Source organism: Pogona vitticeps, chromosome 4 (genome assembly GCF_051106095.1).
Source record: "Pogona vitticeps strain Pit_001003342236 chromosome 4, PviZW2.1, whole genome shotgun sequence".
Lineage (NCBI taxonomy): Eukaryota > Metazoa > Chordata > Lepidosauria > Squamata > Agamidae > Pogona > Pogona vitticeps.
The window spans coordinates 96555168-96699346 of NC_135786.1; the positions used below are offsets into that span (position 1 = coordinate 96555168).

At 40.6% G+C, this 144179-nt stretch overlaps 5 protein-coding genes and 4 long non-coding RNA genes across 13 annotated transcripts; all 9 read left to right on the forward strand.

Moving 5' to 3' along the window:
* Window positions 1-17519: 17519 nt before the first annotated feature.
* On the forward strand, window positions 17520-21402 carry LOC144588650 (uncharacterized). The gene is made up of 3 exons (XR_013544298.1): window positions 17520-17558; window positions 18378-18416; window positions 21291-21402. It is a non-coding gene; the product is annotated as an uncharacterized LOC144588650 (long non-coding RNA).
* Window positions 21403-21473: 71 nt separating this feature from the next.
* LOC140706333 (uncharacterized) lies at window positions 21474-26738 on the forward strand. The gene is made up of 6 exons (XR_012085972.2): window positions 21474-21511; window positions 22079-22120; window positions 23106-23144; window positions 24248-24277; window positions 26477-26515; window positions 26721-26738. It is a non-coding gene; the product is annotated as an uncharacterized LOC140706333 (long non-coding RNA).
* A 2599-nt stretch (window positions 26739-29337) lies between these two features.
* LOC140706334 (uncharacterized) lies at window positions 29338-35103 on the forward strand. Its single transcript, XR_012085973.2, has 5 exons — window positions 29338-29367; window positions 30596-30634; window positions 32276-32305; window positions 33561-33596; window positions 35056-35103. It is a non-coding gene; the product is annotated as an uncharacterized LOC140706334 (long non-coding RNA).
* Window positions 35104-37464: 2361 nt separating this feature from the next.
* LOC140707030 (uncharacterized) lies at window positions 37465-47488 on the forward strand. Its single transcript, XM_078391796.1, has 12 exons — window positions 37465-37759; window positions 38236-38268; window positions 38932-38970; window positions 39789-39833; window positions 41885-41920; window positions 42082-42117; window positions 42278-42313; window positions 42460-42495; window positions 42880-42924; window positions 43098-43142; window positions 46468-46512; window positions 46691-47488. The coding sequence occupies exons 1-12, from the start codon at window positions 37692-37694 to the stop codon at window positions 46737-46739; spliced, it is 513 nt and encodes a 170-aa protein (XP_078247922.1). The 5' UTR covers window positions 37465-37691; the 3' UTR covers window positions 46740-47488.
* A 65-nt stretch (window positions 47489-47553) lies between these two features.
* Window positions 47554-50850, forward strand: LOC144588648 (uncharacterized). The gene is made up of 3 exons (XR_013544296.1): window positions 47554-47605; window positions 48185-48229; window positions 50094-50850. It is a non-coding gene; the product is annotated as an uncharacterized LOC144588648 (long non-coding RNA).
* A 26-nt stretch (window positions 50851-50876) lies between these two features.
* Window positions 50877-59379, forward strand: LOC144589105 (uncharacterized). Its single transcript, XM_078393069.1, has 7 exons — window positions 50877-50975; window positions 51339-51383; window positions 52425-52457; window positions 53709-53750; window positions 53839-53880; window positions 58294-58335; window positions 59247-59379. The coding sequence occupies exons 1-7, from the start codon at window positions 50877-50879 to the stop codon at window positions 59295-59297; spliced, it is 354 nt and encodes a 117-aa protein (XP_078249195.1). The 3' UTR covers window positions 59298-59379.
* Window positions 59380-61515: 2136 nt separating this feature from the next.
* Window positions 61516-74880, forward strand: LOC140706336 (uncharacterized). Its single transcript, XM_078391798.1, has 12 exons — window positions 61516-61557; window positions 63299-63337; window positions 63714-63746; window positions 68124-68150; window positions 69702-69746; window positions 69867-69908; window positions 70333-70377; window positions 70729-70758; window positions 72171-72215; window positions 72536-72571; window positions 73445-73480; window positions 74615-74880. The coding sequence occupies exons 3-12, from the start codon at window positions 63739-63741 to the stop codon at window positions 74658-74660; spliced, it is 360 nt and encodes a 119-aa protein (XP_078247924.1). The 5' UTR covers window positions 61516-61557; window positions 63299-63337; window positions 63714-63738; the 3' UTR covers window positions 74661-74880.
* A 3213-nt stretch (window positions 74881-78093) lies between these two features.
* On the forward strand, window positions 78094-96952 carry LOC140706337 (uncharacterized). Its single transcript, XM_078391797.1, has 8 exons — window positions 78094-78127; window positions 78655-78729; window positions 80837-80875; window positions 81010-81048; window positions 82062-82091; window positions 82611-82865; window positions 94033-94062; window positions 95839-96952. Exons 1-8 carry the CDS (start codon window positions 78120-78122, stop codon window positions 95870-95872), a joined length of 510 nt encoding a protein of 169 aa, XP_078247923.1. The 5' UTR covers window positions 78094-78119; the 3' UTR covers window positions 95873-96952.
* Window positions 96953-110938: 13986 nt separating this feature from the next.
* On the forward strand, window positions 110939-134161 carry SLC35A3 (solute carrier family 35 member A3). Of its 5 annotated transcripts, none has more exons than XM_020788711.3 (8): window positions 110945-111156; window positions 119947-120151; window positions 120759-120913; window positions 121022-121144; window positions 122438-122609; window positions 124569-124687; window positions 127395-127528; window positions 132964-134161. In XM_020788711.3, the coding sequence occupies exons 2-8, from the start codon at window positions 119965-119967 to the stop codon at window positions 133052-133054; spliced, it is 981 nt and encodes a 326-aa protein (XP_020644370.1). In that variant the 5' UTR covers window positions 110945-111156; window positions 119947-119964; the 3' UTR covers window positions 133055-134161. The 5 variants fall into 5 exon arrangements, with proteins under 5 accessions (XP_078247920.1, XP_020644370.1, XP_072854099.2 ...); XM_072997998.2 differs by lacking the exon at window positions 110945-111156 and adding an exon at window positions 111198-112082; XM_020788710.3 differs by lacking the exon at window positions 110945-111156 and adding an exon at window positions 112150-115128.
* The last annotated feature ends 10018 nt before the right edge of the window (window positions 134162-144179 follow it).

Sequence of the window (144179 nt, forward strand, 5' to 3'; positions counted from 1 at the left end):
AAAACAAGAAGAAGCTCAAACTGAGCGCACCAGTAGTTGACGATGAGTGTTGGAAGTGCCAAGGTACACCTCATTTTGCTCTCAAAGAGCCACACGGGGAGAAGAAGAAGCAAAGAGGGAGGGAGAGAACTTCCTGGGTTTCCTAGAACATCCTTTTTCTGCTCTGACCAATGGCAACCTACCTTCCGATCTTAGGATTACTGATCTCACTTTCTCTTCTTCAGACTTGAGTCTCTCTCCTTAGAAAATAGGCATCTTTGCTTCTAGTGGAGAAGCTGGGAGAAGCATGGCTCCTTGCATCTCCAGGAACTAGCAATTACCTGTCGTCTTTCTTAGCACAGTATCTGTACTAGTTTTCTTATCTTGGCTAAATAGGAGTCTCAGTGTCTGAGCGAGTAAAATAAAATCAAGGGAGAAGTGTGTTCCTCCAGAGATTTTGGTATTTCAGGGGAATCCACTCACCAATCAAGTGAAGAGAGCCATAGTGGGGGCCTGAACTTGGACCTTTGATCGTTTGGTTGGTTTTGTAGCACCCTGAGACCTGCTGCTGGGAGAATGTTGGGATACTGTATTAGTAAAATAAAATAAAAGGTACACTTATTATTTATGGAATACCATGACTTTTTTGAACAGTTATTGCAGATCTATATATGCCATGATTGTTCTTACCATTTTTACAACACATAAAAATATCTTCATACGCTTCTCTTCAGAGTCACGTCAGACACACACCAACAATTCTTCTTGACTGGCTTGGCAGTTTTTAAAAAGATAAGAATTTTGTTTCTTCCCTTTTAAAATACATTTTTTAAAACCCTGTCAGCAGCCATCTCAAATCTGGTGGCCTCCAGGTCAAAGCCTGGGAAAGTTGCCTTTGAGAATAGTGACTCTCAGAACCCTCCGAGCCATCAAGGCTGTGGGCCAGGCTGGCTAGGGACCGCTGAGCTCTGCTTCAGATTAATTGGACATCTCAAAAGGTCCTTCTCATCTCTAGCCAGTATAGTGGTTGTCCATGATAACTGGGGATGATGGAGGCTGCAGTCCAATGCCCTTGGGAGGCACAGGATTTGTGAAGGTGGGAGGCCCCTATTCCAAGGGTCCTGAACTGGCCTTCAGGACTAATGATCAGCTGAATAAAAAGCATCAATTATAAAGAAACTAGAACATTGTGAATAGAAATCCATGGTAACCTCCCTACTTTTCATGTTACTTCATTGTAATGGAATTTCTATCGTAAGACCCTTATTGTTAGGGACCAAAGCATGAAAAGCTATTCCATTTGGGGTCCCAACAAAGTACTGACACTTGGGTGCTGTTGGTTTCCAACCGGAAAGGGCGGCTCAAAACAAATCTCTCTCTCTCTGGTCTCCATCTGAATCTTCTAATGGCAAGGTCACAAGGGACACATGACTCATGAACAATGTGAATGGCTATTGCCCTAATATTTTTGGAGGAGTGGCCGAAGTCACTGATGGGCTGAATTACTTTCCTCCACCCTACCTGTGATTGGTGGATCCACCCAACCCTGCTTTGTTTTCTCTCCCATCCTTTGCTCAAGCCTGTGCACTCCGGGGCTGTACTTGCTGCTGACTTGACCCACAAGGGTTGCTTGCTGCTGATCAGGACTCGAGAAACAAGGTGTGTTGCCTGGAATCTTTGGGGGGGGGGGAGAGGCAGGAGGAGATGTGTTCCAGTTTCTCTTGGTGACTTTGATTTCCTATAGCACTACCATTTGCCTAATGGGAGTTCTGCAATGAGTCTATTACCAAAGAACTATCATAGATTAGGAAATATTTGGATGCTGTACCATCCCTAAACTGTGCACCCAGGTAGGACAACATGCAAAATCTAAAGAACCTTGGACTAGAATTCAAACGATATCCATGTTCTATTTTGTTGAATATGCTTTTATTGGAAAATATCCAGTATCTGCAGCTCACTCTCCTAAATAGAGGAATGAATGTATTAATTATCTCTAAACATAGATATGGTTGTTAGAAAGGCACTCAAGATTACAGTGGTTGTATGTTTAGGTTAGATGTTTTGACAACCATGCTTGAAGGTGAAAAGGTTTCTAAGATTAGATCAAAATGAAATGTATTTTCCCTTCTTTTAGCTTTTGTTTTTATGGGGGCAAAATTAATGTTTATTTCTTTTGCCTGGCTTGTATCTTTGAGATACTGTTTAAGTTCATTTCCATGTGAACATTACACATCTCGAAAACAATACGTTCATTTGCAAGTCTAAATTGAAAGTTCATCTGTAACAGATGTGGTGTGCAAATTTCTTTTTGAACATTCAGTTTAAGCACATGAATAAACATTTATTCTGCAAAGAACATTATCTTTAGAGCATAAGAATGCAATCATCTGGTGCTAAAATGCATGTGAGGCATTGCATTGTTGACTACATCCGCATGGATGGGGAGGTGAGGAATCTCTCCAAGAGACTTAAACATAAGATGAGGATAGATTTTTACCTCTATATTGTATGCCTAACAGGGCATAAAGAACCATTGTAGATAAGAAATCATTAGAAGAGGAAAAATCTTTAAATGCTGATATTGTGTGAATGTCAGACCGAGAGGTTCCCTCACCGAGACTTTGCAAATTACTTTATTTTTTATTGTAGTTGGTATAAAGGACTTAAGCAAAATATTATTTTGAAGTCTGATCTATCAAGCACAGTTGTCTGCATGAATCATGACTTTCCAACATTCATGCTTCATCTCTAACAATGGGTATAGTAGAGACTGTGTGGACTGGGCACACCTCACCCCAAAAGTTCAGGGGCCCCCTCAGTCATAAATTGTCTACAGTGTTTTCTGCAACAATTGGGACTTATTACTGCAACACTGATTAGTTTTGTCGGCCTTAGCAATTCCTTGTTGTGGCCAGTAATTCTCATGCGTGAGAGAGCTTTCCCCAGCTAGCAACTGGATGGAAGTTTATGAGAGTAACTTGAAGATGTCAGGGCTTGTTGTTGAAATCATGTCTAGGTGAATGGTGGCTCTCCTCATGCAGCACTGAGGGAGATATAGAACAGATGGGGAAGGGTAAAAGTTCATTTGCCCACTTGTTTACTTGGAAGCTGCTTGGGAAAGGGCAAAAAGGGAGACAGGGCAGGGTATATTCTTAAATGAGGCCACATGTGAAGGAAATGGTGATATTGTACTCTATATGAGGTGGGAAGCTGGAAACACTGGAGAATGTGGCGGCCATGCTAGTTCCACACATTTTCCTCAAGGGGAGTGGCAGGTGGTGCCCCTGTAAGAAAAGGAGAAGTACCAAAAGAGGCTATGGCAAGACATTTGAGAAGAACAAACACCACCACGAGTTTAGAGTTATCAATTCCAAATTATTAACTGGACATTGGTGTAAACTGAGAGTTTCCTGAAGAGAAGAAAGATTTCAAAGGCCCATTTACCCTTAAAGACCAATATATTTATTATGACTTAAGTTCCTGAAGTCTCAAGGCATTATCATCACATTCATGTATTGGTCTAAATTAAAATTGTTAGTCATACAGCGTTGTGTAGTGCTCAGATTTGCCTAATGAGAACAGCTACTATATTTATTGATATCATCTCTTGGCTTCCATTTTGGAATATTATAGGATGATATGCTCTTGTTCTACAGAATTTCATATGACCAGACTATTATATCACAAACCTCTCACATGTATGCGCTCATTTCTTCTTTTCATTCTTCTCTCTCCTTGTCTTTCTCTTTGTTCCTCTCTGGTTTGATGTTTGGTCAAATTCAACATTTATTGGCCTCCTGATCTATGCTGCTGGAAGAAAACAAGCACACAAAGTCCTACCCACAAACACTGCCCCAAAATACTGTATTTAGCTGCCTGAAAATTGTGTTTTCCTCCTTTCCATGTACAGGAGCTGTGTGGCTTCCATGTACAGGACTTGTGTGGCTGACTCATTTAACTCTAGCAACTGGAAAGCATGGCTGGCCACAACTGAGGCCAGTGGGCTAGTTTGCAGGTGACACATATACTTCTGTTCTCCAAGAGAGGGAAACGTCCGAGGGGTGGGGGTTTCAGGAGGAACAGGTGAAGGGCTACCACGACATGTGATGCCAAAGGTTCTTCCTCTTTCTTCCTCCTTGCTCCCCACCTACCATTCCCATCCACCAGGAACAAAATGTGCAAATCCTATGTGTATGGGTAAAATCCAGTGGACATAAGTTAAAATTGCCATACAGTATTATTTTGGGGGTTTTATTAAGAAGATCAACAGGACAAATTTAACCTAAGCAGGTTGGATTTTAAGGCATGTAGGTGGTATTCACATGTTCCACACTTCCTTTAACCTGTAGGGCCAGCAGAAGCAAAGTGGTTTTTTTGGGGGGGTGGGAGCATGCCCTTCCTTTCCCTAGCATTGTGGGCAGGTTCAAAGAAATGCTGTATCATTCAGCTCAGTCCATAACAGGGTAAACTCACACATTAGAGAAAAGCAAACTCCAGTTTATTCCCCAAGGTGAATGTTTAATAGTGATCTGAAGCTATTTCAGCTTGCTAATTAGTGATCCTGATGATGTGTATCAGATCTATATTTTATGTTATAAGACTTATGTTTAAAATATGTTCACTTTAATCATCATTGTTATTATCCTTCAGCTTGTGGTTTCGGGCCACTGCCTTTGCTCCTTGCTTTCTAGAAATAGACAGGAAAAACAAAAATAAAACATTCAGGTTCACAATTTTTTTTCTAATGTTCACCTTTCCCAGAGAGACAAGTTTAGTTTAAAGGTTGCCTTTCAGAACAGAGCTGCTCATTACATACGCTATGAGTCAGAGAGAAAGACCTCAACAACACAGAGAGCAGCTCACACGAAATCCCTGTTTATCACACCCCATTTAATAAAACAGCACCCACATGTTGTACTTAAGTTTTAATTAGAGGTGAGACAAGTCAATATACCCACAGGAGAAAGAGCGACCACACCTACTGCACTGATACCTCAACAGAACACTTGAGGAGGATCCCAAGTGAATGACATTTCCCTGGCAGCCTGAGGTGAAACAGGATCTGTCCCATCCCCCTCTTCTTCCCATACTGGGGATCTTTAGTTTCTTAGAGGCATCTGATTGCTCACTGCCTTGTATTGATGGTGGCAACCCTAAATGTCAGGCAGCTCCTCCTGGGCTGTACCCTGGTCTGATTCATTTCTTTCATCACACCCTTTACAATCTCCTCATTTATCTTGCTGACATAATGGCTTGTTTTTCACAGGGCTCTCGGTTTCCATTGGCTCTTGCATCTAACATTCAGCACTGGGGTTTCACTGCTAATTGCTCACTAATTTTTTAAGTATCTGAACTTGCCGAGAAGGTGTTGGGGGACACAAGTGACACACAATTCTTTTGTACTCCTAAGGCAAGGGTGAAGAATAGGTTGTCTTCCAGATGTTGGGCTTCTGTCTTATACACTCTCACCGTGAACTATACTGGCGAGCGCTGGTGAGAGTTGCAGTTGAGTAACAGCTGGAGGGACACATATTTCCCCACCCCTGTTCTATGGGAGTAACTGGAGTAAAACTCACGTGAAGTTCTTGGTCACAACTCGATAGTTGAGAAAGTTGACTCCTTTTCATCATATCAGGTTGCTCTCTGTTGATTTAACCACAGATGATATTTCTGATTTTGATATTTATTTATCCTGGAAAACAATATTCCCTACCCTGCGGCCCATGTATAAGAGTGTTACAAACAAAAGCTTCACTGTCCATGGTAGGACAGAATTCGCTTCTTGCATACAAGCATAATGACACAATATATTAGTTAGTCTTTAAAGTACTGTTCAGCAGTTTATGGATTGCATGTGAAACACATATGGTTTCACAAGAAGGAAAGTGGCCGACCAAAGAGCCCCCCCCCTGCCGAAATTACTCACATGTCTGTGTTCCTTGTAAAACAGAACATTGAACTTACTTCTGTTCTACTATCTCACATTAAATAAGGGCTATCATTCCTGCTGAGGACCCATTGTTAACCTAACACAGATGCCCAAATCACTGCTAAGTGCAAAAAGAATTAAGCAGTCTTTCTAATTCAAAAGGTCAAAATACAGGTTAATTCCTCCCATTCTACAACAGGATCCTTCCTCCTGAAAGTATAGCAGTAGAATTTTGCACTGAACACTGCACCTCAGATTAAGCAGGAGCCACCTTTTTAACTATGATGCTGACAGTTTCGCAGGCCCTGGTAAACAGCATCCCCCTCGATGCCATGAGGACAGTCAACAATATTGACACAAATGCTCTCTTATGGAGAGGACAGTTGATATGTAAGGATACTGAATGAGTGCTCTAGAAATTGTGTGGTTGCGCTCATGATGAATGGCTATGGCAAGACTGGCACCTAGGAGGTAATCGAATATGGAAGAAGAGGCACTGGTCTTTCTTACCGTCTTCCTTCCTTCCTTGTCAATTCAACATGTTGCAAGGGTTGTATAGTGTTTTGCTTTTAGTATGCTGGTAATAAAGCATGTTTTACAGAAATAAGAAAAAGTTGTTGGACAACAATTGTTCCTTTTTATTTTGTGGTAAGAACAAGACAGGGTGAGAAAACAGAAGAAGGTTGCTTTTGGAAAGTAATATTTGGTATGCATGCGCATGCATACACATGTATACACAATTCTTTGTATAGTTGATTGCACAAGAAAATTCTCACATGGAAGCACTGTCTATTTTTGAAATTATGAGATCTGTGCCCTGAGCAGAATAATATCAGAATCAGACATACCAAAGCAAGATCTATGCCAATGTAATAATAACCATGTGCTGTCAAGTCAGTCCTGATTTATGGCAACCCTTTTCAGGCTTTTCTATCTAGAGAACACTCAGAAGTAGTTTACCCTTCCCTTCTTCTTGGGAATGCCCTGGCACTATTCAGCTTGCCCAAGGCCACACAGGCTGGCTCTACTTGCAGGAGGCACAGTGGGGAATCAAACTCCCAGCCTCTGGCTCAAATTACTGAACTATCTAGCCAGCTCATGTCAATGTGAATCCTAATAATTCTGTAAGAAACAAATGAAAAAGAGTGTAAGTTCCTTAATGTGAACCAAGATGTGGTGTTGCTCTCTAAGAATGTGCGACAGAGATTTTGATTGTTTCACTGCACAGAGGATGCTGTGAATCATAACAATCATGATTCCTAAGACCGATTCCCTGAAACTACAGCATTCTTGAAACATGCTGTTTAGTTGTTGCTAAAATATTCAGGGGGGGGGGGAATAACAGTACACCAATGCCTCAATAGTCAGCAAGTATTGGCAAACTATATCAACCACTGTACGCCCTTTTCTCTGTGGCTTTTGTGGCCATTCTTTGCAGTGAAGAGCATTTTGAAACTCTGTTCCCTTTCCATCATTCCTGCACTGAAATGTTTATTCAAATAGACATTATCCATTTGTTTTTTCACTACTAAAGGCATTACCAACAACAGAGGGTTGCAGATGAATAAGTGAAAAACATTTACTCCAGGAAAGCTTCTGCTAGATCCCAGTGATTCCTGTCCATGGAAAGAGCCGTTATGTCCATGGGGATAGCCAACTTGGATACCAAATCCTGATTTTTCATGCAAGGCCACCATCATTCACACTTTCTATATAATATTGAAACTTTTCTCTAAAACCCAAAATTGAGAAGAAAATGATAATATGGCCAGTGAGTCTCCATTTTGAATCTAAGATAAGTTTGTATTATTGAAATCAATTGCCAAAATCCTGCTGCTTAGAGTAGTAAATTACACTACATTAGACCCACTAATTACTGGGGATTTGGTGAGTCAACTCCTCCATACGATCCATGGATTCAAATGGGTCTACTTTAGCTCCAGTTTACTGTGCTAAAGTAAATCACAATAGGTATGACCTTTCAAATCAATGAAACTTGCTCAGGAGTCAACTCATCAAATCCCAGTGGCTAGTGCAATTTACTACACTAAGAGACAGGATTTTGGCCAATATGTCTTAAGATCCAATGCAGTCATGGAACTAAGATAGATGGAGATCACTGTGTGTGCCAGTCTTGCTACAGGTGAATGCTGTGCACAGGACAGAATCTGGACAAGAAATAAACCACTCATTCCAGTCATTCTCATCCATATTATAGGCGGATTTCAAGCAAACCTCTGTGAATGTCATGTGTGAAAACACCCTCTGATGCCACGTGAAATCAAGATAGTCAAGCTTGTCAGGCAGATGGAATAGTAATTGCCTGTATGTGTGCCACCTGAAAGATAGTGAATGAGCAGAGATTTTAATTATCATAAACTGTATTACATTAAGTAGCCAGTCTACAGAAGGACCTGATGGCCTAGTTACAGTTTAGAATCATGCTCTTACCCCTGGTTGCTGTCATGTCAAGATTATGCTTTATTTTCCTAACTGTTCTATAAAACACATGGATATTAAATATTTATGTTCCAAATTTTATTCACAATTGGAACTCTCCCCCATATCCTTGGACCCGGGATATTCTGGGGTAAGTTTCAGTTACGTGTCTGATAACAAAGTTGCTGTAATGAAATCATGCTTTGCTTAGACCAGTTCCTTGTGCTTTCCTGGGTTCCTTAGGAGTCAAACACCTGCCTTTCCAGCCCTTTATTATAGCCATCTTCTCAATTACACACACAAAAGACTAGATGGCCTCAGTCAATGGCAGAATATGTTATGTACTGATATGCCTTAATCTAATAATTGGGGGGAAATTTTCACCACTACCTCTGTGACATCCCTTTCATTCACTATAACTTCAACAGCCTAGTCACTAATATTCCATTCACTTTTGTTTGTTTGTTTGTTTGTTGTTCTTTGTTTTGTCTCAAGATGGAGAGGTATCACTTCTTTGCGTTTCTGCTCTGTGGGGTCTTTGTGTCAAGAGGTCTCAGCCTTCCCTACAGGAATTTTTCCATCGATTGTGAAACAATGGTGACAGATCACGAGGTTAAGCCACAAGAATCTCCGTCACCCTATCGTATTTCTTTACCATCAGAACGATACGATCCAGGGAGAGAAGTGAAAGGTATGTTATATATATTTCCTCTTGTTTCCTCTCTGTCTTTCTATAACCCACCATACCCTTATTCAGATCATCCTTTTTAAAAAACTAAACAAAACTAAACAATTCAAGATAATGTTTTTTATTAGATGAAGCCGTTGTAATAAAGTATGGATTGATGGGTATAATATCTGTTATTTCATAATCATAAAATAAATTGGATAACCCCATATTTCCACAGTTTTGTACAGAGTGCATGCAAAAAATAAGTTTTCTGAATCTCCCATAAATGTTCATGAATGAGGCAGTGTGATTGCACAACAAATTGTACTGTATTGATTTTACTGAAATTACAGCAATGGGAACTGAATAATGGGTGATCCAATGTATGTTGGAATATATGAGTTTTTAAGAAGTAAAAAGTAAAGGTCCCCCTTGACAATTGTTCAGTTGGGGGCCCACTCTAGGGGGTGGTGCTCATCCCCGTTTCCAAGCTGTAGAGCCAGTGTTTGTCTGTAGACAGTTTCCGTGGTCACGTGGCCAGTGCGACTAGATACAGAACGCTGTTACCTTCCCACCATGGTGGTACCTATTTATCTACTCGCATTTGCATGCTTTCAAACTGCTACGTTGGCAGGAGCTGGGACAAGCGACAGGAGCTCACTCCGTTTCACGGATTTGATCTGACCTTGCAGCACAGAGGCTTCTGCAGTTTAACTCACAGCACCACCATGTCCCTCCCTTTTAAGAAGTACTGAATCCCAGATGCATACCCACTAATGAGTCTTGTGTCTGTTTTTCCAGTAAACATTGAAGGACCATCAGATGGTGCTGGATTCAAATGGTTTATGCTACAGGCCAGAGACATTGATGAAAACATCCCTGCTGGTTCATTTCTAATCACAGATGCAAACACACAGACGTTTGACTGCTACAACTTGTCGGTATGTGTTTGTTGTTTTAAGCTTGTTGAAACTAGTTTTATACATTAGATAGGCAGCTGAATGGCAGAGGATTCTCCTCATGCTGGAAAATGAAATCCTTGTCTGAATAACCTGAAAGTGAGACATTACAATTACAGTCAGTCCTCGACTTACGAACTTAATCCATTCTGGGACAGCGTTTGTAAGTTGAAAAGTTCGCAAGTCGATTTCCCATTTCCCATAGGAATGCACTGAAACCCCATTAATCCGTTCCGGCCAAATAAAAAAAACATACTGTAGAAAAAAAAGGGACCAAACACTGCAAACCCCATGGGCCTGCAAAAACCAACCCCACCAGCCCAATCCCACTCTGCAAAAGAAAATGTTAAAAAGGAAAAAGCAGCATGTTACCTCCATCGCCACTGCCGGGCCAGGACTGCTCTGGAGCAGCCCTTTGGGAGAAGCCGCGGGGCGAGGGAGAAAGGCGATCCAGCCTTTCTCTCCCCCCCCCCACGCTCGGGAGCAGCCCTTCTGGAGAAGCCGTGGGGTGGGAGAGAAAGGCGATCCAGCCTCTCTTCCCCCCCCCCACGCTCAGGAGCAGCCCCGGTAGGAGCGGCGGAGGGCCAGGCCTGGCAGCAGCAGTGAACAAAGACATCAGGGAAGCCGGGAAGCCTCTGGCAGCAGCGATCATGGCGGCGGGGTGGCCCGGGAGGCTGAGCCAGGTCCTGGGAACTCCCTCGAGTTCCGGGAAGAAGAAGGCAGGGGCGTGAGAAGGAGGGTACTGAACGAGAGCAGATGTTGGGGGTCGCAAAATCTCAATGGAGTGGGCCACCCTCTCACCTGTCTGCTTACTCTTGAGTAAACCCCTCAGCCCTGAACTGAGGGTCGCTCGCCAGAAAACCCACCAAAGATTGTGCTGCAACAGGCACCACATGCAAGGCATCGTGTGGTGTACATGTGGGGGGAAGGGGCAGCACCGCTGGGGCAAAGGGGGATGTGGGGGGGGAAGTCCCGCCGGTGAGGCGCTCACGAAGCAGAAGCAGCTTCACCTCCCGCTGAGCCGCCCTTTTCCTAACCGTTGGGGCAAAAGAGCTACAAAGAAGCAGCCTCTTTGCCACCAACAGTTTGAATTTCCCGCCCTTTTCCCCTGCCTTTTTCCAGTTTGTAACACGAGGCTCAGTTTGCAAATTGAGGGAATATTTTCTTATGAGAGCGGTTTGTAAGTCAAAATGTTCGTAACTAGGGCCGTTTGTAAGTTGAGGGTTGACTGTTCTGCTCAAACAGAAAAAATGGATTCAAGTAGAATTGTAAAGTTTAGGGGAATTCAAACAGGGCTGATGTTCCCCGTCTGTCCATACTGCATAGCAACTTTGGTTCTCAGGTCACGGTATGATCCCTGTTGAATCCTAAAAGGTTATGGTGGTGGTACCTGAAGTTCCTCAAAGAATCAGACATCTGTTGGATCCCTCCTCACTGCCTCATCCATTGGCACAAAGACATGCAACAACAGTAATTGGAATTATGGACAACTTTGTTAGCCTTAACAAGACAAGATATATAGTGGGGTCTTGACTTGAGAACTTAATCCGTATTGGAAGGCGGTTCTCAAGTCAAAAAGTTCTCAGGTCAAATCTGCATTTCCCGTAGGAATTCATTGAAAACCATTTGATCCGTATCTGCTCTTTTCCGTCCATAGAAACTAATGGGAAGCTGCTATTCCGCCTTTGACCACTAGAGGGGGATATTTTGTTTCTTTTTTTCTTAGGTCAACAAAGGTTCAGGGAAGGCAGGGAAAATACAGTCCAGGCAGTACAGTACCAGGCGGTCCGAAGACTGTCTCCCAATCCACTCTCTAAACGCTGGGAGGAGTGAGGAAGCAGACAGGCACCCTTTTCACTGGCCAACAGTTAACTGAAAGTTCAAATTTTGCACTTTCCCTGCCTCCCACGTGGTTTTTTTTAGTTCTTAACTCAAATCTAAGTACTTAAGTCAAGTCAATATTTTCCTATGAGAGCGGTTCTTAAGTCAAAATGTTCTTAACTCGAGCCGTTCTTAAGTCAAGACCCCACTGTATAGCAAGGAAGCAGCATATCAAACAGCTGAGATCAGACATCCATCCTCAAACCAATGAATATGTGTGCCAGACTTAAATTGGCCAATCCTACCCTGGTGCATCTTCCGCCATTTAGCACACCCAGTCTTTTCTTACTGACTTTCTCTGACACTGAGGTTTTCACTCTCCCACATTGAACAGAATAAAGTTCTAGAGTGAAAGGGAATCTCCCCAGGCTTCATTTCCATTTTGAACTGGTCAATACAGATATTTAATGGTTGTTGTGGGTTTTTCTGGCTCTTTGGCCGTGTTCTGAAGGCTGTTCTTCCTAACGTTTCGCCAGTCTCTGTGGCCGACAGATATTTAGTTTGGACAATTCACTTATCATCCTCTAGGTGATAAGTGAATTGGGTGCTGCTCACCAACCTGACTGGACACCCCCATTACCAGCAATGAAGGGAAGTCCACTTCGGTTTTGCTTCATTGAGTGCGATGCCAGGGAATATAGATGGGATTAAGTGTTACCCAGTAAGCTATTTAGCTACAACAGTCAGAAAATGTGAGGTTAAAAATCAGATTGCTGTCCTGGATTCGTCCTTCTCTTCCAAAAAGTGGAAGAAAACAGAGCCACGGAAAACAAAAGAAGCATATCGAGAAAATATGGGAAGTGATTGAAATGTATACTTTTTCAGGTGTGCTGAATGTATGTCCAAGACAAAAGGAAATTGAAAGAGGGGATGTATTTTACAATTGGTCTCAGTTTCTTGATAGTGTTGGAATAACTTAGATTCAAACCAAAACATAATTGTAAGTTGAAAGCTAGAGGGTAATCAAACAGTTACAAAAAAATTAGAAAGTTGATTTTTTTTAATTGAAAAATGAATAGATTAGATGCTTGTATACTTAATATGAATAGATTGGATCCCTAGTAGTTTAAAAATAAAATTAAAAACAGAGGGCATAAAAAAAGGTTTTGCTTTCTTCACCCACTAGATGAAAATTAATTTGCTGAAGCCTTTATGCAGACTTTTGAAAAATGAATTAGTGCCAGCTTGTAAAAGTTAGGTATCCAGGTATAGGATTTAAGCCCTACCTGCCAGGATCTGCTGTTCTTGATATTCTATTGACTTTTTTTCTAAGACCGATGCTTTTCCAAGTAATTTCTCCTGAAACAAATAGTAACAGCACGGTGCAGAGGGTCTGCTGAAGTGAAGTGACACAAAGGGTTTGACTCTATAGCAGGAAAAATGTGAATGGCTCTACTGTGAAGTTGCATCAGGAAATTAGGTTTCCCCAAGTTAATGTGCTTCAGCTGACCACACAAGAATCAGCAGAGAGATGGGAGGAAATTAGTGTTGCTTGCAGCATGTTAACTGTTTTGAATTCTCTCCTCCCAGCACTTGGTACCTGAGTTTGCTAGTTTCCGTCTTCCCTTCCTATTTCATTCTGTCTCCTTCCTTCTTTCTGTTTTTTCTTTTTCTTTTAAAGGCTTGCTACCTTAGTACAGGTAGGTAACCAAAAGAAGAGGGAGAGTGAAGAATCAGTAAAGAGAGAGGAGGATATTATCAGTCAGCCTTGTTTCCAGCCTGTTAAGGTAGCGCTGCTCTAACTGTGCTTCCTGCAAATCTGGATGGCCACAGCAGAACTACTGTTTTAAATAAGACTGACTGATAATTTCCTGTCTGCTTTCTGCCAGTTTTTTGCTCCTTTTCCACATACCTCTCTTTGGCCACCTAGTGATTCTACAGCTGTTGATGAGTCCAAGCAGGCTAACATATAATCAATTATCATAACTGGTAGACAAGAAGCTTTATCTATTGTGCAGTTTACATTTGAAGAAGCAAACTGAAGAAATGTGTCATATTCTCACAGCTATGTTTAATGTTTCAGAATTCGGCATTAATTCACATGGACTCAAATGAGAAGCACAATGTAACATCTCTTTGGGTTTCCCCTGAAGCTAGAAGGATTCAGTTTATGTAAGTACATATTTAAAAGTAGTAACCTTGACTTTGATTCTCTGTTTCCTTGAGGTTATTTTGATTTTAAAATGTCACCGATTCCCACAAACATCACTCTATCCAGGCATTCCAGTTTCAGATTTTATATTACTGCATTACATGCAATAAAATGTGGGGTTTTCATCAGTCCTATGATGACACAGTGATCTTTTTGTTTCATTCATGCAGTGATTCATTATTTATATATTACACTGAGTTGAGAAATAGTCTTTTTTCTGGTTGGTGTACTTTGTTGTGATAGTGTAGTGGAATTTTGAAAGATTCAAAAATTCAACACTAGGACCTTCAAACTTTTCAGAACTCCAGTTCAGTCTAGTGATGGCAAAGAAGTTGCCTTAAATCTCCATTTTAAACTATCAACTTCTCCTCTCCTGAGATCGACAGGAGAAATCTGAAAAATCTGTATGTTTGGGAGATTTGTGCTGCATTTCAGCAGGGAAAAAATTGGGTGCTCTTTATGTTTGAAACTGCATCTTTCTCAAATAACATACATTTGAAAGTGCTTGTGGGATTCTGAAAAATACAAAAATCTTTAAAAACAAATCTTGAATGGGATAAAAGACTGCATGGAAAAGTTATGGAAGAAGTTCCTAGGTATTCTGGTGTGAAATAATCCTAGGATCTAGTCATAATTTCAAGATAAATTATGAAAAAATATTAGAAACATTGCGGGAATAAAAGGAAAGAAAAATGCTATAGATTTTGCTTGTTAGCAGTTTCATGTGGTGACACTGAGCTTTGTGGAATAAAGCACATTTTAAAGAGAGAAGAAAAGGCATAAATTTGGCCTTTTGGGAGGGAAAAAGTTGGGGGAAGATGAAAAAACACTTGACACACAAAAAACAATAATACCCAAAGGCATTTGGGTGAACCCCTTTCAAAACTGACATCACACTAGGAAATCATTACCATCTTAGATAGGGTTTGCTAATGTTTCTATTATCTTTCCAGAGCAACTGTTTTTCAAGATCCTGAAACATACTGGTTGGCTATTGCCAACATAGTCCTCTTTCCTAGAGATAATGATGAGACAGCAAGTAATTCTACTATTGTTGAGGAGTCCAAGCAGACTAACGTGTCATCATCAAGGAGTAGAAAGAAGGTTTGTTGAAATGACTTGAAGTTGGATGGGAATGGCCTTCAGTATGACAAACTGAAAACATCTCACAGATTGACTGATGCTGGCTGTCGTATCTGGGGACAGGGGCAAGAAGAGATTGTTTCATGCCAATCCGATTGGCAGAGGAGTTGGCATATTTTTCACCTTCTTTAGGATATTGATCCAGAAATGTTTATATTATATGAATTACTTTCATATAAAAATTATTTTCCAGCCTTATTGTTGCACCTAATCATTGCAACTTTGGGTGGGTACAAAAGAAAGTGAAGGGAAATTGGGGTCCTTGTTTAATGAAATACAAATAAAAAATCAGGGTGGAACTTGATGTCTAGAGAATGTTTATTCCCAAGGACTAAATCAGTTTTCTTCACACATTGGCATTTCTTGAGAGATATGTCCCCAGGCTAGGTAATCAGAGTTTCAAATAAAGTCTATATTTGCTTACTTTCCAATGAGCAATAAAACAAATCATGCTAAATATAGTATATATTTACGTGAAGAAAATCACATGCTACGGCAGATGCCTTTTATGACTTGAAGGAGCAGTCTTCTAAAATGGTCTTACAACATTTGACCCTTGAGCGCAAACTAGATATTAAAGAGAACCTATATTTCTACCTTTAGAAGCTGTGGATTTGGCTGCAGGTGACTCAACAGATTTTGGGCAGTTTCTGGAGAGATTCTGCTGTGCCAAATCTATTGATGTCACTTGCAAATGGTTATACACTCATAGGACACTCAGACATGATCTAAGGACAAATATCACCACCTCAACAGTAATTTCAGAGGCCTGAAATTCCTCACATACCATCACATAGATAGATAGATAGATAGACTGACTGACTGACTGACTGACTGACTACAACCTGTAATGTAAAGTGAGGTGGCCAATTTTTTTACTTAAAAAATAGTGTCCACCTCCTCCTTCTCAAATACAATGAGCCTGCGTGATTCTGACATCTGCATCTGTAGAAATAGTGGCTGACTGACTGCATGGAACTCGGGATAAGTCTCCCTATTCAGCAAAACAGCCGGTCAAAAATCAGTGCAGTCAGTCAGTTCAGTGTCAATATGATCCAGGATAAGTAAACTGTAACTCAAGCCCTTCTAGTAAAACTTTACCTGTGTTCTTTTCTTTACAGTCTTCAGGTATTACCGTGAAAATAAACTGCGGACAGGTAAGAAACCCTAGACTATTGTTTCCTAATAGATCCCTCCTACAGACACATCTACTATTTCTCACATCAAGTGCATTTTTGCGTATAGAAAAGCAAAGCCTCTTTATATTTGAGCTTACAGCTCTTCTCTTACAGAATAATAAATATTTCTCTTTTTTGCCCAATACTAGATGCTTTCGCGAAGGCTTTCACGGCCGGGATCTAATGGTTGTTGTGGGTTTTTTGGGCTCTTTGGCTGTGTTCTGAAGGTTGTTCTTCCTAACATTTCACCAGTCTCTGTGGCCGGCATCTTCAGAGGACAGCACTGAGTGTCCTCTGAAGATGCCAGCCACAGAGACTGGCGAAACGTTAGAAGAACAACCTTCAGAACACGGCCAAAGAGCCCGAAAAACCCACAACAACCACTAGATGCTTTCTTGAACTGCCCCAGAATATTGGCACTGAGGTGTTTGGCTTAGAGGTTGTGTTTGCCCCAAGTAGGTTGCACTTGTGATGCTGGCACTTTCTTAATCTAATGGGGGAGTCGGGGGTGGGACAAGGCATGGAACCTAGAAGTGAGCCAGAAGTTCAGGTGACTCCCTTCGCCCACTCAGATTTGTAATGCCTGAAAGAAGACTTCAATTTCTCACATGGAAAGAAGTGGAGTCTCCTGATAGGGGGGATAGCGTGCATATCTCACTGTGGAAGAGACGCAGAATTTCTGTTCTGAAGCAAAGAAGGGTAGAGAAACAGGATTTTGCTCTTTGGCTTTAGCACTTTGTTTTCTGCCTGTCTACATCACTGAACATTTGGAGCTGAGAAACACCAGATTTCTGATCCTTGTCTGGCACTGCAGTGAATGCCGGCCCAGTCCTTCTACACTAAACACGGCACCGAAACTGATACACACAAACTCATGGTTTGGCCTTCACCATTTCTTAATCACATTAACATGAATCAGGCTTCACACTTCATACCCCCTTCCGACATTTCACTTCGGAATTCTTTCTGTGATTAAGACATTCATTGCTATTATTCCTGTTTGCCCTTCATGAATCTAAATGTAGACTTTCTTAGTCTTTTTCACATTCAATTACCATAAAGTCAGTTTCTGTATTGATTTGTATGTTCTTTTGTCACTGATGCTGTTTTTAATTGGAAAAGAGTCCTGAAACTTTAAATAAACTTTTTTTTTAAAAAAATAACTTTTTTATTGCTTGCAAACTTGCAGGGTGGATCTTATGCAAGCAGCAGTGAATGTGCTAAGGTAAGCACTGTCTTTCAAAATACATTACAAAAATGACAACACCAGCATATTTGCTTTAGCTCATTTCCACAATTCCTTCTTTCTTTCTTTATAATTTCTTTTCTTGTGACCGTTTTCTTTCACTCCACCAAAATATGCTCGATGTTGCTTTTGACAACTCTCCTTAATATTGTCATCAGTTGCAATGTACTGGATTGCATCCATGCTTTAGTCCTGTTGAGTGTATAGCAACTAAAATCAAGTTGGCCCCACTCCACTCCACTATCAGTACATCTCCTCTAAGCATAACTAAGTCTGGACTTAACTCATTATTATTTTCCATAGTGTTCTGAGGCTGCAATCTAGTACCTGTTACATGGAAATAAATCATACTGAACTCAGCAGGATTTACGTCTTCCTGAGTATTCATGCCTACCTCTGCACTCTATATTTGTCCATCCGATGTACGATTATTGTCCCTTACTGCATGATCTATGACAGTAGATTTGTATTTTGTCTGAGTACACACTATTGGGATGACAAAAGAAAATTCATAGGTGCCCTCATTGTAGCCTTTTATTTCTGTTAGATTTTGCTAGTCACCTGCCCCTCAGAAATCAAGCAGATAATCTATGAAGGGCATTATTAATAGATAAATAAACGTGTGGGCTTCTGCCTCCAGGGATAATGAGCTACAGAAATAGGATCAAGATAAGCTGAGTGAGACGCCTCCTCTTTTTCATTCTGTCCAAGAGAAGAAGGATATGGAGATTGTGCAAATCATATTATTTAACAGTGGTCTTTTAATGAATAAATGGTTGAATTTTGGTTCTTTTACAGAGTTCAACTTCCTTTCAGAGTGGGGGCAGCCAACCCCAAGTAAGTACTGCTACTAATTTAATAGTCTCATTAAGAGAATGCTAGATGATGACCCAAATCATATGACACATAAATTAGAGATGGGGATATTCATATATGAATACCCCCACATGGCTGGATGTAATGAGGGTCCAGCCCACTGGGGCCAGACCATCATGCATCTGCTGCTGTTGCCTGCTCCACTCTCTATTCCAATGGCTCTGGAGCTCATGGTCGGCTATCTGCTCCTGGCAGGAGGGAAGATAAGCCTCCCTGCCAGACTGATGAGGGGATAGTCGACCACAAGCTCCAGAGCAATAGGAAGGGAGAGTAAAGCTGCCAGCAGCAGCAGATGCATGAGGATATCCAGCCCCAGGGGGCCAGACCCTTATTATGTCCAGCTATGCAAGTGTATTCGTACACAAATACTGTACGAATATCCACATCTCTACTTATAATATAATGTTTGATCTAATATTCCCCTAACGTGTACTGTACTTCTTGGTGACTCCTTTCCTTTGTGAATTGTTATATGCACATAAATAGCTTAGTTTACTTGGAGCTTTCGTCAGATGGCTACCCATTAGCTTAGTAGGGTATGCAAGCAATTTGCTATCATTGCCAGCATATGGGCAGTCTATTTCCTGCACGCTGTTTTCCATAAATCATATACCAAACACCTGAATTTCCACATTGCAGCATGAGCCAACACACTGCAAAACCATTTCCAAGTTGAATGTGCACCTTATTAGATTCCACACTATTGGTGGATATGGGAGAGCTGTTATATGGCTATTTCTGTTCCTTTGTTGTATATTCCCTTGTGATTCTAACTGTTAGGTAATTACTGAAATGTTGTTGCATTTTTACACTAATGTGGGGTACAGTGGTGCCCCGCATAGCAACGTTAATCCGTTCCGGATTAATCGTCGCTATCCGGAAACATCGCTATACGGATAGGAAAACCCCACAGGAACGGCACAAGTTAAGAATTCAGCATAGACACTTCTTGTTGTGATCCAGGATACAACAGCAAATACTTACGCTGCTTTTTTAACTTGAGGCAGTTTGCTGTCAAAATTTATGTTGATTGCATTATGCCAGTTGCTGTGACTAACAGAATCCTGTCTAATATTCTAAAATCCCTGTTGAAGACAAGGTGAATAAATCTGTTTATCTCTGAAATCTATATCCTGTCCCTACTACCAAGAGGAACCAGGGCTACATAAATGGGAAACCAGAAAGGCATTTGCTCTTAGGACATTTAGTAGAAAGCTCTTTCAATGGTGGGATATGTCTACCCCACCTTTTCTTGCTTCATCCCTGTTTGTCATGGATGGGCAAGGGACTTCCCAGAATTCACCTCTCTGCTGAATTGGGCTAGCATTCATACCCCTGTACTCCCCGCAGTCTCAGAGAACAACCAAGCACAAGATCTCAGGTCTAACCTGTGGCAGCTCAAGACAGTGGTGATGATGATGGCAATGGGAACAGCAGAAGCTTCTTTAGCTGCCCCTCCCGCCAGCTAGCATGCTCTCACTGCTGGCACTAAATTTGGGCTGCATAACCAGTTAGGCTCTGGGCATGGATGAGGACATGAAGGAGAGCACAGGGGAGGGAACAGAGGAGGGGGAATGAAAAAAGGATGGATCCATGCTGTAGTGCAGAATTGGGGCCCCCAACAAAACAAGAGGAAGTGGAAATAAAAGCTATCATGTTTTCAAGAGGTATAGAAAAGCACATAGAGTCTTGGATTTTGTCACTGTTAGAATTGAGACAAGCTTTGCATTATGTGGATAGTGGAAAAAATATCACATTGTGCATGTCTAATGGTGTACATTTCAAAGAACAAATACTTAATCTAACCCCCCCCCCCGACACAGTTCTAGCTACTCACTGAGCTACATAGCTGGACAGTTGGACAGGAATTTGAAGTCTTTTCTCACTAGCTCAGTTCCAATGCCACTACATAGCATTGTCTTTCTAGAGGTAAAAGTGTTTTTTTTTAAATTTGTTGCTCACTACACATATAGTTCTGTTACATTTATTTAGAAGTAAAATGTTCTAAATAGTTGCCAGTGGATGATTACTTTAGAGGTCAGAATCCTATTCTGTAATTTATAATTCAGAAGGCTGGTGTCATTGGAAATAAAAAAATCCAGAAATCAAAGATTTCCTTCTGTCCTGTGACCCCCCCAATGGTTTCCCTTTATTTATTTATTTATTTATTTATTTATTTATTTATTTATTTATTTATTTATTTATTTATTCCATTTATACCCCACCTATCTGGTCATATATTATTAAAAGAGATGCCGTGTGACCTTGCAGGAGGGTTTTGAAAATTATTTATTTGTGAAAAATCACTACAGCTAATGACATCATTAACCTTAAGCAGCATAACTCCATGAACAGTATTTCAGAAGTAATGCAATGAGCAAAAACTTTGTTAAAACTCTGTTGTGATAAGTAATGTTTCCTGTTTATAAGCATGACTTTAAAGTGGCTTTAAAAAAAGAGGAATGTTGAGCTGTATTTTTCACGGTTTATTCTGGCTCTTTAAAATCAACCCTGCTTTTTAATAAAATAAACATTAATAAACTTCATTCTAGAATGGTGGTGGAAGGTTGATTTCCATAATCTACCACTTTTTAGAAAGCATTCTAGAGTCTGCCTTTGAGTCCTTAGGGTCATATTTCCTCAATTCTCTTGCTATCCTAGTGGAAAGCTCCTGTGGATGACTTTAAGTAGAATTCCTGTTCCTCTTTCCCAAGTATAGGTCAACAGGATGATGGAAATCATAAGCTCTGTGTAAAGCAAAAGAGCCACTCGGAACATTTACTTGGTTTCACTCTTGCTTTACAACAAAACAAATATTTTCCGTTATCTTTTCAGATTGTACATGTTGCTCCCAAGGACAGCAACAGTTACTCTCAAGTAAGCCTTCCCCCACCCTCCAAAGTAGATGGGTTGCAATGAGAGCTGTGAGTGCTCCACATTGCAGGAGTCTTTATCTGTGTTAAATAATGCATTTTACAAAGCAATGAACTATGTTTACTTTTTTCCAGGGAGGTGTAGTATACCAAGGAGGTATCAGAAGGAATGGATGCATTGGTGTAAGCAAACATATTCCATCTTTGGTCCCACAAAATATTGTTCCCATTTTGGAAGGGTAATGTCAGAGATTTGATATAATATTGATTCCAGTGGTATTGTTGCATGTATTGGCCTCTCACAACGATGTCAACACTTTAGAGTTTACAATGGCTACCCATCACTTGTCTTCTAGGTCTTATTGTGAATGCTGCTTTTGATCTAGAAAACCCTAAACTGTTTTGGCCTGCGGACTTTGGAAATAATCTTCTACTTGATGTCTCAAGAGTATTATGTGCAGCTCCAGCTTTACTACTTCATAAGGCGCATGCAGTTGCCCCACAACCCACAGTTGTGAGAGGCCTTTTTCCTGCACTGCTGTTAGCCATCTAATGATTGCCAAAATGAATTAGACCACAACTCCCATAATCCACAACCATTAGCCATGCTGCCTGAGGTTTAGGGAAGTTGTAGCCTAGTTCAATATGTAATGTATTCCAGAGGCAAAACCTAGCAACAATTTTTTTAAAAAAAACTTGTGTTACCTCTTCTCCTGTTATTTCTGATATATCTTTCTGTTTTCTACACAGGGTTCAGTTGCTAGTGTTTACAACAAGTATGGCTGCTCTGATGTAAGTATTCTTCTGGGATTGGATGGGAGATGATGTCATGAGATCAGCCAGGTCTTCAGCTTTATAGACCCATTACATGCTTTGCACTGTAGGCAGTATTTGTCTCCGTTAGAAGTGTTTAATAGCTCTCTGGCAAAAAAAGTTTAAAAGATTGCAGCAAAAGTGGACTGAAGTGTAACATAATGATCCCAACATACCAGTTTGGATCAAATGTGAGTGCTCACCATTTGTGGCTCCCCCCCCCCCCACCAGCATGATCAGCATATTTCTCCTCCAGAATCTGCTCCTGATCATTGAGGGATCTGTCTAGAATGGATGGGGCTACTGAAAAGGGAAAAGGGAGGCAGTGGCCTCTTCACAGGCATTTGAGATCAAAATCACTGGATTTAAGTGACAAAAACACATTCTACAGTAGCTTTAATTCTGTATCTGTTTTATTTTGGGGGTGGGGGAGCCGTATGGAAGCTAATGAGAATTACCTCAGTGTAAGCATCCACAGAATTGTGCTGCAAAAGTTGGGTATAAAATAGATAGTTTGCATTGTAACTTGTATATAAATAGAAAAATGATTTGATTTACTCTACGAGCTTCTGTACTGTGTGTTAAAAATACCTTGTTTAGTTTTTCATTATCCTAGAATAAATCTGGACTAGATTTCACCTAAGGATTTCTCCTAAAGGAATGAGGAACCTGTTCATGCTGCAAATGTTCTTCGATTCCAATTCCTATAATTCTCAACCAGCATTGTAGGTGGGTGGAGGTGATGGGAATTGTAGTTAGACAACATCTGGAGGGTCAGAAACTCCTAGCTCCTGATCTAGATGTTTAAATTAAATATTCATTGCCTTTACCATACACCTCAGCGTATATATTGTTTGCTTTACTTGAACTTACAGTTGCAGGTGGGTTCCATTTCATTATGTAGAAGTTTGTTTCAATGGATAGCATTTATAAAGAAGTAACCAAGGGTTTGTTTTATCTGCAGCCAGGGGTAGATTATGGTGGCAGCAACTCATATGGACAGGTAAGGGGCTATTACTTGATTGTTCTGTTAAATACTTTCGAAATATAAAATAAGTCTCCAAGAGGGAAGGGGCTACATTTAATAGATAGGAAACACCATCCTCTGATATCTCCCACACAGAGGCTGGTGAGTTGCTAGTTGGACTACAATTCCCAGAATCCTCTAGCAAGCATGATGGTGATAAGAAATTGGGAGAGGTTGCTAATTCCCCAGAGGACAGGATTAAAATTAAAAATGACCTTGACAGATTATAGTCATGGGCCAAAACTAACAAAATGAATTTCAACAGGGAGAAATGTAAGGTCCTACACCTAGGCAGAAAAAAATGAACTGGACAGATATAGGATGGAAGACACCTGGCTAGACAACAGCACATGTGAAAGGGATCTAGGAGTCTTGGTAGGCCACAAGCTGAACATGAGTCAGCAGTGTGATGCAGCTGCCAAGAAAGCCAGTGCAATTCTTGGTTGCATCAATAGTGTCTAGATCAAGGGAAGTGATAGTACCACTCTATTCTGCTTTGGTCAGACCTCACCTAGAGTATTGTATCCAGTTCTGGGCACCTCAATTCAAGAAGGATGTTGACAACCTGGAACGTGTCCAGAGGAGGGCAGTCAAAATGGTCAAAGGTCTGGAAGCCATGACCTACTGTATGAGGAGTGACTTAGGGAGCTGGGAATGTTCAGCCTTACAAAAAGAAGGTTAAGAGGGGACATGATAGCCATGTTTAAATATTTGAAGGGATGTCGTGTCGAAGAAGGGACAGGTTTATTTTTCACAGCTCCAGACACTAGGACAAGGAGCAATGGTTTCAAACTACAAAAGAGATTCCACCTGAATCTCAGGAAGAACTTTCTGACAGTCAGAGCTGGTCGGCAGTGGCATATGCTGCCTCTGAGTGTGGTGGAGTCTCCTCCTTTGGAGGTTTTTAAGCAGAGGCTGGATGGCCATCTGTCGGGAGTGCTTTGATGGTGTTCCTGCATGGCATGGGGTTGGACTCTGTGATTCTATGATTGTCCCAGTCCCTCTCAGGCACTGTTCCTGATTAGTCAGTTTAGCAAGAACTTGCAAAATATAAATATTTGCTTTTTGTTTTCTTGCAGTCTGTTTCAACTGTTTCAAATAAAGGAAAGGTACGTACACTTTGTGAACTAAAACACTGAAGTGCTTCTACATAGGGCCTTATTTCAGCACACCACATTCTTACAGCTAAAGACCTTTACTGGTTTGCATCTCACTCTCATCTTCTATTGACCTTCAGAACAGGCAGGGTTGGGACTAGCATGACTATGCTACCCTCAGCAGGATGGCCCAAGAGATTTTGCTGCCTGAGGTGTACCACATGGTGTTCTGGTCTCTGGTCAAAGAAGATAGTAGACAAGACTGGTTACTTTGGCAGCTGAAGGTAGACCATGACTGCAAGAGGGATATTTACATGGGATTCCTTTGAAGTCTTATTTTGTAAACAAGGAAAGACTAACTCAGATAACTTTCTAAAAAATCAACCAGCTTTCAGGTGTAATTACAGTCTATCTCTAAGATCTCTTTCTGGTCTGAGGTAGAAATTCCCACAAACCTGTCTCCCATTGTCTCGCATTGAAAATATGATAACAAATCAAATAACTAACCCTTTACTGCCATTTCTTGACACTCAAAATTTGTTGTCTAAAGCAGTGGTCCCTAGCCTTGGGCCTCCAGATGTTCTTGGACTACAACTCCTAGAAGCCTTCACCACCACCTCTGCTGGCCAGGATTTCTGGGAGTTGAAGTCCAAGAACATCTGGAGGACCACTGGTCTAAAGCAGCTGCCTCGGGATGTGACTACAGGGGGATTTGTCATAGTTTAGTAGTGTACTCTGGGGATGGGATAGTTTGTTCCTTTTTCATATGAACACACAACATAAGCACCAGCATGAACCAACCTGTCCCTACCTGAGCCTTTTTGGCTTCCTGTTAGGGGCTGCTCTTTATTTTAATTTTTTTTACATGCACGAGGGATCATTCTGTTTAGGTTTTGTTCCAGCATGTGTGATTGCTGGGATCACACTGAAGCAGCTGCCTAGCTTTGCTGAAGCTACTTAACATTCTTCAGAAATGGGAAGCTTCCTTGCTGCTTGCCTTTGGAGGGAAATGAAGGGGAAGTTTTACATTTCTTTTTTAAAATTGTTAACACACCAGCAACACTTTTAAAGTGCTTTTTTAAAAAAAATCCATCTCACAGCATCACTGATGTGCTGTGTTGGTGTACAACAACAAAGATGAGCAGCAAGAAAGGCTTCAATTTCAGCTTTGTCTAAGCTGCTTAACAATTTTGAGAAAATGAAAGCTTTACCTTTGAAGGGAAAGAAGTTTTAATTGTGTTAAACAGAGCTGCTTGAGGTGTCGTCTTGTTGATCCTTGCACACTGATACAAGGATCACTGAAAATGACATACTGCACATCAAGGTAACCCTGTTTAGCATGATCTAGATCATTCTAGGCCAGGATAACTCAGCTGTCTAGTTGCACCCTTAGTTTGCTTAATGATATGACTCAGTCTTTAGGAATACTAGCTGGGCTCGTCCGGCCCCTAAATCGCAAAAGATGCACCACCTACTGGAAGAGGTTTCCATGTGTGTAACTAGAGTGGCTACAGAAATGGATTTGGAAGGATCCATTGAGTGGTGCTCATTCGTGAACCACTGATGTCAACAGCTGTGTGCAAAAATATACCTTTCTGTACAAGCCTGCCTCTTTATGGAAGTGGTGGCAAAACTCCCATTGATTTGGAGGAAATTTCCAAACAAATGAGCAAGCTCACCAATGTTCATTCAGAAAATTGAACTAGTTGTTAAATATATTTAAATTGACATCTGGAACCAAGAGCAGGAAAAGTATCTGATTCAAATTTGTTACTTTGCTTTTCCTTCTCATATTTCACATGCTGAGTAATGAGTAACATCAACTTTTCCAGATGCTGAGTAATAGAGGGGGAAAATAATTTTCTGAATACCCAAGCCATTTTCTAGGCTTTTGTTTGTCTTCATTGCAGTAAAGGATTATAGTTTTTTCTTTCTTTTTTCTTACATTTCTTTCCATACATTGGAAATCCAGTAGTACATCAAGACTAGAGTAGGTCCATTGAATATGTGGAACTTATGGAGGAGCTGATTCACCAATCCATATTGACTCAATGGACTTACTCTAGTGGTGACCTATTACTGGATTTTGACCACTGCATGTTCTCCTAAACAAAGAACAAAAGTGGAGTGGAGAACAAATCCGTATTATACAATAAATATTGTCTTTTAAATTCAGCTAAATCTAACTGATAATTATTTCATATTTGGCAGGTTGTCGTGTATCCTCCCAGCAACCCCTTCCCACCTGAAGTAAGGACTTTATTTTAAATATAAAAATGATTAATTAATTGTTTCAAATGTTGTGTGCTGCATTGCTTTTTAATAATATGCAAGTTCAGTGTGAAATATCTAAATGAAAGTTGCTAGTTAGGAGGCCATTTACTATGCTGTTAGAAGTACTTTTGCTACCAGAAAAGTTATCCAACTAACAATACATTTCATGTCGTCTTTACAGCGCACATCATATACGTCGGTAAGGATGCTTTTTTCTTGGTCTGTCCTAACTTGTTTCTCAAACTGGGGGAGAACTACTTTCCAGATGTTGTTGGTCTGCAGATCTCAACAACTGTGACTAGCATTGCTGGTAGCAAGGAATGAGAGGAGCAGGAATGTACTGATACCTGAGGCACTAAACGTTGGCCAACCCTGTGTTAAACCAATCTGCACAGGAGGTTTTCTACTCATAGAATTATTTCTGCAAGTGATATTCATAGCTGCTTACCCATCCTGTGTCGTGACATGAGGACCAAAAAACCTCGGTCTTAAGTTGCACTGAACGCATGTTTTGTGCCTCACGAGGAACAGGCCTAAAACTATACAAGGCTGCTGAAATATGACTTCAGGAAGAAAAAAAAACGCCTCGTATATTATTTACATAGTATTTTCAGGAGGGTTCCTCTGACTGAGGAAATCATAACACATATGAGGTTCATAGTCCTCTGACTGTCCTGTGTATGTTTTCTTATAGGTGAGAGTGAGTCTATGTGACTCCTATTCCACAGAGTGTATAAAATAAAATTGTTCATGTTATCGCCCAAGGAAAGCCTGTCTTTCCTAAAGGTAGGACGAAGCTACCGTAAAATGTTGAGCTCCACAAAATAATAAAAAAGAAAAATATAACAACTAGCATACTGAGACTTTTCCTCAATGGTTGATACACTTAAGTGAATGCCTGTCAGTTCTGGTTACTTCATACTCCTTACAAATGGCGGGGTGGGGGAAAGGCTGAACCTATTCATGGACGCAAGCCACAATAAAATGAGTTGGTGGTATGCGGATTAGTACAAGGTTGTACATATGTGACCCCTGCACTGCACTGCAGCTCAGATTTGTGTTGTATACTATACTATCCTTATTCAACTTTGCTCCTGCATATCTACCCCCCTGAATACTCATTGTGTTTGGTTGCACTGAGTATGGGGAAACAACCATAACAGCAGAGTTAGAATGGGCCCCTTTTCTGACTAGGTTGCTACTGGAAGGCACATACTTTTTTTAAAATTGCCAAGGATTGAACTAACGGCTCAAACTGCACATTTTAAAACAACAGTTGTATGCCCTTTGTGGTGGAGATCCAGTTTAAGGTTCAGGTTGATATTGATCTGGGGGCGGGGTGGGGATCACTGACCAGACTTTCCAGCATCTTCTCCTTCTTCAGAAAGCAGCTAGGGAAACAGAAGTTTTACACCCATCCTATGGTGTGAAGGGACAGGTTTTATACAGAGTCCCTGATACAGGTTGTTCCCTGAAACTATTAACCTCTGAAAGGAAATTATAAATTCCCATTTTCATTATGACTGCTGTTTTTCAGGCAACAAAATAATGTTATCTGTTCCAGCGATGAGTCTCTCATCACAAGAATCACATCTTGTTTGGTCCTTGGGACATCACTGCTCAGTGTGACAAAATGCATCCTTAGAAGAGCTGAGCAGAAACAGAAAAGCACCTTTCATGAACATTTCATGAATCCTGAAGCTTGCATGTGCAAAAATGGCAGGATTGCATGAAGGCAGGAGTCTAGGGGAGGAATATCAAAGTATTTGTGTAGTGGCGGCATATATAATACAAATTAAATGATTTTTTTTATTCTTTTATAGCAACTTGCCAACTCTAAATACAAACATATTCAGGTAATCATTCCCTGCTTTATTTAAACTGTTGGATGTTGCCATGGGATCAATCACCATTAAGTGGTGAAGAAGGGAATGAGCTAAGATGGTCTGGTTTAATGTTCTGATCTGATATATTTGTGTTCTGCTGAGAATACTTTTTTTCAGGATGATTGCAAAGTATTCAGCTTGTAGAAACAGAACAGCATCATGTGTTACGTCATCTGACAAATATTAATGCTTTTTTGTTGGTGGCTGGTTTACAGAAAGCCATGCCTTCTGCCCAGTTCATTATCCATTCATATACTATTGCATAAACTCACACGATTTAGGAAGGGTGTGGCTGAACTCTTCATTTGATTGTTGGGATGTTTCCGTCCTGCTGTCTCGAATGTGTGAATTATCACTTGACCAACCAATTGGAAGCATTACATTGCTCATACTATGCACGCTTTAAGGCAGGTGAGGACTGTTGATACAGAAAGAACAAATTCTTGGAGATCAGAGAACACTGGGCTAGCTAGAGAGTGTGTAGTATCAAACAATATTCACTACCCTTTGTCTCTTCCTAGGCTTTTTCTCCTACAGCCAGGAGGATGCAAGAACCATTTAAATGTGACAGATAGAAATGTTAGCATGCTTAATTCTGTATCAAATTCCAGATTTTGGCAAGCACCATATCTACAGGTGCATGGACCAGCTGATCTTGTAAAATCTCTGAAGAGCAGCTGATTCATGTTCATTCTGGTTCAGCAGCAATCTAGTGCTTTGTACTATTTGGGACCAGCAAATTACATTGCCCAGTTAATTCAATTGATGAGCCAAGATGCACAGCTAGGACACGTAACTGTTTTGAAGGAATGAAAGGGCCATGAGTTTATGACCTGGTAGAGGCCTAAGTGTAGCAAGGATTTTGTTAAGGCAAAAGTTCTGTGTCAAAATAATTCATGTGTGGTTTCTTTGCAGAGTACAAAATATACTGAGAAAATCCAGGTATGAGCTAATCTTGCTTTACAGTTTATATTCTTCCTTATAACAATTAACAGCTATCTAACATGGTGTCATCCACACAAAACCTATTCTGAAAGCCTGGAAAGTGAATAGCTTTTGTCCTTCAAGCAATATTGTCATAGTGCAATATCATTTGCAGATATGAGAGAAAAATAGATAAGAGATGGGAAATAAATTCCAAAATGCTGGTAGAGGAAGAGTTTCCACCCACCCACCACCCACAAGCCATTTGCTCAACTCACCTTAAGAAAACTTGCCTGGCATGAACAACAGCCGTGCCAAGCAACTTTGGGAGCATCTAATATCTTGGTACACAGCCTGATGAAAATGAATAATCATCAAAAGCTAGCTCTCTACTTGATTTTTTTTTAGTGGTCCAATAAAGATACTGCCTACTCCTGCACTTGCATGATAAAAGTATTTTAAACCATATGGCCATTGGTTTCTTTTTTTTAAGGTGGGAAATACTCATTGACTGTTTTTCAACAGGAAAGGTTTCCATCTTTGCCTGTCACCCCAGGTGCGATTGGCCCATAGCTTTGAACCAGTTTTGGTTTTTCTGAGCGTTGCTTCACATGTTGCTTATCATAGGTTTTTACAATACAGAGGCTGAAATCCTTTTGGCACAGCTCTGTGCACACAAGGCTGATTAAAAGGTTTTGATTACACTCTCCCCCCCCCCCCGTCCAGGTCCCAAAGCTCCCTTGGGGCCTCTTTCATCCTGGGGAAGCCTTTGGGGGGCACAAGATGTGTGTGTGTGTGGGTCTCCCCCCGCCCCAATTGCTGCTGCAGCCACTACCAAACTAACAAAGATTATTTTTGGACATTAAAGAATTCCCTCTTCTGTTCCATGGCTCGCAAAAGCTTTTCCAGGATATGAGGGATCCCTAGAGATCACAGTTATATGACACAGAGGTATGCAATAGGATTCCAGCCAATATATTGTACTAGTCTGTCATTAAACACATAAAGTATATATAATAATACGTTGTCCAAATGTTTAGTTTTTATTCTAGCACAGATAACTGTTTCTGTTTATTGTAGTACATATGCAACCACTTGGAAAGGTGGCCATAGATAACAACTGATGTGATAAAGACCTTTTTTTTAACCATACTGTTTGTTACAGGGTAGGAATCTCTGTACAGGTAGTTGTGGGGGATTCTTTAGGTCTCACTTTGATTAAGAAATTATTCCATTTTTCCCACAGGGATCAAGGCCTGAAAGTGATGTCCGTATTACTATTCAGGTACCTGTCGTTTAGATGTACTAAGTCTTCCAGTGGATAAAAATGGCAGTGATCATGTTTCTTGTGTTATCTTTGGATGGTCCATGTTTATATCACTATTTTATCTCATTGTAATTCATTTTTTTGTGAGGTAGGAAAAAGAATTGTACTAAATCATTGCACTGAGCTCAGGTGGTAAATGAGCACTCTCTAGAACATCTCTGGGGGATTCACTTTGAGAGAAAGATCAGTAGTTTTACTCTGCAGTTCAAATCAGGCCAATGTATACAGTTGTACGAATTGTTTCATCAGAGGCTTAGAAAAAGACCACAAAGTAGTTGTCTTTGACAGACACTGTTAAAAAAATGAATAAACCCTCAATGCTATTTCCTAAATTTGGCTTCTGGAAAATCTTGCAATATGCTGCCATTCCATTTTGCAATTTAATTCTAGGTTCTGGTTTTAATTCTCTAAACTAGAGATGGCCATGAACCGCTGGTTAGGCAGTTTGGCACTGTTCATTTCCTGGTCAAAGAGCTGGTCAGCAGTTCGGCACCCGACCCCCTCCAACGGGCAACTATTCAGCAGCAGTGTCCTGCCCTTCCTGCTCCAGGTGCTGCTGCTGAATGAGCTCTCATTGGAGGGCACTGCCACCAGTGTGGCACTGAACCGCAGATCAGCTGCTCAGCCAGGAAACAGACTGTGCCAAACCACCAAACCAGTGGTTTGTGCCCATCTCTACTCTAAACCAAGGGTGGACAACTTAGGAGAGTCCACTGCATTTGCGGAATGTCCACCCTGGAGAGACTCACCTGATTCTGTCATGGTGGTCCTTTTGACACCAGGTGAAGACATTTCTATTCTGCCTGGCATTTTACCCATTGTTCCCCCCCGTGTTCCCATCTTAGTACAACTCTCACTTGTTACTAGTTTTATTTTGGTTGTATAGGCTGTAGAATCTTTGTTCTTCACTGCTGGTTATATGTTGGCTTTATTACATGCGGTTCATAATAATTTCTTGTTATTTATTTATTCATGAGAATATTTTATTCTTTTTTTTCCAAATGTACTATGCATTATTTGGAGAACTCTGCTTATCAGGTCACTTAAAACTGTGATAACTAAATAAGTAAAACAGTCATTGCTTCATATATACTCACTTCATGCCTCATGGGCTGTTAGAGAAAGTGAAAGAAGTGGCAAATCAGGACTGCAATTTAACGTAAAGAAGATAAAAATCATGACTATGGAAAAACTACACAACTTTCGTTAAGAAAGCTGAAATCCTGTACAATTGTCTAAGTGCTGATAGCTTCCACTTTCTCTTGCTGAATTACCTTGTTGTTTTGTTAGATCAGCAGAACGATTTCTGGAAATTCATTTATTTGTCCCAGAACATGCTTTTAATATGCTTTACTCCTATGTTTTCAAAAGCCTTTATTTCATTATCAGGAACTGTTTGTCTCCAGATTATTAATTCCATGCTTCCACTTCATGTAACAGAGACCATTACAGTTTCTTTTCAAAATATTATGCTTCCTTAGCAATAAAAATTAATTATGTCTATATTTTGCTCATCATTTTCTTCTAAAATGACACTACATACTTCAGTTGAAATGGGTTCTTCTTTTATAATGGTTTCCATTATTTTACTCCTGGCAGAGTGGACAGCCTTTACAGATTTGTGATAAGGTAAGCCCTGTTTTATCACTGAGTTCATTGAGTCTTCAGAATGCCAATGACAATAGAAATTCTTCCATGTCCCCAAACAATGTGAGTGTTTCTAGCTAGCTGCTTTTGCTAACAAAGAACATGATTCTAATTAATAGAAATGTCTGGAAAATAGATGATTCCTATTAACTTTTTATATGAAACCATCTCTAGCACAAGTCACCTGATCTTTTTTAGTTCATGATACATGTTTTTGACGCAACCAAGGGTCCAAGGAAGTGTTTAATCTGCTAATATTCTGAAGTGGCTCTCTTCTTAAGCCTCTTCATGATACTGGCAAATTGACATTGAGCCAGATCGGGTTGTTTGAGGTCTGCATGCCATTTGGATGTGAGGATCTAATCAATGACATACCAGAACTCCTAGTGATCCTCTTTAGCCCAGTTCAGGCCACTCCAAAACAGACATGTAGACAAACCCTAAATTGATCTTTCTGTTCTTACTCAAAAGGTTAGGTGAAACATACCAACTGGTGAGTTGAGCAAACAGATCAGCTATTGGCTCTTAGTCCCAAGTAAGCTTCAGCTACAGGTCCACTTGCACACAAGATGCTGTTTGATTCCTTCCTTCTGTAGCCCCAGTAGGCAGATATGCAAGGAGCAGTAGCTATTACTTCTGTCACCTAAAAGAGAGAGAAGACAGGTCAATGAACAGAGGGGTGTCTTCTCCTCCTTGACACTATTGCTGCTTGCAGTAGTGCATAGATCAGTGCATGTGAGTAGCAACCATAGTAAGGAGCAGCTACAAAGGCTTCTGGATTTTTCGGAGTCACTGACTCATTCTTATCTGCCCTAGAATAACAACCACTAAGGCTAGCCTGGTCACATAAGAATAAGATTATCAGGTAGACTGCCTGAGGAAGGACATTGCATAGAACATCCAAGAACTGACTTTAGAACAATGCAATTGTCTGCTAAATTAAACCAAGCATCAGTGTATACATTTTTGCAGTTGCATATTTGTACTTGGGAAATTCCACAGGAATACGAGATGTATAACCCACACTATACATAAACTACACTCTCTGATTTCTAATTATTCCAGAGAACCTTTTTTTTTCTTTAATGAGTTATGCCAGAAAAGCAATCCTATAAGTAATTTACTGTAATTCTCCCTTCGTCACCCAGATAAATGTTGGTGAAATATTCTTAGTCAAGTTAACATATTAATTATCTCTTCAGGGAGTAATTGCTTTTGTGTTTTCTTTTCTTTACAGACCTCATCCTCCTACAACAGCCAAGCCTGTAAACTGGTAAACACATACTTATGGTTGAAACTCTACTTTTATTCCCTTGGGAAATCTATCAGGACAGAAACAGAGATTTATATTTAATCCGTAAATAAAACATGGAATTCCTTAGCTGTTGAAAGTGCCTGAGTGCACAGAAGAAGCTTTTCTCATCTAATGCAATTTACAAATTAATTTATTTTGTTATTGGTCTTGAGGAATAATGTGCCAAAATCATGTCATTCAACATTAAAATGTTTTCAGCTTTTAATAATAGACTCTCTGATGTCTGTTTCTGCCCTGTAGTAATACATACCATCCTGCTCCAAGAAATGCTAGATAGCTCAGTGGTTTAGGTATCTGAATGCAGAGCCAGATTTTTGATTCCCCACTGTGTCTCCTTGGCAGGGGGTGGACGCAGTGATCCATAGGACCCCTTCCAGCTCTGCAGTTCTAAAATTATCAATATTATTATGAGTTTTCTCTGTGGTGAAATGTCTCTGTTGTTCACTTGAATATAAAATAATTTGCTTTGATGGAGACTCAGTGCAAGATCTAAGAATATGAACAAGAGATTCATGAGGCTTTCATGAGGAAAAACAATTTCCGGTAATCAAAACATTTTGCCAAAGACAAGTGCACTTCCAGGGCAACCTATATGTACAGTTGGTCAAGGAACATAAAGATGCAACTTTAATCTAATTTGTTCAGGATTCATGAAATCAGAGCTTAGAATTTTAAAAATTCAAACTACGGAGTTCTCTATATAGTAATTTCACAGAAGAACCTTCCGTTACCAGATATTTCTTCAGTTCAGTGATGTTATTTACTGTAACGGGAGGGGGGTGATTTCTTTCTGCTATTTTTAAACAATGGGGAGTCTTAAAGCCTTGGAAATTGCCAAGATATCTATTGATACAGCCAGATAGAAGTGGGTCTTCTGCCTGCCTACCCATGCATGTATACTAAACATGGGTGGGCAATAAGATAAAATTGCTAGATAAATTGAGTAAATGAAGTCACAATTATGTTTTTATTTTGTAGGGAGGAAGCTTTACAACTGCATCCCTTAGAAATTGCTGATATTTCCTGGATGACATACAGGAAACTCATGAACCTACATTTTTTTAAAAGAGGGATTTTTCAGGCTAATGTTTCCTATTTCGTTCCTGTGTTTCAATTGCATATTCTGTAAGCCCTGTAAGCCCTCAGTCTTCTGCCTTCCATGGTGAGATACATGGATACAGCAGTCTTGTTCTCTTCTCTTCCCACAAAAAACTTCTGTTAACACTAATGACAGGGAGAACATTCCCCTTGTTAGAATAGGGAAAAGTTTCCTCTGAAGAAATGCATTCGAATTCCTACAAGAACCAACCATTACCAGTTTTCCTGATATGTTCAAAAAAGAGACAATTTGTTGAACACAGTAATAATTTGTAGGTTTTGCACCTTGAAGTGACCCTGTTTCCTGCTTTCTTTGTAGAGTATACAATCTTCTACATCACAGAGCAGCAGTTCTTATGGTTCTCAGGTAAACCACCTCTTAACAGTGATTACATCCTACTGATTTTAGCAGAATGTCTTAGAGCCCATTCTTGTGTTGTTTTATTGACATGGAAGCTGCTTCAGGATATGTCCCTTCGCATGTTCTTTTGACAATGTGAGAATGATTATATGGGAGGAATCCATGATAAAGCTCCTTCTCTGTTATCCCCAGTGCTTGGCCGGGCGGGGGGTGGGGGGACAGGCATGAGAAGGAATATTTTGTGTCAGCAGCCTGCCATGTTCTGGTTTCTTCTGAGTATCCTTAAAAGCTTTGGCCCATGCATATGACAAAGAAGCATTAATTGTATGCATTGTGCCAAATACGTTCACAATTGAAACTGGAGAGTGGGGTGGTGGTATAGTACATCTAGACCCTGGTTTCCCCAAACATGGTAGGTGTAAGTGTGACCAGAAATGGACTGGAATGGAAAAGGGAAATTTTTACCTAGTGGGAGCCTCTGAAAATCACAGCGTAAGGTTCTCTCACCTCCAAGATTATGTTGCTTTATTTGGGAATTGGTCTTCACCCAGAGTGATATAGTGGATAGACGATTAACTAGGTATCAGGAGACCTAGATTCAAATCTCTGCCCATGGAAACCCACTGTGCAGTGGTACTGTTAAAACTATTCCTTATTGGATTCGATTTGACAGCACATAAGACACATACGTCAGGACTTAAGCAGGAGCCTCTTTGTGAGTTTATTTTCACAAACCCGGAGAGACTACCTCAACCACCTCTCTGCGACATTAATGTGCTGTCAGTTTCTAAGTACAGGCCATCTATAACATCTATTTCTGGCCTGTGATTACTGGTTTCTGAGGACAGCTATGCACGTGCAGATCCAGCACCTGGTTACTGGGACAAACCACATGCAGGATGCTGATTTTCTGTTTGTGGTTTTTCTCCTACCAAGGGATATACTTGCAGATGTTGGCTGTGTATGGTGCCTCTAGTTGAACTGGAATGTGGCACTCTAAACCAGCATGTGCTGATAATGCTTCTTAAACTCTTGGGCTGTCCAAAGCCATTTTATTGCATGGAAAAACTCAACTAAGTCAGGGCACATAATTCTCAAAGCCAACCAAGTTCTGTACATAATACAAAAATGCCACAAGGATGTATCTCAATTATTGGCTGTAAAAAGTAGTAAAGAAAAAAACAACTAACCACTGATTAACTTTTAATGACCTCTCCAACGGGCTGCTCCCTCTGGTAGCTGCCTCATTCTGCCAAATGCTTGGGCCAGTCTTGATGAATTATAAATTTCCATATTTGAAAAGTCAAAAAGATTCATCCAGCCACAACATTAGCTGCTGTACAAATACCCAGTTTGTCACAAATTGTTTCAGTGTTTTTCCTGCCATTCATATGACATAATGGTTGCCTTGATAAAAGGAGTAAGAAAACCTTATCTTTCTAATTTTTATTTATTTATTTATTTGGTATCTACTGAAGACTTGGATTTTTATGGCTTTTTTCTTTTTTAAAAAAAAATTGGTTGTTGTTCCAGGGTTTGTTACGGGGGTGGGGGTGGAGGGGGGGTGGAAATCACCATGGTAGCAATTTCTATGCTTTGTTTTCAGTTCATTTCACTTATAGCTCCATTCAGCAAGAGAAACAAGATAAAACAAGAGCAACAATCCAAAACCTCATATCCCAGAAAATACTATGTGGAGGAAGGGGGAGGTCACAATTACTCTGCGTGGAAGAGTTGTGGCATGGGATAAGTTAAGGAACAGCCGCTGTTAACTATTAAACAGCCCAGACTCCGGAACTCTTCAAGTAAACAGCAGAACAGTGAGGTGTAGAGCAGTCAAGGAATGGCTCACGATGAGATGCAAGAGGTCATACCAGAGCATATTCTCAACTGCTGTAGCAATGTACCACTCGCCAGCCGGTTACCCTGTGGTAGGTGCTCCTTCCCCCCATTTACCAGCAATGGATGGACCATTGGTTAAAAAACTTGTGGCTGAATAATTACAAAGAAGATGACACTTTTGTACAAGCATATAAATTACAAGTAGGTATGTAGGCAAATCCTAGTAAGCCCCGCTCCTCCTCGCAATGAAGCATTACCAGCAGTGACCAACTGGGGTGGCACTTTTGCCCTGTCTGGATAAGCTCTTTCTCCTATTTTTTGTGCAAGTTCTACTGCCAGGATCTTTTCACTTCAACATTTATAGACAAAGCTCTCTCTCTTTCTCTTTTTCTTTCTTTCTTTCTTTCTTTCTTTCTTTCTTTCTTTCTTTCTTTCTTTCTTTCTTTCTTTCTTTCTTTCTTTCTTTCTTTCTTTCTTTCTTTCTTTCTTTCTTTCTTTCTTTCTTTCTTTCTTTCTTTCTTTCTTTCTTTCCTGAAACAGGTTTCTTTGGATCCAAAAATGACTAGCTGGACCATCTTATATGTTTGTTTGTTTGTTTGTGTTGTTGTTTTAGCAGAGTGGAACCAAGGTTACAGTTGGCAGCAGTGGATCCTCTCCTTCAGGTGGTGGCAGTGGAACAAGGATTATATTTGGTGGCAGTGGATCCCCTGCTTCAGCTGGTACCAGTGGCACCTCCACTTCCAGTGGCGGCAATGGAGTTACTATTACAGTTGGCAGCAGTGGATCCTCTACATACGGTGGTGGCAGTGGTTGTCGTCAGGTGAGAAGCTTTTTCCACAAAATTAGCAATAGAATGTTGGGTGCTGGTCTTTGACCATAATAAAGTAAATTTGATATGAATAACAAGGAAAAACTGCAAAAATTGTACCATATGTTGTCATTTGGGGGGATTAAATCCTTTTTATTATCCCTAATGTATGCAAATAAAGTTACACTATAGTTGTAGCAATACCATAACAGAAATAATTGTTCAGTTTAACATATGTAAAGACTGAGTTCCGAAATTGTATCATATCCCAATTCTGGGAGAAATGTGGTATACAAATGCAACAAACAAACAATTTAAAATATGACGGGTTTGCATTATGGGGAAGAACCTCAAGCTATTTTCCACCAGCGGTTTCTTAACCATGGTAAGCACTACTAACAAAGCAGGAAATAAAAGTCATCTAGAGGTAAACTTTGTTTCTGATTTTCAAAACAACAACAGTTATTCTGGTTTTTTTTTTCCTTCAGGGCTATAGATATGAAGGCAATTCATGTAAGCCGGTAAGTTTGGAATAGACTTTTATAGATACACACATAGATTTTCACTGTAATTGTGAGGCCCCACACAGGCATGCATGAGGAGTATATTGAAGAAACTGGCCCATAAGGCAAATTCTAAAATCCAAATGAAGGTATTGCTTGTGCGACTGGAAATCATCTGCTTTCAATGGTGTGAGGCTCCCTAGCTGTTAGTTAAAGAAACACCCAATACATTTAGGATATAGAAACACCCTGGCGACATTTGCTGAGATGATCAGTGCTCTCCAGTAGTGTATAGAGTGTTAGAGCATGTTACAAAATTAATTTAGTTTTTAATTTGTGCTCTTGGTTTCTAAACAACTGCATGCAGATAGCTCATAGATTTTAACTTTTTAATGGCAATACAGTACTGGTATAGATCAGAATTAGGCAACTATGACCCTCCAGATGTTTTTGGCCGATAACTATCATCATCACTTACCTTACCCAGCCTTGCCAATGGTGAGAGATTATGGAGTTGCAGTCTTAAAAATACCTGTAGGTCCACTATTACCTGCACCTGCTATAAACATTTTAATCAATCAGTCAATCATTATCACCTCTTTTGTTCCTGTATTCTTTCAAGGGACACAAGTCCCTATTTCTAAAATAATTTTTTAAAAATTGATTACATTTCTTTCATAGAGTGGATCGTCATCTCAGCAAAGTTATGGAAGTAACCAGGTAAAGTAGTTGTACTTTAAAACAAAATGCTGCTTTGCTTACCCTTCTTCACATTCATTATTTATAATAAAATAATTACCAGGGAAGCAGCTGTCCTTCTTGCAGAAAGAACAATGGATTTTTGTATTCTTAAAACCAAGGGTGAAAGGATGTGCCCATCCCTACTAACAGTGGGAGGGATTCTTCTTCCCATCGCCCACCAGGCACCTCCCCAAAATCTTCTGTAGAGGGTTGAGCAAAAGGCTGGAGAGGATAAGAAAGGGAGATCCTGTTCTGTGAGTGGAACTGGAAGTCAGTTTGCAGATTTTTAAAAATTTATCCCTTATGGACCTTTAACTTGCAGCAATTTCTCCCCTGTTATCATATGTACATGTATCTTTATCATTTGTCTGATTACTAAGCTTCTCTGAGCTTTTTCATATAAAATATGTAAGTCTAGTCAGTAAAACCAAAGAATCCTAAGTAGACACACACACACAAAGAAATTTAGCTCAACTATCAAGCAAAATCATTTAACTAAGATCCATCCAGTGTGGAATAAAAATATCCTGATGCTATGTCAAAGACTGCTTTACAAAAAGCATACTATTCTGGAGAGGAAATTTGTGCATTACAAATCATGCATTAGTATTTGATTTAACTGCAACACAATTGTCTTCAAAGCAAGTTAACCTCTTTCTTAGGGGCCTCTGACATTTTAGACAACACTGCCCTCTGGTGTCAATTAACTCTGGGATCTCCAGGAAGACCTAAGTAGTAACATTTACTAATGCAATTTTAATTAATTTCCCTCCCCCTAATACTTGTTTTCTTTCTAGGGTGGACAAAGTGGGTCATATGGCAGCAGTAGCCAATATGGACAGGTAAAATATTTTTTAAAACATCAAGCATTTTTCAAAATATATGTCCTAGCAATAGGTACTATGTGATACCCAGTGTTGTATAGTGGATGAAGTGACAGACTAGGACTTAGGAGGCATGAGTTCAAATCTTCACACAGCCATGAAAACACCCTGGGATATGGAACTAGTAAAGCCACTCCGTAAATATCTCACTTACCTTGAAAGCCTATTAGGGTCAGTTTAATTCAGTTCCAGTGTGATGGAACATAACAAGAACAAACAATATACAGCTTGTTAATACAGTATGTGGCTTATTTATAAATAGAATGCACAGAGATAATAAATAAAGAAACAATTTTTTAAAAAATAAAAATGTATGCATATTGTTTCTTCTGAATATAGAAAGGAATTTTATGCAACTAGAGTAACATAATATTCTTCTAGCAGCAGCCAATATGGCCAGGCAAGAACTATTTCCTAGTACTGAATGTAATGCATACCATGCTATTATACAGTAGATTTGGAATTTGGACTTACAGCCCTTTGGATTTAGAATTTGGAATTTTAAAAATTCAGAATTTCTGGATATCCAGAACTCCTTTACAGTCAATACGGTATAGAAAAAGAGGCAAAGCTTTGGTCTCCTTTTTAATAAGCCAGGAATGGAGTTTCACCACAAGAGATGGGCACTTCGTATTTGTTTCCCTGGGGAAATGAATACAAACCATGGCACCACAGGTGGCCCAATCCCAACCTCAAGAAATGGTCCGGCCACTTACCAAAGCACCAGTCGCAGAAGCAGGCCAGCCTGCCCTTCCCCACCTTCCCACACAGCCGACCACTGTGGCGTGGAGGCAGGATGGAGAGTCTCCTTGCTCAGCCAATGAGTGTTCGGTTGTACGGGGAGGTGGGAAAGGGCCAGTTGGGCTCCTTCTGTGATTGGCAAAACAATGATGGCAATGAAGCCAAGGGCCACATAGAGTCCAGTAAGTGGCCCAGCCTGTTCTGAGGGGGGGGCACCGCAGCACACTGTTCGTATTCCTTTCCCCAGGGAAACAAATTCAAAGTGCTCATCTCTAATCACCACCCTTCTGCCGGTAGGACTACTGCTGTATCCAGAGTGCTCTGTCCAGGAGAGAAGGGGAAAAACACTTAGAAATACAAATGGGACCTAAAATCAACAGAAACAGCTGCAGCATTTCTGGAAACACTTTTAGTGTCCACCAATGAAGCGTTATGTTGGTAAATGATGTCATATCTGAAGGGAGGCCGTGAACGAGCTAGCCTCCCCACAGACATCTACAGCAGTCACAACGATGACAGGGTGCGTCCGCTCCATCTGTCTTCATGGCACAGCCAGCAATGACACTGGTACAGCCAGTCTCTCCTTGCAGCCATGGGTTTTGAATCCCACAATTACGTTTTTATGAGCACAACACACACCAAGAGAATGACTCTGCCGCCAGTGAGCACAAACACAGTCCTCCTGGGACAAGCTTCAAGACCAATTCAGGGTCTAGGTTATATGTATGCAATACACATTTTTCTTCCTTTTCCAGGGAGGGAAAGACTTTTTGGCCAAGTATCCAGGGGGAGGCCTAGAATAATAAGTAGAGAAAGCCACTTAGACTGACTGACAGTAGTGACTTCCATTGACTCCCTTCATAGGCCATGGAACCAGGGAGGAATTCTCGAACTTTAGTGGGAGAAAGGGGGGGAAAAGATCTCCCATATTTATTTTGCACAGGGATGTATAAACTAAAACAAATTGAAATTTGATGTGAATTCTCCACTTAGAGGCCCTGGTCTTCTTCTGCTGGGTCCCACAGCTTCCCCTAGAATCTCTGATTCCAGTTCTTTCCATCAGACTCCTCCCCACCATGGGCAATCTAAAAATCTGCTCTAGAGGACTGGGAAGCTCTTTCAGGGGTGGGGCGATGGAGAAGAAAACCCCAATTCCCCTTGTGCTGGAGACTTCTTAGATCTTGTCCAGCCAGTCAATGAAGATTACGGTAGATTAGATTAAGATTTATTGATGTAATTCTCAGACCAGGTAATTGTTTTCCGTATAGAGTGGATCATACGGAGGTGGCGGCCAATATGGACAGGTGAGACCTCTTCAATATACAGTATGTATGGAATACATGTTTTAAAGGGATACAAAAATTGAATTACAAAAGAGTATGTTTATTTATGCTCTTCAATATAAAAAGTAGTTTTCTTCGGATATATTAAAGTAACCCATCTCATTCATAATTATTTTGTACAGAGTGGATCATATGGTGGCAGCAGCCAATATGGACAGGTAAGAACTCTTTAATATAGAGCTTAGATGTAACATGTTTTAAGATAGAGAGGGAGAAAAATTAGAATGAACATAAGTGTTTATGTTTGTTTCTGCTCTTGAGTAGAGAAAGTAGTTCAGTTTAGATGTCTTAAGGTAATCCTTTTTTTTTCCTGTACAGAGTGGATCATATGGTAGCAGCAGCCAATATGGGCAGGTAAGAACTCTTTAATAACTAGCAGATGTCTAAGACAAATATTTAGTAGAGGGGTGCAGAAAACACTGCCCTTCGATAAATAAAGTAACTTAATTCAGATCTATCAAGGTAACTCATTTGTAATCAATAACTATATTTCTGTACAGGGTGGATCTTATGGTGGGAGCAGCCAATATGGACAGGTACTATCATCTTTAATATAATGGCTAAAATTTCATGCAATATGTAAGTACTGTACAGGCACAGAACTCTGCCTTTTGCATGTAATCTACAGCTTGTAGTTAACACAAGCCAGACGTTGCCCAATGAAAACCAATGGATTTTACATTTGCCCAAAGGACTAGTGAATACCTGCTTATACAATGGGGTGTTTCAGCAACAACAGGGCCATGGCATCTGTGGAAAAGAGAATTAGCATTCCAGCCATATAGACATAATATCTATTTTAGTATGCAGTGAGAAACAGCAAATAAAATTAAAATGAGTATTTTCTTACCCCAAATATATCAAGTTGTGTTGTGCAAAAAAAAAAAGCCTTTTGTAATCAATAACTCTTTTCTGTACAGAGTGGACAGAGTGGATCATACAGCGGTGGCCGCCCCTATGGACAGGTAAGAACTTTTAAAATACGTACAAGATGTATAAGAAATGCCTTGGTAATGTATAGCATGTACAGATTGTAGGAAACAAAATTAATACTAATATTTTTATTGCTGGATATAGGAAGTAGCTTTGTGCAGATACATTAAGGAATTTAAGAATTAATTAACTCTTTTCTGTACAGGGTGGACAGAGTGGATCATATGGTGGTGGCAGCCAGTATGGGCAGGTAAAAATATTTTCTGTATGTATGTATGTATGTATGTATGTATGTATGTATGTATGTATGTATGTGTGTGTGTGTGTGTGTGTGTGTGTGTGTGTGTGTGTGTGTGTGTGTGTGTGTGTGTGTGTGTGTGTGTGTGTGTGTGTGTGTGTGTGTGTGTATGTATGTATGTATGTATGTATGTATGTATGCCCCAATAGCTCCTCTGTATATGCCCCAATAGCTCCTCTGTATAGCAAGTTGTTGTGGGAAAGCTAATTCTTTTGTAATTAGTAAATGTCTTCTGTACAAAGTAGACAGAGCAGATTATATAGGGAGCAGCAGTCAATACTGAGAGATAAATGTGTTTAATGTTCTGTATAGTGGCTGAAATCCTACTCACACAGCTGTTCTGCCTAAGGTGGATGCCGTCATCAGCCATAACAACTTTTCAGAAATAAAACACTTTCCCTCCCCTCCCCCTCCAAAGGTCCCGAGAGTTCTATGGGATCCCTTTCATATGTGGGGAAGCCATTTGGGCCAGCAGGATGGGGGGGAGATATCTTTAATTTTCAAAACTCTGCCTTTTGCATGTAATCTACACCTTTTAGTTAACACAAGCCAAAGGTTGCCCAATGAAAACCAATGGATTCTACACTTGCCCAAAGGACTAGTGAATACCTGCTTGTACAATGGTGTGTTTCAGCAACAACAGGGCCATGGCATCTGTGGAAAAGAGAATTAGAATTCCAGCCATATATACATAATATCTATTTTAGTAGGTATCCTTCAGTCTCGAGAGACTATGGTATTGTGCCCTGTATGGAGGACTTGGAACAGAGTGACAATCTCTTCCACACTGAAGACAAATCCAATCTGTCCCCTGTCAAGCTCCCTGATTTTGCTGCTTTTGGGACTGCCTCTTTGCCTCGGCCTGGTGGACAAGGGTCTCTTCAAATTGGGAGAGGCCGTGATGCAACGCCTGTCTCCAGGCTGAACGCTCAGATGTCAGAGTTTCCCATCTGTTGAGGTCTATTCCTAAGGCCTTCAGATCCTGCTTGCAGATGTCCTTGCAGCTGTGGTCTCCCTCTGGGGCGATTTCCCTGCACTAATTCTCCATACAGGAGATCCTTTGGAATCCGACCATCAGCCATTCTCACGACATGCCCAAGCCAACGTAGACGTTGCTGTTTCAGTAATGTATGCATGCTGAAAATTCCAGCTCATTCTAGGACTACTCCATTTGGAACTTTGTCCTGCCAGGTGATACCAAAAATCCGTCAGAGGCAACGCATATGGAAGGTGTTCAGCTTCCTGTCCTGCCGTGCACAAAGGGTCCAGGACTCGCTGCAGTGCAGGAGTGTGCTCAGGACACAGGCTCTATAGACCTGGATCTTGGTATGTGCCGTCAGCTTCTTATTGAGCCATACTCTCTTTGTGAGTCTTCAGAACATGGTAGCTGCTTTGCCAATGCGTTTATCCAGCTCGACATCTAGAGAGAGAGTGTCAGAGATCGTTGAGCCAAGGTACACAAAGTCATGAACAACCTCCAATTCTTGTGTGGAGATGGTAATAGAGGGAGGTGAATCCACGCCCTGGCCCATTACTTGTGTTTTCTTCAGGCTGATTGTTAGTCCAAAGTCCTGGCAGGCCTTGCTGAAACGATTCATGAGTTGTTGGAGGTCTTCAGCAGAGTGGGCAACAATGGCTTCATCATCTGCAAAGAGGAAGTCCCGCATGCATTTCAGTTGGACTTTGGTCTTTGCTCTCAGTCTAGAGAGATTAAACAGCTTTCCGTCTGATCTAGTCAGGAGATAGACACCTTCTGTTGCAGTTCCAAAGGCATGCCTCAGCATGACAGCAAAAAAGATCCCAAAAAGGGTTGGTGCGAGGACACAGCCCTGTTTCACTCCACTTCGGATGTCAAAGGGATCTGATGTTGAGCCATCAAAAACTACAGTGCCTTTCATTCCATCATGGAAGGACCTGATGATGTTAAGGAGACGAGGTGGACATCCAATCTTGGGAAGTATTTTAATAAGGCCATCCCTGCTAACCAAGTCAAATGCTTTTGTAAGGTCTATGAAGGCCACTAAGAGTGGCTGTTGTTGTTCCCTGCATTTCTACTGCAACTGTTGGAGGGAGAATACCATGTCAGTGGTGGATCTATTAGCTCAAAATCCACACTGTGATTCTGGATAGACTCTGTCTGCAAGAACCTGGAGCCTCTTCAGGACAACACGGGCAAGTAGCTTCCTTACAATGCTAAGAAGAGAGATGCCACGGTAGTTATTGCAGTCGCCCCTGTCGCCTTTGTTCTTATACAATGTAACGATGTTTGCGTCCTTCATGTCCTGTGGTACTCCACCTTCCAAAAGACTTCATACAGTTCAGTGGTGATGATCTCCTTACAGCATTTCAGCACTTCAACAGGGATGTTGTCCCCTCCAGGTGCCTTGCCGGAGGCGAGGGAATCCAAGGCCGCTTTTATTTCTGCTAAGGTTGGTTCGCTGTCCAGCTCTTCCAAGACAGGCAGGCACTCAATGTTATTTAATGCTTCTTCGGTTACTACATTCTCTCTGGAATATAGCTCAGAGTAGTGCTGCACCCAGCGTTCCATCTGCTGTGCTCGGTCCTGGATGATCACACCTGTAGCAGACTTCAAGGGAGCAGATTTCTTCTGTATTGGACATAAGGCCTGCTTGATACCATCATACATTCCTTTGATGTTACCTGTGTCCACTGCTATCTGTATTTGAGAGCAGAGCTGAAGCCAATAATCATTGGAGCATCTCCTGGCAGCCTGTTGGACTTGGCTACGAGCAGCTCGAAGAGCTTGCAAGTTGTACTCACTAGGACAGGCTTTGTATGCTGCTAGAGCTCTTCTCTTATCCTCAATGGTTGGCATCAAATCCTCCGAATGGGATTTGAACCAGTCAGCCATCTTTTTGGTCTTCTTGCCAAAGGTGGACAGGGCAGTGTTATATACAGCGTTCTTGAAATGTTCCCATTGTTCGGGTGCATTTACATTAGCTGGACCTGAAAGGATTTCCTCAAGGGCTTGGGCAAATTCCTTCACTTTTCTTTGATTGCGAGTCTTGCTGATGTCAATACGTGGTCTTCCTTCCTTTTTCTTGTGATACAATCTCTTCGTTCGCAGTTTTACTCTACTACACACCAGGGAGTGATCAGTATTGCAACCAGCACTCTGGTAGCTGATATTTTAGTATGCAGAGAGAAACAGCAAATAAAATTAAAATGAACATTTTCTTTCCCCAAATATATCAAGTTGTGTTGTGCAAAAAAAAAAAAAAAAGCCTTTTGTAATCAATAATTCTTCTCTGTACAGAGTGGGCAGAGTGGATCATACAGCGGTGGCCGCCCCTATGGACAGGTAAGAACTTTTGAAATATGTACAAGATGTATAAGAAATGCCTTGGTAAGGTATAGGATGCAGAGATTGCAGGAAACAAAATTAATACTAATACTGTATTTTTATTCCTGGATATAGGAAGTAGCTTTGTGCAGATACATTAAGGAATTTAAGAATTAATTAACTCTTTTCTGTACAGGGTGGACAGAGTGGATCATATGGTGGTGGCAGCCAGTATGGGCAGGTAAAAACATTTTCAATATGTATGTATGTATGTATGTATGTATGTATGTATGTATGTATGTATGTATGTATGTATGTATGTATGTATGTATGTAATATGTGCCCGAATAGCAGACAGTGTGTTTGTATAGTAATAGATTATTTGTATACATTATAAATTATTTTTTTCTGCTCCTCTGTATAGCACGTTGTTGTGGGAAAGCTAATTCTTTTGTAATTAGTAAATGTCTTCTGCACAAGGTGGACAGAGCAGATTATATAGGGGGCAGCAGTCAATACTGAGAGGTAAATGTCTTTAATGTTCTATATAATGGCTGAAATCCTATTCACACAGCTGTCCTGCCTAAGGTGGATGCTGTCATCAGCCATAGCAACTTTTCAGAAATAAAACACTTCCCCTCCCCTCCCCCTCCAAAGGTCCTGAGAGTTCTATGGAATCCCTTTCATATGTGGGGAAGCCATTTGGGCCAGCAGGATGGAGGGGAGGTCTTTAATTTTCAAAACTCTGCCTTTTGCATGTAATCTACACCTTTTAGTTAACACAAGCCAAAGGTTGCCCAATGAAAACCAATGGATTTTACACTTGTCCAAAGGACTGGTGAATACCTGCTTGTACAATGGTGTGTTTCAGCAACAACAGGGCAATGGCATTTGTGGAAAAGAGAATTAGAATTCCAACCATATATACATAATATCTATTTTAGTATGCAGTGAGAAACAGCAAATAAAATTAAAATGAGTATTTTCTTACCCCAAATATATCAAGTTGTGTTGTGCAAAACAAAACAAAAAAGCCTTTTGTAATCAATAAATCTTTTCTGCACAGAGTGGGCAGAGTGGATCATACAGCGGTGGCCGCCCCTATGGACAGGTAAGAACTTTTAAAATACAGTGGTGCCTCGCTTAATGAGCGCACCGTATAACGACGAAATCGCATAGCGATGGGGTCTCAGCGATCGCAAATGCGATCGCATACTGATGGCCCCTATGGGCAAAACTCGCTTTGTGAAGATCGGTAAACGTTTCGCTTACCGATCTTCGCAAAACGAAGCCCGACGATCAGCTGTTCGGCGGCTCCAAAATGGCCGCCGGAAGCCCCGAAATGGCCGCGCGCAGCGTTTTCATGCCCTGCCCTCGCTTAAAGAGGGTGCGAAAATGGCTGCCGGACCCGGGAAGCATCGCTGAACGGTGAGTTTTCGGCCCATTATGGGCTTTTCTGTCCCGTTTAGCGATGTTTCGCCATAGCGAAGGTTAATCCGGAACAGATTAACCTCGCTATGCGAGGCACCATTGTACATACAAGATGTATAAGAAATGCCTTGGTAATGTATAGCATGCAGAGATTGCAGGAAACAAAATTAATACTAATATTTTTATTGCTGGATATAGGAAGTAGCTTTGTGCAGATACATTAAGGAATTTAAGAAATAATTAACTCTTTTCTGTACAGGGTGGACAGAGTGGATCATATGGTGGTGGCAGCCAGTATGGGCAGGTAAAAACATTTTCAATATGTCTGTCTGTCTGTCTGTCTGTCTGTCTGTCTGTCTGTCTGTCTGTCTGTATGTATGTATGTATGTATGTATGTATGTATGTATGTATGTAATATATGCCCCAATAACAGACAGTGTGTTTATATAGCAATAGATTATGTGTATACGTTATAAATTATTTTTTTCTGCTCCTCTGTATAGCAAGTTGTTCTGGGAAAGCTACTTCTGTACAAGGTAGACAGAGCAGATTATATAGGGAGCAGCAGTCAATACTGATTTACCCTGCAATATGAAATACTTTTTTTGCTGAGGTTTGAAAGTCTGGTGGCAGTCACATGGTATGAAAATTGTTGCCTGCATCTCCTTATGATATGGCTAAGGCATTGCATTTTTACACTGCCAAGTGTGTGTCCTCCTAGGAAAACCTTTAATAAGTTTTAAAGCTGAGTTGAGGGGCTACACCGGCTTTTAAAATCATTTCATTTGAGGCTTTCCTGCTCTGCCCTCACGCTGACCGCTCACCCCAGCTGCTGTGGTGAGGTGAAGAAAAGACAGAGAGAGAGAAAGGGGGGGTGCAAAGCTGCCCCTTTAAGAATGCTCCAGCAGTTCCCATTTGTGCCCATAGACTACATCACAGAAATGTCTTTATAGTGGTGTACAAACACGGATCCAAGCACGGATCCTCCTGAATCCCTATAATCTTAACTTGGGATCTGGCCCAAAACACTGCTCTCTTGGAAAAAAGTTTAATATGAGGATTGAGCTGGGAGGTAGAGCGAGGGGAGAAGGAGGAGTGCCTGACCACTTTATCTGTCTCCTGAGAAATCTATATGTGGGACAGGAAGCAACAGTTAGAACTGGATATGGAACAACTGATTGGTTCAAAATTGGGAAAGGAGTACGACAAGGCTGTATATTGTCTTCCGGCTTATTTAATTTATATGCAGAATACATCATGTGAAATGCAGGACTCGATGAATCCCAAACCGGAATTAAGATTGCCGGAAGAAATATCAACAACCTCCGATATGCAGATGATACCACTCTGATGGCAGAAAGTGAGGAGGAATTAAAGAACCTCGTAGTAATGAGGGTGAAAGAAGAAAGCGCAAAATATGGTCTGAAGCTCAACATAAAAAAAAACTAAGATCATGGCCACTGGTCCCATCACCTCCTGGCAAATAGAAGGGGAAAATATGGAGGTAGTGACAGATTTTACTTTCTTGGGCTCCATGATCACTGCAGATGGTGACAGTAGCCATGAAATTAAAAGACGCCTGCTTCTTGGGAGGAAAGCGATGACAAACCTAGACAGCATCTTAAAAAGTAGAGACATCACCTTGCCGACAAATCTCTGCATAGTCAAAGCTATGGTTTTTTCCAGTAACAATGTATGGAAGTGAAAGCTAGACCATAAAGAAGGCTAACCACTGAAGAATTGATACTTTTGAGTTGTGGTGATGGGGGAGACTCTCGAGAGTCCCCTGGACTGCAAAGAGAACAAACCTATCCATTTTGAAGAAAATCAACCCTGAATGCTCACTGGAAGGTGAGACGCTGAAGCTGAGGCTCCAATACTTTGGCCATCTCATGAGAAGAGAAGACTCCCTGGAAAAGACCCTGATGTTGGGAAAGTGTGAGGGCAAAAGGAGAAGGGAATGACAGATGACAAGATGGTTGGACAGTGTCATCGAAGCTACCAACATGAATTTGACCCAAATCCAGGAGGCAGTGGAAGACAGGAGGGCCTGGCATGCTCTGGTCCATGGGGTCACGAAGAGTTGGACACGACTTAACGACTAAACAACAAAATATGTATATGTGTATACGTATATATGTATATGTAATAACCTGTTTTCTTTACAGAGTGGATCATATGGAAGCAGCAACAGCTATGGACAGGTAAAAATATTTTATAATGTGGTATTTATGAAATTTATGCCATAGTAGGGTTTGTGGATGCATAATCCAGTTGATTTTCTGTGCTTTTTTGGCTGTTTTACAACAGCATCAACTATGGCATCTTTCTGGAGCACTTGAGTTGGGTGAAGGGACTGCTCTGTAGTGGTTCTGCTGGTTTGGCTCATTTCCAGATTATGATGCCAGGGGTTTCCGCTTGAACATGGAGATTTCCTCCTGTAGAGTCCTCCTTATCACCTACATGAAACCACTGAAGTAGTCATTGGGGGGTGATGGAATATATTGTTATCAGTACAGTGGTGCCCCGCTTGACGATGATAATCCGTTCCAGGAAAATCGCTGTTAAGCAAAATTGTTGTCAAGTGAAAAAAAGCACCCATTGGAATGCATTGAAAACTGGTTAATGCGTTCCAATGGGGAAATACCTCATCGTCCAGTGAAGATCGCCCATAGAGGACCACCGATCAGTTGTTTAAAATCGCTGTCTTCTGAAGCAGGGGTCCGGAAAACAGCCATTTTGCGAAGGGAAGCCATTTTGCAGAGCTGGAAAAAACATCGTTTCGTGAACAAATGGTTCGCAAAACAGGGACCTAATCAACGTAAAGCGAAAATAACCCATCGGGACCATCGTTTTGCGTTCACAATAGCGATCGCAAAAAACTCATCGTCAAGCAATTTTGTCATCTACCAGGGTCGTCATAAAGCTGGGCACCACTGTATCGTGATGACATGGAACTCTGTTCTTCTTTCTCTTTGGAGCTCCAGTTGCCTGCTAGACCACAGCATGGCTGCTGCAATGAACTAACTTCTAATAAACCCTCTCCTGAAGTATTTGCCACTGCACTCCGCTGTTGGCTACGCTTTTGCTTTAGTCTTCTCAATCTGCACCGCTGATACTTCCCTGTCAGTTTTGTCCATCAATCTGAATTTCAGATTATGGCAATGAAAATGAGAGTGTAGATTTTACATTTTACCATATTCATGCTGTAGGCCAAGGCAAAATCATGGTTGTGAACAACAGTAAGTCTGACATAACACTTTGCATCTCATACCTGAACCAGCCTCAAACCTTCTGAATTTGCATTGATTTTTCCTCTGAGGGATATTCAATTCTAGACTCCTCATCCTGCACGAATTAAGCAGCTCTTCTTGTGAGAAGAAATAATTTGGTCCATTCTTTTTCCTTGGCAGGGTTCTCAGTACAGTGGAGGTTACAGCAGTAACCGTTGTGATGAAGTAAGTGATCTGTAATGTTCTTAATTCCATGTCAAGGATAATTTCCACACTGAGGCAGAACAAGGCTCAGGATAATCAGCAGCCATACTTGACAGGTGTGCAAAATGCTGAATCATGCAGTCTGGGATGATGCAATGTCCACACTGATTGGCTGTATGTAAATGTGCATGTGTATAACTGTGGGGACCTGTGGAGAAGATGTATGGATTTCTTCTATGAATGTCATGCTGAATGTCATACAGAAGTTCATACTGCTGAACTTCTGTATATACTGTAAATACACTTGGTGTTGGAAGAAGCTGTGTGAATCAACTGGACTGTCTGGACTGGGACAAAAACTCTGCTAACTTACACCAATGTTCCTGGCATGTGACATGCTTATTATCACCAGATATTAGCCATGTATTTATTTCTGAAATTGAACAGTTCTAAAAGTAGAGGAATCCTTGAGGAATTGTAGCTGTGTTTGAAACTATTATAAACTGGGGGGTGGGGGTTGTGATAGCAATGAGTCGTGGAAGGAAGTTCATCTATTTTAGATTGAGTGTAGTTCAATATATCATCTAAACCCTTGGGCCGGGGATGTGGACAACTATATTTTAAAGCCTTGAACAAGCCAGCTTCATAAACTGTGGTTCAAAGCTGACATATTCCAAATCAAACAAAATTAAGATAAACCACAATTTGACAGATTTTAAGAAATACAACACTTTTCCTCATAATCTTATGAAACAAGGAGGTGTGTTTCATATTCACCACTACTCCTAAACCTTGTCTATATTGTAGCCTTACATCAAATGTATATTATGTTCATGGGCCTGGCTTCCCCCAAAGACTCCTGAGAATCATTGCTTGACACATGTCTTGGAAATGTTCTGTTAGAGGCCCTTAATCCCTTCACAGAATTACAATTCCTACCATTCCCTAAGGAAGGAGAATGGGCACCACCCCGACCCCCATCTCCTATATACTACAAAGGGGTCTTTTAGCTCTGTTTCGGAAAATACCAATAACAGGTTCCTTTTCTCCTCTTCTGTTCAGGGTGATGCTTCTACGTATGGTGCAAAAGCTCTGGTAAATATTTTTCATTCATAATGTTTTAAAATACTAATATAATCATAATCCCATTAGTTGAGACTGAATGCATTTTGAAGAAGGCTCCAGCTGTTTCACAGATCAGAACCCCTGCAGTCATTGTTATCTGCCTTAAATAGGTTGCAGCACAGTTAATTCATGAAGGCCACCGTTATAGGTAGTTCGGCTAGTAAAGAAGAATGTGGCAGTTCATGTCCTGTTCAGGTTGTGTTACATGGAAGTACCTTATAGCAGAATCTTTCCCTTTTTTTTCTGATAGAAGGTGTGGAGAGGGGGAGGGAGGTATTCTTATTTAAGGGTTTGAACAAACCTTGGAAAGTTGCTTTTTGGGACTATATTTCCCAGAATCCTTCAACCATCTATGCTGGTTTGGGGATTCTGGGAATTGTGCTCTGAAGGAATAACTTTCCAAGCTCTGTTCCTGAAGTCTGAATAGTTAATAACTGTTCTTATGTAGTGGCTTCAAGACAATCCAACAGAAGTGGAAAATAAGTCACTTGTAACTGATTAACGCCATCTGGCATTTCTTGATAAACCACAAGAAGACTTCAGAATTGCTCACTGTTATACAATTGTTAGTGTAATGTTTTTCAGCGGCATGTTGCATTCAATCCACTGCTCATTTTGTGTAGGCAAAGATCCAGTAGGGTAGGATCATAGAATTGTAGACCTGGAAGGAATCCCAAGGGTCATAAAACCCAGCTCCATGCAGAAACAGAAAATCCACCACTAAATCAGCCCTAACAGGTAGCTACCCAACCTCCACTTTAAAAGCTGCAATGAAGGAGAATCCATCACCTTTACAGAAGCAGCAGAGGGGCTGCCGTGCTTCTTCCTGCTGGCCCCTTGCACTTCAAACAACAGCTGTGGCAGGATTTCAGTGTCCGTTTTGGTTCTGGTATGGAGGGGAGATGAAGCAAATTCCATGCCAATACCTAGGCATCTGCTGGTGTGGAGTTAGAGGTAAGCCACTACCTGTAGAGCTGATAGGCATGGACCTACAGTAAGCTTGTGGTTCAGAGTTATGACGGGTCAGTTAAATCTCTATGGCTAGGCTTTGTTTTCACTGCTTGCCTGAGAAAGGTAAAAATGGGGGTGGGGGAGTAGAACATGAAGCACCCCACTAATGTACTGACCTTCACTGCACGTGTCACAAAATGGTTCAAACTGTAGAAGATGCTACCTGTTCTAATTCCATTTAATTTCACTTGATTCATGTTGTTTTAACAGAGTTCTTCAAACTGTAGAGGCAAGAGGGATGTAGCAGCTCAAGTAAGTCCTTTCTCTTCCGTGTTATGTTGGATTTTCATTCAGGTTTCATTCAGCCTGTTAACTTGGCTTGATTTTTTTTCTCCTGCAGGATACGTTTAATGCTTTCATTGAGAAGATTCGTGAGAAAAAAGTAAGTGCCGTACTACCTACCACCATAACTTCAGTTTCATTACTGGGCAGGAGGTCTTTTGTTTGTATGAACTGGCTGCTGGTCCTGCAGTTTTCCATAGTAACATTTCTGAAATAAAGAGTATTTAATTTTATTAATTTAATTTTATTAATATTTTTACCCTGCCCATCTAGTGTCATGCCGCTACTCTGGGCAGATTACATAGATAAAAACATAAAAATACTCAGACCCCCACCTGACAAATATCATTGATTGCAAATACCAGCCCCCAAAACTCCCAGCAGTGACAGTAATCCAAAAACAAACAAATTGAAAATAAAGAACATAATGGGCAATAATGTTAGGAGAGTAGCCAGAAAGTTTCTCCTAAAAGATGGGTTTGGATTGACTTTCTGCATGCTAGGGGGAAAGAGGTCTGATGCACCTCTGCTGTCAATGAAATGTATAATATGGTGGCCACCACTGAAAAGGCCCAGTTCCTAGTCATGGGTGGCAACTCACAGCATCATCACTTGCATGGAGTGTGTGGAACAGGTGGATGATCTCAGGGAGAGGCATTCTGACAGGTAATGAAGTCCCAAACCATTAAGGGATTTATATGTTAACATGAACACCTTAAATTTGAGGGCAACTCCAGGTCAAACCCTACTAAAATCTAAATCCCTCTCCACAGACATTTTTGTATTTTCTGGGGTTAAAAGAATGTTGAAGGACTGGATCTACAATTTGGATAATGACCAGGACTTAGCCTTAGTTCACTCTTCAAATTTCTCTCACTTGTACCATCTGCTGAAAACAAACCACCCAAGGGTTCAAAACTTACATACATTTACTTTTGCCTCCTTGAGAACCACTTTCACAGAACTCTGTTTCCAAACCATGCCAACCGCTTAGACTGCAGGTACATGAATGTCCCTAAGCATCTAAGGCTATGTATTTGCAGAGCAGGTGAGATAGAGGATGTTGCCCAATATTCACTCAACTGTCAGCTCTATCAAAACCCTAGAGAAAAAACCCTGGGTAACATTTTGGCTGCCCTACAGGAAGAAAGCCCTCAGATAAAGGTGGTCAGGTTACTTTTGAACCGTGACCCATATGTTACATACAGAACAGCGCTGTTTGCAAAAGCGGCCAGAAACATTCGTGCTAATTTCCTGAGAGCCACTGCAATCAATTGTGCGGGAGACTCCCAGATATGGAGGATCTCTTATTACTTTATTTGTCTGTGATTTTTTATCATGATTTTACTTGATCATATTTGTATTTTAAACACTTGTGACGGCTTTTAGCCAATACAATAAACCTGAACCTTAAATTTGACACAGAGGTGTACAGGCAAGCCGTGCAGGCAGGCCAGAGCTGGGGAGACATGATCGTATCTCAGTATACCTCAAACCAGCAATCGCTGTATTCTTTACCTGTTCAAACTTCCATACTGCCTTCAAAGGTAGCCCCATGTAGAGAGTGTTACAGTAGTCAATCCTCAAGATTACTCATGAACTAGCATTATTAGGGATTTCCTGACCAACTAGGGCGGTTGCAGGTGTGCAATCTGAGCCTTTTTTTATTTTTATTTTGTTTTTGCCTGATAATCTGAATAGAAGTTATCCATTGCATAAACAAAATTATATTTTAAAATTATTGTTGCGAAAGCATTTGAAAGTACAATAATACTGTTGCATCTCACCCCCCTCGTCTACAAAAGGTAACAAAATAACTGTAAACTTTTAATCGGCTGCTTCCAAGGTCAGTTCTAGCCATTATGGCACAATATAGTAAGACCCTAAACATGTTAATAGAGAGATTGTTTTATTTTATTTTCGAAATAATATATGCACAAGAACCTTTTCACCTCAGTTCATCAGTCCAGCTCAAGTCATCTCTGGGCTTTTGACATGAAAGATAGTGGATAAATGGCTAAATTTGTTCTGTAAGAAATTATTGTCAAGATTATTTCCCTGCATGATTTTAAAAAGAAAGAAATGTTAGATGGAAACTGTAAACAATGTTTACTAAACTAACTTATGTCTATGTTAGTCACTGAGTAATTTATCAAGCCTCAATAAATAGGGCTCTGGATAGCATCTACTTGAAGAGCATTTATTTATTTATTTATTTATTTATTTATTTATTTATTTATTTATTTATTTATTTATTTATTTATTTATTTATTTATTTATTTATTTATTTATTTATTTATTTTATTTTATTTTATTTATACCCCGCCTGTCTGGCCCACCGGACCACTCTAGGCGGCTTCCAAATATAAAATCAAATAATAAAACATAATAAAACATAGACAAATAAATAATACTCAAACAAGAACAGCAGTTAAAATAAAAAGGAAAAGTAAGAAAAAATCAGGAGTTGGCTGGAGGGAAGGCCTGAATAAACAGCCATGTTTTAAAGATGCCCAGTGTGGGGGCCGCGTGAATTGCCGGAGGGAGATTGTTCCAGAGGCGAGGAGCCACCGCCGAGAAGGCCCGGTTTCGTGTCTTCTCCTTCTGGGCCTCTCTCGGCGTCAGGCTCCTCAGCCTCACCTCCTGACTCGCGTGGGTGATCTGGGTAGACCTTGGTGGGAGGAGGCGTTCCGCCAAATATCGAGGTCCTAAACCGTTTAGGGCCTTATAAGTAAGCATTAAAACTTTGAAGTTGACACGGAAACAGATGGGCAGCCAATGCAATGCGGCCAGCGTTGGAGAGATGTGTTGATATTTTCTATACCATTCCATGTTGTGGCCTTGCTACTACTACTCTGGGTGGTTGCCAGCAGTAAAATAAGTATCATGAACATAACCACACCACATCATCCAGCTCACAAATATAAAAATATAAGAACTGTACAGCTAAACACTCAAGATGGTGGCCACTTGCAGCATCAGAGTCTGAGAGGTGCAAATGGCTTGGGAAGCTGATATTAGGGAGAGGCGTTCCGATGGGCAGTGAGGCTCCAAGCGGTTGAGGAAGAATCCACCACCTTTACAGAAGCAGCAGAGGGGTCTCCATTAGCACCTTGAATCTGGCACCAAAGCAAACTGGCAGCCAAAGCAAGCAAGCCAGGACTGGGGAAATGTGATTGTCTCTTGAAGTCCCCCAGATCAGCCAGGCCATCGGATTTTGTATTTGCTGCAGCTTCTGTACTGCCTTCAAGGGCAGCCCCACATATATAAAAGCTCATGCTATAATAAATGTGTTAGTCCAATGGAATTGCCTTTTGCTGTAGTAGAGCTGGATTGTACTCAGTTTTATGCCCCAGCCACTTAATATTTTTATCTGCTATGATGTTAATGTTACTTTCAGCTAAAGGTTTCGGATATGTGTTCTTGGCAGAGCTTAGAAGAGTTTATTTATTTATTTATTTATTTGATTTATACCCCGCCTATCTGGACCGATGGACCACTCTTCCTTTTTGGAACTGAAATCCACCCTGAAGAATGGCGATACTGGCAAAGGGATTCTGGGAACATTAGTCCCCAAAGTAACCTTTCTATGTGTTGGTTATGGAGGAACTTCGGGATTCTTTGGTGACTTACCAGGAGGTCTCAATGGGAAGATTGGTACTGGAGGATAGTTTTCTGCTTAACTGATTTTTCCTTGTGACTCACAGGCACAGAAATGTATTCCCAAGTATGTGGTTAGTTCATACAGAGTCGTGCATAAGAGAGGCACAATGTGTTTTACGCTTACAAGAAACATTTATAAATAGAGTGGTTGCATTTGTAATGTTCTGTCTTTTGCATTTTATAAGGCAAGATATGAACAAGCCTCTTGCCCCAGCATTTCAGCCACTTTGCTCTTTTCCCCACATAAAAGCTGGTCTGAAGAAATGGTTTAAACCTGGCTTAATATTGCCACTTTTTCTCACATGAAGAAAGTAGTCACATGGCCACTGCAACTGCTGTGCTACTCCAAGTAGAGAGATGAATCTCAGAGCAAACAGGACTTTGGAAGGAGATAGTTGGATTTTTGAACACCTGGCTACCCATGTTCACCCACTCCTAGCTGGCATCAGCACTCACAGTGTAGGGTTGCATTTTTGGTATATCCCGCTCCAAAAGACACAAGAAGTCCAAAGTGTGTATGCCCATTGGTTCTCTCCCCTCTTTTGGTGGATTGACATTGGTCCTCCACTGGAACAAAGCTTGTGAACCTATCCATTGCACAAGCCCTGGCAGTCGCAGTGCAAAGCCATCAAAAATCACCCCTTCCCTAATTTTGCCTGCCCTACTTCTGTGATACCACAGAGGTCCGCCACCCACCCACCCACACACACACACACACACACACCCACACACCATGTTGAGGTTTCATAGCAGACTGGTGTGGAAAGATTATCTAAACAAATACATTTTACTTGTGCTGCTCTTAAACCATGAGCATGAATGTATTCATACTTGATTTTCCTTTTCCTAGGCTTCACCCCATCCTCTAATAAGAAGGATCCGGAGTGAAAAAGTAAGTGTTGCCCATTTATTTTTCCTCATTTGACTAGAAATGCTTCCCATATTGTTGGTGTTTTATTACAGCTCAGCATTCTTATGCTAGTTGACAGTGAAATTAAAAATGAAAACCAAGAAACCTCATGATAAACCTTGGTGATAAATTTCAGTAGAAATGTATTTTCAACCCAGTGATGTTGGCTTTCCTTCCATTTAATTTTCTTACTGTCGGCTCAAAGCATCCTCTAATAATTATAAATTTAGTTATAGAACAGTTGAAGCAGACTGCAGAGCTTGCTTACATAAGCTCATTTCCTTTCAGTCTTTTGTGCCACAGGTGGAGAGGCTGTGGCCCTCAAGGTGATGGTGAATGTTCTTCCCATCATACCTCACTGTCAGGCAGACTAGCTAGGGCTGATGGGAACTGGAGTTCAACACAACCGGCCCACATATTCCCCAGCCCTGTTCTATGCCCATCTATGTGCATCAAAAACAGCTGAAAAATATGCCACAATTCTGCTTTCTTTGAACATCTACTCCCACTTCACAAAGGTATGGCCACACATGAGTTGAACCACAGTCTGTCTTACCCTTCAGTGTCCATGCAGAGATGGAGGTGGCAGGATTTATCAAGTCACAACACAAGATACCTTATTGGAAATTGAATTCTTGGTTGTCTGAACAGTGGATGGCCTATAGTGTAATATGAGGTGGAAAAGCCTGGGTCTTCCAGTTGATTTGGACTAAAACTCCCATAATCTCTTTCCATTGTTGACCATGCCATCTGGGGATTTCTGAGGAAAAGATTGATTAACTTTGGAGGGCAAGTCCCCCCCGATAATATTTTATCAACTATCACAAAAACTTCTTGTTTGTTTACAAAAGACTGACATTCTGATTTTCTTTTTCTTTTTTTTTCCCTTGTAGGTTCGTACTCCAATCAGGGCAGCTCGAAATGAAAAAGTAAGCGCTGCCTGAGACTATTGTCTTCCTTTTAAAGAAGTGTCTATGGTACTGTAGTTGTAATCATGACCAAATAAACTCAGTTCAAAATGTAAAATGGCTGTTATTTAAGCTAACTAAAAATGTAGAATAAAATGCAGAAAGTGGCACTTATTTCTGATAACAACCAGAACACCAGTCAATCTCTCAACACTCAGAAGGACCTAGAGCCAGATAATCGACTCATGCCAACAAAATGCATCACTGGGAATTGTCTCTTCTTGTTACTCCAAACAGCTGCTGGTATGTGTGCGCTCCCCTGTGTCTTTGTAGCAAGGAAGGTGAACCATTTCCTCCCTGCTAGAGATCTTATGACCCTCACACACACTGCTCACCATTTGCTGCTGAAGGAAAGCTTCCATCGGCATCAGTCATGCAAAGATGTGGTTCGAAGAGCTCTTAATGGCTGAAACTTTTGCGCTCAAGCAATGCATGTCCTATTACGCAGGCTCAAGGGCCCGAATCTTATAGGGCTACACAATTGTGCAAGGATAATCACACAAGCGGTGGAAGGAATTTTCTTGGCTGTCTATGATGTGTTTGGTAGGCCTCTAGCAATGCAGCTGATAGTGTGACTAAGGGCCTGTCTAGACGGGTATATAGATCGGTATTTGGATCACTTTTGGTATTGTTTGGTTCAAACACATATTTGTATTTAGATTGACCCATTTGCCCCTTTAAGAGCTGTCCTGCTCCTTTCTGGTACAGTGCTAGCAGCTTCTGGTTTTTTTTTGGTACAATTCAGCACACTTCTCTTTATCCCATTGTGTAGCACATGCAGATGGCTAGTTTGCAAAGGAATGGAGGAAATTTGTTATTACCCTATGGAATATTAGATAGGTTGTGACATTAAAAAGGAGAACAGAGAAACTTCATCTGGTTTTTTTCTTTTTTAAAAAATATTTCCCTAACTGAGGCAGCATAATTCTAAGAGCATGCTAGGTTGATGTATTTCTGTTTCAATATACCACTTACTCTATTTTACAAAAAAAAAAAAAAAAGGAACGTCACAGCGGCTCACTGAATGCCAACCGTGAGAAAAGGCAAAAAGGGAGGCTATTCAGTTCTGTAAGCTTTGCCCCCCATAAGGCAGCAAACCCCCAGGAGAGCCCTGGCTGAAGAGAAAGCCTGGGGGGGGGGGTTACCTGCCTTCTCTCTAACCTTCAGCCCAATATTTACTCCTCACACTGCTGCAATCATCATCTGTGGTTGCTTTCTTACTCATGAGTAAACCGGTGACGCAAAGACCTGTGTGGGCCCTTCTCATGAGAGAGAAAAAATCTCCAGAATAAATGGAAAGATTGATCACATGGAAAATAAAACGGGTCACAATGAAGATAAGAACCTTCTAAACACAAAACAGGTCCCTTCAAATTTCCCTGTGCAGAAAGGCCCTTAGTCATATGAGGAAAAGCTAACAAACTCCAAAAACCACTTGCCCTTACACATGTACATTTTTAGAATAAGGTTTTGGCCACGGAATAGCCATATCTCAATAGAAACATTGCCTGAACAATTCTAGTATTCTTTATGTTGAATTTATACTATGCATGCCTCGTGTTGTAATCTCTCAAAAATGGCAATACACAAAGTGAAGTGTAACAGTACTTCTAAAGAATATTTCAGTACACCAGTCATTTTCCAAAATTTGTCCTATCATTAGAAGAGGCCCCAAACTGAATCATTCATTAGCAGAATTTTAATAAGAATTGCCATGTCTCCAAGAATGACAGAAATTGTGTTTTGCTGTTCTTGGGAGAATCTTCTTTCATTTTAACTTTCCAAACAAAAATGACTTTCAGACTGAATGCTTACTAACTAGGAAGTTATGTGTAAGTATTACGTTCAAGATGCTATATCTATATCTATCTAATAGTGCTGTCACAAGCCTGATATGTCCAATTTTAAAAGACAGTATGATGGCATTTAATAAAAGCATCAAGCCAGGAAAAAATTTGAAAATAGTGTATAAATAGCATAACCATTCAGGAGAACATTTGTGAAGTTATATTGTTCCAGCAACTATGTACACTGATTATTTTGAAGAGTCTGGCAATATGAATTTTACTTCACTTTACATATTTAATACCAGCTTTCCCCTGAAACAAGAAAGTCTCTCCTCCCCCAACTTTTGTTTTTTGAATCTGTTACTCATGTAAGGAAATAAAATCAGTTCTTAAACATTTTATTACAGAATGAAACATCTAATTCAGGCGCTACTGATACCTATGGAAAGGTAATGATGTTCGGTCCATTTGGTGTTTATGGTTTTTACAATAAAATACCTCTTAGGACAGGAGCACTCAGACTTCAGCTGTGTGCCTTACTTGAGCTATCCCCAATCTGTGTCGTACAGCATCATAAATAAACAAATCTCTAAGGGGCCAACGGATGTTTAATCACAGTTAAGATGCAACTACACAGCAAGAGAAATGCGAATTCATTCATTCACTTGTTGTGAAGTCACACCGGGGAATCTGGGTTTCCCTGGGGTCAGTTCAAATTAACTTGCCCCAGAGGAAAGCCTTATTTGCAGCTTCTAACTCTCTTGTAGCCAGCAGGTGGCATAGCTTCAGAAGAGCGATTTAATAAGCTGTAATAAGTGTAAACAATGAAAAAAAATTGCCGTTTTCCTCCCTGTTTCCCTTTTCTATTCCCTGTCTAGGCGCACTGGCACATTCATTAACCAATAAGCTACGAAAAATGTTATTATTGGGAAATATCCAACCCTCCCTGGTTCTTGGTCTCCTCCTTTCCCCCCTCTTCCTCTAAAAAACTGTGTGCACAGTAGCTTTTCTGGCTTGGTTCAAGCAATCACATCCCAGAACTGATATGAATGGATCAGTGTTTTCTTTTGTTTTAAAAGGCTGCTGAAATCACTTTCACAGTTCATTGTGATAAGATAAATGAGCACATTCAAGAGTCCGCCTTACTTCCCCAACATGTTAATTATCAACAGGATTATGGCCCTATTAACAATGATCAACAACACCTTCTCCTGCTTCTGCCTTCTCTTCATAGGGAAGCATAACATTTATTTTCCAAGCAGTTTGAACTTTTTTCTTTTCTTTCAGATCCACCATAGCTAACCTAAAAGCATCAACCGAAAGGGCTTATCAGGGCAAACCCTAGATAAGGGCTGTACCTTGAAAGTGAGAAAGATAAGCATTGTAATAGGAAGGTCAAATGTTGTTATAGGCCCAATCGTCCCAGTGAAAGACCTGGTAAAATAGCTATTGATGGGGGAAAGCAAACAAGTTAGCGCTATGACCCTTACCTACCACTGCACTAAACTGAAGAGGCATATTCTAAAAAAGGTTTGGAAGAAAGACAACAGGCATCCTGACATACATCAGGCAAGGGGAAACAACAATAAAAAGAGGTTTGGTACAAAGTAAACAATCCCCTGCTGGTTGTTGAAAAATAAATAACACCCAAATAAGTGTGGGCTTCCAGACAATTAGTTGTACATCATGTACCTGACTTTAAGATATGATGCATACTCTGTTTCCTGCAAACATTTCCCCCTCCCCCCACCATGGCTGCCATCTGTGAATTAATCAGGGAGACAGCACTTGTCCACATCCACCATAAATATTACTGCACTCCATTGCATGTGGCTCTGGGGGCTGAGTCTTGAAAAGAGGCAATACAAAGTAATAAAGCAAAAGAGCCTGACAAACCAGCTTTGGGTCCTGGCTACAGTTTCCCTCTCAGTCTATTTAGGTATTATGGATGTTGTTTCTGCTTCAACCCCATAACCAACACAGGCCTGTCAATTTTGCTTTTGTCCCTTTTATCCAAGGGAAAGCAAAATGCAAAGAAATAGAAGAAGTTGTCTCATTCAAACTGATACATGACATAATCTACTTGGTGTCTGTGAAAGGGAGATCCTTTGCTCTGTAAAGCAGGAGGAGCTTCTGTTCGACAAAAGCTTCCCATTTGTAACGAAGTAATTTGTTCCTGGTCTTTTACAGGTTGAAACCTTTTCCACAAATGAAAACTATCATGCACAGGTAAAGTTTCCCTCTTATCGCTAGATATGGTTCTTCAACCAACTGTGATCTGAAAATAACTATACAACACAGATATAAAATATGTCCACATATAAACTACAGTATTTGGAGCAATCCTGCATACTCTACTATCAATCAACATGACTTTCCAAACAACAGCAACAACAGTGTGGAGTTTTGTTTTTGTTTTTTTAAGTTAGGTCCTAATTCATTATATTTAGTGGGATAAAAAAATACCCCAGGGTCTTAAGTTGGGTTTCTTTTCATTTTTTTTCTTTGTTAAAAATAAGTACATGGCAAGTGGCTAAAACTCCATTAGCTCTTCAGACCTAATGTGAACATTTGAATTTTTAAAAAATTCCTTTGTTCATTACAGGATGGCTCATATGTGACCTACACCAATGCTCAGGTAAGGAAATTGTCACTTAAAACAGATCTTGCTCAATTACATGCATTTCACAGTGCCTATGACCTGAATACTGTAGATGATTCAGTTTCTGTTCCTTTTTGCAATTGCTCAGCCTAACTCGCCACCAGAACATTCTTAAACGTTTTCTGTTCTTATTGCCCAGATCTTTCCCAGTCACCTTTACTGTGTTTTCTAGATATCTTCCTTTCAGGGCCTTTCTGAGATTTGAATAATGTACAGTGGTGCCTCGCTAGACAATGATAATCCCTTCCACTGAAATCGCTGTTTAGCGAAATCATTGTCTAGCAAAAAGCATTTCCCCATTGGAATGCATTGAAAACAATTTAATGCATTCCAATGGGGAAGAATTGTCGTTATCTAGCGAAGATCGGCCATAGGAAAGCCGCTTTGCAAACCACCAATCAGCTGTTTAAATCGCTGTCTTGCAAAGCTTAGGTCCCGTTTTGCGAGTGCGGAGGGAGATGTCAAAATCGTCGTCTAGCGAAAATCGGTTTGCGAAGCAGGGACCAAACATTGTCCAGCGAAATTCCCCCATAGGAATCACTGTTTGCGAATCGCTATAGCGATCGCAAAAAGTCAATGTCTAGCGAAAAAACTGTCATGCGGGGTAACTGTCTAGCGAGGCACCACTGTACCTCCTTCTGTCTTGCATTTGGAAGAGATTGAGTGCAAAGTAAAGCAGATGATTTTGGTGTATTTTTGTAACTTATACTAAAAGTTGGATGCACACCTTAACATGGTGAAGGGATCTGAGTGTGTCAGTGAAGCTGAGAGTAATGCCATCAGGAGGCCAGATTCCATTATGAGCTTGGATTCCAAACAGGGTCACCCAAGGCAGAATGGTCACAACGGAGACACCAGACCAAGATACATCCAGCCTATTCAGGAGAGGAATGGCCACAAGAGGAGATGAGAATTGGTAGTTCCAATGGTGATGGGGGCAGCAGTGGTAACCGCTGTTTTCGGAGGAGGCAACAGAAGTGACACTCAGGCTAACTTTTGAGCAAAAGAAGGCAGTGGCAAACCACTCCTGAACTTTCCTTACCATAAAAACCCTATGATGAGACAGTCAAAAACAAAACAAGAGATAAGTTTCAAAGATGAGGCTTCAAGATCAAATGCACTCAATCAACTACTGGGGAAGGAAAAAGGACAATTACAATAAGTGCTGTTGCTAATGACATGACTAGATTTAAGCTGAAAGGATGTCTAATGGCTCATGAACATACAATTGGAATATGGAATGTGGGAAGTATGAATCAAAGTAAACTGGAAACCATAAAGCAACAAAATGGAACATGTACTGTAAGCACTGCAGTGCTTGGTGTCAGTGAATTAAAGTTTTTCAGTTCAGTCAACTACAAAGTGTTTTATTCTGGAAATGACAAGCTCAGAAGAAATGGGGTGGCTCTAACGCTGGGTCAAGATGTAGCACAGGCAGTTCAGGTCTATAATGTAATGTCTGACCAAATAATATCACTCAGAATCATATTGACATAACTATCATTTAAGCCTATGCTCCCAACTACAGGAGCAGCAAAAGATGATATTGAAAGCTTTTATACAAGCATCCAGGAGGAAACTGATCACATACCAAAACGATATATGCTTATAATCGTGACTAGAACTCAAAAGCAGGAAACAAAGTAGAACCAAAGGTGTTGTAAAATTTGGTCTAGAGCAGTGGTCCCCAATCTTTTTAGCCCCACGGACTGGCTGGGGGAGGTGGTGCACCCCCCTGTGCTTTTGCACATGTGCAAAGAGCAGCGCAGCGCTCGTGTGGGTGCTCTCGCACAAGCAGGCTGTGCAGGGGGAGTGTGTGCGGGGGTGGGGAGGGGAGGTGTCTCTCCATGGCCCAGTCTGGCTCAGGCCATGGACTGGTACTGGGCCGCGGACCAGGGTTTGGGGACCTCTGGTCTAGAGGACAGAAATGAAGAAGGGGAATCACTCATAGAGTCCTGAGAAGCCAACAATGTTTTTATTGAAAAAACAAGCTTCAAGCAGCTGGCTGTGAACATCACCAGATGGTCAGTATAGAAACCACACAGACTGTAATTGGAAGCTGGAGATGGAAAAGCTGCATTCTCTCTGCCAAAACAAGATCAGGAGCAGATTGTGGTACTGATCATGAATTGTTAATATCTAACTAACATTAGAGTAAATCTGAAAAAGAACACTAGAATAATTATAGTACCAAAACATAATTTAAACAACATTTTAAATTAATTTAAGGCCACCTAGGGAACCAGAATTCCATTACTAAATTCAGTTGAAGGTGAATCAGAAGAACTGTGGATAGAAACCAGAGATATTCTAAGGGAAGAATGCAAAAAGACAATTTATGTAGTAAAAAAGAAAAGAAAAACCTAGGCAGATGATGGAAGAAACACTTAAAATTGTAAAGGACAAGCAAGAAGTAAAAGTAAAAGGTCAAAGAAACTGGGTCAGAACTCTCAATGCAGTTTTTTGCAATGATCACATAGAGACAAAAAGAACTACTACAACAACCAGTGCAAAGAAATAGAGAAGAACAAAATGGGGAAAACAAGAGATCTCTTCCAAAAGATCCAAGAAATCAAAGGGAATTTTTAGACAAGATTAGGAATGCTGAATGACCAACAAGGAAGGACACTATCTTACCAGGAAAATAAAGAGAAGGTGGAAACAGTATACTGAAGACTGATATAGAAATACTGTAAAAGTATGACAGACTCCTTTAAAGAGTAATCCTAAGATAAAGAACCAACAGTTCTAAAAAGTGAAGTGAAAGCTGCTCTGAGAACACTTGGAAAAAATAAATCACTAGGGCTAGATGGAATACTGACAGAACTATTACAAGCCACAGAAAATCCTGTAAAAACCTTACAAGAATATGCCTACAAATATGGGAAACAAAACAATGGCCCACAGACTAGAACTGTTTGATGTACATTACAGTCCCCAAGAAAGGCGATACTAGGGGATGCAGTAACTCTAAGAATATTGCTTTATTTCCCCATACAAGCAAAATGATGCTCAAGGTGTTGCAACAAAGGCACTTACCTTAAATGGAGAGAGAAATGTCTGAATGTCAAGCTGGATTCCCAAAAGGAACAGGCACTTGAGATCATATTGCATATTGTATAGACTACAGCAAAGTCTTTTACTGTGTGGATCATGAGAAACTATGGGTTGCTCTGAGAGAAATGGGTGTACCTTGCAACTTGATTGTCCTGATGCATAACTTGTATTGTGGACAAGGAGCTATCGTTAGAACAGAATATGGAGAGATAGAATGGCTTCTTATAGGCAAAGGTGTCAGACAAGGGCACATTTTATCCCCTTATCTGTTCAATCTAAATGCAGAACATATCATACAGGAAGCCACATAAGATTCCGATGAAGAAGGAATAAAAATTGGTGGAAGAAACATCAACAATTTAAGATATGCAGACAATATCATCTTAATGGCTGAAAGCATCAATGATGGAAACAACTTTACTGAAACTGAAAAAAGAAAGTGCCAAAGTAGGTCTACAACTGAACATTAAGAAGACAAAAATCATGATTACACAACTTCAAAACTTTAATATTGTCAATGGAGAAATTGACATTGTTGAAGATTTCGTACATCTTGGCTCAGTCTTCTATCCAAAAGGGAGACTGCAACCAAGAACTCAGAAAACGACTGAGACTCGGAAGGGCAGCAATGGAAGAATTAGAAAAAGTCATCAAGTGTAAGAATATGCCACTGGAGACCAAAGCCAAGATTATCCACAATATTGTATCCCTGACCCCATGTACAGGTATGAAGGTTGGACAGTAAAGAAAGTTGACAAGAAAAAAAATTAATATATGCTGCTTGAAGAGAGCTTTGCAGATACCCTGGACCACCAGAAACATGAACAAGTGGGTCCCAGAGCAAATGAAGCCTGAACTGTATGGAGGCAAAAAAAGAAAAGAAAAGAAACTGATGCTGTCATACTTTGGCCACATCGTGTGAAGACAAGATTCTCTGGTAAAGTCAATGACACTAGGACAAGTTAAAGACAGCAGGAACAGAAGAAGACCAAATATGAGATGCGTTGACTCCATCAGGGAAGTCACAAGCTTGGGCTTACAAGAACTGAGCATGTCAGAGATTGTTCAGTTTAGGGGGTTACCTTAAGTCACAGGTGACTTGATGGCACGTAACAACAACAACAACACTGGAAGTACTAAATGAGATGTTTTATGATTTACTCAACTGAAACATACAAGTCAAGCCTCCGGTCTGCTGTAGCCATTGAGGGGGACAATATAGTTACATAGCTAATCAGTACTCCACTAAAAGCTTAGAACTGTCTGAGATAAAATAAATATTTCATATTTTTACAGGGAGAATGTGTTTGCCCTGGTGCACAGGTAATTATTTTTCGTTATTATTATTAAAAAGAAGCTCCATTTAGCTTTGACATCTAAGCCACTCTGCAAATGGACCCTACCTAAAATCAGGCATCCTCTTTACTTTACTGCAGTAGCCTGTTTACCCCCCAACCCTTTAAAAATGTTTGCAATTTCCAGTGTTGGCTGTTGCCTTCATTCATTCTTTGTCATGTCAATGCCCTTGTTATTGCATTGTCTGACTGCCATTTGCCATATGGGGGAGGGGAGAGGGCATTGGGGAAAGTCAGGCAAGTGCCCATAATACTGTGGTCATGTGACTCATTACATTAGTGAGGTGTCTTTATTTTATTTTATTTTATTTAGAATGTTTATGTGAGTGATCCTGGTAGTGCCTAAGGTTCCTGATATCGCCCTAAGTATCCTGTGAGGGAACTTCAGGAAGCCCATAGGCTTTGGCTGACTTGCCTCAGGAAATGGCATGAAATAAAATGGGCATAAGACGCGCCCTCCTTCCTCAGCCCTGTTCTCTTTGAGGTTACAGTTACATTTGCATTAAATCTGTTTTTCTGCCCAGTATGCATGGGTAGTTCAGTGTGTTAATTTTTTGGCTGTGGAGCTAGAGGTAAGGAGTTTACCAGTGTGGTACATGTGACTCTATCCAATAACTAAATACAAACTAAATTATGATGTGTATAAACTCCAGTTTGTATTTTTGAGATGTCTAGTATTTTTGTAGGTGTGCCTTAATTAGGCAAATTCTCTTCTTCCAAGGGTTTTCCCCATACATTCTATTTTGTCTACAGAAAAGTAACATTTTTGTGTAAAAGAAAGAAACCACAAAAGACTGTTAATCATGACCCCATGTCAGTCCCCTAATTGAACATAAAGTAATAAAAATTACCTTTCTTTCCTACTAAGTGGAAACTCTGAATTAAGATTACTCAGGACCTTGCTGAATGGGGTTTACTTGAGATCTTGCAAAAGGTTCTTGGTCATGATGCGTGGCACTGCTAGTTAATACATTATCATATTCATTGCTGGATGAAAGCTCTTTTATGGTTTGGATTGTGGCTAATGTCTTGCATCCAGTCCTTTGACTAAAAGGGCTGTGGAAGAAAAACTAGTTTATATGCAGGGCATTCTTAAGTGTATATATTGATTATGACCAATATCTAAGTACAGAAAAAACACATGTCTAAGGGCAATCAGGTAGTGGTTTCCCTCCCACCTCTCCTACTGGCTCCTTGTTGAGTGACTGGTCGCACAACCAGCCGATCTGTCCAGTTTTGCAGTCAGTGCTACAGGCATGTGATGCTGAGCCTGCAAGAAGGGGGCAGATGGGTGGGAATGTTTACAAAATCATTCTTACACCATCACAAAATCAACAGACTTCTGGCCAAGGAAATATAGGGGGAAAGGGTCCATGCTTATGACTGCTCCTGAATATTGAAAATTCATTAACATATATTTAAAAATAATTAGCATTTCAGTAATGCAGATTTTAAAGTAACATAATACTTCAGCAACAACACCCTCTTTTTTTAAAAGTAACAACTGCTTTTTATACAGGGCAGACAGGATGGATCATACGGTGGCAGCAGCCAATATGGACAGGTAAAAATATTTAGCATATATAATACATACACCAAAGCAATATCCAATATTCTCAAAGACAGAAAACCAAAGAAACAGATTGATTTTTTTTTAAATCAATAATCCATTTTCCCCCCACAGGGTGGACAAAGAGGATCATATGGTGGTAGCCAGTATGGAGAGGTGAAAACATTTTAAAATGAGATACAATTATGTCAATATACATCAAAATTAAGAAGCACATTATTATATGCTTAATTCTGCTACTAATTATAAATAGTTGCTTAGGCTGCTATTATATACCTATCTAAAAGTAAATCCTTTCGACAGTTCTTAATTTTGATTAGAGGTATATAGATTTGTACTGTTAGGGTACATACTTAAAATAAATATTTAAAAATTGTATTTCAACAAATATTTGAAATATGTGTTTTTCTCTGCACGGTGGATCATAAGATAGCCAGAGCTTTTTTAAAAAATAAATTCGTTACAGACAGGAAGAGATAGAAAATAAAAATGAAATGCTTGCAGTTATTTGTATTCCCAGATGTGTTCAGGAAACAAAATTTGTTTTAAAATTTTTAATATCTGTTTTATTGCTGTATAGGCTGGATCATATGGTGGCGGCGGCCCGTATATACCATATGACGAGGTAAAAAAACTTTTTAAATGAAGTACCTTTATTTTTTGACATGCTTCATGACAGGTCTTGATTGAAATAATTCCACAGCAAAAAAAGTTGTTAATAAAACCAGTTCATTAAACATATAAACACAGCATAATAACAGCCACAGTTAACTTATACCAAAGTACAGTTACCAACAAAATTTAAACTACTCCCAGCATAAAGACAAGATGGAGCAAAGTTTCTTCAGTATATGGACACATCAAAAATAAAATAAAGGTGCTGTAATGTTTCTTAAGCTCTTAAATATGACAAGTAGCTTATATGTTAATGTATCTTTTTTTTAAAAAAAACTACTCAATGGTGTTTTCTGCACAGGGATCATATAATCATGGCCAATATGGACAGGTAAGAACCTTTATTATATGGTATACAATTATTTATTATTATTATTATTATTATTATTATTATTATTATTATTATTATTATTATTATTATTATTATTATTATTATTATTATTATTATTATTTACCATATTTTTCCGTGTATAAGACTATATTTTTGTCTAAAATCTTTAGAATAAAAATTGAGGGTCATCTTATACACGGAAGTAAACTGTGGAGAGAACAAAAATAAGTGGAAGGGAAAGCAGGGATCAAAGTGATCCTGCATGGCTTTGATTCCTTTCCCCCTACACGTGCTAAGTCCCACTTAGATTTCTTACTTTTGGGTTAGAAAAGTCTTATACATGGGGGCGTCTTATACACAGAAAAATACAGTATATACCACCCATCTGGCAGCCAAGGTCATTCTGGAGTTTTTACAACAAATAACAAAAAACAAAGTAACAAAATAGCAAATAGCAACATCGATACATAGGGGTGAAAATAAAAAAATCATAAAGTGCAGTGAGGATAAAATTATAATACAATAAATACAATTAAAAGCATAGAAGGAAATAAAAACATGGAGCCTGGCACTATGATAGAAGTTATATTATTGGACACTGTTGTATCAGAGTGTAGTTTATTCAGGGAAAGCCTGTCTAACTAGCCAGGTTTTGAGTAGCTTTTTGCATGTGCCCAGTGAAGGGGCTAGGCGGACTTCGGGCAGAGGTGAGTTCCATAATTGTGGTGCTACCGCCAATAAGGCCTAATTTCTAGTGGTTGTTTTCCGGGCCTCTCTCAGGGTCAGAACTCTCAGCCGCCCTGCCTGCAACAATCTTATAAGATGGGCAGACCTAACAGGAAGGAGGCTCTCAGCCAGATACTGAGGTCCTAAACCATTTAAGGCCTTGTAGATTAGTACCATCACCTTGAAACTGGAACGGAAGTGAACAGGTAGCCAATGTATAATAGTATAATAGTAATATACTGTATAGCATTTATGAAGATATCTTATTCTTGATCACTGGACACGGAAAATAGCCTAGTCCCCTTAATGGCACCTCACTAGAAGTGTGTTGACAAATGAGTTTTCTAGGATGGCTGGATAGAGTGGATCAGCTGGTGACAGTCAATGCTGAAAACTGTTTTCATATCCAGTGGCCAAAATCCTGTCACTCTGTATAGTCAATCATTAGTGTAGGCCCACTGAATCAGTGGGGATGTGGTTAAGTCAGCTCCTCTGTAAGTTCCATTGACTCAATGGACCTACTTTAGTTGCAACTTAGTATGCTAAGCAACAGAATGTCAACCACTATATATGTCATCTACTTATTGTAGTCTGTGTTCACTTGTTCTGCTTTTCTGACTAGAAAGTTGTTTATTATAGCTATGATAAGGTAGCACTTTTGTAATTAAAAATTGTTTTCTGTACAGGGTGGCTCATATGACTCATATGGTGGTGGCAGCCAATATGGACAGGTAAAAACTACTTTATAAAATAACATATATTTCATTTCCAAGTGGTAACCACCTTAGTCAGTTGCCACACAGACGTCTGACAGTGGAAAGATGGGAAAGTTTTTTATTTGGCGTAACTTGTCATCAACTTCTTCAGATGCAGGTTCAGGTGTGGATTTAAGCATTTAATGTGTACCATGACTGTAGGGGGGCATTGGGTTGAAGTAAGCTTATGCTTATTTCAGCTCCTAAGTAAAGCACATTAACCCAGTGCAGAAAACAAAGTACAGCTACAGAACATTTCAATGACAATGAAGAGGATTTCATTATTTCTTGTACAGGGTGGATCATATGGAGGTAGCAGACAATATGGACAGGTAAAAGCTCCTTTAGTATATAATATACATACTTCCCTTACCACATAATAGCAAGTTAGTTTTTGGATGAAGAGTAGGGCAGGAAAAAGCATCTTTTTTACTTTCCCCTAACCTGAAACCTCCTGTGTATTGGGAAAGGGATTTTAAAAAAAAAAATCTTATTGCATGCGTTCCACTCCATCCCTCATTTCCCACTTCAAAAGATGTCTTTTTTTCTCCAGATAGATAGATAGATAGATAGATAGATAGACAGACAGATAGATAGATAGATAGATAGAAAGAAAGAAAGAAAGAAAGAAAGAAAGAAAGAAAGAAAGAAAGAAAGAAAGAAAGAAAGAAAGAAAGAAAGAAAGAAAGAAAGAAAGAAAGAAAGAAAGAAAGAAAGAAAGAAAAAGAAAAGGAGGAAATTGATTTTTCCAACAGCCCTTTGCCACCCCATGTACCACAAAGTGGCATAAGCCATAAAAGGCCAACTTCCTTTCACACCATTCAAAAATATGTCATTTTCTAAATTATGGTCAGCTGCTGGTAATATTCAAAGATTCAAAGATGCCAGTGCACATTTTATTGTGTGGTCATTGTTTCCTCCTCCTCTTTTATTTACAGATTAATACTATAAATTTGTATGTTCTCTGTGAGTGACCCAGTTTGCGTGACTGAGACAGCTGAGACCACCAAATATGAAGAAATTATAGAATTATTAATTATAGTAGAATATAGACAGATAGATACAGATACAGGTCTTATATTTGTCTGAACTACAAAAAAATAGATTATTGCAGATATAGTAAGGCAGTATAATATTTTAGCCTCAATTGTGTTCTTATTCCAAAGTCAACAGTTCTTTAACAATAACAAGTGTTTCTTTTATAGAGTGGATCATATGGTGGTGGTAGTCAATATGGGCAGGTAAACACTACTTTAATTTATGCAAAAATCAGGCTATATGTATTATCAGTCTTTTGGATTAGATACATTATGTTTATAATATGTTACAGGTCTTTTGAAAGCTTTTTGAAAACCGCATTTAATTTACAACCAAAATTATTCACTGTGGGCATTGCACTGCCATCAAGTCAGTTTTGAGTGATGGCAACCTGATAGGTTTTTTGAGGCATGCAAGACAATAAGATGTTCAAGGAGTTGTTTACCTTGGCCACTCCTGCAGTGAGGATTCCATGCCTGAGTGAGGATTTGGACTTACCCTGTTTCCCGAAAAATAAGACCGAGTCTTATATTAATTTTTGCTCCAAAAACGCATTAGGGCTTATTTTCTGGAGATGTTTTATTTTTTTTAATGGACAGCAGTCTATGTTTAGTCTAATACAGTCATGCCATCTTATTCTGGTTGCCGCACAATGGTGGAGGGCAGGGTTTCACTTAACTGGGGCTTATTTTGGGGGTAGGGCTTATATTACGAGCACGCTGAAAAATCATACTAGGGCTTGTTTTCAGGTTAGGTCTTATTTTAGGGGGAACAGGGTAAGTGTCCTAAATCCTAATCGAATGATCTTTCCACTATACCACACTGAATCTCACGGAACGCATTGGTCTGTCAAAGAAACGTTTGTGCTGGCTACCAGTTTTGTTTTTTGGGCACTGCTCCAAATGCCGTTGATGGAGATCCTTTTCCCATATGGACTTGTATTAACCTGTTGGTTTGGGCGAGGAGAGAGAGTTGATTTGGGAGTGAGAATGACAGTCATTAAGTCTATTACTGGTTGCCTTCTTGTTTATTCTGTTCTACTGACTGTTCTACTGACTACTTTATTTTGTTAAGGTTTTTCTAATCTCCTCTTTTATCTTAAACTTTGATGTATTATTTAGGTATACTGATGAATTTTATTTGTTTATCAGCAGCCAGTTGGAAGGCATTCTAAGATAATACATATACATTAAGTAATTAATAAGAGATACAGGGAAGGAAATAAAAATCAATGCTTGAGGCTGATTTCTGTTTTGGAAGAAAGCAAGTAGTTTAGTGGAGGTTAATATGATATTCAGCAACAATGTCTTTTGAAGCAATAATTCTCTTCTGCACAGGGTTCGTATGGTGGATCCTATAGTAGCAGCCAATATGGACAGGTAATAGTTTTCTTAAAAATAATGTACACTTTGTGTCTGCACAGATAATATACAAAAAGTAATAAACAGTACATTAAGAGTAATAAATAATATATAAAAATACTAGATATATGAAACAATAATAAGTTTTTAAAAAATCAAGATCCTATGTGTAGAAAGTTTGTTGTTGTTTAGTCGTTAAGTTGTGTCTGACTCTTCGTGACCCCATGAACCAGAGCATGCCCGGCCCTCCTGTCTTCCACTGCCTCCCGGAGTTTGGTCAAATTCATGTTGGTAGCTTTCATGACACTGTCCAACCAGCTCGTCCTCTGTCGTCCCCTTCTACTCTTGCCCTCACACTTTGCCAACATCAGGGTCTTTTCCAGGGAGTCTTCTCTTCTCATGAGATGGCCAAAGTATTGGAGCCTCAGCTTCAGGATCTGTCCTTCCAGTGAGCACTCAGGGTTGATTTCCTTCAGAAGTGTAGAAAGTACCTTATTATAAATGTTTATTTTGAAATTTTCTGTCACTGTGGCTACTTCTGCCACAATACCCAGAAACCAATACAATCATGATTTGTCCTGCATTTCTTTCATATTGTGTTTATGGTTTTGGCCAAAAAAAAAAAAAAAAAGGTTGAGAATGGCTGGTCTAGATCACCTTCCCTGCGGTGTCCTGCTGAGGCAGTGGTGGCCCTCTTCGCTGTAGGAAGCAAGAGTTGGCCATGGCATCTTCTCACTGTGCCTCACAGAAGGGCCTGACCTGAAACCAGAGAGATACATAAAGTAAGACGGAACTAATTTTTCTGTTTGCCAATACTGGCTGAAATCCTGTTGTGCAGTTACACCTGCATCAGTAAAAGTTCTGGAAATGGCAGAAAAAAATGTGGCAGGATGGAAGTAGTATCCACAAAGTACTTCTGTAGGCATGTTGCACAACAGTCCCAGTGTGAACCATGTAATTATGTACATGTAATCACAATGTGAACTACCCAGTTGGGAGCAGTGCACCATGATTGGGAAGTGCACAACTACAATATGAACTGTGTGATTGACTGCACAGTACTGATTGGCTGGGTATAAGATGTGACACATATTTGCAGGCATAAATTTATCTTAGAAGAACTTGAACAAGAATTCAGCCATTCCAGAATGTCTTAAGGCAGATGTACTAATATAATATGCTTTTTCAGCTAGATGTGTTTTCATAATGTAATGCATGTTTTCTCTTCAGGGTGGACATGGTGGATCATATGGAAGCCAATATGGCCAGGTAAAATATTGTAAAAGGTGTATTCTATGCATCAAACATTACATGGAATAAGAATGGATGTATAAATGGAGGTGCTTTTAAACAAAGTAATGCATATTTTCTCTTCAGGGTGGACATGGTGGATCATATGGAAGCCAATATGGCCAGGTAAAATATTGTAAAAGGTGTATTCTATGCATCAAACATTACATGGAATAAGAATGGATGTATAAATGGAGGTGCTTTTAAACAAAGTAATGCATATTTTCTCTTCAGGGTGGACATGGTGGATCATATGGAAGCCAATATGGCCAGGTAAAATATTGTAAAAGGTGTATTCTATGCATCAAACATTACATGGGATAGGAATGGATGTATAAATGGAGGTGCTTTTAAAAAAAGTAATGCACATTTTCTCTTTAGGGTGGACACAGTGGATCATATGGAAGCCAATATGGCCAGGTAAAATATTGTAAAAGGTGTATTCTATGCATCAAACATTACATGGGATAGGAATGGATGTATAAATGGAGGTGCTTTTAAAAAAAGTAATGCACATTTTCTCTTTAGGGTGGACACAGTGGATCATATGGAAGCCAATATGGCCAGGTAAAATATTGTAAAAGGTGTATTCTATGCATCAAACATTACATGGGATAGGAATGGATGTATAAATGGAGGTGCTTTTAAACAAAGTAATGCACATTTTCTCTTTAGGGTGGACATGGTGGATCATATGGAAGCCAATATGGCCAGGTAAAATATTGTAAAAGGTGTATTCTGTGCATCAAACATTACATGGGATTGTAATGGATGTATAAATGGAGGCACCGTGTTTCCCCAAAAATAGGACAGGGTCTTATAGGGCTTATTTTCAGGGGATGTTTTTTTTTTCATGTACAACAATCTACATTTATTCAAATACAGCCATGTCATCCTCTTCTGGTTGCTGTACAATGGTGAAGGGCAGAGTTTCACTTAACTGGGGCTTATTTTTGGGGTATGGCTTATTTTCGGGGAAGCAGGGTATAAACTGGAAAATAAATGTGTATTTTATGCTTCTTTCCATTCTTCAGTACATCAAGTAGATTGATACAAATGTACTAAGTGAAATATTGTTTCAGCAAGAAACCACTGTTTTCTTTGAAGTAAAACATGTCTTATGTTTAGGGAGGACAAAGTGAATCATATGGAAGCCAACATGAACAGGTAATTTCCTAAAATGTATAACACATTGCACATGATAGTAATGGGTAGTAAATCTGGAAACAGAGGCTTGAATCCAATTGGTAGCTTAAACTAGAGTGGATCCAATACGTCACTGGGATTTATATGAGGATACGAGGAATAAGAATTGATTTTTCCATTCAGCAAATGATTCAGCAGGTCAACTCTAGCTAGAACTACTAATTTGGCTGGGAAAACACAAGAAACTAGAATAACAGTGTGTTTTATGCTTATTTTTGCCCTTCAATATAGAAAATAACTTTGATATAAATATGCTAAGACACTATGCATTCCAGCAACAAAGGTTTTTTTTTTTCAAAAAAAGGTAATTGTTTTCTAAACAGGGTGGATCATATGGAGGCAACACCCATTATGGACAGGTAAAGACTTGAACTTATTCTATTCTGAAATATGGAACTTAGATTTATTCAGATATACTAAGGTCATGTGGTGGTTTGGCAACAAATCTAGTTGCGTTGAGTCCTTTTGGGGAGAAAAGAGGGCCAAACATGAAACGAATGAACAAATACATCAATACTTTTAAAAGAAGAAACTGTTTTCTGACCAGGGTGGACCATATGGGGGAACCACGTGGTGGGGGTGGCCAATAAGAACAGGTAAAACTTTTTACACCATATATTCAATATGTAACTCACACTGTAGAAATAGATAGTACACACAGAGATATATAAAATAAAAAACAAGTATTGTGTTAGGATGAACAAGATAGATTTTATGGCAGCCAATATGTAAAATACTGTTTTTGTGTGTTTTGATATATACCATTTTGTTTATATAAGATTAATATGTCACATATAATATGTGTTTAGAGTACATGGATATAGAAAATGAAATATAAATAAGTCTCATGCTTATCTCTGCAGTTGACTATAAAGATATATTAGAAAGATATCTTTCCAATATATTATTAGAAAGATACATTAAGAAATATCTTTTTGTAATTTTCTGTTTTCTGTACAGGGTGGATCATATAGCAGCAGCCAATATGGTCAGGTAAACACAGTTTAAAATATGCCACATGTGCAATATATAGCAAATTAACAATATAATGTACACAGATGTAGAACATACAATGCATTTTTCTGCTTCTTTCTACTCCTGAAGTAGCTTACAGTGCAATCCTACAGAAGTGTCAAGTGGAGATGAAATAGGAAAATGAGATCTGGCACATCACAAGCCCTGCTCCAATCCAAAGCCCCGCTAGGGAGAAGTCTGTGGGGATAAGGAGGTTTACAAGCAGATCCCACCCTTCCACCATCGTACCTGGCAGTGTTGCTGCCTGAGTCAAGTGGGGGTGCCTGGAATGCTTACAAGCCCCTCTACCAAGAGATAGCCTCTCTCACGGCGGGAGGAGACGGGTGCCCTATCCAAAGCAGACACACAGAGAGACAGTGTGTTAGACCTGTGGGGAACAGGATTGCTCTGTCCATGCAAATTACCTGTATTTTTGTAATATGCAGATAATGTGGTATTTTAACCACAAGCCTTTTTTTAAAAAAATTAATAATTTTCCTGTTCAGGATGGATCATATGGTGGTAGCCATGGCCAGGATGGACAGGGTGGATCATATGGCAGCAGCAGTCAACATGGAAAGGTAAAAGCTACTTTAATATGTATTGCTTTTAATACATACAACTAAGGGTTCTGTAAAAGCTGTATATAAGTCTCAGTTAGATTGCATGCATCTTCTTAGTGTATGGAACTGCTATTGTGATCTAACCTTTACAGTTTTTACAGAACCCTTTTGTAATCTTGGACAGCAGCATCTTCCTGCTTGTTTAAAGTGTCTGGAGCTCAGTTCAAGCTGTTAAAAAGCCTCGAGGCCCAGGAAATTAGCAACAAAATACCAGTTTCTGAAAACTGCTCAGCTAATATGCATAATATTATGCACACATCCTGGTTCCACAGATAAAAAAAAGGGGGGGGGGAGAATGGGAGCAAAACAGAAAGGAAGGAAGGAGCTTCAAACTGGTACAGTAACAGAAATTAGGGCTATCCCAAGGAATTTTTCTACCTGAGTCAGAGGAGCCCATACCAACTATCAAAATCTTTGGGATCATGGCTTCCCAGATTACTTTACCAATGAGGGAGAAAATCTCCCAAGTGCTCCTTCCCTTCCCTGACAGTGAAAACACTAGTATATGTTAAATAGCTAATCATTAGCCAGCTTCCTGTGGCTGAGGGCAGCAGGGAAATTCGAAGCCTCCTCCCACAGCAGGACAGGAGACAGCAAAACAAAAACCACCCATCTTGACCTGAAATTGCAACTCTGCAGCACTTTAGCAATCACTAATCATAAAATCTCCGTGCTACATCTTGTATGCAAATATACCACCAGGCCATTCAAATGGCTGTTCACAGCTTTTATTGACTTCTCCTCTACATTTGACACAATCACCAGAAACCGCCTGTGGGATAAACTCACAGAGACAAACATTGATAAGAGACTCCTAATCCTAATATAAGAACTATACTCCAACACAGTTGAGGGTAAGGATTAGCATAGATGGAAGGCTGACAGAGGAAATTCATACTAACAAAGGGGTAAAACAAGGGTGCTTACTTGCACCCCTTTTTTATGTTAATACTATTGTAACAGCTTTAAATCATCCAGATCATTTCCCCCCCTCAATTGGGAATTATAAGATTGCAAGCCTTATATATGCTGATGACATTGTACTATTATCTATGAACAAAAAGGGACTGAAGAGAAGCTTAAATAAACTCCAAGAGTTTAGCCACCTAGAGTAACTATAAATAAATTACACAAAATCTAAAGTGATGATTTTTAGAAAGTATCCCCCCAAATTTATTTAGCTGGACTATAGGCGAAAATAAAATAGAACAAGTCCAGACCTTCAAGTACCTAGGAATGCATTTTGATGAGAAAAACTGCTGGAAATTCCAGATAGAGCATGAAAATACCTGTTCAGAAATCTAGCCATGCTGTGGTCAAATATCTGAGCAGAAGGCAAGCAAAGGTAGAAATAATCATAATAAGTCATTGGTAGAGACAGGCACAAACCACCAGTTCATTGGAAGGCCAAGCAGATGTCTGGCACTTCCCAGCTCCAGCTCCTCTGGTGGGCACTCATACAGAGGCAGTGCCCAGGCTTCCCTGCCCTACCTCCTCCAGGTGCTCACCAGAGTAGGCAGGGCTAGGAAGCACTGAGCACCTGTTTGGCCATCCAGTGAACTGGTACGAACTGCCAAACCCAAAACCATGGTACATCCCTATTAATTGGTTATGGAGAACTCTTATTGGCAGACTCTATGGTGAGTGGGATACACATAAAAATCAATTGATTTCAAATTGATTTAAATTGGAAATTTCTAAACATAACTACACCCATGCTCAGGAACCAAGTATGCACACATACATAGCATGGTCAGAAAAATCAGCAGCAATGTTCAGTGATGAGGAGTGACTGGATGGTTACTAAGTCACTCATTCTGTCTCCTGAGTAACTGATGGTGTGACTGCCCATTTTCCGATCCATGCTGCAGCACACAGTGTAATGGCTGGGTCAGCAAAGAAATCGTGCATGCAGCGTGTGTTTCCATGCACAAGTCTTCATCCAACTAGAGACAAGACATGCAGAAGCTACCACTTGCATGCAAACAGTTTGGGGTACCAACATTTTCTTATTCTCCAAAGAAGAGCCAAGCCACAGAAACAATAGATCCCTAATCTTTTACAGAACAACTCTTCCTCAGGAGGGAGTCAGTCTGGTGGACAGGTAAGAATTACACCCCTTCGCTGAATCAGGGTGAAAGAGTTTTATTATTTTTCAAATAAAATGCAAGCCACAAAATAGACGGCTTGGCCTAAAGCACCTGGAACGGAGAAAAAACAATTCCTAATCTTTTACAGAACTCGACTTCTCCAGGAGGCAGCCAGACTGGTGGACAGGTAAGAAATTAAAGGCAGCAGGAGGCAGAAGTCCTGGGGAAACGCAACACTTCAATCAATATCCATTTTCACCATTGACTGTCAACATGCTGTTAGCACAGAAACAGATTGCATGCATGTTCCTCTTTAGCACCACACATGCTCCATTCCCAGGTGACTTGTTCAAGCACTCATAAACCCTAGATCTGCTTAGTGTCACCAAGTTTGCAATATTGTTAACCTGTACACCAACGGTAGAAGTGACAACTAAGATAGACCTGTCCTGAACAGAACTGCAAGGGACCAACACCTCCTTATTTTGCAGTGGCCAATCAAAAATCAAAATCATTTCCAAACTACAGGAAGTGTGATTAGTTCCTCCTGTGAGAAGCAGACATAATTCAGCACTTAACTGATTTCCTTGTTTAAATGCCATGCTATCTGTAATGTACATATAGTATGACTCACAGTTGAGAAAGGAATGTTAAAAAGTAACTTTACTAAGTTCTTATCTGGAGGCAGGTAGCCTTATTTCCTCACTGCTATGATTGTTAATTGCATTAAATACTGGTGCAAGGTAACATTATTGATGATGATGATGATGATGATGATGATGATGATGATGATGATGATGATGATGATGATGATGATGATGATGATGGTGGTGGTGGTGGTGGTGGTGGTGGTGGTGGTGGTTGTAAATATATTACCTGATAAAAGGACATTTTTGAGCCCTGCATAGTTTAGGCTTGCAGTCTAATATACTTACATAATAAAGTACAATATAATTAAAACTCTGTGGAAGAAAATGAAAATATTGACAATGAAACGTTAGCAAAGTTGGAGAATACAATACATCTTAAGGAATCATAGGCTGAATTTTTGCTACTAGAAATGCAGGACATTTCATAAATTCTAGTAATAAGCAAACAATAAGTCTTAGTCTGAACAAAAGTCTTCCCTAAATCTTTTATTCTGGTAAGAATCTCCTTTCAGTCAAGAAATCACATGTGTATTTTCTATTTTCCTTATAGGGTGGATGTTATTGCCCTGGTGGATTTTCAGTAAGTACTTACTGCCTGCTACATTAGGTTTCTCCATGGATGCAGGCTCTGTTTCCATGAATCAGCTTCTTTACAAAACTTTGGATCCCTCCCAAACTAGAGGAGCAAATGTTACTTATTGTAGTTCTCCATCTAAACTCTTAGCATGTTGATTATTAAATGTTTTGAAATAAACATTTCAACATTCCAAAATAAGAAGCACTAACATGAATGTTCCATCCTGCTATGTCTTCTACGCCACATGAGACTTCTGTGTATTTTTATATGTGTAACATAACAGGAAGGCCATAAAATGGGAATGAATATTTTTTTTAAAAAAAAATTGAGGACTCATCCCTTTTTTAGGCATTGGTCAATCAGTAAATTACAAATTAGAAATCACTTATATTTCTTACGGTGGACAAGGAGCCAGTAGTAGATAAGTAAGGAGTAGTCTTAGCAGTACTGATAATTTGGCATGAATTGCCTCTAGAGGTGAAGAATGAGCACATGCATGAAAAAATGGCTTGTGTTTTTCAGGGCTCTCAATCTACAACTAGCCAATATGGAGGCAGCAGCCAGTATGGTGGCGGACAAGGAAGCCAATATGGCGGCAGCAGCCAATATGGTGGTGGACGAGGAAGCCAGTATGGTGGTGGCAGCAGCCAATACGGTGGTGGACATGGAAGCCAATATGGTGGCAGCAGCCAATATGGTGGTGGACGAGGAAGCCAATACGGTGGTGGATATGGAAGTCAATACAGTGGTGGACGAGGCAGTCAGTATGGTGGACAAGTAAGGAACATTTTGAACCAGAATTTACATTTTAATGCAATGTCCAGTCTTCTGATCATAGAAGGAAATTTGAAATAATGGCTGAAATTCTGTTACTTTGTTACACAAAAGTTGTAACTTTCCACCATCCCTACACTGGGAGTTTCAATTGTGCAGAAGCTCCAAGAACCCTAGAGAATCCAAGCAGTGACTCCTTCATTGTCATCTAGAAATGATAGAATGTTACACTTTTTGTGTAACAAAGCAACAGGATTTCAACAAATATTGCTTTAACAACAGATGGAGTATACAATACAAAGACAGTTAAATTAGTTAATATAATAGAAGCAGATAAGAAACTAGTATGGGGACATCATAACTCAAATGTGATGTAGAAATTCTGTAACTGCAGCTCATGTCTCAATTTTTAGTAAGTAGCTGGATTTTGGGTGAGGGGTGCTGATTTAGATCAGGACTGATTGGTGGGGAAGGCTCTGTGCCAGTTTCCTGGAGGAAATCTTTTTTCTGCTGAACTGCAGATTGCAGAGGAAAATGTATAGATGCCTATTTTGCACCTGCATTGTGACTGAAGGGGAGCAAATTGAAATAAAGACTGGGGTCACGAAGAGTCGGACACGACTAAAGGACTAAACGAAACGTGGGAATGAAAGAATTAATCATTCTCTTCCTAGTCAACTGCCTCCATCTAAATCCAGATTCTATAAAGATGGCAGGAACTCCAGCCAGATAACTGTGTTCTCCATTTTGCCCCTAGTATTAGGTAGCTCAGCTAACTTCTGAGCATCCGCTAAGAATCCTACAAAATTTCATAGACCTCTAGGGAAAAATCAGAAGCCTGTGTTCATCACAGCTGGCATTTACCCTAGTAAAGAGTTAACTCCAGAAAGAAATCAAGCAATCAAGCATCACAGACAATCATATCAAAATTTATCTGGGTATCAAAGTATAAGTCTTTTTATTGCTGTAATAATTTCAGGCAACATCCGCTTGTCTATTTCAACAAGCTTTATTTATTTACATTGCTTCTGCGTTTCATATACTTCAGAAAAGTAATCTCACAACCATGAGAAAAGCTGTAAGCACAAATATTGAAAAATATGTCCTTGCAGCTTATGAAAAGTTACAGATGTGATTTCCATCCAAACAGTCTCACAACTGTGAGAAGTTGCAGGCATTTAAATATAAAACTTGAGATGCAGACAGAATAAAAATCATGTTTGAATCCAAAAATGAAAGAGATTATTAGCATAAAGAGGCACATTAAAACAGCAGACAATATCATCATTTTAAAATAAAAGGTATTACAACTTTAAGTAACCTTTAGCCTTAAAAACATATTAAAAATACTAAAAATGTTAACAGAAAAAATTCTTCAAGAAAATAACTTCTTAGTTTGTAAGCGTATTATTATGCTCAAAATATTTCTAAATGCTTACCTCTCTGCCAGTTAAAATCTATGGAGGAAAATCCATGACTACTGTGTCTTTTCTCTATGCTGTTTCGTTATCCTTTTCTCTCCTCTAACAATGCTTGTCTGGCATCATTTTCACTCCTTAATCTGGCTATCTGTTCTCAATTATTTTTATGCCATTTTATGATTGGGTTGTGTAGCAAAGTTAAGCAATTCCTCCTTTTTGGCAGGATTAACCACAGGAACCTTATTTTTATCAACCAAACCTTTATTAACAAAGTTAGTGGGAGAATCAAAGATAACCTCAGTAGGTCCAACGGGGCCAGCCTCTAACAGAAATTCTGTCCAAGATAGTGAGAGTCCGTAATTCAATTCCTTGTCCCTTATCACAGGAAGCCTCCTAACCTCTCTTGGTCGGTTTTCTCACGGGGCCGCTCTTCACCACACAGATGGTCCCAAAACAGGGGTGATGAGCCCAGCCTCCCTCTTGAGTTGTTGGAGTGGATGGAATCAGTTCTGGACAGACCACCTTCCTCCAAGGACCTTTTCCCCACGGATACACCTGGGCAGAGTGTGGCCCTCCAGATGTTGCTGAACTGCAAATCCCAACATTCCTCACTGTGTGGGCTAGGCCCAACTCTCCTCGCACTATTGGCTGTGTGGGCTAGGAATTATGGGAGGTGCAGTTCAGCAACATCTGGAGGGCCACATTTTGCCCACCCCTGAGTCGTAAACGGTCCATTCTAAGGGGTCAGGCTCTCCCAGCTGCACTTCTATATCATGACCTCCTCACCCTCGCCCGAATCTGCCACTTCTCTCTTTCTTCACCTCCTTTCTTCCTGGCACATTAAACATATATGGTCCCTCTTCCTCCTCCTTCTTTTCTCTTTCTGGGCTAACCCACTCTTCTGACCCCCAGCTTTTCCTCATCTTCTTTTCTTCCCCCTTTGTCATCAAAAATCCCACAATTCCTTCTTCTTTTCCCGCCCCTTTTATCTCTCTCTCTCTCTCTCTCTCTCTAGCTCCTCCTCCTCCATTTAGATCTTCCATCTTTCTAGTCACAGTGAGCATAATATTGTTACCTCCTCCAGCCTCAGATGTATGAAGGGACGGCTCACTCCCTTCTTTAACTGTCACTTCAGCCTTCACTTTACACTTTTTCTGTCCTTCACCAACCATAAACAATTTCTACTCACTCAGGTTTTACAACAGTATCTCACACCAGAATGTTCTAACGTAACAGAAAATCCCATAGACTCTGCATACACTCTAATTCCTGGGCTAGGAATAGCTATGTCAGCAAGCGCCTATGTTCTGAGTACTTCCTGCTACCCTATCATGGATGCCAGACTAGCGTTACCGTGACAGTTTTAAAACATATATATTGTGGATTTACATTTTTTATAAAATGGCACTATAAAGTTACTCCTTTTTCATTCATTCATTACTTTGTTTGCTTCCACACATTAAACTGACAGGTTTGAATTAAATTCCTTCGCAGTGTATTTATACAGTGTGACCTTATTCCTAGACTCTGCTGGAAAACAGGCCAAATATCTCACAGAGTGTTTTTGTAAACAACTGGTCAAGTCACAGTTTTAAAAGAACTTTCATTTTCAGGGCATTCCCTTTAATAATTTTTAACACCTAATAAACACAATTTTTCAAATGCTGACACAAGTACAGAGTGGGTTGTGATGGGAAGAAATCATAACTTTTCTTTTTACAGCATCACAGCAGTGCACAAGTTAGATATTTCATCAAGACTCTTCACATATTTTCATAGAAATGTTGGTATTTGCATTAAAAATTATGATCTTTTCCCAATTCCTTTTTGGTTCTACAGAGTTCCCCATATGGAAATATAGGACGAGGCAGTCAGTATGGTGGACAAGTAAGGACTACTCTCAAATGAATTTATTAGGGCTTAGTCAATTTAATTGTTTAGATTTTTAGTTGATTAATTATTCTAAACATGAATGACATTTCCATTACTTACCTCACTACCTTAACATCTTGATGATTAACCACATCCTCACTCCCAATTTTTTAATAGTTGCCTATACAGTAGGTCTCCCGTATCTGCAGGATTGTTGTCCAGTATTTTAGCTATCCAGCTATTCAGCTATGATTACAACATACAAGGAGGTGGGCCTTGTGGCCTTTGTCCCACCTCCTTATATGTTGTATATGCAGGGTTCACAATTATTTAGTCTCAGGCATTTGCAGTAGATTGTGGAACAGATCTCCCATGGATACAGGGTCCCGCTGTACATTTGAAAAGTCCGGATTTTTAATATATGAAATAGCTGAGATCATGGGTGAAGTACTTTCTGCTGTATTTTTTAAATCAGTGTTTTCAAATAATAATCTAATATTGACAATAGTTATTGTGACTTCAGTAGATTTCCCATTGCATTTCTGGCTGCACTTACTGAACTTAGCACAGCTTCCTTAAAAGCAAATGTGCATAGTCCCATACTGTCATTCTTTACAATATTACATCAACCTGATATTGCAGCAGTACCTCTTTCCCATTTCTTCATAATTATTTATTTAGTTATTTAATTTAATCATTCTCAGACTGAAAACTAGGAAATCCCAAGCAACTCAGAACCAATGCTTGGTAAACTTACCTTTTTTGGACTACAGTTCTCAGAATCCCGCAATCAACATAGCTGCTGATTGAAGAATTTTAGAGTTGTAATTTTAGAGTCCCTGGAAATACTTCTTCCAGGCTCTGCTCCAAATTTTGACAGAGGCTTCTCAAAAAGAGGAGATCAGAGAAGAAGACACTGACTACTGGTGCTCTGCAACACATTTCTACAAAGTGGGAAAGGGGCTCATCCTCAAATTTTGGAATGAGGTACTGCCCTGGTAAGACTTTAGGCTGACGATGCTGCAAAATGCAGGTGACTGCATTTTAAGTCTCAGGCTCTGCTTCTGTTGGGTTACAGGCAGAACCAACAAATGTGCTCAGTGCCCATGAGAACTAAGTGTGCAGTGGTTCTACAGTAGATACCCCAACATTCCTTGGCAAACAGAGAGTTTGCCCAGGATCCAAAGTTTGAAAATCACAGGCTTTATTTGTTTGGATGTCTAGACTGTGCCATTCTTAGGTTTTAGGGAGAAATTTGTTTTCTTCTTCTAATGTCAAAATTGCAATTATATTGTTTATGCCACAAAAGTCTATATCCCATCCCTACAAAAAAAAGAAAGAACTTGCATACTGATCCTGAATATACTTACAGTGGTGCCTCGACCTACAACCATCTTGACTTGCAACCAATTTGAGTTACAACCAGCTCCGGTGGCAACATTTTGCTATAACTTGCAACCCATGCTTTGAGATACAACCAGAAAAGGGCCTCTTTTCCCCATTGTTCCCTCCCTCCCTCCTTTCCTGCTGTTTTTTTAACCTTAGAGGACATCTTAGGTTTTTAAAAAAAGTCTTCCCCAGTGGACGGATTAACCGCTTTTGCATTAGTCCCTGTTTTTAGTCCCTGCTGGAATGGGGTTTTGTTTGTTTGTTTTAGACTCTAAACTCTCTCTCTCCCCCCAATTGTCTTCTCTCTCTCTATCCTCTCTCTTTTTGTGCCTAAAAGCACAAACCTTTGTCTATGTACCCCAGTTGTGACAACCCCAGACCTACTGGAGTATACCACACTTTAATTAAGCTGCCACCAACCATTCCCTATAAGAAGTCACACAGACCAGGAATGGATTTTTAACAAACAAAAGAACAAGGTTTATTTAAATAACAAACAGGGTAAATAAAAAGATCAAGTCAATAAGATACTGTAACGTGGCTTAGTCTCAATCATACATACATCAGATTGGTTCACACAGAACCCTTTAAAGTAAAGCACAAACCCTGAACCTATCAGTTCTGGCTACCTATAAAGAAACCTGAACCTATCAGGTAGGTACTGACTGACACACAGTTGTACCCAGTCTGACACACAGACTCCAACTCCTCAACTCCACACCAGCTCTAACTATATATACAGTACAGCTCCTCCCCCTGATGTCCCGCCTTCCACTCCCCATAGGATGGAACTTTCCCTCCAAACCCATGACAGACAGGTACCATCAGTGCTGTATGTAACACCTCCCCTCTTTATAAGTTGTTTTGCAGGGGAAAAGCTAAAGTGCTTTTCTCCAAAAAAACAACCAGGATCAAAACATATAACAGTTATACATTAACACAATCCCATACTTACACTCTAGGTTAAACATATCAATTAGGCATTTAAACATTAACATTTACCATACATTAAATTACCTTTATTAATACAAACCAAGCATGCTTAATAAACAGGTACAATTAACTTTTGGTCACCAAAATATACATAGTCCATGTTTCTTCGCCGTCTTCACTCTTCGGGTCTTCTTGACAAGGCGTCAGCAACACAGTTCATTGACCCTCTGACCACCTTCACTTCAAAGTCATAATCTTGCAGGTTTAAAGCCCACCTCATAAGTTTACTATTGTGGGTTTTCATTGTCTTTAACCACTGCAGTGGTGAGTGGTCAGTGCACAGAATAAAATGTCTTCCCCAGATGTAAGGCTTGGCCTTCTGGATCGCGTATACTATGGCCAGGCACTCCTTTTCCACGGTTGCCAAATGTCTCTCACCTTTCTGGAGTTTCCTACTCAGGTAGGACACTGGATGCTGGTCACCATTTTCATCCTCCTGGCAAAGAACTGCTCCTACCCCGCTGTTAGACGCATCGGTGTAGATGATGAACTCCCGGTCGAAGTCTGGAGCACGCAGCACTGGATAATTGATGAGCACCTCCTTCAACCTCCGGAACGCCTCCTCACAGTCGCTGGTCCACGGGATGCGGTCATCAGTCTTCTTCCGCGTCAGATCGGTCAGCGGAGTCGCCATCTCGCTAAACCTCGGGATGAACTTCCTGTAGTAGCCCACCAACCCAAGAACTGATTTGACTTTTTTCTTGGTGTTGGGTCTGGGCCAATCACGAACAGCTTCTATCTTGGCCCCTAGGGGTTTAATCACTCCTCCCCCTACTATGTGACCCAAGTATTTTATTTCTGGGCTACCCAGCTGCAATTTGTTCTCTTTGCAGGGCCTAGGCCAAAGCACTTCCTCCCCTGGGTTAAAGTGCCTCTCCCTGGTTTTCTGCTCATACCAGGTTTTCTTTCTGACCTTCTGAGCTTGCAGGTTCTCTGCTGCTAGCTCTAGGTTTCTCTTTAGGTCATTCATTAAAGAGTCTATATATGTCACAACATCTTGTGGGTCATCCTGGGTGATCTGTTCCCAATTTTGTTTGATTAAATCAAGTGGCCCTTTCACCCTTCTCCCAAACAAAAGTTCAAACGGACTGAACCCGGTACTGGCTTGTGGCACTGATCGATAAGCAAACAAAAGGGATTGCAGCTTCTGGTCCCAATTGTTTGGATTCTCTGCCAAGTAAGTCCTAATCATGCGCATCAGAGTCCCATTGAACTTCTCCATTAACCCATTACTTTCGGGGTGATAGGCAGTGGTTTCCTTGTGTTTAATTCCACAGATTTGCCATAACCGTTTCATGAGCTTCGATGTAAACGATGTGCCCAAATCTGTGATTATTTCTGAGGCAAATCCCATCCTGGACATATACCCCACCAAGGCATCTGCCACTGTGTTAGTTTCAATGTTAGTTAAGGGAATGGCTTCGGGGTACCTCGTGGCATGGTCCACAATGGTGAGAATGAACCGGTTCCCCCTCTTTGTGGCCTTGGGCAAAGGTCCCACAATATCCACTCCTATACATTTGAACAGGGTGTCAATCACAGGCAAAGGGCACAACTTCGCTTTGGTCCTGTCACGGTTATTCCCCTGCCTCTGACACACATCACATTGTTTACAGAACTCCTTGATCTGCTTCCCTATTTCAGGCCAGTAAAAATTCTGTGTGATTCTCTGCTGTGTTTTGTTCACCCCTAAGTGCGCAGCAAACATGTCAGAGTGCCCCCTTTGTAAGATCATGGGGCGATACTTTTCAGGTACCACTAGCTGACTTCTGATCCCATCTCCCCCTTTGGAGATATTCATCAGGGTCTCTCTATATAAAATTCCCTTTTTCTCATGAAATCTCGCTGGGGTTTCAGGTGTTAGCTGGGTGTCTGTCACCTGTTCAAAACACTTTTGGAGAGTGGCGTCCGCCTTTTGCTCTTGGCCAAACTTGCTGTCTGTGGTTAAGGTTTCCACCACAGCTTCGGAACTACCCTCATCTGCTTCCGTCTCGGGCTCTTCAGTACCCCCCTGAACTGTCCCCGTGGTGGCTTGTGAGCGTGTAATCACTAGCACCCGTTTCACATGTTCAGCCAGGTCATTTCCCACGAGCACGGCTGCTGGCAGAGTCGATGAAATCGCTAGCCGCCAAACTCCCCTCCAGCCTTGAAAGCTCACAGGTACCTCAGCTACTGGCAGTGAGATCACCTGTCCCTCAATCCCTGCCACCTTCAAGCTCTCATTTGGGATTATATACTCTCTAGGAATAATGTCTGGATGGCACAGGGTCACCTGGGAACAAGTATCCCTCAGCCCCCTATACTGATGGTCAAGTATTCCTACGTCCACCCCTGCGGTCTCAAACAACTGCGAATCTGTTCTCACTAGTAAGCAGCGCTTGACCTCCACAAGAGGACCATTTTCCCCAGCCTGATCAGCAGATGTAACTGTTCCAGATTGAGTAGCCATGGTAACAGGCTCCCTCAGTGACAAGGAGCTTTGCTCTTTCTGGACACAGAACACAGCTTTTGGCTTGGTTCCACTCAACTCATGAGGCAAATTTCCCTTTAGCTGCTTCAATTTCCCACACTCTGAGATTAGATGGCCCTTTCCTTGACAGAAATAACATTTTCTGCTGTATTTTGAGTCTTTCTCATCTGGTTTTGGTTTTCCCTCCAAAATCTGAGGTCTTTGTGGTTTCATGTCTGAGGGCTTCCCTTCAACATGGGCCCCTCCCCCTTGCTGGTTTTTCCCTGGTCCCTGAGAGTACTTGCTGTAGGTTTCTTTGGGTTTACCTACAGATTTCCCCTCAGCACCTAAGGGCTTTCTTATTTGGTAAATAAAATCTGCGATCTCTGCCGCCTCTGTCACAGATTTTGGTTTCCTTTCCCTCACCTGGAACTTCAGTTCCCCATGCAGGACTGAATAAAACTGTTCCAGCGCTATCAGGTCTTTGAGCTGCTGGAAGGTCTCTGTCCCCTCCTGAGACAGCCATTTCTCTAGCAGCCTCACCAGTTGGGCCCCCACTTGGGTAAAAGTCTGCTCTGGTTTCTTTGTGAGTGACCTGAATCTTTGCCTCAGCTGTTCAGCATTTATCCCATGTCTGGCAAACACCAGTTTTTTAAACTCAGCGAAGTCTTTCATCAGTTCCACTGGCATCTCTGCATAGACTTCTGCCAGGCTGCCACTGATTAAAGATCGCATAATAGTCATCTTCTCAGTTTCCCTTACTGAGAAGTCCACAAACGCTCTTTCCACAAGGGAAAAGAACACCTCAGGGCAATCTCCCTTGTGGTACACAGGGAATTTCTTCAGGTCAGTTTTAGACAGGCTGCCTTCCCCATTCCCTGGGTTCCCCTCATTATTATTGTTATTACTATTTCTATTCATTATCTCCAGCTTCTTCAGCTCAAACGCCATCCTTTCTTTTTCCAGAGCAATTTTCTCTCTCTCCCTCTCCATTTCAAATTGTCTTTGTTTCTCCCTTTCCTCCATTCTTTCTCTCTCTAATTCAAATTGTCTTTGTTCCTCCCTTTCCCTTTGCTCCATCTCCCTCACCCTCAGTTCATGCTGTTGGGCTAGGACCATTTTTCTGAGTTCTGGGTTCTGTTCTCCCGTGCTCTCATCCTGCACTGAGCCAAATTCCTCCTCAGAACCTTGGTCTACCTGTGGGTCTCTTATTTCACCCATTTCTGCCATTTGGCTTCGAGTCAAGGGCATAATCCCCCCAGAACAGGCTGCTTTCAAAAGTCAAGCCTCAAAATAAAGTGACGACTTTTTTCTTTTGCCTCAGGAACAGCCTTCTATAGATTGCTGCTGTTCCTTCAGCACTAACTTGCTACTGTTGCCAGGCAGAATCCACCCCCTCTGCTAGGCCTCTCAGCAGACAGGCTAGATCACTGTTACTTCACACAGCTTTGCCTCAGCCCTTTTCCCGCCAAAACAGGTTGCCTCAGAGCTCCCTAATCTAGTCTCCCCAATCTGAGTTGGCACGTTCTTCCACTAGCGTACCTCCCCGTGAGGTAAGCCTAGAAGATTACCTACGCGCTCTCAGATTTTCCCTGACTAGACCCCCCTTGCTCTGGGCACACTTGCCAAGGCTTTGCTGGACCACTGGACAACTGGACCAGTCGTATCCCACACGCTGGACACCAATCAATGTGACAACCCCAGACCTACTGGAGTATACCACACTTTAATTAAGCTGCCACCAACCATTCCCTATAAGAAGTCACACAGACCAGGAATGGATTTTTAACAAACAAAAGAACAAGGTTTATTTAAATAACAAACAGGGTAAATAAAAAGATCAAGTCAATAAGATACTGTAACGTGGCTTAGTCTCAATCATACATACATCAGATTGGTTCACACAGAACCCTTTAAAGTAAAGCACAGACCCTGAACCTATCAGTTCTGGCTACCTATAAAGAAACCTGAACCTATCAGGTAGGTACTGACTGACACACAGTTGTACCCAGTCTGACACACAGACTCCAACTCCTCAACTCCACACCAGCTCTAACTATATATACAGCACAGCTCCTCCCCCTGATGTCCCACCTTCCACTCCCCATAGGATGGAACTTTCCCTCCAAACCCATGACAGACAGGTACCATCAGTGCTGTATGTAACACCAGTGATGACTTTCTTTCCTCTTTTCCCCATTGTTCCCTCCCTCCCTCCTTTCCTGCCCTTTTTTTAACTTTTAAAAAGGGCCAGAACAGATTAATCACATTTCAATGTATCCCTATGGGAAATGGTGCTTTGAGTTACAGCCAACTTGAGTTACAACCATCATCCCAGAACGAATTAAGTTTGCAACTCAAGGCACCACTGTACTTGGTCCTATGTCCACTTAACTGGGAGTAAACATAGTGGAACTAAAATCACCTCTGGAAAAAATTATATGAAATAGAAACACTCAGACTAACTACAGCAGAATACTGTTTCTGTGATATGCATATGTGTTTGTATATATGGGGAACTTTGGAAACCTGCCACCTTTCCCTAGGGCTGTGCAACACTAAACAGCCCAAAAAGCAGAAAAAGAGAGCCAGGGATTGGCAGAGGGCAGGATCAAAGGAAGGGGGGCTGTGGGCTATTGTATGGATCAAACCATATCACACTGAAGGGTCAGTGTGGGCACTGGCTTCAAAACAATTCATAGTCTCCATGTGATAACTTGCTCTGAACAGAGATGTAAAAGAGGCCGTGAATCAAGCCACAGCAAAGCCGGATTGTTGAACAAATTAAATGTCTGTGATTCTGTGCACATTTATTTGGAATATGTGCTTCACTTTCATGTAGAAACGTACCACATTTCCTCCTCAAAAAGAACATAGACCATATTTCATAATTCTGTTTAGAGACAAGAATGGTTTTGTAAGAAGAAAGGGGAACTACTTGGCTCCAGTGATATGGATCTTGGTCCAGAGGCAAGGTCCTGAGCCCGTGGGGGAGGGGAGGTGGAGATCTGTTGTACTAATTTGCATCTGCTTTGTTTTCCTCCAGGGTTATCAAGGTCATCAGTCTCATAACTCGGTAAGTACAGGGTTGCTGAAGTTATTCACTATTCCACTTTTCTCGTCTGACTCTTCCAATCAAATAATAACAATCACTTTTACAAGGTGGTACTGAGTCCGTCAGATAGATTGGAACCCATGTTTACTATTTTTAAAATATAGGCTTTCTTCTACTTTCTGTATTGAATTTATCAGCACCTTGAAATTATGTGCTGGAGGTTAAGGTAGCAGGCCCATGTTTCTTTTCATGTGTCTCCCTAGCTAGCTCATTCTCATAAACAGCAGGAATGGAAGAAATTAGGTTTAATAATAAAAGTGTGTGCAGGAGAGGACAGAACCTTCTCGTTCTTGCTGTGTTCCTTCAACTCATTGCTCCAGACACTTTCCCTATCCTGTTTAAAGCTCACTTCTAGCTTTGTAGCTCTTTGGACAAAAGTTGCTTGGTGGAGTGGACTGAGAAGTAAAACAGAGAGGACAAAATATTCAGAATCCCTTTCCTGCATACCTCATTTTATTGCTGAAGAAACCTCTTCTTTCTGTGGTGGTAGAACAAGCCATGCAAATTAAGCTTTCACTTGTTTTTCCCCTAACAGGTTTCCTCACATAATTTGTGGAATATGCAGTAGTGTAGTATATATATTTTATTTTTAAATAAATATTTGGAAAATATTTGAGATTCTCTCCTCAAAGACTTACACCGCCCACCAGCTTTCCATGACATACAGGTTAAGAAAACCTGTAAATCATGGAAATAAAAGGACAGATCACTGAGAGAAGAGAGTATGAGAAATGGACAGTTTTGGTAATGACAGGAAACAGTAGAGTTCTTCTACCATGTATATGGAGATTGAATGGACTGTATCACTTCATAATGCAGGCAAAGATGCCATTTTAAATGTTCTGCATTAAAAACCTCAGGATATTTTAAACCAACATGCACATGGGGAAATGTTATATTTTGGCTTGTTCTGTCCCATAGTTTCATACTTATGGATAGATTTTTTAAAAAAATTCTGGGAAGCATTTAAGAGCTGTAATTCCCCCTACCTGCAGGCTGAAATGAAACAGTCATTTTCATCATCTCAAACGCAGGCTTTGTTCCTAAAAGGCTTACATAAAAGACCTATTGTACAGTTGAAAAGAAAGGTAGTCAGCCATTACAATCAAGCTGTATTATTCAGGATGACAGAAATCTAAGCAGACTAAAAAAAAATTTCCAAAAGGACCTCTTCAAACTCGAGAAAGAGGCAAAAAATGACAAATAAGATTCAGTGTACGTGCCAAGAGATACATACTAGGGCAAATATAATACTCTGATTGGAGCTAAACTGGCTGCAAGCATACAAGAAAAAGGAGGCTGGAACTTTCATGTAATGGATAACATACTGAAAACTTCAATGCAGTGGGCAGCATTTGCAAAATATATACGTATATGCAAATTGAATGTTAGGAATTATTGGGGGAAAAGATGGAAACATAATGCCATTATCACAATACTGTGATACAAATCTGCAGACTCACTGCATCAGGAATGCTACGCACTGTTCTGTTTGCTTCAACCTGAAAAGAACATTGTAGAACTTTGAAAAGGACAAACCGAAGTGGTTGAAGCATTTTCCTATGAGGCAAAGCTGAAGCATGCGTGGGCTTTTTAGTTTGGAAAAATATATGTGGAGAGCTAGGAATATAAGAATGAAAATGATGTAGCTATTGTAGAAAAAATGTTTCACCCTTTCTTACAAATGTTAGAGTGTGATACTAGGTTGATAAATAAAATATATTTATTCTGTTGCAGGATGCTGCTGGGAAACAGCCTGCCTTCATCCTAATAGTTTTCAGTGTTCTGAGTGTCTTTGGCTGTCTCTCCTTCAGTCATATCTAAATGGATGATGTAAACATGTGAAGCTATTCCAAGAAAGTGGATTGATGCCTTCAACACAACATTGTTATTAAAAGGGGGGGGGGGGAAACTGAGTCAAATTTATGGCTTGGTGAACTATGGCTGAAATCCTGTTTCTTAGTTCAGTGCAATGCAACTAGAGTAGGGCCACTGAATGAACAGAATGTATGGCAGAGCTGATACACCAAATCCTCAATGAATTCAATGGGGCTACTCTAGTTGTGACTCACTATATTAAGCACCAGGATTTCAGCCTATATATTCCATACCCACCAGTTAACACCATTATATGCCATGCCATGTAATCAACTTAGTTATCTTTCTTCCAGTGCACTGCGCTTTTATCCTGTCATGATGTGGGCATTTCATAACTAGATATATCATATCTCAACATTATGTTTCTTAAAATGTGATTAAGCTATCATGTTTATTTGATTTAGATTAGAATCTGATGATTCTGAAAAATCTAAGCAGTATAGGCCACAATTTGGTTACCATAATCAATATTAGCAGGATTAAACAAATCGTGGTCCCAGTGATGTGGTGGCTCAACAGATTGAGTGCCTTAAATTTATATGATGGTAATTTGGGTAATAGACTTTAATTTTCAGACATCAAATAGGACATCAGGAACGAGTACCCATAGTGCATCTATACTAACTAGCTTAGAAGCTAATACAAGAATTACGAGAGGAAAATTGAAGCAATATTTGGAAATTCTTTTATCATTAAAAAAACTTACTATGTTAGACTGGGAAATGTTATGTTAGACTAGGAAATTCCTCAGGGAAGGGTAAAAGGGCAGCATAGTAGAACAATTTATGGGAGGAGGGTTAAAAGTATGTCCCCCTTGTGATAGATCTTATAATAGTGATGTGAGGGCTAATTATATTCCATTTGGATATCAAGAACATTGTGCAAATGTGGGTTATCCCTGTGCTTATATTAGAATAATTTCAACATTTTAGTGATATCTCTTGAATATAGCAATAAAATTCTGTGATGTTTATGTAAATTGTTTTCTGCCTCATTTGCCTTCAGGGGGCCACGATGATAAGAACCAGTGATATATCATACTGCCCTAGTGTGAAGACTGAATGAATAACCATTGAATGAAATCCTATTGCTTTGTTATGGATGCAGAAGGCAAAAGATGTACCATTCAGTTGTTCCTAGCCAGCAATTAACGAATCCCTGCTGAGATTCTTGAATGGATATGAAGCATATACCAATCCATGCCCACTTCCAAATCCCAACAGGGATTTGTTACTTACTGGCCAGAAACAACTGAATAGTACATCTTTTGCCTTCTTCACGTGTAACAAAGTAACAGGATTTCAGCCACTGTTTTCCAGCAACTCCGTCTGCCCTAGTCTTTTAATGGCACCTCTCCTTAGGCTAGTCTGCAAATGATTCTTATATAAACTGCCATAGTTCCTGTTGCAGTTTTGAATTTCTGGTAAAATTCCTTTTGCTACATAGTAGAAGTACAGAGATCCACAATGGAGAATAGCTATTGGTTCCATAGCTAGTCCTCCCCTTTCTCACTAACTGGTACTTAAAGTCTCAATAACTCACTCTGAGACATTTGTAGAAGAAAAAATAAAAACATGTCTTTATTTACAGTTGCTTGAAGTTATAGACTTGTGTATTGTGCTTTCTTTCTCAACACACATTTAGTAACCAACTGGAGAGATTAACAGTAAACAAACAACTGCTACCAACAGACTAAAGAGAGGGAAAGAAGTATTCAGAAAAGTTCCACCTCCATATAAAGAGCTCAGTCTTCTCTATGTTCTAGCTCCTCTCTGCTCTTCAGCCTGTTCCAGACTAAGCTACTAGCTGCCTATTACAATCTGATAATGGAGTTTTTTTTAAAAAACATTTTCTTCCATTCTGTAACTTAAGACTCTTCCAGATGCTTCTCAGCAGGCATGAGGGCATGCACTCTGAGAAGGCCTGTTCTAAGAATACAAATGCTAGTATTTTAAGCAATACCTTCATCACCATCACCACGAAAAACCCTGGATCTTTTGCTGTCAGAGTTGCTTGACTACAGGGCTGGCCCAAGAGATTTAGCTGTCTGAGGCAAGTTACTTGCACGGAAGAGATGTCTCCCCATCTCTACTGGTAAAATTACAGCAACAGCAAAGTAAATAACTAAAATTCTTTGCCTTTCCAACACCTATGAAGCAGCTTTTTCAACTCTGCCTAATGGTAGGGCCAGCCCTGCTGGGTTGTAAAGGATCTCAAGAGGCCATTCTGTGCAATATAAATCATGTAACGATATGCAGCCTACTTGTTTGAAAGAAGATTTTAGAATTATTTCTGGCAGATATATATTCTGACAAATACAACTTTCAAAATGACTTAAGGATGTAATATAATTTGCATTGTACACTTGAATATACAATACCTTAACATTTTCTAATAAATAGATTCTTTGGTTTCATACAAATTTCAGTGCATGTTCTATTTAATGTGTTATGGTATTTTCACCATCCATTTTTGAGTCAAGATTGCATAAGCCACTTTATGTGAATTTTATAAAATTTCCGCCTGAGAAAATAAACAAAACATCCTTAATGTATGTTGAAATAAAAATTCCCTTAAGTGTATTTATTTATAGTAATTGTAAGGTCACTTTCGAATAATTCCTTCTCCAACTATCGATATATATCAGAATATATCAGTAAAGAGATGCAAATGCCTAAAGAATCATTTTAGGGCCAATATGTCAGCTATCCACTTATTAGTCTCAGTTTCTTCACTAGGGATCACAATATTTTATGCAAAGTTGTGTGCTTACCTACTAGATTAATGCCAAACTAGCCAGCATTGTTCAGATACAGTACATGTGTTTGAAATGTTATTACTTAGGATGCAGTGAGCTGAAATCTTGCATAGGAAGTCTCACTAGAGTAGTGCTATTTGAATCAATGGAATGTATAGAGGAATTGCCTCATCAAATCCCCAGTGATTCAATGGGCCTACTCTAATGTGATTTACTAGGCTAAACAACAGGATTTAAAGAAGTGTAAAATGTTCAGCCCTGCTATTCCCCCCCCCCTTTACACAGGCACTAGTTCATGATATGGAATCCATATCCTGAATGATGGAATCAGTGTAGGATAGTAGGGTATGAGTGGAGTCACCCTGAAATGGGGAGAGAAATACCTTACCCACTCAAACCACAAACTGCCTCTGGGGAAGAATTAGGAGAAATTAATGATGTGAACCAAAGATATCTCTTTGTCAAAAGAGATTTTATGATGACTAGACTAAAGCTACAGAAACTGAAGTTTTGTATAGACCAGGCAGAGCGCAGCCGAACTATTCATTTCCCTAATGGGGGCATAAAAATAGGAACTATGCATCAGTACTAGAGTTTGTATTCTTATTATAGAAGAATTTAAATGTGACCTTACATGCACAGCCATTCAATATGCCTAGCGGCTACAGTTTAGCTATTTTTGCAATATACGTTTATGTATTAAGATAAAAAGAGCCATGCTGGGTTATTATACTGAAGGCATACTGTGCAGTGTTGTGACTATAAATGTAAGCATTAACTCACAGGTGCTGAGTATCAGGGACATCAGAGAGGATGTGCTGATCAGGAAGAAGATGCCACACATTAGTAGCACTGGCACAGGGTTTGGCCACAGTGTAGTATTATTGTTTTGGACTTCCTCTGGTTCATTCTGATATTCCTTGTTACAAACTTGAATGAATTAACCCAACGCTGGCACCTATGCATGGGGAAGGCATTTGTTCCTGGATGTACTGGGTCATCCCGGCATCACCCCTTCACACGCATCCAGAATTGCTCCCTGAGTCTGATTCCCAACAGAGTCTGTTGTCCCCTTTTGCCTGTCTTCTCCACAATCTCCCCTCTTCCCTCCTCTCCTCGTTTTACTTGCCCACTGATCTTAAGCCTTCACATTTTGGTTGCGAAGCTTGCTAATCTTCTTTTCCATGTTTGCACACAAGTGAAAAAACTTCTAATACTAAAAATAACTAAAAAGCAGAATGCAAGAACAGCTGATGTAGCAAGCAAACTAAACGGAGCAGCAGTAAGGCATGGAAGGGTGGACAATAACCAGGCGAAAAATGTCCCTAAGAAAATATCGTCAGATGAAACCCATCCACAAAGTGTACAGAATAACACAGTGTCAGGGTACACATAATCAAATCCAGGACATGACCAAACAAGAGAACAAAAATATGCCACCATTCAGTATGAAAAAGACAAAAAACAAAACAGAAAGCAAGGTTTTAGCCAACTTTCTGTTGACACTAGTTTCAGTCTTGTACTATGTAGACCCGGAAATATGCAGTACTGGAATGATGGGCAAAAGGAAAACACATTCTCAAGGGGGACAGGCTTGTAGTAGCAACCTCTGCCCTTACCTAGCTTTGAGGGTACAGATGGAAAAGTGAGTCAGAGAACCTTTCTTCCCTTCAGAGCCATATCCCTTTGGCGGGTGATGCATCCATGGCTGCATTCCAGCAGTGGGCAAAGCTAGTACCAAGAGAGGGCAGGCCAGCCACCCTTTTTGCCCTCTTTCTGACAGTGCATTCTCTCTCTGTTTATTCTCTCCTACCCCGCACCCCCTTAACAGCAGGCTGCTGAGCCAGGGACAGATGAGTCTTGCTAGAATATCAAATTGATTTCTTAGAAGAAGGCTTTCAATGCAGAGTGAGGGCTGCCAAAAAAAAAACCCACAGTAATCTCAAAAATAGACAAAGAAAGTTTGCCAATGGTGCCTAAAATTTCACCAGAAGCAAAATGTTAAAGCAACGTCTGTTACGGAAGCATGTTTGTGACAAAAATGTGCAAAATATTGAAAGGTTATACACCCTTTTAAATGGGGTGGTGGGGAGAACAGCTCTTTCTCGACTGCAAAAAGAACATGACAACATATTCATTCAAAAAATTAAAGATATCGCATATACAGTACTGTAAATGGAGTCCCCCTGAACAGAGGGAAACTGTCAAAATTGCCCTTCTGCTCTGAACAGGCTACTGGCCAGTATATCTTTATTTTAAAAAGTATGTGTCCATTTTGACATCACCATATGCTGTGAAGCTGTAGCACACCGTGTGCCACAGAGGCTTGAAATAACACAATATATGGCCAGTAAGATTTGTATGGGCTATTTCCTGACATAGTTGTAAATTGTTCCTGTACAACAAGTCTGTCTAACTTGGACAATCTTATGTAGCCAAACTGGATTTTCTTGTTAATTGTTCACAATTTAGAAACATCCGTTAGGGCATGAGTTGTTTATTTTGTCTCTCTCTTTGAAAGGGCTGTTATGTTCTCTGAGGTCTTGTTAGATTTCTTTTCCTGAAACAAAACTTTAATGAAGTATTTTTTTAAAAAAAAAAAATCCCTGCAAAGTGCTTTACCCAGTAGCTAAAAATAAGGTCAGCTTGAAGCCTAACCCACAATAAAAATCTTGCATTCCATTATCGACCTATTCTGGTGACGAATATAAGGAACGGATGTGTGCAATGTTTGATGTCCGTTTCAGCTTCAACACAAATATTTACACTTGTTCTGGTACTTTTTTCTTGTATGCTGTCAAATTAGTTCAGACTTATGGTGACCCTAAAAGAGTTCTCAAGATCTATCCAAAGAATGGTTCACTATTGCTACCCTGCACTGAGTTTCTGTGGCCAAGTGGGAATTTGAACCTAGGTCTCTTCAAGTCCCAGGGCTTGTCCAGACTGGCTATTTTGGGTGTGGGGTTGAGTGGGCTACAACAGGTCTGTTGAGGTTGTAGGGAGGAACAATTTGCCGTTTGGTATGTTCCTCCCATCCAAACAGCAAATTACCCCTTGCAGTGCTTCCCCTGATTGTCTGTGGTGGATCAGGGAAGTGAAATCATTTTTTAACATTGCTCCTCTTTCCCCTCTATTGGTATGTGAGACAGGAGGCGTGAGTGGTATCCCTCTCACCGGAGTGCCATCCTGTGGGAAGCTCCTGCCCAAGGGCGTTAGTTGTTATCTGTTTCAGTGAGAGCAAACTCTCCTGGCAGAGAAGCAGCAGCTTCTCTACTCATTCTGCCCTTTTCCTTTAGAGTTGGATCATAAGTTCAAAGACTTTCTCCAGCCAACCCTAGTGGCGATTAGGTAACCAGTATCCTGGTTACTCACAACATACGATGTAACCCTTGCTAAATTAATGAAAGAGTTCTCAAGGTGTTGCCTTTAGGCTCCGCTGGCTTGGACATCTGCTTGTCGACTTATTTGGAATTGCCATCCTATTGTTCTGTGATCACCCCCATCATTAGTTTTCCTTTTGCTCTGTGATCACCTACACCATCCCTCCTCCATACAGCAGAGAAGGAAGTACAAACCCAGCCTGTCTCATCCCCCAAAAGAACAGAGCAGCGAGGAACTGAAACAGAGGAGATAGAAGGAGGAATACAAAAGTTGACCGCTGAAGGGACTCGGGGGGAAAAGGCGGGAATGGAATGGAAGAAGAGGGTGGAGAAAAAGGCGAGGACAGTGGATATAAAAAGGAGGGAAGACCACTTACTGCTAGGTGGGGAGTGGGTCTGGATGGAGGATCCATGGACCGGAGCATGGGAAAGACTGAGAGTGCCTAAGGAGGAGGCCAATTATAGAAAAAGAAGGGAAATTCCACCACAACCATCTTATTGGGGAGAGGCAGAAGCCAGGAACTGGAGGAGAATGCTGAGAGAAGGAGAGAGGAGAGAGAGAGAGAGAGGAGAGAGAGGCTGGAATGGAGGGTGAACAAAATGAGGAAGGGATACAGGGAGGACCCTGGAAGACCCCACACACCTGAAGGATGTCCCGTGTGAAGTGATGGACGAGATGACAAGACCGTGCCCCTGCTGGAAGGTGAAGCAGAACAGACAGCGAACCTGAACTTCTTGACAGACTGGCTGGGTCCGTGAAACTCTGGTGAGAGAAACAAATCCCTGGACGAAGAATGGAAGCCCCTTCCCAACCCGTTGTCCGAAGGAGAAAGACGTTGGAACCATTTAGTTGACACTAGTTATTTGTTAAATACCTCAATAAATATCTCTCCTGTTTCAAAACAACAAAAAATCTCCTGATTTCTTTGAAGAAAGGAAGGAACCTAAAGTCGAACCCTCACATTGAACCATTCCATTTTCTCTCTTGCACCCTCCCTGCTTCCTTTTTCTCATTCTCTCTTTCCCCCACCCCCCTTTTCATGCTCTCTCTCTCAACTGCTAGAGGCTGCTATTTCCCAGCTAAACAGGCTAAACAACAAGTGTGCAAAAAAGAATGCATGTCCTATCACTGAGCCAGAAAGGTGCACAACAGCTCTTAAAGGGGAAGGATGGATTGTTCTAAGCAGAAACACTTGCAGACAAGGTCTTTTTTCCGATCAGGAGTCCATATAGGAGTCCAAGTTAGTGGTGCCTTGAGTTGCAAACTTAATTCATTCTGAGATGATGGTCATAACTCAAGTTGGTCGTAACCCAAAGCACCATTTCCCATAGGAATACACTGAAACACGATTAATCCATTCCGGCCATTTTTGGTTGTATCTCAAGGCACTGGTTGTATCTCAAAGCATTAGTTCCCATAGGACCTAATGCAAAAGCGGTTAATCCATCCACTAGAGGGAGACATTTTTAAAACCTAAGATTACCTCTAAGGTTTAAAAAAGGGCAGAAAAGGAGGGAGGGAAGGATCCTTTTTTCTGGTCGTATCTCAAAATGCCGGTCGCAAGTCAAAGCAAAATTCGGTGACCGGATCTGGTCATAACTCGAGTTGGTTGCAAGTCAAGACGTTCGTAAGTCAAGGCGCCACTGTAGTATATCTATATGCCAATGTGGACAGGACCCTAGTCTGTCACTCTATCCATAACACTATTTTGGTTTTTTTTTTTCTGGTACCAGGGAAATACAAACTCAGACAATTTTCAGATGTGGTGCTAAGATTATTTTTTACTACACCACAGTGTAGAAGCTGCTGCAGTACAGTCCTCTCCCACAATCATTCATGTAACTCATTCTTTTCATCCTTCCCCTCCCCCGTCCTAGGCCTAAGCTTCCTGTACAAAAAAGAAGCTACCATAGGGCTTCCTACCTGTTGTAGTTCTTCATGAGGCACCTTCTCTAGAGCCTAAAGGGCACAAAGACTACAACTCAGAGAAAGCATGGTAGCAGCTTCCTTTTTGTGTTGGAAACTTAGGCCCAAGGCAGCCATATAGCCTCCAAGGTAGGGCCTCATCCATGTGAACAAGATATACTTGTCTGTAGGTACGTTTCGGTGGGCTGGAACTCCTAGAATTCTGCATGGGGATTTCTTGGAGAGTTCTAGAAACTGAATTTTTTTAAAAAAGGTCCCCAGATGCAATATTCATGGATGTGACATTAACTAACAGGAATTCTAATTAAGACTCCACATCTAGAATCACAGGAACCAGATCCAAGAGCCAGCATGATAAAATGGTCAGAGGATTATATTAGGAATGGGAAGACCAGAGTTCAAATCCTCATTTGGCCCTGAAACTCACTGAGTGACTTTCAGCCAGCCACTCACTGTCAACCTCAACTACCTACAGCACAAAGCTGTTGTAAGGATACAAATGGAGAGGAGAATCACAAATATTGCTTCACACTCAAGACAAAATAGAAATGTAACAAACAAACAAACAAACAAAAAGTCATTGTCTTTCTGGCAGGAGAGTTCTTCCTGATAACCAGTATATGAGGCAATTGATCAGGTACAAAAACATTGGCATACAGAGGACAAATGGTCCTGGCGTTCCTGATATTAACCAGCAACACCAGAATTGCACCACAAGGAACCAACTCACACCCCACAATGCAAGTACGATAAAGGATGTCTTTCCCTTTTATGTCACAAAGGCAAAATGGTCAAGAGTCAGAAACAGAAAAAAGCAGCAATGGCCTTGTTGGCAGGAAACAATTTCCATATTCCATACTGAAATGGTACCTTTACTGCTTCACAAGAAAGGCACAACAAAGAATGCTGAGGCACAAAAAAATTGCAAGCTTTTGAGAGTATTATCGCTTCTTGGAGGGGGAGGCCTGATTTTAAATCCTTGTAGTCTGCATATGCTTTTACGATGTAGTAGAAGAAGTGTGCTTCAGGCAAAGGAATGCAACTCATCAATTGATACAGTGATGTTAGATTTCTCCTAAGATTGCCCATAGACTGAGGGTGCAAGTACACAGTGGATAAAATACAAATAGATCCACTGTAAAATCACACAAAAAAAAAACTACAAAGGAGTCTGCAGTGAAAGAGGAGTAAATCAGCTTTGTTTGCAATTTGTTAACCATTTGAATCTTCTCCTCTTTACACATGGTGCTTTGGTTAACTTGTTTCCCTCTTCTCTTTCTGTTCCTTTCCTTGCCTTTTAAAGACTTAATGTCCTAGCACTTAATGTCCTGAAACAACCTGCAGCAGTGCTTCCTGGGATGGTGGTTCTTCTATAGAAACTATAGGGCAATGGGACTACCACTACCAGGACGTACTGCAGCAGTTTACTCCCAGGAAGCAATGGGGAAGGAAAAAAGGCCTCAGGCTTTCTCTAGGTGTGTGAAATGTGTCTGCAGGTATGTGTTTGTGGACTGGAATTCAAAGACTTCTGCCTAGAGCAGTGGTTCCTAGGCTTGGTCCCCAGATGTTCTTAGACTACAACTCCCAGAAGCCTTCACTACTACCTATGCTGGCCAGGATTTTTGAGAGTTGTAGTTCAAGAATCTCCTTCATGGATTGCTGCCTTGTCGTGGCGAAGGGGCTTGAGTAACTCAGAGAAGCTATGGGCTATGCCGTGCAGAGATACCCAAGACGGACAGGACATAGTGGAGAGTTCCGACTAAACGCAATCCACCTGGAGCAGGAACTGGCAAGCCACTCCGGTATCTTTGCCAAGAACGCCCCATGATCAGAAACAAAAGGCTAAAAGATATGACGCTGGAAGATGGGCCCCTCAGGTTGGAAGGCGTCCAACATGCTACTGGGGAAGAGTGGAGGACAAGTACAAGTAGCTCCAGAGCTAATGAAGTGGTTGGGCCAAAGCCGAAAGGACGCTCAGCTGTGGATGTGCCTGGAAGTGAAAGGAAAGTCCAATGCTGTAAAGAAAAATACTGCATAGCAACCTGGAATGTAAGATCTATGAACCTTGGGAAGCTGGAGGTGGTCAAACAGGAGATGGCAAGAATAAACATCGACATCCTGGGCATCAGTGAACTAAAATGGACAGGAATGGGCGAATTCAGCTCAGATGATTATCATATCTACTACTGTGGGCAAGAATCCCGTAGAAGGAATGGAGTAGCCCTCATAGTCAACAAAAGAGTGGGGAAAGCTGTAATGGGATACAATCTCAAAAATGATAGAATGATGTCAATACGAATCCAAGGCAGACCATTCAACATCACAATAATCCAAGTTTATGCACCAACCAGCATTGCTGAGGAGACTGAAATTGAACAATTCTATGAAGATTTACAACACCTTCTAGAACTGACACCAAAGAAAGATGTTCTTCTCATTCTAGGGGACTGGAATGCTAAAGTAGGGAGCCAAGAGATAAAAGGAACAACAGGGAAGTTTGGCCTTGGAGTTCAGAACGAAGCAGGACAAAGGCTAATAGAGTTTTGTCAAGAGAATAAGCTGGTCATCACAAACACTCTTTTCCAACAACACAAGAGGCGACTCTATACATGGAAATCACCAGATGGGCAATATTGAAATCAGATTGATTATATTCTCTGCAGCCAAAGATGGAGAAGCTCTATACAGTCAGCAAAAACAAGACCTGGAGCTGACTGCGGTTCTGATCATCAGCTTCTCATAGCAAAATTCAAGCTTATACTGAAGAGAGTAGGAAAAACCACTGGGCCACTCAGGTATAATCTAAACCAAATCCCCTATGAGTACACAGTGGAAGTAAAGAACAGATTTAAGGAACTAGATTTGGTGGACAGAGTGCCTGAAGAACTTTGGATAGAGGCTCGTAACATTGTCCAGGAGGCAGCAACGAAAATCATCCCAAAGAAAAGGAAATGCAAGAAAGCAAAATGGCTGTCCAACGAGGCCTTAGAAATAGCAGAGAGGAGAAGGGAAGCAAAATGCAAGGGAGATAGGGAAAGTTACAGAAAATTGAATGCAGACTTCCAAAGAATAGCAAGGAGAGACAAGAGGGCCTTCTTAAATGAACAATGCAAAGAAATAGAGGAAGATAACAGAAAAGGAAAGACCAGAGATCTGTTCAGGAAAATTGGACATATTAGAGGAACATTTTGCGCAAAGATGAACATGATAAAAGACAAAAATGGGAGGGACCTAACAGAAGCAGAAGACGTCAAGAAGAGGTGGCAAGAATACACAGAGGAATTATATCAGAAAGATTTGGATATCCCGGACAACCCAGACAATGTAGTTGCTGACCTTGAGCCAGACATCCTGGAGAGCGAAGTCAAGTGGGCCTTAGAAAGCCTGGCTAACAACAAGGCCAGTGGAGGTGATGGCATTCCAGTTGAACTACTTAAAATCTTGAAAGATGATGCTGTTAAGGTGCTACATTCAATATGCCAGCAAGTTTGGAAAACTCAACAGTGGCCAGAGGATTGGAAAAGATCAGTCTACATCCCAATCCCAAAGAAAGGCAGTGCCAAAGAATGCTCCAACTACCGTACAATTGCACTCATTTCACACGCTAGCAAGGTTATGCTCAAAATCCTCCAAGGTAGGCTTCAGCAGTATGTGGACCGAGAACTCCCAGAAGTACAAGCTGGATTCCGAAGAGGCAGAGGAACTCGAGACCAAATTGCTAACTTGCGCTGGATTATGGAGAAAGCCAGAGAGTTCCAGAAAAATATCTACTTCTGCTTCATTGACTATGCCAAAGCCTTTGACTGTGTGGACCACAGCAAACTATGGCAAGTCCTTAAAGAAATGGGAGTGCCTCACCACCTTATCCATCTCCTAAGAAACCTATATGTGGGACAGGAAGTAACAGTCAGAACTGGTCATGGAACAACTGAGTGGTTCAAAATTGGGAAAGGAATACGGCAAGGCTGTATACTGTCCCCCAGCTTATTTAACTTATATGCAGAATACATCATGCGGAAGGCTGGACTGGAAGAAACCCAAGCCGGAATTAAGATTGCCGGAAGAAATATCAACAACCTCCGATATGCAGATGACACCACTCTGATGGCAGAAAGTGAGGAGGAATTAAAGAACCTTGTATTGAGGGTGAAAGAGGAGAGTGCAAAAAACGGTCTGAAACTCAACATCAAAAAAACTAAGATCATGGCCACTGGTCCCATCACCTCCTGGCAAATAGAAGGGGAAGATATGGAGGCAGTGTCAAATTTTATCTTCCTGGGCTCCATGATCACTGCAGATGGAGACAGCAGCCCTGAAATTAAAAGACGCCTTCTTCTTGGGAGGAAAGCGATGACAAATCTTGACAGCATCTTGAAAAGCAGAGACATCACATTGCCAACAAAAGTCCGAATAGTCAAAGCTATGGTTTTTCCTGTCGTGATGTATGGAAGTGAGAGCTGGACCATAAAGAAAGCAGACCGCCGAAGAATTGATGCCTTTGAATTGTGGTGCTGGAGGAGGCTCTTGAGAATCCCCTGGACTGCAAGGAGAACAAACCTATCAGTTCTAAAGGAAATCAACCCTGAGGGCTCACTGGAAGGACAGATCCTGAAGCTGAGGCTCCAGTACTTTGGCCATCTCATGAGAAGAAAAGAGTCCTTGGAAAAAACCCTGATGTTAGGAAGGTGTGACGGCAAGAGGAGAAGGGGACGACCGAGGATGAGATGGCTGGACAGTGTCTGCGAAGCAACCAACATGAACCTGACACAACTCCGGGAGGCAGTAGAAGACAGGAGGGCCTGGCGTGCTCTGGTCCATGGGGTCACGAAGAGTCGGACACGACTAAACGACTAAACACACACAGAGTTCAAGAATATCTGGAAACTCAAGGTTGGGAACCACTAGCCTAGATAATTCTTGGATCTGGAGTAAAACAATACACACATGAATGGCATATCCCTGACTTTAGCTGGAATTAGTTTTAAATGATGGGTCAGGTAAGTCACTAGGTAAAGTTACAATAGTGCAACTGTATGAACTTTACTTAGAAGTAAATCTAACTGTGTTCTATGCACTAGATAAATGTACACAGAACCGCAACCTAAGTCTATCATTCTTTGTCCTGCATAAATGCTCCTGATTTGTCACATATCAAGAGAAATAAAAAGTGGATTGCTCCTGTAAGTTCTACTTCATCCTACCCATACATAATCAGAAATAACATTCTTACTGAATGCTATTGTGCTTACTCCTGAATGATGATGCACAGGATTGTAGCTGAAATCCTAAAACATTTACAGTATTTGGGAATAAGCACTGCTGTACATGGCACAATTTATTTCTCATTTAGTGTGTAAGTTGTGCTATTAGTCACAATCTAATTTTAGGATGCCATATGAACAGAGACCTCAGCCTTTCTGGCAAAAAGACAGAAGTTTAACATGCCAATAAATGTCTTGCCTGCTGTTTCTCTACTCAAAGTGTGTGCCCCCCCCCCAAAGTACCCTTTCTCTTAAAAAAGGAAAAGGAAAGCAGTTTGGAAGTTTACTGTAAATGCTAGAGATGTACAAATTTGCTACCTGGGGAATTCTGGGAGCTGTAGCTCAAAAACACACATCTATATACCTTAGTGGACACATTCAAGCATCTTTCACAGAGAGTTACCTTGTAAGAGATGTCAAAAAATGATGGATTCAGACTGATTTATTTCAATTGCCTGTCCTAGTGACTGCAGAAGAGGGAGTATATGTAAAGATGAATTCTAGAGGAGTTGCTGCATCAGACTGTTGCAACAAAATCAGCAAGCCTGGTAAAACTGACAGAAGCATTGCTTTCACAGACTTGAAACCACTTCCTCAGATCCATTAGCCACATCTTCAGACAGAAAATGTCAACCATGGGGCCAAATTGTCACTGAATGATTTGCTATGAAGTTTTGGCCATAAAACAGAAGAGCTAATGTTTGTGATAATTATTTATTTAGCTATATGTACAAACATATTTTCCCCATCAGATAAAGTGGGTTCTTGTTCCCTAAAAGTCTTACTGAGCGTCTACAACACATTTTTTCTTTATCTAATCCCTCCTTTAGAATCATTATAAAGATTATCTGTTGACAAGTGGTGTAGTAGGAAATATACAGTTACAGGAATTCATCATGGACCTTGCCACGGCCATACACATTTCATAAAGAGAGTCCAAAAATGCAGCCAGCTGGATTGATTCATATCAACAAGGACAAATCTTTTCTGATGTCAATAGCACTGAATTCCTCATTTCTGCCCTCAAATACTGTAACTTGCAAGGGGGACCAGCTGGCTGGATAGCTCAATGGATAGCCAGAAGTTGGGAGTTCAATTGCCCACTGTGCATCCCAGAACAGCCAGCCTGTGTAGCCTTGGGCAAGCTGCACAGTCCCAGGATAGATATCCTCAGAAAAAGGGAACTATAAACCACTTCTGAATACTGTACTCTCTACCTAGAAAACCCTAAAAAGTGTCACCTATAAGTCTCGGGTGCACCCGAGAGGGCGAGCGTGCAACAATGCACAGCTCCCTGGGAAATCTGTTTCTCTCCAGTCACTGTCTGTGGGGATTACAGCTAGACTCCAAAGAAAGAGGGAACTCTTGGGGGGTGGGGGCGGTAGACGATGTCCCAGTCCCTGGTAGTCAAAAAGTTACACCGTTGCTGGCGGCTCTTTCACTGGCTAGTGAGCCAAAGAGCCCAGAGATCGTCTTTGGCATATATGTAACGACCGGAGAAGCCCCAGTGGGCGATGCCCACTTAATTTCCCCGCATCTTTTCCCATTGGGTTTGCTTTCTCCCTCCACCTCCCTTCTCAGTCGCGGCCGCCCTGCCCCTCTCTTCCCGCCAGCGCTCAGTCCATCTGCCTCTCCTGACACAGAGCATCCCTTCCCGGCCTCGGTGAGGCACCGCCCGGCCTGAATGCGGCGGTGAGGTGCCTTCGGAGCGGGGCGGTGGCGGCGGCGGCGGCGGAGCCGGGGCGCTGGGAACGGAGCGGGCGGAGCCGCGGCTGCAGCCGGAGCGTTGTCGGGGCGGGACCGGGGAAGAGCCACCCGGAAGGGAAGAGCGCCTGGCTCCCAGCGCGGCAGGTGAGAATGGGGAGGGAAGACCCGGGCGGGCTGAGTGGGGACTAGGGCGAGAGAGAAAGGGGGAGGGAGGGAGGGAGGCAGGGAAGGAGAGCGGGAGGGAAGGGCAGCGGCACGCCAAAAGAGCTGAGGGGGATGAAGACCTCTGGAAGGAAAGAGGGTGGGAAGCTCTGGGCTGCCCTTGTTCACGACTTCTTGTAGGAAAAGAGACACCGAAGAAGGGATTCAGTACAAGGTGCAAAAGGAAAGCCAAAGGAGGTTGTGTGTGTGTGTGTGTGTGTGTGTTACGGTTTCATCGGAGGCAACTATCCTCAGGATATACAGTACAGCCCTGCGGAGTGACCCTGCTCTAGGGGAAGGAAGCGTAAGCAAGACAGTGTCTCTGCGAATGTGCAGAGTGTTGTTTTGCCCCAGGGATAGGGCGACCGTTTCAGTCTGGTTCTGGCAAACGTCAGAATCTTGTAGCAGCTTAATTTTTTTTAAAAAAACTAACATTTTATTACAGCATGAACCTTAAAGGGACTACAAGTCTCATCATTCGTATGATTGATGAAAGGAGGTGTATCTCAGGAAAGTTTATGCCATAATAAAATGGGTTACTTTTTGACGTGTCACAAGTCTTTCTGGCTGGCAGTCGCTGGGAAAGGATCTTTGTCACTCTGCTTTTATCACCATTCAAATCAGTTCAGCTAGATTTCCCATGGATTTTGGGTTGCCAGGTCTACAGGAAGCAATGTCAACACAGGGTTGGCCTTTGATATTGGACCAAGGTTTACTGGCCAATGAAATTCGATGTGATAATAAAAAGAAATGTGTGTTCTCTGAGTATACACAGAGGGCCCATTTCTTTGACTTCACTAACAGGAGCACACTTGGCATATCCAGAACTAAAGTCTGGCACTTTGGGATCCACAGAACATGGAAATACAGTAAGCTCAAGCCTTACACCTCTTACTTTAGAAAAACACCTGGTATTGTGGAAATTAGCATATTGAAGGAACAGCTCCCACATGGCCCAGGGAATATGGTAACAATAGTCTTCAGACAAGGAAGAACAAAGTAGAGTGAACAGATTGAGAAGCAGAACAAACAGTAATCCAATCACCGAGTTTATGATTGCTAGAAGTTCAACAGCGCATGGAAAAAAAATCAACATCTTTCCATTTATTTTAATTTTTTTCACTGCTGCCAAATACTGTGGGTGGCTGATATGTTCAACATGAATGGCTGATTAAAAAGAAACTTGTTAGTATTGGACAATGAGTGCTTCAGACACCAATAAAATAAAATAAAATTTCTTGTACTTTGGCAAATGAATATTAAAGTGAGACAGTAGATCAGAATGAAATGTTTTTAAAACTTACATGGTTTTTGGTAGAATAATGTTAGTTGCAAATCTGAAGCCGAGGAATGGAGGCAGAAACGGCCAGGAATGTATTTAAGTGTGCAGTTTGAAACAAGGGAACGAATACAGTAGTTCTATGAAAGACAGCTGTTATTCCAAATATAGAGATTTTGAATAAGACACAAGCTGCAGAAACTCCCCAAATAAGCACAAGTATTAATTTAAAGCATGTTTCTCAGTAAATCCTATTTGAATGTCTTAAAAGTGAGCTTCGAATAAATACCTAGTTTGTACAATGTTTTAGAAGAAGTTTCAGGTTACTGTGTGTACTTTACCAGCCGGGGCCCACTGCTTATATTATCTACAGAGAGAAAACTGTGAATGATTGCACAGTGAAACAGTGTGTGAACCATTTATTAATAAAGAGGAAGAAACTTGATCACATGTGCATTTGTCGATTTTGGCACTAAGGGTTTGGCAGAGGAATGCCTAAGTCAATATAAAACCACTGTTTCGCCGTATGCACACAGAAACTGTTAATCATTTGAGTAATAGTAAAGTTAAATCAAGTGAGGCCCAGTATTTCCTGTGCACCTGGATTCTGATTTTTCACTTTTATTTGACCACTTAATGGTATTCATCTGAATATATCTCTGGACAGTATATTGTACTAGATAATTCTTAGATGGTAGTAAGATGGAAGGAAGAAGAGAGGAGATGCTGGAGATCTCTCTCTGGCTGAAAGAAGAGCATTTCAGTGGCATGGCTCCTCAACTGGTACCTTTCCAGCATCATATTTTATATTGTCTTTTAAAAAAAGACATAATAAAACAACATTATTTCATAAAATTTCTGGAAATGTTGCAAGCAAATTTAAAAACAGGCTTTCTCCATTGCTAGAAAATGAAGTCTGGGGAAAGGTGATGCTGTCTCTATATAAAAGCAATATGTAGAAGACCCGGTCTGACATTATCACAAAGATAATATAGAGAACCAATAGAAAAATTGAATTCTTGTATTTATTTGAACGTCATTCTCCACCCTGTCCCAAAGGTTCAGGGCGCTAGAAGTACAGTGTATTATTGTTTTCGACTTCTTTGCTATTAGATAAATAAGACTATGGTGTGAAGTAGCCTAAGGACTAAGAGGGATTATTAAGAGCGTAGTAGTTTTCACTTTCCACTAGGGAATAAAGACAGGATAAAACTCAAATGAATGCCTGAACTGATAATTCCTTGGACAGTGCCTTCAGTTTTATGCTGGCTAGACAGCTCAGTGGTTTAGGTATCCAGCTGTGGAGGGAGTTTGGTTCCCCACTGTGCCTACTGGGAAAAGAGCAAGCCTGCACATGGTCAAGCTGTACATTCGTAGGGCACGCGCGCGCACCCTCCAGAAGGGAATGATAAACCACTTCTGAGTATGTATTAGCTAGAAAACCCTGAACAGGGTCACCAAAGTCATAATCAACTTGCCAACATGCTGCTGCTGCTGCTGTTATGATTATTACAGTATTGGAAGAAGTATTTCAAACCGCCACTGACATAACTCTGTTCTTCGTTAAATCCGAACTGAAGAACTAAGGATTAAGAAGTAGAACTTATTTGAAATTCTTAAATCAGAAAGTATTAATAAAAACAACAGGGCGAAAGAGAATGTTAGTGTTCGGCCGAGAAATTACTCAGGTGGAATGAAATGGAGAGGTAGAGTGAAAGGTCAAACTGAAAGTAGTCTCTTTGTAAAAAGTGTGAAACAATATTTAGAGGTTAGAAGTTTCAACATCTGTTAAGTTTTCCAGGTTTATAGCAAAGAATCTGTAAATTGTGATTTTCGTTTTTACTTTTTCTTGCTTGTTTCATACAACTTGTGTTTGTTTCAGATATACTCTGTTTAAGAAGACTTTGAAGGAATCCCAAGGATTCTGCTTGTTGTACAGTAATATTTATTGTTGTTTTAACAACTCAGTGGGGTGCTAGGAAAGGGAAGTCTAAAGCAGGTTTTGACTATGGGCCTTGACAGGGTGCTGGATGAGGATACTAGATTAACACCCATCCTGGCCTTGATGTATACAAATTGTTTGGTGAAATTAGATCTTACACTGGTATTGAATATCTGTAAGCTTAGTGAAAGGGAACAGCTGAAAAACCTGTTGCTTGAAGGTGTGTTTGACAATGGGCGGGGTATTCAGTAAAACGCGTAGAACACTGTTGCACAATTGCTGATAAGTCAGTGCCGTTTAAATACAGAGTTAGGTGCAGTACAGTATTTAAAATGTTTTTCAGGGCGCAAGTTAGTTATTGTACATGGGCAAAAGAAACTTTGCAGAATCAACCTTGTTTTTTTGCCTCTTGACTGTGAAAAGAATTCTCTACAACAAAATTCATTCATTTCCCATAAACTGTGAGACTTGGTGTCCGCTGAAGAATGCCGGCATGAAGATCTGGAATATGGCAAGCTAATGATACAAAAAATTGGAGGCTTTTACTTTCATCTAAGACTACAATGGGTGAAATGGATCAGTTGATACCTAATGATTAATTCTTTGTCAGCAAAGTTGATTGGATAATGTTATGCTTTTTAACATTTCAGTTTTTTGAATCATGGCGGCTGAGAGAGAGAAGATTGTTCTGGAAGTTAGTATATATTTTTGCATCTTAAAATAGTGTTTTTCCGAGGGAGGTTTTCAGGAAATGCATAGCAATTCTGAATATTGGCTGAGTTTGTAATAGAGGTCAAGATCTAATTTGGATGTACCAAAGGGTTTTGGTATTTTGAGGGTACAATTTTTTTTTCCTTCTCTGGCTGCTTTGAAAATTTCTGTGTTGTATTATAGATTGTTTTTTAAAATCTGCTCAGTGTTAGAAGGCTTTTGCCATTTGGCGTAGGCAGTTTGGACATTCAGAATTCATTCTGCATCCAGTAGGGAACTGTGGGAAGGAAGAATGGGAGTAGCAGATAGAGCTGGGCTGTACATTTCTAAGGATTTTAAATGTTCTAGTTTGACATAAGAGTGGGACCCTAGCATAGTACTTGTTGCTCAGCTACTTGCAGATGAACTATGATAGTCTGTCTGTTAGCCAATGCCTACCTTATACCATATACCCTATACTGTATAGCTAGCTACTTTGTGGAGTCTCTCACATAGGGAGCTTCCTTTCATTATATTGCTTGGTAGTGACATTCTCTGTTTTGTGATGAGACCTATGAAAGTATGTATGTGAAAATGGAATTAAACCTTTCAAAAGTTGTTGAAGCTAATCCTTTGGGGGGGTTTTAGACTGCATATCTGGTGTGGCTGTTTTTATTTTCTAGGCAAAGATGTTAGCCAAATTTAGAACCAGAATGAGATAAGTCCACACCTCTGTTGGGTTATTTTTAATGCATCAATTGGGCTTGGCTGGTATTACTATTTTTCCATCTACTGTTAGAAGTTTCCATTCTGGAGAAAATGCAGTCAAATCATGTCGGAGTGTGAAGGATCACGAATAAAACTTGCCTCTGCAATATTAGTTAGAATCAATTATTATAGTACATCTTATCAGAGGCATTTATTTCTTGTTTCATTGTAAAGGTGTGGGGATAATACCAGTCATTTAAGGTCACTAGTGCTTTTGCAGTTGGTTTGCCTCACAAGAAAGCTATGTAGAGTATTTGCCCCCATTGCTAGCCATTTATATTTAAAATTCTTTTCTTTGGAGTTTCTAGAGAGAGGCAACATTAGTGCTTTGATTTCCTTGTTTAAAGGACAACAGAAAAGGTCATACTGGGAAGCTTGGCACAGAAGTTGTAAAACCTGTCAGTCAGGAGAAACAGTCATATATCTTGTCTTGGGCAACTTATATATTCTGTAGTAGCCAAGACATGATGAGTTAACACACCTCCTAGGACTAATTAAGTAACTTGGTACTTCTCATTAGCTTTTGTTCTAGCATTTGCAAACAAAAAAAATTAAATGCACTGAGGACACATAAAACAGATTGAACAGAAGGACTCTAAAGAGCAGTAGTACTGTATGTATCCATTTCACTGCTGACATGCTCTTCTGGACAAAACTCCAAATGTTAGTCAATAGAACACACCAGTCATGATACTGAAATGAACTTTTATAAATTGATGCAAGAATTGTTTATATCTTGTTCCATCACAAAGGTCCATGGCAGCTTATATTTTAATAATACTTGTGTGCCATCAAGCCAATTCTGTCTTAGGGTGACCCTTTTCAGGGTTTTCTATGTAAAGTATACTCAGAAGTGGTTTACCATTCCTTTCTTCTGGTGCCACCCTGGGGGTGTGCAGTTTGCTCAAGGCCACAGAGGCTGGCTCTTTTGGGATGCACAGCGGGGAATCGAACTCCCAACCTCTACCTAACTCATAGAGCTGTCCAGCCGGAGTATGTTACCTCTTCCTCTTACCTCTTTTTCTGGGTCTATCCCACGCATTTCTTACCTTCCCTACAGTGCTCATTTGACTCAGTTTCTGCATCTAATATGGCCTTTCTCAAGCTATCCTTTTCTTCCGCAAGAAACCCAAGGAGGTAAAGAAGTGAGAACCGGGTCATAAGTTCTGCTTCCAAATTGCAATGTGGCAGCATTCAGAACAGTATGTTTGGTAGCATATTAAAATACTCTGTGTGTAAACTACTTGCAGATAGCCATCAGTGGTTAGAAAAGAAACTGTATGCCTAGGAAATAAGGTGTGGCTCCAAGTAGCTCTTGTTTAGAAATGCTTGTTTCTCTGTCCCAGCATTTGGAGCTAGCTTCATGGTCCTAATTGTTCCCTAATTACACATAACAGAGGCCTCGCTGAGGCCTTGTAGTTCAGACACAAGCAGGAATGAGAAAGTTGCTTTCTGAGCAACTTCAAAGTTTATCTCCCAGAGGCAGGGCCAACCTAAGACATTTTCTTGCCTATGTAACAACAGCATCCCCCACCACACCTGAAGGCATCAGGCTAGCTTAGAGAGAAGACAGTGGGCAGCTACTCACCAAGAGAAGGGTTTTGTCTCCCTCTCTAAGCAGAGCTGACTCTACCATTAAGCAAAGCAGAGGGATACTAGGAGATGTCAATAAGGTGTTCTAGGACAAAGCTGGGTGCTGTATCTCCTAAGCTAGCCTGATGCCTTCAGGTGTGATTTGGGATGCTGTTGTTACATCATTATTGAAGAAAGATTCTTTGGTCAGGCCAATCAGCTTTTGGACATGGAAGGGTACCAGACTCCAGCTTCTTCTTTGCCATAGGCAGCAACATGTCTTAAGTTGGCCCTGCCTCTGGGAGATAAACTTAAGTTGCTCAGAAAGCAAGGCACCTGTTAGAATTCGAGCCGGTAATGTCAGGATCGTAGTATTATGAAGATAACATGTCAACATTTCCTTCTGTGTTCAGCAGTTTTTTTTTCTTTTCACTCCTTGTATATCAGCCTCATGAAATTCCATAATTCACCACACAAGCTTTCCCTGAAGACTAGCCCTCATGTTCATAAATCAGGATCCTTGAAAACTCCTGACTTTTAAAACCAAGTCTACACTGACAGAAGAGTGTAACCATCATCACCATCATAGAACTTCAGAGCTGGAAGGGGCCCTATGGATCATGGAGTCCAGCTTCTGTCCCAGTAGAGAATTGAACTCCCAACCGCTGGCTCCTCAGGCAGCTAATTAAACTACTCGGTTCCCCTGTACATTGCTTTCAAAGAAAAAGCAGTGTTAGTCTGTGCAAGCATATCAGCCAAAAAAAGAAGATAAAAAACTCAAGAGATAAAAAATGCTGTAGCGCCCTAAAGACTAACTACGACATTTTATTGTGCTCTCCCACAGATCAATTCCATTTCCTCAGATGATTCCTGAGGATATGGACTTGATCTGCAAAAACCCACTTTAAAATAAAATAATTAATCTTTAATGTGCCACAATGTTTTTCTCTCTTATTTTTGTTTTTATTCTTTTTTTAAAAAAATTGATATGCCTGTATATTGTGTCCTTCTGATGTCTCCATCACATTTATTTTCCCACATAGGCCCTTAGGGCTCTGACTGGTTAGCATGTTTTATTATACGTCCACAACCTTTTCCTACACCTTTGGGCAATTTGAAAGCTGTTTTGTCACTTTATAAAAAATGTTAAGCACCAGCACTCAGGGAGAGAAAGAGAGATTGGTCCAGTCTGTACAAATTCATCCTGAAAACTTTTTCCAATGTAAGAAATTTGATCTTCTTATCTGTGCATTTGCAAATTATTCTCATCCACATGGGTAGATACCACCTCTAGTATCAGGCATTATGGCTCAGCATATCAGTTGCAGAGGAACACAAGACAGAGAGGGGTGCTGATGCATTCTTGTCATGCTTAAAAGCTTCTCATTGGCATCTGCTTGTCCATGGTGTGAACAGAATGGCGAGATAGATGGGCACTGACCCGATTCTGCATGGCTTTTCTTGTGTTCCTTGGTCAGATACACTAAAGGGTCTTAGCCCAAAATGAGGTGTCATAGCTGGGTGACAGAGTGCATGCTGTGCATGCAGAATATCTCAGCGTCAGCCTTTTGGCACATGTGGCAGGGCCTTAGAGAGCATTTGCCAATTAGCGTGGACTGATGGAGATGATCAGTGGTCGGATTTGCTACCATGCTTCCCTGAAAATAAGACAGGGACTTATATTAATTTTTGCTCCAAAAAACACATTAGGACTTATTTTCAGAGGATGTTTTTTTTCCATGTGCAACAATCTACATTTATTCAAATATAGTCATGGCATCTTCTGGTTGCTGCACAATGGTGGAGGGCGGGGTTTCACTTAACTGGGGTGTATTTTTGGGGTAGGATTTATATTAGAAGTAAAAATGAAAAATCATACTAGGGCTTATTTTCAGGTTAGGTCTTATTTTGGGGAAAACAGGGTATTAGTGCAGCTCCATAGAGTCTTTGTGAAGGAGGCTATACTATGTTTCCCATTCAGCGGATTCTTCTAAGGACGCATCACTGATCTGTCAGTTAATTCCTACATTAAATTGTTTGAGTTCCTCTTTCTTTTAACATACAGTGTTGGAATGCCTTAGATTATAAATAATAATCATTCATGGGTGTTAAACAGTTAAGTGAAAACCTTTCTTTCACTGCCTCCACAATGGCACCTGCCCTAAGGAGCTTTAAAGTTAAATTAAATGCCCGATACTGCAGATAAAAGCAGCATATCTGATGAAGCAAGAACGTTTAAGCAGCATGCAACAACAAAAGCAAGGTATTTTTCCATTCTTCTGGTATATCTGTCATCATTGCCACAGCAAAGCATTTTTGGACAAATAATACAGGATCTTGAAGTAAAAGCCTTTGATTGTTTGCTCTTTCAGTTCAGAAATCTCCTTGTTGAGAGCAGTCCCTGCAAGATGTCAAGTGACAAAAGAAGTTCCTGTTTTATATTTAATTTATATGTTTTCCTTTTTCTCTCTCTCTCTCCCAGGAGCTTGAGAGTCAAACTATGTCTACCAACTTAAAATACCTTTCCTTGGGCATATTGGTCTTCCAGACAACTAGTTTGGTGTTGACTATGCGTTACTCTCGAACACTCAAAGAAGAAGGACCGCGCTATTTATCGTCAACTGCAGTGGTTATTGCTGAGCTGCTGAAGATTATTGCCTGTGTTTTGTTGGTTTATAAAGACAGCAGTAGGTGTCTGACATTTATTATATACATATATACAGTATTAAAGAGTTCCTGTTCAAGGTCATCTCCAGCCATTTCCTTCAGGAAGTATAACTGATTTTTCTCCTTCTGCTGAAGATCCTTTTTTATTTTTGAGTTGCCAGTCAACATTCAGTGACTACAAGCAATGGGCCTAAATCCAAAATGCTAGTGTGACAATATTTCTTCCTCTGCCCTACTCCTCCAAGCCTTTTGTGCTGTCGGAAAACTTCTTCTAGAGGAAAACATGTTTTAAGGATACAAAACTTGTTTAAGGAACACATTTTTAAGGACAACCAGGGAATTATATCAGGGAATCCCACATTTCCAGTTCCACTAATGAAAGGAATTTTTTTCCATCCCACCCCTTGTCTGCATCATCTTTATACATTTCTGCAACTGGTATTCCCCGATTCTCCTCATATCCACCAGCATTTGTTTTGCATGGACGTTCAGTGCATGGCTACAATTTTTGTCGCAAGTTTAGTATAAAAGCTTGTAGCAAAACTCTGTTTAAAATTTATAGGCCACATTCTGACTTGTCAGTTTTAAAACTTACAAAGAATATATGCATTTTCTCTTTTTGCACAGAGTGCAATTTACGAGCTCTGAACAGAGTGTTACATGATGAAATCCTCAACAAGCCAATGGAGACACTTAAGCTTGCCATTCCTTCTGGGATTTACACCCTACAAAATAACCTGCTCTATGTTGCCCTGTCAAATCTAGATGCAGCCACTTACCAGGTACTAGGCTTTGAGTAAAAGCAGGTGGAAACTTTTGTATTTGGTATTGTTCGGCGTGTGCAAATAAATAAGTTTTTATATTAATCCTCTTGATTTCCATTTTTTCAGGTCACATATCAGTTGAAAATTCTTACTACTGCATTATTTTCAGTTTCAATGCTCAGTAAGAAATTAGGTATATATCAGTGGCTCTCCTTAGTAATACTGATGACTGGAGTTGCATTTGTACAGGTACGTGTAAATGTACTTCTGAATATTAACAGGGAAGATCTTACTTGTTTTATTATTGAATGCATGCTCTCGATAATTTTAAAATGGAGTTTTCCTGCAAATGGAGTGGATAACTTCAGGCTCCTCTAGAGGCAGTAGAAAGGTCTTCTCCACTAATTGTCATCTTCCTGAATATGGAGGAGGCCTCAGATAGCTAGAGAAAGTGTACAGTACCTTATGCACAGTTCTATGCAGGTTTACCTTCAAGGAAGTCTCCTTGTACTAACTAATGTCAGTGGTAGTTTCAGTCAGGTAGCATGTCTGTTGATAAATTTTAAAAAGGCAATACATTATAGAGACTAAGAGCTTCTGGGGTCAAATTCATGGAAGAGAGCTGTCAGAAATAAAAATACACTTGCACTAGAAAATTCATTGCTTGTCACTTGAATATCCATCTGCACATTAGTCAGTTTTCACCATTGCTGCTGCTGACAAGTATAAAAGTTGGCAAAAGAAAAGAAAATAGAAAACAAAATACTTTGGCACTTATAAAAACTGTTAGTAGCGATGGGTCTCTTTTATTTTTCCCCCATTTCAGGGGAAATGGGGGAAAAAATAAAAGAGGTTCTTAATTTTCCCCACATCTTTCTTCCTCACTTCAAAATACGAAGCCTCTGAAACACAGAGTATTTATGTTAACAAATGTGGAAAGTTTCATGTTCTTTCATGTTTTCCTCCTTCATTTAGCCTTTCTTTATTCTTTTCACTTTGCTTTGTCTGTCAAATAGCCCAGGAAACTTTTAATATAATAGCTGTGGTCAGTAGTTGATCAGAATATCCAGGCATGGGGGAATGGGAATTTTGAAGTTTTACAAGAGCCTAGATTGACTGGACCCCAATGAAGGGCATGCTGTACTGCTCTGCTCTTTAAAGTGAGTGCAGGGGAATGGAGTCAGGCAAAGAGACATGGGCAAGGAAGGTGTGCTCAAAGATTGAAAGAAAGTGGGAACTTTTACATCTGTGAGGTCAGTTTACACTCAGATGTTAGGCGTCAGATCACAGGCAGGCCATCCAGTTCAGGGATCTATTTCTTATTCTGCACCAGTACTATTCTGCAGCAGACAATCCAAGCAGTGGTCTTTTAATGTACAATATTAACCTTTTATCCAGTAAAATTGTGAATGTTAATAATGTACGTGTTTTAATCTGAGGAGGGGCAGAAAGGCGCCCAGCGTTATCTAACCTGGATCCACAAGTACAAAAGAGAGAAAACACAGCTACCTCTTTGAAAGTTATATTGCTTTTTCTTTTTAGTGGCCAACAGATTCACAAGCAGCAGCAACTAAAGAGCTCTCAGCAGGATCACAGTTTGTGGGCCTGATGGCAGTATTGATAGCCTGCTTTTCAAGTGGATTTGCTGGAGTGTATTTCGAGAAAATTTTGAAAGAAACAAAACAGTCAGTATGGATTAGGAACATTCAGCTAGGTAAGTCTCTGTGCGTGCGTGTGAACATCCTGTTTTCAGATGTAGATCAAAATGTAATCAGGATGCCTCAACAAGCTGCATGTAATCAAATTGTAACAGAAACATATGCCAGATTGGCCATTAACTTTGCTAACAGGAACTCTAGCAGTCACATCCTGTTCAAAATGCAATTGTTCGTCATCTGGTGCAACTTGGTTTGTTGGATCTCTGAAAGCATTTAATGGCTGCCACAGAATTTGGCCAAGATTCAAAGTACACTGCTATTAGTATTATGTGACAAAGGGAATGATTGTTTTAAACACACACACACACACACACACACACACACACACACACACACACACACACACACACACACACACACACACAGAGAGATCCTTTCCATTAAACACAACAAAACTTTTATACCCGAGGGTGGGAACATTTTGAAGTGGTCTGTCATTTTGAATTGGGGTGGAGGGAGTCCTCTGGTCAGAAATAAATAATCAGACATCTTGCTTAACATAGCTCTTTGATTCTTGGCTTAAGTATCGTAGCAGAAATGGATAATGAATGAATACCATTGAATAGCATTTTATTTGCATTAGCCACAGGCCTTGGCAAGATAAATATAAAATTTGCAAAGCTATAAAATCAGCATATTAAAATCAAAATAACAAATGTATATACATCAGATACATACAGTATGCCAGTGCCAAAATTAGACAAGTAGATATATTAAAAGTTATTGTTTTAAAATCATATTAGGCCTAATTTTAATTGCTGCTGATAAAAATTTGGCGGACTGATAATAATCTTAGAACTGCAGAGCTGAAAAGGACCCTATGGATCATCGAGTCCACCCCCTGTCGGGGAGGCAAAGTGGGGGAACTGAGCTCCCAACCTCTGGCTCCGCAGCCAGAGACCTAAACCACTAAGCCATGCAAGCGGATAAAGACTGACTGTACATTTTCAACTTAAAATGTGATTTTAATGCATCGATTTTGTGTTCTATGTCTTTAAGAATAAACTAAGGGTATCATGTGTTTCAGAGATGTTTTGTTTGTGAATGCTTTAAATTAAGAAATTTTCTTGAATGGGTAGCAGTGCAGAACAAGAAAATGCATGGCTTTATTTTTTTAACTTCAGTTGAAAGCCAATATATCCTGTCCCAATTATATAGACCTTTTTTTTAAGTAAAATGAAATGGCACTGTTGCCTGGGCATATTTTCAGAATATATGAGCTGATTTAAAAGCTGCTCTCCAACTTGTATGTTAGATTTGAAGTAGCTGTACACTTGTGACTTTTTCATTGTAGTAGGAGGCTTCACAGTATCAGCTGAATCAATCTTCATTAATTTATTAAATTTGCTAATTGCCCTTCTTCTAAAAGTATTCAAGGTACCGAGGTGTCACAATGGCCAGAATCCTGTCACATTTCTGTAACAAATTATGCCCGAGGCAGCTTCTAAGACATAGAAGCAACAGTCAAGACAACAAGTGACAAATAAGGAAAACATAAAACCTAGGACTAAAATTACAAAGTAGCATCTTAGATTAAAATGGCCTTTCTAAAAGTAGAAATCCTTAAATACAACAGACTATTATACATTAACCGCATATTTGAACAAATGTTTTCAAGACATGAGGGAAGAAATGTTCCTTTCATCAAGTATGTTTGTCCAGGCTCTTTAGGGCTTGGAAGGTCATGAGAAAGGCTTGAACTGGATCCTTTATTGAGCAGTCAGCAGCATCAGTTTACTTTTTACTTGTAACTTCTGCCTGTTGTCATTAAATGGGTTGCAGCTTTCTGTACAAGAGACCGCTTTCAGACAGTCTTTAAGGGCAGCTCTCTGTAGACTTCATGATGGTAGATACATATAGAAGAGTACTGTATAAGCAAATGCATCTGAAGTGGGCATGAGATCATCTTTCTGTCACTTGTTTTATGATCATTCAAAATCTGACTTGCCTTTCAGGATTTTTTGGTAGCTTATTTGGACTGATGGGTGTATACATTTATGATGGAGAACCTGTATCAAAGAATGGATTTTTTCAAGGTTATAACAGACTCACCTGGATAGTTGTAATTCTTCAGGTAATGCATATTTTGAACAAAAGGAAAAGAAAAAAAGAGCCAGAATAAAAGTAACTATTTTTCTGTAAAGATCGTGGTTGGTTATTAATCAGGAATAATAACCTGTCCAATTAATTGGGGTTAACTTTTTAAACTGATCACAATTTATAATCGTATTGGTTAAACATATGGCCTAAATCCAATGGCTAGTCCCACTGTATCACTGGGATTTACATGAGTATTGATTTATCCATCAGTTGGGTCAGTAGGTCTGCTCTAACTGGGACTAACAGTTGGATTTAGGCCAAATTATATTTAATCAGTTGAATTATGAAGTTAAACACTTCATCACTTTTGAAAGGGTGATTAATCAGATTAATCAGGCAGATTACTTTTTAAAAATTAATTATTTTAAGACATATTAATTAGTTGTTCTTAAGTATATTTGGGGTGGGGACAAAATAAGCATTGTAGATGCTATATGTTTGGTGCAGTTACTTGGTGGCATCTTCAAGTGTTCTGTTGGAAGATGCCACCAAGTAACTGCACCAAACATATAGTAACTGCACCAAACAACTGCACCAAACATGCCTCTGCTGTACAAATAACAATCTAGTGCAGCATGAGACCTGTTGAGTTCAATAGGCCCTACTCCTTGGACTGGGGAGTCTACAGATGGCAATCCTTGTGAACTGGGGGGGGGTGTCTGGTTGAAATCTTACCTCAAGCATGAACTTGTTGGGTCGCCATGGCAAGAGCACCCTCTCACCTTCAGCTGTTCATCCAAACTTAAGAGGATTAGAATACTGAGATTCTTGTAAGGATTATTTAAAATTATTTTTGTTAAGCAATTTTGTTAGTAAATATGTTATTTTCATTCTGCCTTTAAAATTTGTCACTGTATAGAAAACATGGCTAGAATCCTACTGCCAGCTGATACTTGTACAAGGTAAAAAGTGTAAATCTTGGTATCAAATTGCCATGCATCAACAATGTGTTGGTTGCATAGCTGGATGCATGCTTGAATAGGGCACAAGCTGAGGAACACAAGCACATCTTATTAATGAGCAGTCAGTTGTAGCCAAGACTTACACAGTTTCCTTTAGGTAAGTATAAATTGTCAATAGGATACTGGCCAATGTAATGCTTCCCTAGGTATAATGTAGAACCCATATGTGAAATGGATGCCTTCATACGAGCTTCCCCGTGCATGGTCAACATGAGTGGCTAGATTGTCCTTTTTACTGGGATTATATACCAGCATTAGCATATATATGTAATGTGTGTGTGTGCATCCTTGCTTGCATGTTTCTTACTGGTAGACAATTACCAGTATGTTCTGCTGACCTTGAATTTCTATCCAAGGTATGTAAACAAGCTGTAGGGTCCTGGCTGTCTCAGTTATATTCCAGGCTTCCCCCAGTTTAAAATATGTTCCCTTCTACCTCTAGAGATAGGGAAAAATGTACAGATGCTAATCTATATGTTTGTTTTGCTCGGAAGGGGAAGCCTGCTTCAAGAATTCTAGCCCAAATGTGTAGTCATAGTTGTCAGACACTTATCCTATTTTTATTAAAATTATTTAATTAATGATAGGACAATTAACCCACTCACATGTAGGCATCAGTTGGTTCCCAGTGGCCTAACTATGGCCCCTCCACTTTATCCCACAAAGGCAACATTGTTGGCCCTGACCTAAAAGCAAAAGCATAAGATCTCAGTCCTCCTCACGGGTTCTCTCAGCTCTCAGAAGAACAAACATTCAGAGCTCCAGCTGTTATCTGGGAATGTAGGAGACATCAGGATAACATTTGGTCTCATTACTTTTTCTTCTCCCATTGTTACTGATATTCGTAGGAAAGATAGAGGTTTCACCCGACTGAACTCCAAAGATTATGTAATCTTCTAGAAGTTCTTGACTAAAACTCCCATCATCCCTCACCACAAACATGGCTGTCAGGGGCTGATGGGAACTATTATCCCTCAGCCTCTGGAGGACTACCTGTTTCCAGCCTCTGCTCTGATGGATCATGTTGAGATTTCATTAAAATTGCAAACCTAATTTAGTAATAAGATGAGGAAGTAACTTGAAAGATAAGAATTGGGATTTTTTAAACCTTTTATCAAGTACAAGACAAGCCAGTTTTGCAATGAATGTATTCCATAAATGTTCCATTGAGGATAGAATGTTTAACTGAGAACACATCTCCATATTACATTAGCTATCCTGGCCAGGACAGATGGAGACTTCAGGCAACAATAACATCTGGAGAGTCACATGTTCCTCACTCCTGCCCTTAAACAAATAGTAATAAGCATGGTAACAATTTCTTGAAACAAAGATACTTTGCTTATACATTCTTTTCTAGTAAGGCTGTTTTAGGTGATAAATTTATTACTTGTGATAAATTTAGTGATCAATTAAAAATCTCAATTAATTGCTGGGGCTACCATAATTATAGCACTAAAGATGGTAATTATAATCTTAGTATGGATATTCCTCATTCCTTTTCATAGGGAGGGCATCTTTAAGATACGTCATGCTTGTATTATCTAAAAACTAAATGCCGGTATGCTTTTTTCCCTCTTCAGGATTTTAGAAAATAAGAAAAATTTATGCATATGCAGATTGCACTGATTGATACTGATCTGTTATTTAACAGTCTAAAATTGATTTATTAAGAGTTATTACAAGATAGTGACAATCTACTTTTTTATGTTTTGTTAGGCACTTGGGGGCCTTGTTATAGCTGCTGTTATAAAATATGCAGACAACATTTTAAAAGGATTTGCAACCTCTTTGTCTATTATACTGTCGACGTTAATTTCATACTTCTGGCTGCAAGATTTTGTCCCTACAAGGTAAGAGCAGATTAGATAAGTAATTTTAAAATGCAAGTACTTTCTATAAGTGTACATTAATTATAATTAAGTAAATTTTAATATTTACTGAATTTGTAATGGAAATACTTTACAGTGCCTAACGCTTTACTGGTATATATGTAAGATCTGCATAACCTCGCACAGTTAGTTGTGTCTAATTGACAAAGTGCCAGGGCATATTTTGGTCACATGCTTCATTGTGCACCTGATTTTGCAACTGAGACATGCACCAGTTCCTTGTTAATTAGCTAGAGTTAGACATGACAAGTCAGGCAAACGTATAAAACCTCATGGGTCATTTTAGGGAGAAGGGCAGAGTAATAAACAAACAAACAAACAAACAAACAAACAAACATGAGTTAAAATTCCAGCCAGCACAATGAGTGTGTGCAATTATCTTACACATCTATGTAGAAGATCTCGTTTGAATTCAGTGAAATATATTCCAAGTAATTAAGTTTATAGCCTTTTTGTAGTAAATATATATTTGACAATACATATATACCTGTGATCTTGTGTAGTTCTCCCTTACCCCTTTTTTGACTCTGGCTGGAGAGATGACTCAGCAACATCTGTATTTTTTAACCAAAAGCCTTTATTCTTTATTTGTTCACTTCAACAGTAACAACAGACTCTGTCTCTTGCTTCAGGGATGTTGCGCCTCTTTCATTCTCACTGAACCATAACAAATCCCCTTCTATCTGCATAGGGGTAGAACTCCAATCTGTGTAACCCCACCTCAGTGGAACGCCCGATCCCTCAGGCATATGTGTAGCTGACCTTCTTGGGGAGGGTGGAAAACCTATACTTTCTTGTCCGGGTTTTGCCTTATCCTCGGTCTGAATGGGTTCATCCCACGGGGTTTCCCAGGATGGTCTGGCCATGGTTTGTTCTCCCTTCTTTGTGCCTCACATTGCTGCCACTCTTTGTTTTCTCCTTTGTTCTCTCCCTCTCCCATCTCACCCCAGTAAGGCGGGTCGCTGTAGATCTTTTCCTTCTACTCTTTCTCCTTCACCCAACACGCTTCTTCCTCTTCCGTTCCCAGCTGCCCCCCTCCCCCTCTCTCCTTTCCTTCTCTCCCCAATCCCTTTCCTGCCGAAATGATGCCCTCTGGTGGCTCATTCTTAAGTTGTCCTTTCTGCCTCTGCTCTCCCAAACACAGTCCCTTAAGTTCTCCTCCAGGGTGGGCATCTGTCCCTCAATATCTTCTGCCAAGGAAGCAGATGGTACACTTTGAGGAGTGCTCTTTAGGGTACCCTCATCCTCACAATACCTTTACGCTGGGAATCTGTCATTGTGCAAAATACGTATTTATGCTAGGATTCAAAGTGCTGGCCCATCATTTTAAAGCTAAATTATACTTCCTTGCCTTCTCACTCTCCTGTACCTCTGTGTCACTGATTTTCTATTGGACAGCAGGCTAGCTTGGAGATCTGTGGAAAGCCATATAGAATTCTGTCATGTAGCATTAAAGGGCTTGGCTAGATGGCAGACTAGTGGGCTAAACAGCGTCACTTAAGATCACGTAGAGCAGGGGGTCCCCAACCCCGTTGCTGGTCCGTGGCCATGGCAGGACCAGGCTGTGGAGAAAGATCTCCCGCCCCCACATGCCTTCCCTCATGCACCCCACCCGCATGCATGGCCCGCCACCCACATGCACCCCACCCCTCCGCAAGCACGCCCTGCCCACCAGCGAGCATGGGAGGGTGCCCTGCCTCCCCGCGCACGGACCTTGCCCCCCCAACCAGTCCACGGTTCTGAAAAGATTGGGGACCACTGACATAGAGGTCAGTTGACACTTGCATTCCCCCAGCATATACACTTCAAGTGACCCTGTTTGGCCTGCCTCCCTTAAGACAAGAAAGAAAATAAAAACAAAAATCCCTCTCCTTGCCCTCTGTTGTCTCCTCCTCCTTCTAGGAGGAAGCTTTCAATTTATTTATTTATTTTACTTTTTCTAAAAGATACAGCACATCAGCACTGCCCTCATAGGCTTTTTAAAAAATTGGTTCCTCCCTCTGCCCCTCCATTGTGGGACCAGACAACATAGCAGAGGAGCACAGGCGGTTTTTAATTTCCCAATATCATTAAGTGGTTAACCTTAATGATACTGGAAAAGTGAAACAGGATGGGCAATTGTAAGAAGCAAGCTCCGCTTTGGTCCAGTCTCAGTGTTTGCACATGTTGGAAATGAACCAAAACTGAGTGATCTTACCTGCACCTAAAAAAGAGTAGTAGTTCCTGACAGGAACTAGAAAGGTGCAGGTAGGAACACTGTGGGGACAGGCTGGCTTGTGCTGGCACACACATTGTCTGGTCACTGGCAAAAGGAGTGAACCAGCCTGTCTCCACAGCAGACCCAACAGTGGTACAAATACCTTTACACTCACTGCTAGCATCCGGTACCTGCTGCCTGAGGCAGTTGCCCTCACTCTACCTAATGACAGGACTGACTCTGAACTCTTGTTCTGCTGAAAGTTCCACAGCCCCTGTGGGTACAACCAGTTCTATTCCTCCTCCCTCTGCTCCCTGGTGGTGGAGGAGCAAATCCAGATGCACATCCAACTGGATCCTGCAAGCACCAGCTGAATGTACTTTGTGCTTCACAGAAGGAAGGGGGGAGAGCAAAGAGAGGCTTCTGACTGAAGTGTTGGGTGGCAGGTCAGGTAGGGACAGGGTGATGCCAAGCTCACTAATATTATTTAGTACACTGAAGGATTAGAAGGGGGGATCCAGGCTATCCTCAGTAGCAAATGGTTTCCCATCCCATAAACAAAGTATATCTTCAAATAGAAGAGCATCCTCTGACAGTCCTTCAAATAATGGTAGTGTCCTTTGTAGTACTTGTTGTGAGCAACTTATGGCTACACTGGAGGTTCTGAAGAAAAGTTAATAATGAAAACCTGTTTTTGTGTATGTATGTGTGTAAGAGAAAAAATGGGTATTACAAACTTCATCATGCAGCCCAGTGGCAAATGAACAGTCCTTGTCATCCATACCCAGAAAGAATTAGTGATAACTGGATTATAACAATTTTCACTAACAGTAATATATGCAAAGAATCATATTTGCATTTATTTTATTTTTTAGGAAACTGTATTAAAAATAAGGAAATTGTATAAAAATATACTATGAAATTCTCTCTGCAAAACACCTTTTGAAATCTGTAAGCCAAAGCATACAGTAGGACCCCCATATCCATAGGGGATTAGTTCCCAGCTCCCCCAGAGATGCTGGAAAAATGGATTATGAGAAATGCTATACATAGCATGGTCTCTGGCTCCCTCTAATGACTAGTTCTCATAACTTCATCTTTAGAAACAAATATTTCTATGATTTTTTAAAAATATTTTTAATATTTTCAGGCCATGGATAAGTGAATCAGTGGGTACTGATCCTGTAGATATGGGGTCCCCAACCTTGTACTGTATTTATGAGTTCCACTGCATACAGTTCCACTGTATTGTAAGACTCTTCTATATTTATAAGATCTCTCCCTCTTTATATAACCCTGCAAAACAGTACACTGATAGTGATTTTGTTTTCAAAACAAAACAGTGATATAAATCTGTTCATAAATAAGAAAATAACCAAAGTTTTATTTAAACCAGAAGGCCAGGTCCCACATCAATTCAGATCAGGAAAATGATTAAATTCAGGCAACCGGGATGTAGAACATCCAGTTGAGAATCACCTTTTATGTGATTGTAATCTTTTGTTGTGCTTCTGTACTGTTTTTTTTCCTGGGGGCAAAATATTTTTTTCCCTACTAATGTTTCTGCAGCAGCAGCAAACTTTATTACGATCAACAGATCAGATGTGAGCAACACAGAATAACCGCACAAGTATAAACAGAATCAATACAATTATAATATACATTATATGCAGAAGACTCTTTGGGGAACAAAATCCGTAAATAAATCTTAGGAGTATACCCCTACCCCCAGTTCATATATATTCATATATGGGTACATACATGTATATATTTACAGGATTAAGACACCATTTCTCACCTGCAGACTAGTGCCGCTGCACAGAAGCTGGCCACTTTAATTGTTACTGATGGACATTGGTCTGCCAGCAGATAGCATGTATAGTACTCATCATCTCTACCGGGGATGCATTGCAAAATTGGACGAATAAAAGTATTACGGATACCAGTATAGAAGGAGCAATACAACAGAACATGGCCAACCGTCTCCACCACTCCAGCCTCACAAGGACATAAGCGCTCTTCATAGGGAATGTTCTTGTATCTACCTTCCAGCAGGACTGAAGGAAGTACATTAAACTTTGCCAGTGTAAAAGCTTTTCTGCTGCTGCATGTTTGAGCTAATATTGAGAACATTCGCTAGTGGGTTCCTATGCATGTTTACTCAAAATTAAGCTCCACTGTAGTCAGTAGGGCTTCCTTCCTATTAAGTGTGGTTAGGATTGCAAATTAAGTTCCAAAAGCTTCTCTCACACCCAACTGAGCTGGCAGATACTGATCTAAATGGAGCTGGTACCACAACTCACCCATTTGTCTGTTAAATGTTGCATGACCTGTCCCATTCCTCTGCTTGTTCTTTTCCATTGAAAAGGTATTCCTGTGCCTGTGACAACTTTGATCCTCAGCATCTCCAAGGAGGGCTAGGAAACACCTCCATCTGAAAACATAGAGAGCCATTTTCAGTCATTATACACCATACAACACTATGTGGACCTATTGTTTGGTCAACACAAATTACCTGTTATTCATCCAGTTGTTAACAAATCCATAATTCATAATCAGTTAACAACTCTGTCATTATGATTACAATAGCAAACCTAGGGCACTATAGCATATAACAGAATGCCCAGTTGTCACAAAAGACATGCCTGCTGTTGCAAAGGTTTTGAGTCCTACAAAGCACATGCATAGGGATTTCTCATTTTTGTATATGTGAGGATTTCTGTGGGAACAAATGGAGAACTTTCTCTCCAGATTCTCACTTTTCTGGTCCTTTTTTCATTGCCAGCAGTAACCCCAAAAGATATAAGGTTCATGCAGTTGACAGAAATTGAGCAGCATGGAATATTTGGCAGGGGGGATTCAAGGCCCATGCATTTAATGTCCTGGGGCACAGGATGAGCCCCCCTCAAGATCTACAATAAGAGAAATTATGTCACATTGCTGTACAAAAGTGCTAGTTTGCTTATCACTTATCCTAGATAAAGTTCTATTGATTTCTTCATTATTGTTCAAATTACTTTGCAAGATGTCTGTAGGTGGCCTTTTATTGTAAGCCAATGTATATAGGAAACCTAAAAACTAGAAATGGGGAAAACAAAATAAATGCATTTTCCTATCCTTAGACAAAGATAACAGTTGTTCAAATATGCAATATGTATATATACTTGCTATTCATTCTCTCTTTCTCTTTTCCATTTAGTGTTTTCTTTCTAGGAGCCATTCTTGTAATAGCTGCTACATTCCTATATGGGTATGATCCAAAGCCTACAGGAAATCCTATTAAAGCATAAGACTTTTTCATGCCAGACCATTTTGCCAAGACTGTGCATTAAGGACCTCAAAAAAACTCTGTGGAGGGCTATTAAGCACTGGGAAGCACATGTTTACACTGTATCTGAAGTATGACATTAAATAATGGTTTATAAGAAACAAACGGAATAAAGACAGAAAACAATATGTACCTCTCAAAAAGAAGAAAGGCCTAAAGCAAAACTTGAAGGGAACACATTGCTTCTGATATCTGCAATTAGAAATGCTTCTACCTTGAACTGTAATGTTAAATCAAGGTGATCTGACTTTGACAGCTGCGGAAATGTCCTATGCACTCTTCCTGCTAGAGCACATGACAGCATTTGTTGAATCAATCTGATTTTGAAAATTGACTGTTTCATCTTGGTAAATATGGTGGGGTGTTTTTTTTAATGGACTGTTTATAAGTATCAAATCAAAGAGAAATAAGATCTTGTTCAATTGTGATGTTTCTAATCAAGTATGCCTATTTAAAAGCCTTCAAAGTATAACTGAATCATTCTTATTTCCAGGTTTTTAATATTTTATATAGAATACTCAAAAAATAAACAGAAATCATTGCTGTAAGATATACCTAATTTCTTAGAACAATGAGAAACTTGCTTGGTTAGATTCCATGAGAGCGAAAATTAATACTTTCATCATTTGTATATTTAGCCAGCAATGTTGCATAGGTCACAAACACCGTCACTGCTCTTCTCCAGTTAATTTCAGAAGACATGAAAAAAATGGAAGCAAAATTGCTCACACAACTAGCATTTGTTCCTATGTTTGGTAAATGGCCATGGGACAGTGATTGGCATAGCTGAAACCGAATACGGAGGTGTGTTTGTTCAAAGCACAATTCCTTTTCTTAATAAGCAAAACATTATTGTAACTAACTTACAGTACATCTCATTGTTTAAACAAATTAATTTGAAGAGATGTTTAAATTGTAGTTTTAAAATTAGCCATGTAACTGTTTAAAGTTGTTACCATTCCTTTCAGAGCCACAGTGGTATATCTTGTGTATATTCTGTACTATATTACAGAGGGTTTTTTAAAAAAGTTATTTGCAAGAATTATGTTATTAAAAGTGGTTTAGTCCAGCCTTGAAATCCAATTGTTAGAATACACGGTAAGCATGTTAACAAAAAGTTAAGGATGTTATTATGCAATACACACAAAGATAAGAAACTGTCTTATACTGAGTCAGATCACTAAACCAATGAAGCCAGTATTGATAGCACTGACTGGAAGCGGCTCTCCTGTCTTTCCTTGTCTTCCCTGGAGATTTACAGCATTTATTTTATTTTATTTATGTAAAATATGTTTACCCCACCTATCTCCTTGAAAGGGACCCAAGGCAGCTTACAATAATGAAAGACAATATTTAAAGTTGAAAACAATGAGTATACGAAGGTGGTTTACATCATTAAAAGACAATATTTAAAGCTAAGAACAATGAGTATAAAGCGGCAGCTTACATCACTAAAAGGCAATATTAAAGCTAAAACGAAAAGTATACAAATATTAAAAAGAAGAGCACAAATGCCACTGAGAAATGGAAAACACAAAAATGGGGGGGGGGAGTAATATTAAAACTCCAGTCAAAGCAGTAATGCATAACAATTCAGTGGTGCCTCGCAAGACGAGCGCCCTGTTTAACAACGAAACCGCATTACAACGAGCTTTTTGCGATCGCAAAAGTGATCGCTTTAAGATGGTTTCAATGGGGGAATTTCGCTTTGCGACAATCAGTTCCCTGCTTTGGGAACTGATTCTCGCAAAATGACGATTTCCGGCCAGCTGATTGGCGGTTTCAAAATGGCCACCGGGTAAAAAAAAAGGCTCCCCGCTCTTTTCTGGGACGGATTCCTCGCTGCACAGGCAGCGAAAATGGCCGCGCTATGGAGGATCTTCGCTGGACGGTGAGTTTCAAGCCCATAGGAACGCATTAATCGGGTTTTAATGCGTTTCTATGGGCTTTTTTATTTCACATTACCTTTTCGTTCTACAGCGATTTCGCTGGAATGAATTAACGTCGTAATGCGAGGCACCACTGTATATCTAAATAACTCACACAGGTAGCTAGTTACTGAGGGAAGGCTTGTCTAAAGAGAAAGGTCTTTGCCTGTTTGCGGAAGAACTGCAAAGATAGAGCCAGTCTCACCTCCTGTGGGAAGGAGTTCCAAAGTCTGGGAGCAGCAACAGAAGGGTCTTTCTCCTGTGTCCCCATCAGATGCGACTGTGAAGGTGATAGGAGCTTGAGAAAGGCCTCTCTTGATGATCTTAACCCTCAAGCTGACTCATAATGGGAGATACAGTCTTTTAGGTAGCTTGAACCCAGGCCATTTAGGACTATAAATTAAAACCAGCATGATGAATTGTGCCCAGAAACTGATTGGCAGCCGGTGGAGCTGCTGTTATGTGATTCCATAGTGATTTCCCATCCAAGTACCAACCAATCCGTGTGTATTCAGTGTGGTATAATTACATGCTTCTATCTGGGCAAGTGGAGGAACTTCTCAGTGAAAACCTCTCTCTCTCCTTGTGAAACTGAAAATTGAAGTACATTCTAAATTAGAGCCCAGATTGAAGAAATAAAGCCCTATTAGGGTCGCTATAAGTCGGTTCTGTCTCAACAGCACATTAGTAACTACAGTGGAGCCTCGATGTCCCGACGTACGAAAATTTCAACATACGAAAAGCTCCGGCTGCAAAATTTTGTTTCCACTTGCAGTCGGAGCTTTCACGTACGAACAAAAAAAGGCAGGGCAAAAGGGCGGGAAATTCAAAACGGTGGTGGCGAAGAGGCTGCTTCTTTGTAGCTCTTTCGCCCCAATGGTTAGGAAAAGGGAGGCTCAGCCTCCCGGGCTTCCACCGCTGGTGCCGCTGCCGGCGGGAGGAGATCCACCAGACTATCCCGGCCACCACTGGAGGCCTCCTGGGGTTTTCTGCCGCCGCGGCCGCCACCGGCGGCTTTCTGGGCTTCCCCGCCACCGTCGGAAGCCTCCTGGGCTTCTCCACCACCACCGGAGACTTTCCGGGTTTCCCCGCTGTCATTGAAGGCCTCCCTGGCTTCCCCGCCACTGAGACCGCCGCTTCCAGAGGCCGCCTAGCCATCGGAGGACTCTGGCGGCGGCAGTCGCAGCGGTGGGGAAACCGGGGAGGCCTCCAACAGTGGCAGGGAAACCAGGTAGGCCTCCGCCAGTGTCGGAGAAGCCTGGAAAGCCTCCGACGGCGACAGGGAAGCCCGGGAGGCCTCCGACAGCAGTCACAGCAGCAGGGAAGCCCAGGAGGCTTCGGACTGGTAGGACGCTGCATTTTCCTTTTAAAAAAGTTATTCTGGGTAGATTTTGGAGGGTAGGCTTGGGCTGGGGAGGTTATGTTTCTGAGTTGTTTTGTTTTTTGGTCTCTTTTTTTCAGTCCCAGCATGGGACTTGCTCTATTTATTATTATTATTATTATTATTATTATTATTATTATTATTATTATTATTATTATTATTATTATTATTATTATTATTATTATTATTATTATTATTATTATTATTATTATTATTATTATTATTATTATTATTGGTGTTTTTTTCTGGCCGGAATGGATTAATTGGTTTTCAGTGCATTCCTACAGGAAATGGTGCTTCGACTTACGAAAATTTCGAGTTACTGCCACCGTTCCAAGATGGATTAATTTTGCAAGTCAAGGCATCACTGTAATTGCCATCAGTGGAAAAGAGCTTGTTTGGGCAAATGGGAAGCCTTATGTGCACACTTGGTGGCAGCCATTCCAATAGGGATCACATGCATACCATTTTGAAAAAGTATTTTTTTAAGATGAGCCATTCTAGATGCTGGAGTTATGTATTTGAATGGAGAACTATTGTGTGCAAGGCAAGTCCTTGTGGAAATTTGTGCTGGAACCTTTATTGATATTCCTTTGTCTCCCATAGAAATATGCCTGTAGAATGGCTAGGCTGCGCTTCATGAATCTTTTTGTATTGTAACTTATGATCCAGCTTAATGCAACTCTGCTGTTAAAACTGTTTGCAGTGTCTGCACAACACCCTGCCCCAAACAGCACATGCATTTGTTTAATATTGCTGTTTTCATATCTCAGGAAGCCTTCATTTAGTATTAAAAAATATGGATTTTTTCTGGGGTTAGACGTCTTAATGGTATTTATGTGAGTCATAGGTATGCTAAGTTTTTTTTTCTGAGAAAGTATGGGGTTAAACTGGCTTTCTTACTTGGAGCCGGAGATTGGGAGTTCAGTTCCTCACTCTGCCTCCTTGACGGGCTAGACTCAGTGATCCATAGGTTATCTTCTAGCTCTGTAATTTCAAGATGATGACGACGACGACGATGACTTGTTTCAAGATCTTATTCCTGTTTTCTGTTATACTTCACACTATTGTTCTATGTGTGTCTACTAGGAAGCAAATTCCATTGAATTCAATAGGTCTTACTCTCAGGTAAGCATGTATATCATGAAATGCTTAGTAATTATATTTATCATTGTAGCGGGCCACTCTGAAGCCTCTGTCAACTCAGGCCTCCCAGAGTGCTCACTACTCTTCTTCAAACTGCTGCCACCAACCTATCCTTAATACTCAAAAAGGACAAGTGTTTCTTTTAAAACAAAAACTGTGTTTATTGATTTCACAAAATAAAAGGAGTGAATCACAGGTAGTAAATCAAGTTGTAAATCAAGTTTCTCATTTAATGTACCTCACACAGACTTTTCCCTCACTGACTAACTCTCACAGATCTATCTCACTCTCTCAAACAATTTATCTCATCTCTTCAAACCCTCAGAACTCTCCCTCACACATCACACACACCCTTTATATAATCCAGCTCCTCCCCCTTCTGCACCACCCTCCATCCTCTCATTGGCTGATGTTCGAAAATTAATAAATGCGTTATGGTACAGGCTTCCAAGTGGCATATCCTGCTGCATCAGTTGCATGGCAGGTCCCTTTTAACTAAGCCAATGTCTTTGTCTATGGTACTTGGAAAAGATACAAGATCCTTTTCACTTACAGCAATATTTCAGTGTTTGCCCTTCATTTCAATTTTTAGGTCAGAAAATAAGATCTTTTTGTGATTTAAAGAAGTATGAACCAAGCACAAGTGACTATACTCAGAATCATAGATGTACCCAAAGAGATGCTGCAACACTAACTTGATTCATGATTTGTCAACAACTGCCTATTTTAGTTTGTGTTTCCTTTTTCAGTTTTCCTTTGGAGTTCCCATAAGCCTCCATTTTGGATAAGCCATTGGTTACAACATCTATGGCTTTCTCCTCAGGCATTGGATATTTTCCTTCATCAGACCAAAAAAAACCCCACACCCAATTAAATTAATCAAGACCTGTCAAAAATGACATTTCTTACCTGAAAGTGAAAAATGATCTATTTTTCAAGATCCTGTTTTATATACTTCATATTTCAGGGCTAGTTCCCAGCACAGTTCATATGTCACAACAATCAGTAACTGTAAGAACAGAGTTATGGAGGAAATGAAATGAATCAATTCATCATGATTAATATTTTTATATCTTACCTTTTTCAAATCATGACTCTCAGGAGAAGAGCAAAATAACAACCAGCTGCAATGTATGACATTCAGATGGAATAAAGAGACAAAAATGTTTACCTCACCTTCTGGAGAGTGAAGACAACCTGCATGAGTGCTAGAAATAGAATCATGATTACTTTCAAGCACACTGAAATCATTTCCCCCAAATTTCTTCTATTCTTGGTTGTCTTTGTTCTGCAAACCATTGGGCTGGTTCATTCTTTAACTTCCTGCAGTTTGTTGCCATTTTCCTCAACATCCCAAAACATTTTGAAAAGACTTTGTGGAGCCCGAAGCCCAGGCCAGGAAGCTCTAGTGGGAGTGCCGTCTCTCCCCAAGGCATCAAAGGGGACACAGACAACTCCACCACCCACTCCTCCTAGACTGACACATCGAGGAGTCGACACCCAGGACTTAGTGAGGGGAATGAGTGGGTTAACAGTGGCCACACAGATGGTCCTGAAATGGCAGGAAAGGAGGAGAGGGAGCGGGCTGTAGTGGAGGCGGGAGCGGGGGATATAAGAGTGAACCGGGACGACATCCGGGGTAGCTGGGAGATGATATGGATGCAAGATCCATGGACCGGACTTTGGGAGCAAGTCCGGGTCCCTAAGCACGAGGCCGAGAATCGGAGAAGGAAGGGACTCCCTCAGTGTCCATCATACTGGGGTGAGTCCGAAACCTGAGAGTGGAGACGAAGGCTGAGAGAGGAGAAGGAGGCGGCAGAGAGAGAAAAGGAAGCCAAAAGAGCATGGCATTTGGAGCAACTGAAGAGACTGGGCTGCTTCCCGGACCTTGGGATTCCAACCCAGGGGAGGGATCGCCGATATGGGGGTGGTCCGGCGACGAGGAAACCCTCCCCCTTCTAATACCGGAGATGGGTGAAGATGAACTCCAAGAATCCGAAAGGATTTTGGCAGGTCCGTGGGAGCACAAGTCTACTAACCCGTTTGAAACAGACATGTTACCCCTGTCCGAGCTGTTGCTCCCACAGGAGAAGTTGACCCCAGATTTTCATGATGTTCCACTGCAGTTGCCAAAGTTAATAAACAGAGACTTGTTTTGATTTAAAGATGTCTCCTGGTTTATTAAGGGAAAGGGAGGACCCGTTTACCAAACCTTCACAGACTCTCCCTCACTTCATCTTGGCATTTTGTAATTTACTTGTCTTCCATCTGTGTGTGTGTGTGTGTGTGTGTGTGTGTGTGTGTGTGTGTGTGTGTGTGTGTGTGTGTGTGTGTGTGTGTGTGTGTGTGTGTGTGTGTGTGTGTGTGTGTGTGTGTGTGTGTGTGTGTGTGTGTGTGTGTGTGTGTGTGTGTGAATAAATATTCAAGAGAAATTCTGCTAGTGAAAGCAAATGCCAGTCACTAAAAACATACTTATAAAAACACAATTAGCTAAAAGGAGGTTGACAGATTATCCTTCTCCTCATTTATCTAGTACTGTATATCCATGGTTTTCTGGCCTGATCTCTATGACACCTGAAAGATTAATAAATGTCTTCTGGAGTTCCATCTCATCCCATCAGTCAAACCAAAAAAGAATTTTTAAAGAAGTTAAAAAGTGACTATATCTCCCAGAACCCTGCATCCACAATGCTAGGGGGATGTGGAAATTTGAGTCCCAAAATGTAATGATTCTGCCTCTGATTGGATGACACAACTTGATTATATTTATGGGAACAAGAACACTAGAAATAAAATGAATTAATTTACCTGTTCATTCCTTGAAGACGATTGAAAATAGTGCAGACATTTCAGCCCAATTTTTAATTGAGATTCCAGATTCTTTGAATGTTTCACTTAGCATGACAGGGCTGGCAACTTCCACATTTAAAAAGGCTTCAAGGCATCCTCATGCCATGATTTGGGGGACAAGAAGAGAGGTATTTTTCTTACCTGATAATGAAAGTGAGTGACTTGACTCAAGATGATGCACAAATGTTAGGCTCTCTACCAGGTTTGTAAATTTAACTCAGAAAAGATACTAGATCCCTTTCAATTTCAGAAGTTTTTTGTGTTTCTTGTTAGTTTCAAATCTGAGATCCTTTCGTGATTTAAAGAGGCATGAACCAAGCCCAGCTGAATGTACTTGCAGTGATCTCCTGTTTCTTTAATCACAGAGACATATGGGGAAAAGTCACTGATGCACCAAAGAGATGCTGGAACACTTACCCAGTTCTTGGTTTGTCAGAACAACAATTTAATATGGTTTGTGTTTCCATTTTCCATTTGGCTTTGGATTGCCTGTTGGTCACATTTCAAGTTTATGGATATTTTCCTTCTTCAAACCAAAAAATACACCCAATTAAATTAACACTTAATCAAGATTTCTGAAAAAGGGTGTTTCTTACCTCAAGGTGAAAAGTTATCCATGTTGCAAAATCCTGTTTTATATACAGTTTACAGCAGTTTCAATGCTGCAACAATCAATATCTGTAAGAAGGAAGTCACGAAGGAAGTGAAATGAAGTCAGTCATCATGATTAATTTTTTCAGTTATATCTCACCTCCTTTCAAATAATGACTCTTAGGAGAAAAGCAACAAAACAATTCACTGGAAAAAATAAATTTATCTTTTGTCATCAACAAACAGGAGTTCTGAGAGAGAAAACACAAGGCTTTTTGATAATCCTAACCAGTCTCTGGACTTTTTATCAGTGGTTCTTACCTGTTCTTTTCTTGTTGTTTAGTCATTAAGTCGTGTCCGACTCTTTGTGACCCCATTGACCAGAGCACACCAGGCCCTCCTGTCTTCCACTGCCTCCCGGAGTTTGGTCAAATTCATGTTGGTAGCTTTCATGACCCTGTCCAACCATCTCGTCCTCTGTTATCCTCTTCTACTCTTGCACTCACACTTTGCCAACATAAGGGTCTTTTCCAGGGAGTCTTCTCTTCTCATGAGATGGCCAAAGTATTGGAGCCTCAGCTTCATGATCTGTCCTTCCAAGTGAGCACTCAGGGTTGATTTCCTTCAAAATAGATAGGTTTGTTCTCTTTGCAGTCCAGGGGACTTCTTTGCAGTGGCTCCAATTTTATGGAACCAGCTTCTAGAGGAGCTCTGCCTAGTCCCCTCCCTGAGGACTTTCAAGAAGCAATTAAAGACATTGCTTTTCAGGGAGGCTTTCTACACCATCCCCAGCTGACCACATTCTTCCTCTTTTCTCTCTCTCCCCTCCTCTTCTTCCCTTCCCTCTTTTCTTCCATCCACTCTGAGATTAGTCAGTGCCGTCTGGATTTTTTTAGGATTATTGTTATGGGTTTTAATATTTCTATTTTCATTTTTGTTTTGCTATTTTGCGAGTTGTAACCTGCCCAGAGTAGTGCTAGGACACTAATGGGAGTGGGCTACAAATGAACAAATAAATAAATAATGAATAAATGAACAAATGAACAAATAAATAAATAAATTCCAGTATTATTTTCTCAGACATTGAAGGAGGATGTCTTTGGACAGGACATACCAAAGCTTGTCTAGTTCTGTGGGTAGATACTGCTACTGACTGTCCACACCAGGAACTTGTAACAAGACAAACTGTCAGTCTTTAGTTGGACACCAGCCTCTGAAGAACTCTGGCCAAACACAGTGTCTGCCAAAGCAAAGTGACCTAACTTGCAGCATCAGACAAAGATGGCAGAGTTCCACATAGGTGCTTTACAAATATACAGAAGAGATGTCCAGGTCTCAAATGCCACAGAACTGGAAACACCTCAAGCAGAATAAGCTGTCACCCTACTATGTGACACTAAACCAGATCTCTCAATGAGATACAACCCTTAAACCACATGGACTAAATAGAACAGACATCCTTTTCTCTTTGATATAGGGTTGAAAGAAAACAAACTGTTCTGTCAGTTTGAAATCCCAAGTCTTAAGAAGGTATGTTTATATAGCTCTACGCAATTTTAACTCGTACAATTGTTTTTTAATTTATTTATTTATTTATTTATTTATTTGATTTGATTTATACCCCGCCTATCTGGACTACCAGTCCACTCTAGGTGGCTTCCAATACAAAATTGAACAATAAAACACAGGCAAGTGCATACTAATTCAATAACAAGTACAATAAAATAACAAATACTTGTTTCATCCACGTGGGCTTAGTGCTGATCAGCCACCACCCTCTCGACCACTTTGCTCATGAAAGAAACATTGGTGACGGGCCTATAATTGCCAATTTTGTCCACCGCCAAACTAGGTTTCTTTCTTATGGGCCTAATGAGTGTCTCCTTGAGGGCAGATGGAAACCTGCCCTCAAGGAAAGACCCATTTATTATTACAGTGGCCCATTCTGTTGTTATCAACCTGGCTGCTTTGATTAGCCAGGCCGGGCAAGGGTCAAGGGAGGAGGTGGTGGCCCAACAGCAACCAAGCACCCTGGCCACAGAATCAGGCGTTACAGGCTGAAAGGAGTAAAAAGTCACCAGGCAAGACGGAGCGCTGGACATCTCTACTCGGCTCACTGTATTTAAAAAAGGAGAGAGCTCCCGGTAGATGGCCTCCACTTTAGATTTAAAGAAGTTTGCAAACTGATCAGGTGAAAAACTAGGGGGAGGTCTATCACCTGAACCAGTTCCGGATAGGTCACGCACTATACAGAATAATTCCGTCTGCTGGTTGGACGCTTCGCTTATCCGGTTAGCGAAGAATGATCGACATGCAGCCTTTACCTTATTCAGGTAAAGGTTAGTTGCGACCTTAACAGCTATCCAGTTATGATCCGTCGGGTTCTTCCTCCATCTACGCTTCAGCCTTCTCCTTATTCGCTTCATCACTCGAAGCTCCAGGTTAAACCAGGGCGCCAGGCGGGTTCTGCGCTGGAGAGGGTGTTTAGGCGCGATCATGTCTATGGCCCTGGTGGCAGCCGTGGACCAGCTATCCACCAGAGCGTCGACAGGAGCGCTAGCCAGGTCAGCCATAACACCTCTCATGGCATCCTGGAATCCAACCGGATCCAGTAGCCTTTGAGGGCGGACCATAGAAATAGGTCCCTGCTCCCTGCGAGGGGGGAGAGCCACAGTGAGCTTACACTGTACCAGATGGTGATCTGACCATGGCAAGGGGACCGACACAAGGTCAGTCACCATCAGACCACACTCGCTACAATTAGTGGAAAAAAACAGGTCCAGCGTATGGCCACCCACGTGGGTGAGGCCGTTGACATGTTGGGACATGTTCAAGGAAGCCATGGTTTCCAGGAACTCAAGAGCTGGCCCGGAGACCTCTGCCCCGCATGCACGTTGAAATCGCCCAGGACAAGAAGCCTTGGGGATCCCAACAGTGCTGCAGAGACAAAGTCCGCCAGCTCCGGAAGGGAAGTAGCTGGGTTGCAGGGGGCGCGGTAACCCAGCAAAATCCCAATACCATCCCTCACCCCTATCGACACATGGAGTGCCTCTAGACCTGGCTTTACTACCGAGGAGTACCTAGTAACCTCCAAGCTGGATTTATAAACAATGGCTACTCCCCCCCCCGCCCCTCCAGTCTACCCTGGTGCTGGATGGCATAACCGGGTGGGCAGATGAGAGCCAGGGGAG

Coding starts and splice junctions, on each gene's coding strand:
- LOC140707030 (XM_078391796.1), top strand. CDS start 37,692: ATGGAGTTACTATTACAGTTGGCAGCAGTGGATCCTCTACATACGGTG. Junction 38,269..38,931: donor AAGGCAATTCATGTAAGCCG/GTAAGTTTGGAA, acceptor TTTCTTTCATAG/AGTGGATCGTCATCTCAGCA. Junction 42,118..42,277: donor GCAGCAGCCAATATGGACAG/GTAAGAACTCTT, acceptor TTTCCTGTACAG/AGTGGATCATATGGTAGCAG.
- LOC144589105 (XM_078393069.1), top strand. CDS start 50,877: ATGGAACTCTGTTCTTCTTTCTCTTTGGAGCTCCAGTTGCCTGCTAGA. Junction 52,458..53,708: donor CGTATGGTGCAAAAGCTCTG/GTAAATATTTTT, acceptor TTGTTTTAACAG/AGTTCTTCAAACTGTAGAGG. Junction 53,881..58,293: donor AGAAGATTCGTGAGAAAAAA/GTAAGTGCCGTA, acceptor TCCTTTTCCTAG/GCTTCACCCCATCCTCTAAT.
- LOC140706336 (XM_078391798.1), top strand. Junction 68,151..69,701: donor GTGTTTGCCCTGGTGCACAG/GTAATTATTTTT, acceptor CTTTTTATACAG/GGCAGACAGGATGGATCATA. Junction 73,481..74,614: donor GTGGTAGTCAATATGGGCAG/GTAAACACTACT, acceptor TCTTCTGCACAG/GGTTCGTATGGTGGATCCTA.
- LOC140706337 (XM_078391797.1), top strand. Junction 80,876..81,009: donor GGAGTCAGTCTGGTGGACAG/GTAAGAATTACA, acceptor AATCTTTTACAG/AACTCGACTTCTCCAGGAGG. Junction 82,092..82,610: donor ATTGCCCTGGTGGATTTTCA/GTAAGTACTTAC, acceptor TGTGTTTTTCAG/GGCTCTCAATCTACAACTAG.
- SLC35A3 (XM_072997998.2), top strand. CDS start 111,936: ATGAAATTCGATGTGATAATAAAAAGAAATGTGTGTTCTCTGAGTATA. Junction 121,145..122,437: donor CTGGAGTTGCATTTGTACAG/GTACGTGTAAAT, acceptor TTTTCTTTTTAG/TGGCCAACAGATTCACAAGC. Junction 122,610..124,568: donor GATTAGGAACATTCAGCTAG/GTAAGTCTCTGT, acceptor CTTGCCTTTCAG/GATTTTTTGGTAGCTTATTT.